The sequence below is a fragment of the Jaculus jaculus genome, chromosome 3, assembly GCF_020740685.1.
Source record: "Jaculus jaculus isolate mJacJac1 chromosome 3, mJacJac1.mat.Y.cur, whole genome shotgun sequence".
Lineage (NCBI taxonomy): Eukaryota > Metazoa > Chordata > Mammalia > Rodentia > Dipodidae > Jaculus > Jaculus jaculus.
Window position 1 is genome coordinate 17,219,555 of NC_059104.1, and position 137,946 is coordinate 17,357,500.

Here is a 137,946-nt window from a genome sequence, read left to right on the forward strand (position 1 = left end):
ACCTCCAGTGTTTGCTTCTAAGGCCTTCGGACGATGAGAAACAGCCCATCCACGTTATCAAGGGCCAAAGGGTCATCCCTGCTACCTAAATGCAAATGATTATCGGTGTTCATCACGTCTACGAAATACCCTCACAGCATCACTCTGCTTCGAGTCTGGCTAACAGCTGGCTGGTACAGCACAGCCAAGTTGACACATTAACTCAACCATCACGTCACTCAAATTATCAGTTGTTCTCAAATACTCTCTAGTGGAAGCTTTAGGATTCTAAGGCCAGGAGTCTGCGCATAATAATCCAGATATTGGCTGCTCTGAATACCCCACTAGGAGCTGCCCGTGTAGACAATGTCTTCCCCTGGAGACTGCAAGCCTCTGAATCACCATATGCACCTTACTTATCTGCCCCAAGGCTCGAACAACCTTATTCTCTTGCCGACATCAAGAGCAGCCTCTTCTTTATTGATTCTTTTCTGAATGGGGTGAAATACTCTTTGGTGTCTTGTCGCACCAGGCTTGGGAATTGGCCAGTTCAAACCAGTGTGACCTAAGACCCATTACAAATACTTTTTCTTTTATTTATTTACTTATTTTGGTTTTTCGAGGTAGGGTCGCCTCCCCAGTGCTGGGATTAAAGGCGTGCGTGTGCCACCATGCCCAAAGTGGTCTCAAGCCAGGTGTGGTGGCGGGAGGCAGAGGTAGGAGGATCACTGTGAGTTCGAGGCCACCCTGAGACTCCATAGTGAATTCCAGTTCAGCCTGGGCCAGAGAGCGACCCTACCTCGAAAAACCAAACAAAAAAATAAAGAAAGAAAAGAAAAGAAAATTAAGAAAACAAAAAGTGGTCTCAGGGTTCCTGGGTCTGAGGTAATTGCTGCAGTTGGTGAAATATTGTGGCCTGTTTTTCTAATTTGCCCCAAGTGGCAACCATGCCATTTATATAGAGACACCTCCCCCCACCCCCAGGGCATTAACTTGTTAATTTAAGTATTACAAAGTGTCTTCACCCCCCCCCCCCCCGCCCCTGTCCACACAGTGCTTTCCCCCAGCCTAGACGACCACCGTCAAGACTGGTGCCCTCCCCACTTTGCCTAAAACCCAGTCAAGCATGAAGCTTTGCCTGAAACTTAGATGTTGTGTCTCCTGTTGACTACAGGGCACAGTAGAGGGACAATGAAAGGGTGACAGATCCTGGGAACTGACTATTTCAAACTCCTTGCTAGGAGAAATTGCTAATGACTTTAGCAAAGGTTATTCATTGGGAACCATGCAATTTAAAAATATATTCCTCCCTTTCAGATGTAATTTTTGTGAAATGATCATAATTCAGCAGAAGAAAGAGCAGGAAAGTCATATATCACAGTCCAGCCCTCTCCCATTTCTACTTCTGACACATAATAAAGGGCAACATATTAATAAAAGAGAAATTCAGAATTTACTTTCAACCAAGAATGACTGGGAAAAGATTATTTTTTGACCTTTGTCTTTTTTTTTTAAAAGAAAACTAAAACCAAATGATCAACTTGAGTTAGTGTGAACTGGCTGAGATTATATATATATATATGTATGTATGTATGTATTTTTTTGCGTAATGTTTTGTTACACATTGCTTAAGAATTATTACTGAGTTGCAACATATGCAGGTTTAAGTACCTTAACATCAAAATTGAAAAGTTCTTTGAATAGAGAGTAACTTAAATCTGAGCTACATCAGAAGGTTTGTAATCAACTCAGTAAAATGTCAAATACAGGCTGGAGAGATGGCTTAGCAGTTAAGGCACTTGCCTGCAAAGCCTAATGGCCTCCATTTGATTCCCCAGTACCCACATATAGCCAGATGCATGAAGTGGTGCATGTGTCTGGAGTTCGTTTTTCAGAGCTAGAGGGCCTGGTGTGCCCATTCTCCCTTTTTCTCTCTGTCTATATCTCTTCTGTCTCTCTCTCTGTTTGCAAATAAATAAGCTCTTTAAAAAAAAAAAAAAAAGGTCAAATATAGGGGCTGAAGTGATTGCTTAGTGGTTAGGGTGCCTGCCTGTGAAATCTAAGGAGCCAGGTTCGATTCCTCAGCACCCATGGAATCCAGATGCACAAGGTGGCACATGTGCCCGGTTTCATTTGCAGTGGCTGGAGGCTCTAGCATCTCTCTCTCTCTCCCTCTATTTCCTTCTTTAACTTTGTCCCAAATAAATAAGCAAATAAAATATTTTTTTAAAACTTAAATACACGTGTCTGTGTGTTTCTCCCTATTTCTGAGCCTAGGGTGTCCAACAGTTACTTACTGTTAAGCGCTTCTCAAAATCAAGGTCTGAGATCCTTCTGAGAGGCTCAGTGGCAGTTTTCAATAGACTGGCAGATCTATGGATCAGTGCTTAGGGTTCAAATATATTAATCTTTTTTGTTCATTTTTTATTTATTTGAGAGAGACAGAGAGAGAAAGAGGCAGAGAGAGAGAGAGAGAATGGGTGCACCAGGGCCTCCAGCCACTGCAAACGAACTCCAGATGTGTGCACCCCCTTGTGCATCTGGCTAATGTGGGTCCTGGGGAATCGAGCCTCGAACTGGGGTCCTTAGGCTTCACAGGCAAGCGCTTAACCTCTAAGCCATCTCTCCAGCCCCAACTATATTAATCTTAATCAAAGGACATATGATCCCAGGTTTGGCAGGACCTTCAATACTTACCTAATTCTATTAAAAACCAAAGCTCTTCCAGTCACCTTGTGCAAGGGGGAGGCGGAGGGAGCAGAGGTGCCAACCTGATCTAGTCTGGCTGGCTTCTCTGACCTTCTCGATTACTTAATGAAAAACCTTGAGCACAAATAAAACACAGTTCATACTTGGGTTCCTGGCTGATGGCTACAATTTAAGGCATATGATTGAGAAATATGAATATCTAGTACATTCAATATTTGCTGCTTGAGTGAGGAGGGGTTGGAGCAGGGAGGAGAGAAATGAATCTCAGTATGTTCTTCCAGACACCCTGGGGACTTCTGAGCTCAGCTATGAGACCTTCTGTGAAGGACACTCACATCACTACCTGGAAATTGCTCAAGGGGGCTGGCAGTGGCTCCTGGAGGATGCGGCATGCCCCTGGATGAGGGTACGTGCAGGCTGTGCCAGTGAAATGCACTTAACTGTGTCCACAAGTAGATGGCAGACATGGTCAGAGCTCCCACAACAGACATGGAGCCTGCTCTCAAGACTCTCGCTGTAGCAGTATGAGGATGAGGGTACTCGGGGGATGACTCAGTAGCTAAAGAACTCAAGCCTCAGTTCCTGAGCTCCATCCTCCCCAGAACCACCTAAGAATAGGAGGATGGCTGTGAGTTCAAGGCCAGCCTCAGACTACAAACTGAATGCCAGGTTAATCTGGGCTAGAGTGAGAACCTATCTCAGGGGAAAAAAAATGGTGAATCGTGAAGGGCTTCTGTAATCTCAGCAAGTTAACTCTGAGAGCCAGATTAGAGGGGCAGAGAGGAGTATTTCCCTGAAACTTCCAGAAAGTGCAGCAAAGAACAGAGCAAGATCCAGAGAAAGAGAGAGAGAAAGCCTGCTTCAAATGAGGTGATGAATGCCTCCTTTAAAACACCAACAAGGCTGGAAAGGTGACTCGGTGGTTAAAGGCACATGTTCGCAAAGCTTACTGGCTAAATCAGATACACAAAGTGGCAGCACTTGGAGTTTGTTTGCAGCAGCAAAAAGCCCTGGCATACCCATGGGCTTGTTCTCTCTCCATATATATATATTTATATATGACACCAAGAATACCTGGGGTGATGTCTCTGTGGATAGAGTTGCTTCTTTGAGATGCCTTCCCTCCTAAGTTCAATTCCCTAGTACCCACATAAAGACAGATGCACAGTGTGCTATATGTGTCTATAGTTTGCTTGTAGCAGCAGGAGGCTACGTCACACCCATACTTTGTCTCTATCTCCAATAAATAAAATAAAAATATTCTAAAGCCGGGTGTGGTGGCGCACGCCTTTAATCCCAGCACTCGGGAGGCAGAGGTAGGAGGATCACCGTGAGTTCGAGGCCACTCTGAGACTCCATAGTGAATTCCAGGTCAGCCTGAGCCAGAGTGAGACCCTACCTCAAAAAAAAAAACCCAACAAATAATATATATATATATATATATATATATATATATATATATATATATACACACATACACACACACATACATATATACACACACACATATATATATAGACACACACATACATATACACACACACATACATACATATATACACACACATACATACATATATACACACACATATATATAAAGAAAAATTAAAACACCAAAAAGTTTCATAGAAGGGCAAGCGTCTTAGATGCATATGGAAATGAAGGGGAAACTTTTCATTTTGTGTTGTTTGTGTGCACACACACATGTGCACTGTGTACATGTGTATGCACACACAGCCCCTGAGGAAGGCACTGTGTGTCCATCTCTATCCCTCTTCTGCCTTACTTCCTTGACAAAATCTTTTTTGTTGTTGTTGTTTTCGAGGTAGGGTCTCACTCTGGCCCAGGCTGACCTAGAATTCACTATGTAGTCTCAGGGTGGCCTCGAACTCACAGCTATCCTCCTACCTCCGCCTTCCAAGTGGGAGTGCGGGGATTAAAGGCATGTGCCACCATGCCCGGCTCCTTGAGAGAATCTCTAATTGGGACAGAGTCCCTCATGGAGCGTGGAGATCCCTGCCTTTTATTGTTCTCCTTGGGCTGCCTGAGCAAGGAGTCAGCGTCTCCATCCCCCTCAGAGTGAGGTTACAGGCACGTGCTGTTTTTACATGGGTGCTACGAAGAAACGAAGAAACGTGAATCCTTATGCTTGCACAAGTACTCTTAGACACAGAACCACCTCCCCAGCATGGGAATTTTTTTTTTTTGGTCTTGATTTGAAAGCAAACTGTTTATCAGTATTGATTTTTTCAGAGTTAAAAATTATTTTTGAATGTATTAACTTTTTTGGTCTTTTTCTTTTCTTTTTTAACAATTATTTTATTTTACTTATTTGATCAAGAGAGAGAGAGAGGGTGAGAGATAAAGAGGCAGACAGAAAGAGTGTATGGGCACGCACGGCCTTCTGCCACACTGCAAATGAGCTTTGGACACATGAGCCACTTTTTGCACCTGGTTTTACATGGGTACTGGGAAATCGAACCCTAGTCACCTGGCTTCCAGGCTTGATAAGCAAGCATCTTTAGCCACTCTCTAGCTACCCTTTTAGGGTTTAAAAGTGGTTCTCGGGACTGGGGAGGTGGCTTAGCAGTTAAGGCTTTTGCCTGCAAAGCCAAAGGATCCCGGTTTGACTCGCCAGGAACCGCGTAAGGCAGATGCACAGGGGGCGCATGCGTCTTGAGTTCGTTTGTAGTGGCGCGCCATTCTCTCTCTCTCTCTCTCTCTCTCTCTCTCTCTCTCTCTCTCTCTCTGCTTCCTTCTCTCTGTCAAATAAATAAATAAAATTTATTTTAAAAGTGGTTCTCCCTTGATTTTCCAATGACAGCTTATTTGTCTACTTGTTTGTTTCCTTCAATTTATAGGAAGACTCAAAATGTGTCATATGGGGGAAGGTTTTGATATCTGAGTCCACACACACAAGGGTCAACTCCAAAGCTGTTTTATTCCTGCCATGATCTCATTCTGGTCCATGATGTCTTACCTGTCGAAGGACAGAGCCAACTGGCATCTAGCCTGGTGGGGTTCATGTGGCCTTATGTAGCCATCAAGAGCTCCAGGAAGACCACACGACTGCTCCTATATTCAACACAGAAATGATTCTGCAATTAAACTATACCAGACACCAAGGATAAATCCTCCGCCCCCCCCCCCCCCGCCCACGGGGAAAAAAAAATTAAACACTTGGGGATGTTATCTGGGAAATTTGGCTTTAAAAAATTACTCATTTCAAATATTGGGGTGATTTATCAAAAAACTCATTTCCCAGAAGTTTAAAATATTCAACAAATAACCTGGATTCCTTCTTATTCCTGTTGATATGTTAGGGATGTATCCTAAAATGCACACATTCTGTTGTAATTGCTTAGTCACTGAATTTCAATTCTTTCTGGGGAAAGAAGTCAGGTTTGACTTATAAAGGAGGGAAGTTGTGCTCCTTTACCGGGCTGCCCTCCAAACTGTCAGTCCCGTGCCCTTACGTATCTACCTGCCGGCCATTTGCATGCACCCCAACTTCCAGCTATCCCAATGCCCCTTCTACCCTTTTGCCCCCTACTGGCTGCCTCTCTTCTCTGAGGTTGCAGCATTGCCACCACACTGCTTTCTTCCATGGACTCACCAAGGCTGCCCACCCCCCCCAGCATCCCCTCCCACGATCTCTCCCTCCCCGCCCTTCCTTTCGATTCCCATCGCCCCCAGACCCCTGCTGCTTCAAGCCTGGGTAATTATAATAGCGTCCTAACTAATCACTTACTTGTTTCTCCCCCTCCAATTCACGGCTGCTACAGTAATCTCCCTAAAACACCACTTAATCACGCCAAACCCTTAATTAAAAATCTCCATTATCTCTTCATTACCACTAGGATAAAGTCCAAAACGCCTTCATTTCCTTCCACTATCTGGCCTCAATCCACGTTTCCAGCTTTACTGCCCACTATTTGCTACGGGTTCCGTAGGCTCCACCAAGACTGGTCCAGTCACACCATTCATCCACCTGGAACTGTTCCTCCAGCTCTGCTGAAACGCGCGTTTATCCTCTGAGGTCCCTGTCCAGTCCTCCTGCCTTTTGTGTGGCTTCGTCCCTGGGTAACTGTGTCCTCAGAGATCCTTTTATCATAGCCTGCCAACAGTATTTCACGTTTGACGTACTTGTGTTTTCTGCCTAGATGGACCCCATTGCCTTAAGACGGGGGCTTGTACTAGACGCATCTTCCTATTTCCCTCTCATTATAAACACGCTCTCCTGCCTTGCCCGCCCCTAATAAGTAACAACTGGGATGTGATGTGCATATTTGGGGTTTGATGGTCAAAGAGAACGGCTGCTGCAAGAGTCTCCGTTGTAGTCCTTTTTACCTGCGAGTGTATGGGCGGCTGGAATGTCAGGTTGCGTGCAAAGTATTCGGTGTGCATGGGTGGTCAGTCATATTTAGCCGCTTTCAAATCGATGCATTTAAAGAAGGGAAGCTGCTGGGAGAGATCTTCTGGAGGGAAAGATCGCGCTGAGTTTCTTCCACGGGGACTGCAGGGGACAATGAGGAATGGCAGTGGCAATATGGGCCCTGCAGCACAGACACCCTTCTTCACAGAGGGAAAGCAGGGACAAGGACGCTATGTCCACGCTGTTACTTCCATTAGTCTTCACAGGTGAGCAGCTCTGCCATCTCTGTCCTATGCCAACCACATAGGCACAGGGCTCCTCGCACGGGGCATGAGGGACCATCCCACACTCTTCAGATTCTCTTCAGGTTTTGTTTGTTGTTTGTTTGTTTTTTTTTTTCTTTTTTTTTTTAACATAGGGCCTCACTCTGACCTGGAACTCACTATGGAGTCTCACGGTGGCCTGGAGCTCTCGGCGGTCCTCCTACCTCTGCCTCCTGAGTGCTGAGATTAAAGGTGTGCGTCACCACGCCCGGCTTTTCTTCAGTTATTTGTTTATTTTTAGTTCTGACTAGAATGTGGACACCAGAAAAGGGACCTAGTTGTAGAGAAGGGGTTCCGTGGAGGGGAAGTGAGAGAGGGAGGGACCAAAGGAAGGTGGTGAAAGGGAATTATGATCAGGGTAGACTGTGCATATGAATGGTGATTATTAATCAAGTTAAAAAAATATGTTTAAACTGAGCCAAGTGTGGTAGACCCCCCCTAGCAAGTTTGAGGCCAGGCTAGGTTACATGGCAAGACTCTGTGTAAATAAATACTTAATTTAATTAAAAAAAAAAAAAAACAGGGCCAGAGAGATGGCTTAGTGGTTAAGGCACTTGCCTGCAAAGCCAAAGGATCCCGGTTTGATTCTCCAGGACCCACGTTAGCCAGATGCACACAGTGGCACATGCATCCGGAGTTTGTTTGCAGTGGCTGGAGGCCCTGGCATGACGATTCTCTCTCTCTCTCTCTCTCTCTCTTAAATAAATAAAAAATATATATTTTGTAAAAAATGTAGGCACCATGTCCTAAAGAGACTTTAAAAACAACCAGAATGTCTTCCTCATCTCCGGCAGCCAGGTACGCACTTCCTATTAAGGGCCTTTCTCTCTTACTTCACCTGAACTCCCTGTGTTCCCCCTTCCTGCATCTTCAAGACCCTCTAAGAGCCACATGCTCTCTTTCTCCCCAGGGAGCCCTAAGATGCAGCCCTTATGTCGACACCAGGCTGACAGCAGTGGGGTTCTGCTTTAGAGTCACGTGAGTAAAGAGTCTTTCCCTTCTGTCTTGCCCTACTTACTCCTCCTTGGGGGGGGGTCACATGACAGGATCAGCAACAGTAAGTGATTGGGGGTGCTGGACTTTCTTTTCCTTTCCTTTTTAAAAACAGTTCCACTGGACAGCAGGCATCGGGGCTGCATGTACTTTCTCATGGTCCCAGAAGCCACCTGTGCACATCATCCACTTTATAGCCTTTGTGATCCTGGGCACATGATCAGTGTCCCCACTGGCCCCCCCAGGGCAGTAGCGGACGCCCGCCCGCTTGTCTGTCCTGTCTTTCCCAAAAGATCTTCTGCAATAGGCTTTTGGTTTGTTTGTTTTTACTCATGTATAATTTATATAAGTAAGACCCAAAGCCACATTATACAAGACACCAAAACATTTCTTTTTCTTTCTTTGTATGGCTTTTTGAGGTACAGTCTCACTCGAGCCCAAGCTGACCTTGAATTCGCTATGTATTCTCAGACTGGCCTTGAATTCCATACGGTCCTCCTACCTCTGCCTCGCTAGTTCTGGGATTAAAGGCATGTGCCACCATGCCTGGTGCCAAAACAGGTCGTTTTTAAGAGCTCAGAGTGGTTCTGAGCAGGTGAGCTCATACAGAGGAGCTGGTCTCCAGCTGAAGGTGGTTATCTAAACATGAATGAACCGAGGGTTTGAAAGCAATATAGCATGTGTGTGGCTGAAGGAAGTCATTTGAGTTAGAAACGATCCCCAAAGTGGTAGGTATAATGAATATTTGGATTCGGATGAGAGAAAACAAAGACAATGGTATGTGAATCGAGGGGGAATGATTCTCATAAGGAAGACAGGAGCAGTTTGACTGATGGGGAATATTGGATGGAAGCTCACTTTCCCATCAGACTTGAATTCAATTAGACGAATCAGATTTCATCTGATGTATCATTGTATCTATGGCAACCAGTGTACAGGTGGGCAATAACTGGTGAATGAACATGTAAAAAATGTGTGCTCTAATATCAAATATACCTAATAAAAGTTAACCAGCATATTTCCTCAATGTTGGTTGAAACGTTTTCTCTTCCTGTTGCCTGTTGGAAGCCTGAACTTGCTGCCAGGGTTGAGTGACAAGAAGGAAATGCCTAGATTATTTTACACACACCTGTAATGTACTCACCACATGGGGTGCGGGGAGAGGCAGAATGAATAACACATTTTTGCCTCTTCATAATAGAGTGACCATGTCAATACCAAACCCCAGGAAAGGGGATATAATTCAAGTATAAAGCTTCTTGCTGTGGGATGGACATGAACATACTTCTAGAATCTTCCACATGATTCACATGTGGCAGGAAACTTCTCTGTATAAAATTTCAACTTTGCCACACACTGCCTCCCAGTCAATGGAACAATTGACACAGTCCTTTCTAGACCAGATACAAACCTAACATCATTTTATCTCCCAAACAGATAAAGAGACACTTTCACTGAACTTGCAAGGTTATGTATAGCACTTTTAAGAAATAAGAGTAAAATGGTTATTCTTCAGGAAAAAAAAAAAAAGAAAATATGAAGCTCTTCCCTCTGTATGATCTTGAGTCTCCATAGTAACCAGGCACGCAAGCGCCACCTAGTGAGAAAATCCCCTTCAAAACTTCCCAACCCAAACAGCCCAACTTTATTCATTTCACTTCTTATAAACTTACAAACATTTTAGCAAAGCGTCCTCATTTCCAGATCAAAAGACTGAAGCTAGTCGAATGAATTGGGAAATAAACTCTAAAGAGTGGACTGATACTTTGCATTATTTACTATTTGTTTCAGATTTCTTTTCTATCATGTGTATTCTCAAAAATGCTGATACAGGGCTGGAGAGATGGTTTAGCAGTTAAGGTGCTTGCCTGCAAAGCCAAAGGATCCCAGTTTGATTCTCCAGGACCTACATAAGCCAGATGCACAAGGGGCGCATGTATCTGGAGTTTGTCTACAGTGGCTAGATGCCCTGGTCTGCCCATTCTCTCTCTCTCTCTCTCTCTCTCTCTCTCTCTCTCTGTCTCAAATAAATAAATAAGTAAAATATGTTTTTAAAAATGCTGATATATTATTTTTCCAATATGAAGAAAATCTTGAAAACTTTGGAATAAAATAGAGAGGCATGGAAGAGGAACTTGGAATCCAGTGGAGATACACGAAAACAAAACATTTCACTATATGCCATAGATTGTTTGTTCTGAACTACATGTGCATTACTAATAATTTTAACTTTAAATTTATTTTAAAATTTAATTTAAAAAAGAGATGTCAGTATATATTCACGTTGAAAGTAGCAACTGAATTTTAGAAAAAATGTAGCACCGTTACATTTATTTGCTAATCTTTAAAGAAAACCAATGCTTTCTGGGCTGGAGAGGTGGCTTAGCAGTTAAGGCACTTGCCTGCAAAGCCAAAGGACCCAGGTTCGACTCCCCGGGACCCACATAAGCCAGATACAGAAGGGGCACATGCAACTGTGGTGGCTGGAGGCCCTGATGTGCCCATTCTCTCTCTCTCTACCTGCCTATTTCTGTATCTCTTTCTCTCTCTCTCTCATAAATAAATAAAAATAAAATGTTAAAAAAAAAGAAAAACAATGCTTTCTTCAAATTTTCTCCAAGTAAAAATATTTTCTTAAATGGAAGCCGTCAGTTCCTTCTGTCTATCTCTCTCTTTTCTCTATCTCTACCCCCCCCACACACAAACCACACATATCCCTCCTCCAAGTTATTCATGTCTTACAAATGTAAGATTCAAATGAATGGAAAGATTCAATGTAAGATGCAAATGTCATTCATATCATACAAATCACAATTGTTGATATTTATGCTATAAAAACATTGAAATCGATGACAGTCAACTTCTCTGGACAAGCTCTTCCAAAGAATTTGCTCAATTTGACGTTGTACATAGTAGCTAAAACAGCACGTACTCTTACAGGTTACAAAGCAAAGCTCCAAGAACTTGTCTTTGTGGCTGCCATAAACAGTGGAAGAAGACATCCACTTATCTCCTACAACTTGGAAAGAAAAGAGGCATGGAATCCTGTTCTGGCTATTGTCATAACAAAGACGTGAACCCAGAGACCATCAGGCTAGGGGACATTGACATTTTGCGGCACTAAGCTACCAGTATTGTATCTGAGAATGGTAGAACATGTAATGCTTTCCAGCACACCGTAGAAAGTAAGAACAGTTGTTCTGAGGTTAGTTTTATAGAAAACCAACCTGTCTGGCTAAAAAATTATGAAAATTACCATGTAGTCATAAAGAGTATTTTTTTGCTTACATTTGTGGTTGAACTTTTTTTGCCCACAGACTACTTTATGATTAGCTAAAAGAGCTGGAGACTCCAAAACTGTCTCTCTAAAATGCCAACAAAACAATATACAAGCAAATGAACCCTTTTGCCAAGCAGGAGGATGCCACCGTCGTAAGCCATTTTGCAAGGCTGAGGCAGGTCTTTGGGGAATTACAGTCACACCACTACCGCTACATTGACTTTAATTTGCATCTGGATTAACAGCTAGAAAAACACTACATTTCTGCCATATTTAAAACATTTTAATAGAAGAGAGAAGTAAAGGCTTCGGGTTTTGTATATAAACTACCAATTGTGACCTAAACATAAGTTTAACTTTATCAGCAGGAAGTGGTGTAGTTAATGTCAAGTGTAAGTACTATTTTCTGTCATATGTACATATGTGTACATATATATACAGCTATGTATACATATATATTTACACACATATCCACATGTAAAATCTTTAGAAAGTGGTTAAGAATAACATCAGCAATTATTATATTATGTGTTCATAATTTCTTATTATTATTACCTTAAAGTGTTATATTGAATAAAGACCAATATCTACAGAAACAGAAGGCTGAATAGTGTATTTGGGGAATATATATATATATATATATACATATATATATATATATATATATACATCTCTCACTAATAGTGTAAATTTTTTCCTTTATCAGTTACTTTCCTTTTTAAAAATATTTTTTCTACATTTATTTTTATTTACTTATTAGAGACAAAGAGAGGGAAAGAAAGAGAGAAAGAGAGTGGATGGGCATGCCAGAGACTCTAGCCACTGAAAATGAACTCCAGATGCATGTGCCACCGTGTGCATCTGGCTCACGTGGAACCTGGAGAATTGAACCAGGGTCCTTAGGCTTTGCAGGCAAGTGCCTTAACTACTAAGCCATCTCTCTGGCCCCTCTGTTACTTTCTTGTGGCTGGGTTCAAAATATATGACTGGAAGCAGCGTAGGGAAGAAGAGAGTTTCTTTGGGCTTCTACTTCTAGAGGTCAGATCATGGTGGGGAGAGAATGGCAGAAGAAGCAACATCATAGGATCTTATCAGCAGAGAGGAAGCAGAGAGACTGAGAACAGCAAGTGAGGTCAGGCTGTGAGGCTCCAGGTCTCACCTCCAGTGACCCACACTTCCTCCATCAAGACTCTACCTTCTGGGCTGGAGAAATGGTGTAGCCATTAAGGCGTTTGCCTGCAAAGCCAAAATACCTTGGTTTGACTCGCCAGGACCCACATGCATCTGGAGTTCATTTGTAGTAGCTGGAAGCCCTGATGTGTCCGTTCTCACTCTCTCTCTCTCTCTCTCTCAGCCTCGTTCCCTCTCTCAAATAAATAAATAAAAGATTAAAAAAGAAAACTTTACCTTCTGAACATTCCACACCCTCCTCCAAAACAGCACCACTTTGGGCTGCAGGGATGGCTTAGTGGTTAAGGCGTTTGCCTGCAAAGCCAAAGGACCCAGGTTTGATTTCCCAGAACCCAAGTAAGCCAGATACACAAGGTGGCACATGCATCTGGAGTTTGCTTGCAGTGGCTGGAGGCCCTGGCACGCCCATTCATTCTCTCTCTCTCTCTTTCTCTGTCAAATTAATTAATTAATTATTTTTGAAAAATAGCACCACTTTGCTGGAGACCAAGTGTCCAAACACATGAGCCTACAGAGGGCATTACATTCAAACCACTACAGCAATATTAGTTAAATACTAAAAAAATAAGAGAGACTTAATGACAAGGTCATTTCCCCTATGAAATCAATTGAGGTGACATGTTATTATATTTATTTACTTGTGAGAGGGAGAGAGAGAATAGGTGCCGCTGCACACGAACTCCCAACAAACGCACCACTGTGTGCGTCTGGGCCTGCGTGGGTACTGGCAAACTGAACCTGGGCCAGCAGGCCTCACAAGTAAGTACCGCTAGCCACGGAGCAATGTCTCTGGCCCCCAGATTGCCTTATGACTTTGCTTTTGTTTTCTTTTAAATACAAACTTCGAATACTTCATCATATCAATTCTAGTCACATGGCTACAAAACTAAAAGGAACTAAATTTAAACCATTCACCAGTAAATTAAAAACACATGTTAATATCCAACTTAAACTGTTGACCCATCATGTTGTGCAGTTTTACTTGAGCTGGACCGAATCTTGACCTATCTGTTCTGTTACTGCCCTTAAAACAATAATTATGGGCTGGAGAGATGGCTTAGTGGTTAAGCGCTTGCCTGTGAAGCCTAAGGACCCCGGTTCAAGGCTCAGTTCCCCAGGTCCCACGTTAGCCAGATGCACAAGGGGGCGCAAGCATCTGGAGTTCGTTTGCAGAGGCTGGAAGCCCTGGCGCGCCCATTCTTTCTCTCTCCCTCTATCTGTCTTTCTCTCTGTGTCTGTCGCTCTCAAATAAATAAATAAAAAATAGACCAAAAAAAAATTTAAAAAAAAACAACAATAATTATGATTCTACATTTACTAATGGATCACTTCAGTAGAAAAAGAAAGTTCATACATCAGTCAAGATTTCATCATAGAGTCCGGATTAGAAAATATTCATATTTCTAGAGCGGTCACCAGTATGAAAAACTCTGGTGACATCTCTAGAAGCCAAACCAGCTTGGCTACTTAATTCTTTTTTTTTTAAATTTTTTATTTATTTATTTGAGAGTGACAGACACAGAGAGAAAGACAGATAGAGGGAGAGAGAGAGAATGGGCGCACCAGGGCTTCCAGCCTCTGCAAACGAACTCCAGACGCGTGCGCCCCCTTGTGCATCTGGCTAACGTGGGACCTGGGGAACCGAGCCTCGAACCGGGGTCCTTAGGCTTCACAGGCAAGCGCTTAACCGCTAAGCCATCTCTCCAGCCCTACTTAATTCTTCATAGCTGGGGAAAACCTGGCACCCTCCCTGAACTGCTGCAATGGACTTCTTCCCGAAGATCAGTGTACGTTAGGATAAATCTCATTGTGCTGTGAGCTAGAGGGGTGCACATGCCCATAAGCATGAGTTATTTGTAGCTTATTTGCCAACTATTGCACAGGGACACTGCTTAATTTAATAATGGTATAAACAAATGAACCAGAGCAAGTAAAATTTCTATTCAAAATTTACCTTAAAATAGAAACAACAGATCCAAACGACAGCTTTATTAAATTAGATAAAGCTCTAGCTAATAATTCCCCGAGCACCTTTATAACATGTAACTACATGATGTGAAGTACCACACACTACTTCAGTGTACTCTGTGAAGGTCCCGCTAACTTCTTCATGAATCCTCTTTCCCCCACAAACCTACCTAATTCATTAGCTATCCTATCAAGCACATTAACTGGAGATCAAGCATGTATTTTGTTTTTTCCTCTGTAAGACTTTCTCTGTGTCATTCATTCATTTATCCACCCAGCCAATGGATAAATATATATTGAGTATCTAATAAATGCCAGGCCTCGAGCATTACAATAGCAAACAAAAGAATCACAATAGTTGACCTCATGAAGAAGAGAGACTTAAATCAAAAAGACAAGAAGAGCTGGAAACATGGCTTAGTGGTTAAGGTACTTGCCTGCAAAGCCAAAGGACCCAGATTCAATTTCCCTAGGACCCAAGTAAGCCAGATACACAAGATGGCCCATGTGTCTGGTGTTCATTTGAAGTGGCTGGATGCCCTGGCACACCCATTCTCTCTCCCTCCCTCTCTGTCTCTCTCTCCCCCCACTCTCTGGCTTTTTGTGGCTCTCAAATCAACAAATAAACTTAAAAAAAACCCACAAAGACAAAGTTATAGTTATCAATCAATGGATATGAATGAGAAGATGGAAAGCAATGGTGGTGTCTGAAGACTGATGGAGAAGTATAGGATTTTTTGGTTGTTTTTTTCTTTTAGTTTTTTGAGGTAGGGTCTCACTCTAGCCCAGGCTGACCTGGAATTCACTCTGTAGTCTCCGGGTGGCCTTGAACTCACGGCAGCCCTCCTACCTCTGCCTCCCGAGTGCTGGCATTAAAGGCGTGTGCCACCACGCCAGGCTAGAAGTGTAGTTTAGAATGGGTTTTCAGGAGTTTTCTTTGACAAGGTGGCCCTTAGGTTATCTGCAGATGCACCTTAGACAGCCTAGTAACGTGAGGTGGAAGTAGATGAAGAATGGGTGATTTGTGAAAGTTTTATTTTAATTTTACTTATTTATTGTGTGTGTGTGTGTGTGTGTGTGTGTGTGTGTATGTGAGAGAGAGAGAGAGAGAGAGAGAGAGAGAGAGACTAGGTGCACCAGGCCTCCAGCTACTGCCAATAAACTCCAGACACATGTGCCACCGTGTAGAATGGGTGATTTCTTTTTAGTGTAAGTTTGCACTATTTGGTATATATTTCTACTAAAAATTATGATTTTTCTAATATCCAAGTACAGCTGGACATCCTGTGATTTATCTTGCAATCCCAGATATGGAGACCTGAGTCCCAGGCCACGGAGAAGGGCCTGAGGTAAGCTAGGGCCCAACAACTTTGGAGGCGCTGGTATGGATGGAGTAAAGGTCGAGGGGCAGTGAGGAATTCACACTGGCGGGCTCAGAGTCTGAGAGGACAGCGTGGCTTGCCATTGTCGCTCCTTCATGCCTTTGATTTGGCCTACAGCACACTGGTTCCAGGCTAATTTCCATGTAATAGAGTGTCTTATTCAGTTAATATAAAAACCTAAGAAATGTCAGGACATATCGGAACTGTACAAACTCCAGCAAGGCTTGTTACTGTTCTTGAAATCCGGGATTAAATAAGGGTTTGGTGGATCAATTGTATAATGCATATATAGAAACATTTATCTTTATATAGCGTGCACGTGCACACACACATATATATTTATGTATATGTCTATGTGTTCAATCTTCATTTGGCTATTTCATCCTCAGTCTGCCTAGGCTGTCGTTACACATGATGGAATCCTGAAAATGCTGGCCTATTTCCCGTAATTCCCATGCAGAAGTCGAAGTCCTCAGTGTCTTGACATCTGAAGGTGAGCTTTTGGGAAGCAATGACAGCCCAAGGGCTCCAGCCTTCTAAATGGGATTAGTGCCCTTAGAAAAGGAGAGCAAAGACACTGGAGAGATGGCTTAGCGGTTAAGGCGTTTGCCTGCAAAGCCAAAGGATGTGGATCCCATTCCCCAGGACCCACATAAGCGAGATGCACATGGTGGCACGTACACCTGGAATTTGCAGAGGCTTGAGCCCCTCAGGCACCCATTGCCCATTCCCCCACCCCATCATGCTGCCTCTTTCTCTCTCTGTCAAGTAAATAAATAAAATATTTTAAAAGAAAAAGAGACCAAAGAGAGATGACTTCTTTTCCTATCATGCATGAGAAGATAGACATTTACAAACCCAGGAGTGGTCCTCACTGGAAGCCTCCACCCTGATGCTTGACTTTCTAGACTCCAAGGAATAAATTTGCTTAAGCCATTCAGCTCATGCTATTCTTTGTATATTTTTAAGCCAGGTGTGGTGGTGCATGCCTTTAATCCCAGCACTTGGGAGGCAGAGGAAGGAGGATTGCCAAGAGTTCAAGGCCACCCTGAGACTACAGAGTGAATTCTAGGTCAGCCTGAGCTAGCATGAGACCCTACCTCACACACATACACACACACACACACACACACATTTTTAAAATTTATTTGATAGAGAGAGAGAGTGAGAGAGAATGGGCCACTAGGGCTCTTACCACTGCAAATGAACTCCAGATACACAGGCCATGTTGTGCATCTACCTTAATGTGGGTACTGGGGATGTGAACCTGAGCCATCAGGCTTCCAAGCAGATGCCTTAAACCATTAAACCATCTCTCCAGTCCCCAGCCCATGATATTCTTATAACAGCATGAACAGGCAAAGGCTGGCACTGTCTAGGGAAATACCCTCCTGGTTGGCCGAGTGTGTCACGGGGGCATTTGGCTCAACTGTTGCCAGCTGAGAGGTCGTCCTTTTTAGCCCCCTCAGGTAGTCTCACATAAACTCTTCCAGGTAGCACATATAATTTAGCCTTTACAGATCTTGGAGTCAAGTAAACACACTAGCTTCTGTTGTATAATTTTCTACTCACTGCTAGAAATCATATAATTATGCAACCCCTCCAATTTTCTCTAACCTCCCAACAAGCATGTATGAGTGTCAAAAGTTTATTCATTACATTTAGCTGGTATCTTTTTGTTAATATGCAATTAGATAATGCCACAAGAGACTTTGTTCCTCCACTGGACAAAATCTAAGAAGTAACAGAAGAGCTCAAACCATCTCTATTCTACAAAGTTCTTACATAGAATGAGCTCATTCTCACTGCTATAAAGTCCTGGAGCTGTCATCTAGCTCCGTGTCTGCCTCTTTTGTGATTCATTTCATTTAGGACTTCTAAAATTCTGAGTATATTCCACATAAGTCATTTTCCAGTACTTTGAAAGTAAGACCAAGTTTGTACTTACTACACTTATTTAAAACCTCACTTATTGAGGGTCCACCTAGATCCTTCACCCAAGCAAAGTCTACCCAGACAAAAGTTGAGCACAGCACATTCTAAGAATATTTATTAAGAAAATTTTAGGAAAGAAATGAAATATTGGAAATAATTGGAAGAATTCTTGAAATAAGTTGGGTTACTTATGAAATGAGAATAACAAATGTTTCTTTTTCAAATCATCCAGGGTGTTGGGCTCGTCAGCTTCCTACCACCGTGTCATTTAACAGGGGCAATGTTTACTCTGGCTTGTAGACAATCTACGGTATCTTGGCCGCATCATTTGTGGGCCTGTGTTGAGGCAGGGCATCATGGTGAAGGGTACATGGTCTGTCTGCTCACATCACGGGTATGTGGGAAGCAAAACAGAGGGAGAGAGGGTAGGGTCAAGGAAAGAGAGAACTATTCTTCAACGGCACACCCTGGTGACTATTGCCTCTAACCAGGACTCACCTCCTAAGATTTCCACCACCTCTTCATAGCTGTGAATCCAGTAACAGGGCTGGAGAGATGGCTTAGTAGTTAAGACCCTTGCCTGCAAAGCCAAAGGACCCAGGTTCAATTCCCCAGCATGAATGTAAGCCAGATGCACAAGGTGGTGCCTGTGTCTGCTGGAGCTCATTTGCAGAGGCTGAAGGCCCTGGCATGCCCATTCTCTCTCTCCCTCTCTCTCTCTCTGCCTTTTTCTATCTCTCTCTCAAATACATAAAATTAAATTTAAAAAACGATGTAAATCCATCAACAGATTAATTCACTCATGAGGTCAGATCTCTTGGATACCCACTGCATTGGTGACCAATGTTTCAAACAAGCTTTTGTGGGATCTTTCAGATCTAAACCCAAACAGGGGGCATTCTTCTGATATGTTGAAGGCCTATGACCTCAACACTGGTCTCAACAAGCAGCGACAACCAAACATGAAGTAACTCACAAAAGAAACCCTGCATTCCATATTCCTTTTTATGGAAGTGTATTTTCCTAGGACTGCTCTAATAGCACACCACAAATGAAGTGCCTTTAACCACAGAAACTTATTGTCTCATAGTTCTGGAGGCTAGAAGTCTGAAACTGAAGCGTTGTTGGGGTTGGCTCCTTCTGAGGGCTCTAAGGAGGGATCTATTCCATGCTTCCTCTCCAGATTCTGGTGTGTGTGTGTGTGTGTGTGTGTGTGTGTGTGTGAGTGTGTGTGTGTGTTATTCTTATTCTCTGGCTTGTAGATGCAGACCCTGTCCCTCATCCACACATGTCATTCTTCTTGTGTCTCCTCCCATTCTTTTCCTCCATGCATGTCTCTATGTCCAAATGTCTTCTCTTTATAAGAACAAAGTCACATGAAATTACAGTTAACCCTAATGACTTCATCCTCACTTGATCATCTGAATATTTCCTATTTCCCAATCAGGTCACATTCACAGGTAGTAAGGACCACAAAGCAGCCCTCAACATCTCTGGAGGGAAAAAACAAAAAAAAACAAACAAAAAACAGTACAACTCATAATAGGGTAATTGAATAATAATCATATTACCTCTGAGTTAAAAAAGGAAATAATACTAAAATGAAATGAAATTCTCAATTTTAATTTTGATTATTGAGGAGCCTGTATTGGAGTCCAGATGCACCTTAGTCTAGACTGTCCCAGAAAGACATCTGGATGGCATAACACAAGATGTTGTTCTCCACATCGACATCAGAAGTTTATGGCAAGTCACCTACTAACTCAGTGGCCAAACCTATGATCAAACATTTGGAAAAGCTGGGAGTGGTGACGCACACCTTTAATCACAGCACTCGGAAGGCAGAGGTAGAAGGATCACCATGAGTTCGAGGTCATCCTGAGACTATATAATGAATTCCAGGTCAGCCTGAGCTAGAGTGAAACTCTACCTTGAAAAAACAAAAAATAAACAAACAAACAAAATTGGAAAAGGTCAATTTTAAAGGCTGCTAAAATCAGATTTTGCCATATGAGATGTTAAGACCCCCTAAGGGGGGTTGGGGAACCCTGCTTAGTCGTGGGCATAAGATGAAGTAGGAGGTAGAAACTCTGGCTTCCAGTCATGGTTTCCCAAGGTATGCAGGTCACTGACTTTCCCTGGTCTGTTTCCTCAAAGGGGAGTTGGAAAGTGATCCTTACTTGGTCCTCAGACCTGTGTTATCAGTCACTACAGAACACATGAAGGACATGGTGCCCTGTGCCCATTGGCACCCTAGATGGGGAATACTCAGCTCTTCCTAAGGCACCAGAGGAGGACTCCAGGGCCAACTTCCTGATGCCTGCACAGTGGGTGTTCCCTAGATCTAGCAGGTATCTGCCAACCAAGGGGACTTTAGCTCTTTTGTTCAAGTTTATATTAGGAATTTGGTAAACATATCTAGAAAAAAAAAAAAAAACAATGCTGGGGCTGGAGAGATGGCTCAGCAGTTAAGCGCTTGCCTGTGAAGCCTAAGGACCCGGGTTGGAGGCTCCATTCCCCACCACCCACCCTAAGCCAGATGCACAAGGTGGGGCATGCATCCGGAGTTCGTTTGCAGTGACTGGGGGCCCTAGCGCGCCCATTATCATTCTCTTTCTCTCTCTGTCTCTCTCTCTCTCTTCCCCACCCTTTCTTTTTTAGAAATATTTTATTTTTATTTATTTGAGAGAGAGATAAGAAATAGGCAGGTAGAGAGAGAGAGATGCAAGTGCCTCCTTGTGCATCTGGCTTGCGTGGGTCCTGGGAGTCAAGCCTGGGTCCTTTGGCTTTGCAGGCAAGCGCTTTAACTGTTAAGTCATCTCTCCAGCCTCTCTCTCCCTCTTTCTCTCTCTCTTGGTCTGCCTATGACTCTCAAATAAATAAATAAAAATAATCCAAAAATTTTTATTTATTTATTTATTTTTGAGGTAGGGTCTCACTCTAGCCCATTCTGACCTGGAATTCACTCTGTAGTCTCAGGGTGGCCTCGAACTCACGGTGATCCTCCTACCTCTGCCTCCCGAAAAAAAAAAAAAATTTAATGCCATCTTTTCACATTTATGCCCTATCACTGCTGAGGAAGGCCCATCCAAGTCCTTGATGGGTGATGACTCCAGAGAGGTGGGAGAAAATATACCCGTACCACTTACCTTCTTCTTGCTGGGACAAAACACCTGACCAGAAGCAGATTAAGGAAGGAAAGGATTTAAATTCAGCTAAGGGTTCCAGAGGGCAGGGTCCACCACGGTGAGAAAAGCATGTCAGGGGCACTAACTACACTGGCTTCACATCTTCACACCGGCAGAGAGGAAGTGGGGGAGGGGGGAACAGTGAGAGGGCGGGGCTCTTGGAGCTTAGTGATGCACGTCCTCCAGCAAGGATCCACCTGGTAAAGGCCCCCCAACCTTCCCCAACAGCGCCACCAGCTGGGCATTCAGTATCCTAACACATGACTCTGGACATTTGACATTCAAAAGGCAACTGTACCATTCAAAGATGAGCCAACCTCAGAGGAGTAGGTGGTATTGCAACCTCTACTATATAATAAGGCTTCTTTGGGACTGCCTCCAGTGAGAAACCGTACCAGCGTGCCCCTATCCTGCCCCATATTTCAAGTGGCAACTGTTTGGGCAAAACTCATGAAACTTCTGGCATTCCCTAAATGAAAGAATTTATGTTTGGCTCATGTTCAGATTGGTTTCTTTAAACAGAGTGTGAGAGCAGGTATGTAGGTTCCTATTGAGCAGGAAAGTCGGAAAAAGACTCACGTCCCTGATCTGTCAGGTTGCCACATACTGCCCTCGGACACTAAAGCGAGGTCATCCATATGGTTGTCAAGTCCTTCTTGGCATGTAGCATACTGAAGAAATCAGAGCGCTCTGTATATGTGCATTCTCCCACAGCGACAAACCATGACGTGGAGGAAGAGGTGCGGTGTGTAGGAGAAAATATGCTGAAGAGATTCCCTGTAATTTTCTCGAAACATCTTGATCGAATGCCGAGCAACACTGTGTCAGGCATACTTTTGGATTTGTGGTGGGGCTTTGAGTTTTAACACCCACAAGATGGAGCCACACCAATGGACAGGGTGGCCTGCGATTAATCTCTGCAAATGTAAGTCTCTGGGTGCCTGTTGAGAACAAGTTGGTGAAACGCTTTTTTGTTCAATTGTCACCCACAAATTTCAGCGGTGTGTGGGTGCATGTGTATGTGTGTGTGTGTGTGTGTGTGTGTGTGCACGCTGGAGCAAGTTGGGTCCTTTCTTCCTCACCTTCCTCAGCAGTGACAGTCACTAATTACAGACTCACTCCAAGGGTGCTTAGGTATTAAAATAGCCACATGAAAACGCTTTCCAGATGAGCTGGAGAGATGGGTTGGTGGTTTAAGGCGCTTGCCTGGACCATGGTTCGATTCCCCAGGACCCATGTAAGCATGCACAAGGTGGTGCATGCGTCTGGAATTTGTTTTCAGCGGCTGGAGGGCCTGGTGTGCCCATTCTCTGTCTCTTTCTCTTAAATAAATAAATAAATAAATAAATAAATAAAATGCTTTAGGGAGAAAAAATTCAGAATTATTAATGGTAAGGTTATAACGGCACATATTAAAAAGTTGGGGTTTATCGATTCTCTGAGTAAAAGAGGACACTTTGCTTTCCCACCTGCTGGTCAAAGACAAAGGACGTCCCTTGACCCGGAAAGCTAAAGGGCCTGTCATGCTGGCTACACCTCAGCCCTTGTATGGTTCTGTTTATCTCTCCTGCTGACATTGCCTGTGACCTAAAGACTCCCTTTCACAATAGAGACTTCAAGTAGGTAGGGAGGAGGAGAATTCAGAGCTTATCAGACATCTGGTGATAGGCAACTTGGGTTTAGGCTTAGACATTATAGGATCTCCATTTTACAACATCAGAATGTTCATTTTGTGCAGTTTGAAATGTGACTTTCCAAGATGACCCTAATCTCAGGGGAGGAGATAGACTGTTCGACATATGTGAATTTCACTAGGCAGCCTGATTTTGCTTTCCCGTGGGGAATTAAAGTAGATATGCTGAAAGGTTGTTCTGCTTTCAAAGCCGACGCTCATGGTAAGAAAGTGTTAAGGGTTGATAAGGCGTCTGCCCGGTGCCACCGCCTCCGTGGGTGGCTGCTCTTTTGACATATCTGAATTCGGAGTGAGGGGTTGTTTGCAGCAAAGTTGTATATATAGAATGTACATGGTCAGAGAGGTTTGTAATACAACAAACACCCTTATCACCCCTAACATCTTTACAACGGCTTGGATGACTTTTTAATTGTGGCTTAATATAGTTAATTATGTCAACTCTTCCCCATTTTTCAGGATGATGAATTAATATTACAGATCATTAAAATTACTAAATTGGCATAATGATATAGTAGATTTAACGTCCCAGTTATGTTAAGACCTGCTTTGTAATTTGGCCCTTTTGTTATTTGCCCAACACAGGAAGCACACACAAGGTGCTTGCCTCTTAAGGTAGTACATGTAAGTACTTGTACGATTTCCTTAAGACATTATTGATATAGAAAAATCCCAAACGGAAGACTTATTCATCTTCAGACTCTACATGGAGCCAGCATTTTCTTTCTAACATCCACTTCATCTGTAATAAAAGTTAGAAAGCCCTGGCTCTTGAGCCAGGTTTTATAATTAGAGAAGACTCTATTTTTACATCTGCAAAAAACTCATGCTTCATGGGAGAAAAAAAAATGAGAAATATGATATGTTCCATTCTGTTGCAATGGTTATACCATTTTAATCTCTTAAGTTCAATATATATCCTCTAGCAGGCTATATTTCTAGGATTTCATTTTTAGATCCTTAAGGCTGCATATATCTGTCAAACCGACATAATGAATTTAAAGTGCTAATGCCTAGGAGACCAGAAAAAAACATTGAAATATATCCTTGGTTGATTAAATTACCACCTCCAGCTACTTTACATCCTTATGTCCAAATAGATTTTCTTTTTACTTACCAAGAGCTGGATCTTGAAGATGTAGAAGATGTAATTTTATGGTAAAAACATGCACATGACTTTAGACAAGAGCATTTTATTTAAGCATCTTTTTTTTTTAAGTACTTCTGTGATGGGACTTGAAATTTGATTATGCTTCTTTCCATTACATTCGACCTGCAGGTTAACCTTAGGTTTTAACAAGTGACTTTCAAGTGTATTCTTAGAATGAAATTTATGTTAAAAATATGGAGTGCTAAGAGCCAAGTGCTTATGATGACAACATTGAAAATACATGAACTTGTGTTGTAAAAATAAAGAAGCAACAATACATCCTAACATTCATGTTAAACCTTGTTCCTTTAGGAACTGTGTAGATTGGCACACAGATGCCAAGCAGCAAAAGAGACATGCCTTGTTTCTGATGGTGTGGCTTAGTTGTTTAACAAGTCTGCCACAAAAGGAAAGGAGGGTGAAAAACATCTTATTCCCAGGTGTAAAGATGGCAGTCCTACGAGCCTACAGGTAGATGCTCCACACCCCAGTAGGAGAGGAGCTTGGATTCCCTTCCATGTTTACCTCTGAAACAGAAAGTAGAAAAGAAGGTTAAAGGTAGTGGTGCCGGGCGTGGTGGCGCACGCCTTTAATCCCAGCACTTGCGCAGAGGTAGGAGGATCGCTGTGAGTTCGAGGCCACCCTGAGACTACATAGTGAATTCCAGCTCAGCCTGGGCTAGAGTGAGACCCTACCTCAGGGGGAAAAAAAACCAAAAAACAAAAGCTAGTGTTGTGTTTCTGTGAGCCTGCATTTGCAGACTTACACTGCCTTCACCCCACACGACTATGCACGCATCACAAAGTCTGGTTGTACACTCATACAAACACACACAATTATATCACAAACGAGCACACATATTTCAATAATCACTTGCAGACAATATTTGACAAAAAGGAAAAGCAACCACAGGAGGCAGCAAACATAGGCTCATTTGCCCCTGGATAATGGCCCATTCTATCCATCAACTCCAGCATACCCTGTCCTGGCCAGAGGAAAGGACCAATTCTGACCCATAGGTCAGCTCACCATCTGAACCTGCCTAAGGGTCAGAGAATGGTTCGCCCACGTTAAGAGTTAAGTTCTAGGACCTTGCAGTGTGGATGTACCGTGCAAGGGCAGAGAGCATCAGTGGTTAGACATCAGGGTGTTGTGATGTCTGAGGGTGAAACTAAAGACCACGATAGATGTGAAATAAAATGACAAGTATCAGAGGAGGCAGGAGCAAGGACAGAAGGCAAGAGAGGAGATTTGTAGTGCTTTGAAATGAAACGTTATAATCCCTCCTACAATCCTGTTGACGATGCGCTATGGCACAGGGAATACGACACGGAAAAGAAAAGATACATTGGAGGATAAACAGCTTCTTAGAAGGTAAAACTGAATGGCCAAAATAGATGAATAAGGAGACACAATGGAGAGAGAGAAAAAAAAACCGAAATGAGTCAGTGGCAATAGAAGAAAAAGGTAAAAGTGAACAGAGCACAGAAAGGCAGGAAAGAAAAAAAAATGTAAATGAGTAAGACAAAAAATGAAGAAGAAGAAGAAGCCAAAAGAGGAAAAAGAAAACGAGAACAAGAGGGGGAAAGAAGTAATATTCTCCTTGATAAAAATGCACAAAAGGGAAGATGAACTTTGTTCTTTTTCTCTTTCTACTCTCCTCTCTTTTTCTGCTTTTCGCCTCGCAGCACGCCAGCCTAAGCTGAGAGCTGTAATGTCATTAAATTGCAAATGCTTTTTCATTTCCGACACACACTGTTTACTTATCTGGCAAAAACATATGTTGGAAGGAATCCGTTAAATTCTGCCCATTGCCTTGGGTAAAAGTGCAATGGAAACGGACCCACCAAGCGTCCTCTTTCTTCTTCTTTAGTGCTCCCCTTATCTACAAGACGGCTTCGCAGAAAACTGGCTAGTTCAATGAAAAATGAAGATACAGCGGGAGATTAGGGAAGAACACTGCACACAAAATTCCTGGAGAGAGGGTCACTCCATTGCAAATGATTTCACTTCTCTAGATCTGCATAAATTACTATTTTTAAGGCATCTCCAAAGTCTGTATATTTTTCTCACTCTGTCAAACATTTAATTTCACGCCCCGTGTTCTGAATATGCTAAAATGCATATCTCTGATGCACCTTTAAGCCAGAAAAACGAATGCAAAATTGAAGATAAAATGATGTGATTTGCACTACAAGCCTATTACTTGAGGTATTTACATATAGTTTACCTCTGCAGTTCTGAGGATGACTTATTAAAAAAAAATCTGGATTAAGCTCATATAAATATGTATAAATCTTTGTTTAGAAAATAGATTTTGCAGCTGTTGTGTCAAAAAAAAAAGTTCTTTAAGATTCTGTGAAGAATTTTCCTTTTAGCATGCTTTAAGAGGGGAAAAAAGGGGGGGATAGAATTTGACATTCTACTTGGCAGGGAGGGGAAAAGAGCGTATTCCACCATCCAGCAGTTATAAAGACTCCTTTATAGCCCTTCTTTGCCCAAAGCAGCTGCCCCTCCTTGTTCTTTTTATTATATTTATTGAATTTTCTTTTCTTTTTCTTCCTTTTTTTTTTTTTTTCTCCTTGCTTGGGCCCAAACCATAGTGCTCTGGATTACTAAACTCAAATTAAATATCAGTGTTTAATGACTGAAACAATTGTGAGGCCCTTGGACGGTCCCCCAGTACCTTTCCCTGCTTCCCCAAATGCTCTGTCTTCCAGGCACCCTTCCCAGATCCTCCATACGTCCACCGGGCCTCGGAGCTGTGAAGAGCCAACTTCCAGCTACCAATTTGAAAATGATTATTGACACGGTACAAGCAACGGCTCTTATCTACTAGAGAAGCCATTCTAAACAACACGGGTATTTTGTCTAAACAATCCTCACGTGTTCATTTCATAGCCCCTCTCTTGAAGAAAAGTATCTAGACTTTTGCCTCTTGGAGGAAAAAAAAAAAAATGTTTCATTTAGTCCAGCCCCTATTATTCCAATTTCTCTGTAATCGCTGAGGGTTGAGAGGGCGGGAAGTGGCAGAGATTATTCTCTGATCTTTTCTTGTTGGGCTTTGAGTTTAGGAGAATTTAGATAACCAAGTTGGCTAATTCAGGGCTAAACACACAGTGTACTCTGCAAATACCTCGCTGGGCCTCGGCTTGGGCTGGGCCTGGCTTCTGGGCTGCACACCTGCTGCGATGCTCTGGGAACAGCCTTTGGCTTCTGGAAGCAGGTAGTGGGGTCTGCTGTTACTTCAAAGCCCACATTGATCCTTCTGCAATTAAGAAAGGGATGTTGGGCTGGAGAGATGGCTTAGCGGTTAAGCGCTTGCCTGTGAAGCCTAAGGACCCCGGTTCGAGGCTCGGTTCCCCAGGTCCCACGTTAGCCAGATGCACAAGGGGGCACACGCGTCTGGAGTTCGTTTGCAGAGGCTGGAAGCCCTGGCGCGCCCATTCTCTCTCTCTCCCTCTATCTGTCTTTCTCTCTGTGTCTATCGCTCTCAAATATATAAATAAATAATGAACAAAAAAATATAAAAAAAAAAAAGAAAGAAAGGGATTGACAGGCATCTTTCTGGTCGCTTTGAGTGAAAATAGGAGTCTGCTTTAAAAGACCGAATTCCAGTTCTGATGTGTTGAGTCTCCTTAAGGTGAACTAATGACTTTTAAAAAAATAACTGCACTCATTTTTCAAAGTTAAGAGTCATTTGTTTTGCACAAAAATGGTTTAACAAGCCCACCCCCCACCACCAGTGCCTGGTTCACTGTGATTTAGGAGCTGTCCTTTCCAAAACTGACTGCTTGGTTTGTTCATAGGTTCATCACAGAGAAATGGCAGATAAAAATCAAAGTCAGGGGCTGGAGGGAATGGCTTAGCGGTTAAGGTGTTTGCCTGCAAAGCCAAAGGACCCAGGTTTGATTCTCCAGGACCCACGTTAGCCAGATGCACAAGGGGGCACATGTGTCTGGAGTTTGTTTGCAATGGCTGGAGGCCCTGGCATGCCCATTTTCTCTCTCTCTCTCTCTCTGTCAAGTAAAAAAATAAAATAAAAAATTAAAATATTTAAAAAAATCAAAGTCAGACCCTTCGGAATTGAGCTGAGGTTTCAGGAAATTCCTCTTGCCTACTGCCAGACAGTGGCCACCCTCATGGTAACATCAGACTAAAGCCTACAGCCCACAATACCACCAGCTTTGCAGCTCTGGGATGTTTCATAGGACTGCCTAGTACAGGCTGGAGAGATGGCTTTGAGTTTAAAGACGTTTGCTTGCAAAGCCTGACTGCCCCAGGTTCAATTCCCCAGTACCCACATAAAGCCAGAAGTCCAAAGTGGCGCATGCATCTGGAGTTCGTTTCCAGTGGCAGGCGTCCATGGTGCACCCACACTCTCTACATGCCTCTCTCTTTCTCTCAGATCGAAAAAAAAAGTACAAAAACCTGCCTGGTACCTGAGGTTTCTGGTATGTCTATCCTTATCCTTGAGGTGACAGACAGGGGAGGGGTGTGATGCCCTCCATCTTTTCAATATTTCTGGAGGTGGATTTGGGTTTTTTGAAGAGAAAAAGTAACCCACAGTAATGGTCGCTGCCTTTCTTTCAGGAAGGTTTGGCCCAAACTGGATTATTTCAATCCTTTCAGATAGAATTACCTTTAAATGATTGAAAAACTCTATGTGTTTCTCAAGTGTGACCACTAAGAAAATGTCTGGTCATCACTGCCATTCTGGTGTGTAATCCTTTCTTTCACACACAAAGACAGAGAAATGCTATTTCCCTCAGGGCTTACAGGTGAGAAAACTGCGCGCGCACCCTCCGCAGACCTCACGCTGTGGACAAGGAGACACGCACTCACCTGGGAGCGAACGCGCCTGCCTTGCCCACGACTGCAATCATGGGCCTCCTGGAGAGGAGCTGGACCGGAGGCTCTTCCTGCTGGTCGGAGCAGAGGCTGTAGGGAAGCCGATCCCAGCGTCCAGCTCTGACGTCGGGTCTGGCATCTGAACTCAGGTACCCGCTGTGCCTATGGTGAGAAGGAAGCAGAGACAGGGGAGTTTCCCAGAGCGCGTGAGGAGGAGCAGACAGAAGCAGAGGGCAATAAGAGACTAGGCCTCAAACATGGAGGAAGGTGAGGATTGACCTGACAGTTGCCCTCTGACTTGCACCCATGTGCTCTGTGGTGTGAGAGCACCCGCGCGCACACACACACACACACACAGTGTAAATATTCTTAATTTTTAAAAGGATTGGGCTGGAGGGATGGCTTAGCAGTTAAGGCATTTGCCTGCAAAGCCAAAGGACCCAGGTTCGATTCCCCAGGACCCACATTAGCCAGATGCACAAGGGGGCACATGCATCTGAAGTTCGTTTGCAGTGGCTGCAAACCCTGGAGTGCCCATTCTCTCTCTCTCTCTCTCCCTCTCTCTCTCTCTCTCTCTCTCTCTCTCTCTCTCTCTCTCATTCCCTCTTTCTCTGTCAAATAAAGGAATAAATAAAAATAAATTATTAAAAGATTTATTTTTAATCCCAGCACTCGGGAGGCAGAGATAGGAGGATTGCCATGTTTTGAGGCCACCCTTAGACTACATAGTGAATTCTAGGTCAGCCTGGACCAGAGTGAGGCCCTACCTCGAAAAACAACAAAAAAAAATTATTTTATTGATTTATTAGAGACACAGAGAGAGAGAGAGATTGAGAACGGGTGTAACAGGGCCTCTAGCTACTGCAAATGAACTCCAGATGCATGCGCCACCATGTGCATCTGGCTTACATGGGACCTGGAGAATTGAACCTGGGGCTTAGGCTCCCCAGGCAAGTATCTTAACCAGTGAGCCATCTCTCCAGTCCAAAGTTTTAAAATATTTTTAGTTATTGTTTATAAGAGAAAAAGAGGGAGAGAAAGAAAGTGTGTATGGGCATGCCAGGACAGACACATGTGCATCTGGCTTTACGTGAGTACTAGGGAATTGAACCCTGGCCAGCAGGTTTTACAAGCAAGCTTCTTTAACCACTGAGCCATGTGTCCAGCTCCAGCTCCATGTATTTTTTTTTTTTTAAAGAAGAAACTGTACAGTTTTCTCCTTGATAGCTCAGAGAGAAAACAGTGTCCAGATTTCTTATACTACTGGAATATGTGAGAAGAATATTTACCAAATGTAAAACATCTACAAAACAAAGAAAACAACAGTGAAAATTAAATCCAAGAGCCCTAAACCCTGACCCACAAGAAGGTTATGGCGTTAGCAGGGAAAAGAAACATGAAGAATGAATCTGTTGACAGCCTCTTGGCCCTGCATCCTTGAAGGCTTAGAGTTTGCAGTCCAGTTTCCCCCAGAGGTTTTGACTCCTCATTGTAATGTCAGTTGGACTGGGCTTCATTTTCTTCCTTGAAATTTCTTTCTCTCTCTTTCTTTCTCTCTCTCTCTCTCTCTCCCTCCCTCTCTTTCTTTCTTTTTGAGGTAGGATCTCCCTCTAGCCCAGGCTGACCTGGAATTCACTATGTAATCTCAGGCTGGCTTCGAACTCACTCTTACCTCAGCCTCTCAAGTGCTGGGATGAAAGGTATGTGCCGCTATGCCCAGCTTCCTTGAAGTTTCTACAGGCTCCATGCTGGCCCACAAAAAACCTTTTCTTGCTAGAAATAGCTTTTGGAGCGCCAACATCTCCATCTGTTTATTAATTTGTCTAAAACCCAGCAGCAAGAAATGTTTCCCAGGGGCTGGAAACATGGCTTAGCAGTTAAGGCATTTGTCTGCAAAGCCAAAGGATCCTGGTTCGACTCCCCAGGGCCCAGGTAAGCTAGATGCACAAGGGGGCACATGCATCTGGAGTTCATTTGCAGTGGCTGAAGGCCCTGGCATGCCCATTCTCTCTCTCTCTCTCCCTCTCTCTTTCTCTCTCAAATAAATAAATAATATTTAAAAAACAAAAAAATGTTTCCCAGTCATGCAACCTTCATTATTAGAACTCTGCTTCATTTTCATATTCATTACCTTCTTGTTGCCAAGACAAAACACTGGACAAAAAGCAACTGAAGAAAGAAGGGCTTATTTTGGCTCACAGTTTCAAGGGATCTCAGTTCATCATGAAGGGAAAGGCACACCAGCAGAAGCATGAAGCAGCTGGTCACACTGCATTCAGGAAGGAGAAAGAAAGAGAGAGAGAGAGAGAGAGAGGGAGGGAGAGAGATGAATGGCGGTGCTTTGCTGGCTGTCTCCTTTTTAGTCATCCCAGGATCACAGTCCATAGAATGGTGTCACCCACGTTAGGTGACACCATTCAGATGGTTAGGGTGGGTCTTCCCACCTCAACCTCATCTAGGAAACCAGTCACAGACATGCCCCAAGATTTGTCTCTAGGTAAGTCTAGATTCTATGAAGTTGGTCATAGTAATTATTACACATGCCCTGCCATTCTTTTTATCTGTGAGCTGTGTATTGCATTTGTGTATGTAGATCACTTCAGGGGCTTGAAGGCATTTCCCAATGAGCTTGTGTTATCTTTCCCATTTGATTATGCAATAAACTATCCCAAAATACATATACTCTATAACAATGTCAAGTACCAAGAAAGATATAAGTATTGATATGATATTCTCAACGTACTGAACAAACACTCTTAACAAATTCTTTTGAGGAAGTTTGAAAATTATTATTACAGTTTAACTATTGTATATATTATATGTTAAAATTATTAGAAGCTAAAACTGGATTTTAAAAAAATTTTGTTCATTTTTATTTATTTACTTGGGAGCTACAGACGCAGAGAGAAAGAGGGAGAGAGAGAGAAAGAGAGAGAGAGAGAATGGGCGCACCAGGGCTGCCAGGCACTGCAAATGAACTCCAGACGCGTGCGCCCCCTTGTGCATCTGGCTTATGTGGGACCTGGGGAATCGAGCCTCAAACTGGAGTCCTTAGGTTTCACAGGTAAGTGCTGAACCACTAAGCCATCTCTCCAGCGCTAAAACTGGATTTTTTTTTTTTTTTCACCAACAGGGTCATTCATCTAAAAACTAGTGCACACATTCATGATTCATGCTTATTGCTATCTTAAACTGTAGTACTCATGTTCAATCAATACGTCTTAAGTCAGGCCTGAGAATCAGGAAGGGTGTTACCTATTAGCTTAAGTACATGGGAAGCCATGGAGATTTAGCTACCGCCTGGCATAGCTGTTTCAAAACTCAGTCTTTCCCCCCTGTTGGCTCTCCTTCCTTTTGTGTTAGGTCAGCAACCATCAGGTCCGATTCATGCATTGCCTGATGACCTTCAAAAGAAGTTAGAAAACAGTTTCTCACAACCCCACAGGGAATGCCTGCAATCCCACTGAGGAGGGTCCCCAGTGGAATGGGAGCAGGGATGAGGGAAAAGAGGGTACCAACACATGATGTATCCATACAGAATATGCAGTTAATAATAATAATGATAAGAGGAAAATAAATGAAATAAAAAAGAAAGAAAATGATACCACACTGGACATCCAGCCTGGGTCCTTCCTGACCTGTAGCCAGAAATGATCAGGACTGGGATGGATAGAATGAAGGAGGACAAACCGCAGGGATGGAGGAAGTGGTAGGTGGTGATTTTGAGGGAAGTTGAGGTGCTTTCACAAAGAATGGACAGCAGACACTGTATAGGTCAAAATAACCACATGGGCCTCCCTGCCCTCATGCAGTTTATAACCTAGCTTGGAAGGTAAAACCAAACACCTGAAAAACATCCTAACGATGTGACACATGAGCCACACTGCAGGCAGACAAGCTGTGCCTTACATGGCAGGCAGGAATGGGCTGGATGGTCCTGGAAAGACTCCGAAAGACAGATGAGAAGAGACCTGTATAAAAGCATACACACATAGGGCTGGAGAGATGGCTCAGTGGTTAAGGCATTTGCCTGTGAAACCTAAGGACATGGGTTCAATTCCCCAGGACCCATGTAAAGCCGGATGCACAAGGTGATGCATGTATCTGTTTGCAGCAGCTGGAAGCCCTGGTGTTCCCATTCTCCCCCTCCCTTCTCTCTCTCGTTTAAACAAATAAATGAAATGAAATGAAATCAAAAAAGTTATGCGTATGAAGATAGCTACTTAAAGCACCTTTCTCATTCTAGGCACTTTTGACTTTTTGTGGGAAAATGTGAAAAGGGGAGCAGGGACGCAGCTGAGTGGGTAAGAGTGCTCACTGCCTGGCATGAGGTTCTGAATTCACTCACTGGCATCCACCTCAGCTGGATTTCTGGCACCCCAGCCCTGCAGGAAGCAGAGACAGAAGGATTTCTGGGGCTCACTGGTCTAATATGAAAATGACCAGCTCAGTGTTCAATGAGAAACTGTCTCAAGTAGATGAGGTGGAAGATTAATAGAAAAAGACACTTGTTGATCTCCTCTGGCCTCCGCACGTGGGCACCTGTGCACTTTTGTCTGTACACACATGTGCATATACACACCATGCATAACACACATATAGTACACTACACATATACTACATCACATACATACCCTCAAAATTGAGCTTTGAGTGCCGTGTGTGTGTGTGTGTGTGTGTGTGTGTGTGTGTTGAGGAGGAGAATACTGGAGAAAGCCAGAATACGTGAATACATCAATTAGAGAGAGCGCACTGTCTACCAGGAGATGGGTCACCTCCACCACATCTGCCTGGAAGTCATTACAGGGAAAGCGGTGACATGAATAGTTAGCCTGAAAACCAGTACCAAGGAAATGGTGACAGACACCGGGGTCACCCAAACCTCACAAAACCAGGGATCCAGAGTGGAGAAAGAAAGCAACACTAAATCAGATCCCTATCTTGTCTGCCAAGGCTCAGGGGACATTGTGGAAGAGAGGGTGGAAAAACTGTAAGAGCCTCGACGTGAGTGGGGGTAGCCTGAGACACTATGTCTCCCCCATCCCTGCAGAGCCTGACTGAAGCCTCTTGGTCCCCATAATGAATACCAATAACCCCCCTGAAGACCTGCAGCAGAATTGGGGTGGGGGTCTGTGGTGGTTTGAATGGAATAGATGGCCCCCAATATACTCAGTTGTTTGTTTGTAGTTTGCATCTGCAGCCACCTGGCTGGAGGCAGTGTCACTGGGTGGATCTTAAGGTGTGGTGGTGGGTTTGAGATTTCAATCCAAAGATATGCAAAGTGTGCCTAGCTGGAGTTCCTTAAGTGTGCTATGTGGATTTTGGCTTTTGGCTTTTGGCTTGTGCTTCTTTCTCTCTGCTTGGGCCTGTGAAGGCAGGCCAGCTTCTTCTGCCATTATGGAACTTCCCCTGGATCTGTAAGCTTCAATAAATATCCCTTCCTCCATGACTGTGCCTGGTCTGGAAGTTCATCTCAGTGAACCTGAAGCTGTCTGCCCCAGGGTCTATGTGTGCAACCTTTTGTACACTATCAACAAGTTAAATTGAGTCTGTTTATTTGTATGTGTGTGTACATATGTTTGTATGCACAGACACCCGCCTGCCTGAGTGCACACGCAGAAGTCAAATTCTAGGTGTTGGTCCTCCTCTTCTGCCTTATTTTTTCAGACAGGATCGCTTTTTATTGTCTTTTTGCTGTTGGAAAGGCCTGACTAGCCGATCCACAAGCCTTGGGATTCTCGTGGCTGCGCCTCGCATGGCTGTCGACGCAGTGGGATTACAGATAACAATGCCACTTTGGATGTGGCTTTGTGTGTGCGCGCTGGGGATCAGCCATGAGTCAGCAGGATTGCGAAGTCAGCACCTTTAACTGCTGAGCCACGCTCACCGGCTCACTTTCTTTTTAATACAAAGAATAATTACAAAGCAATGGGAATCTTTACAAATGTCTGGCTGGAGCGTAATTTTGTCAGACCATTGTAGAAAAACAATTGGGGATTATTCTGTTAAGTTGAGAGCAAGCACATTGTCAGAGACCTGGCGGCCCCACCCTCTAGAAATCCTCTCTGTGCGCGTGCAAGAATGTCCATTGGCAAGACTGATAGAGCAAGTTGTAGTAAACACAATCAAATACTGTATAAGGCTGAGAAAAAAAAAAATGAAAGGATAACAGAGACATGCGACTTGTCCAGAGTTAAAGTAATACGGGAGAGAGGTGGACTAATCCTTGAACTCGAAAAGGCCATGTGCTTTCCACTAAGCCGTGTGGTTTAAAAGCATGTAGATCGGGTGTGGCATGCACACTGTTCACGCCAGCGTTCAGGAGGTTAAGGTAGAAGGATGGAAGCAAGTTGACCCTGGCCTGGGGGCAGAGGGTGAGACCCTACCTTGAAAAAGACAAAGAAAGAGAAGCATGTGAGCTTAGATCTCTACATATGCATCCGTTATCACACATACACGTATACACACGTGTATGTGGAGTGTAGGTAAGCCCGGGCACACACATGCACACGCACATGATGTAAAGAGGATAAGGATGAGTGTGTATAGTTAGGCATAGGTATTATTTGCAGATACACCCAGTAGAAGACGGGGAGAGGAAAACAGCTTCTTCGGTAATGAGTTATATATATTTACTTAGGTTGTAACAACTTATCTTTGTAGCATATGCCTACCTTAAGTCCTAAGTCTAAGCGCCCAATTTCTCTTCCTGTTTTGAGTCTCGTTCCATTCTCAGGTTGTGTGTGGGTGACATTAACTTGCAGCCAGGACAATTCCAAATCAAGAGTTACATCAAGGGGGAAAGTAAAGCTAGTCCATTGGTGGAAAATTAAGCCAGCAATCATCCTGTTCACACCTCTCCTAATCAAAATAGATTGCCAGGGCTGGAGAGATGGCTCAGCGGTTAAGGCGTTTGCCTGCAAAGACCAAGGACGTATGTTTGACTCTCCAGATCTCACGTTAGCCAGATGCACAAAGGTGAGGCAAGTGCAAGGTCTCATATGCCCACTAGGTGGCACAAGCACCTGGACTTCAATTGCAGTGGCTGAGGCCCTGGCGTGCCAATTTTCTCCCTCTTTCTCTCCCTTGTTCTTTCGCTCTCTCTCTCTCAAAAAAAAAAAAAAAAATTAAAAAAAGAGATTGTCACAAAAAGACGATGGTCCCAAGTAAATTACATACTAAGGGCGCATGTGCCGATGTCCATCATCTCTTTTTTATTATTAATTTATTTATTTTGATTGACAACTTCCATCATTGTAGACAATATCCCATGGTAATTCCCTCCCTCCCCCTACATTCCCCTTTGAAACTCCACTCTCCGTCGTATCCCCTCCCCCTCTCAATCAGTCTCTCTTTTATTTCAATGTCTGTCATCTTTACATGTAGATGTAGGACAGAGCAGAACCTGGCCCTTGCACTAGATAAGCCTGCAGTTCAAGTGGCACTAATTGCTTCGAGTTCTACTACCAAGTGCTTTTGCTTTTAGGCAGACCTGTTCGTTTTTGTAATACATTACACCTCGCACACAGAAGCTGCGGTGACTCACGGGCAGCAATCTGGCAAGAGAAAATAGGGCTAAACTCTTCCTCGGTGGATGCAAGGACAGCAAAGCAAAGGGCATTCTTCCAGCGCCGCGCAGCTGTGGGACGCAGGGGTGGATACAAAGGAACGTGAAGAGAGACACATCAGAAAAGTCGCTGCTGCCCTGAGAGCTAATCACACCTCAAAGCAGAACATTGTTTTCTTAAATAACAGAAGCAATAAAATCCTATTGTGGATTAATCTCGTGCCAAATTGTGTTTTTTTAATCAAATCTATTTTGAGCCAAAGAAAATACAAAAATGCAAATGAAGGGCCTGATCTTGCAGATCTTACGAACATGTAAGGGCTGATACACTTCAAAGATTTTTTTTTTTAACTCATAAATTAAAATCATCACACAACACAGCAAAACATACTTATTTGTAAACCTTTTAATTCTACATTCCATGTAAAGTTTCGGCCCCATAAAAAGCCTTTAAGAAGGAGGGTTTTAAAATCCTAAAGCTAGATGTTTAATAAGTAAACACGGTTTAAAGTCTCCCGTATGCACTGAAGTCTCAAGCTGCAAGCGAAAACTCAGTTGTTCTATGCGGCAAAGCAAACCAAAGGCCAGCAGCGTGGCGTGTGCGCCCGACCTCTGCATGCACACCCCACTCGAGCTCAAGGGGTCAGCGGGCCAGGACAGGGCTGTTTGTGTTGTATTCCCGTGTGCTTTCTCCAGCTGGGGTGAGATATTCATTAGGAGACCTAAACAAACTCTTCAGAACCTGTTTATCTCCCAGTGTGAAAATGCTGTGCAAACAGGCTGCTAATGAAGCTACCCACCATGGTGTCGGATGCTGTACTTGTGGGTGAAGCTGGCGCTGAGGCCTAGGGCAGCGCCCGTGCTTGGCTGGCACCTGCTTTAACCTCGGTGGGGTGACTGTGTGGCTGTAACACAGACTCTTCCCATAAAACACCAGCCGGCCCCGCAGGCTGCAATGTAGACTGAAGACGATATTCATGGACAGCAACGGTATGATGTGCAGGGGACGAGAGGGTGGGTGTCACACTCTAGGGAGGTGCATAGTAAGATAGCATGATGAGGGTGCTTCTCTTGGATTTCAAAGCACCAGAAAAGAAGGTGTTTTAGTTTCTCTGCTGAAGCCAGGGGACCCAGGAAGCATTTGAGAAATGAAATGCATACTGTTGCTGGAATATGTGAAAAATAGGAGCAGTCTTGAACACACTTTTCACGGGAACATCTCCTATCACTTAGAAGTACATACATAATGGGAAAGAATTTATATTATTTCGAAAATGTGTGTGAAAACACAAGCACAAAATATACATCAAATTAAGACATAGAGAGGGTTGGAGGGATGGCTTAGTGGTTAAGGCATTTGCCCGCAAAGCCAAAGGACCTCGGTTCTGTTCCCCAGGACCCACATAAGCCAGATGTACAAGGTGGTGCATGTGTCTGGAGTTCGTTTACAGTGGCTGAAGGCCCTGGCGTGCCCATTCTCTCTCTCTCCCTCCCTGTGTCTTTCTCTCAAATAAATGATAAAAAAAAATTTTTTTAGAAAGACATAGATGGAGAGATGGCTTAGCAGTTAAGCACTTGCCTACAGGGACTGAAGACCTTTGATTCCCCAGTACCCACATAAAGCCAGATACACTTGTTAAAGTGACTCAACAATCATAATCTTCATTATATCCCCAAGTGCCAGGTATAAAACAGTGGAAAGGGCATATTAGATGGGTATTCTGCAGATGATTTACCCCTGGGGGTAGGAGGCTTTGGAGTCCTCATCAGCAGGCCGGGGGGTGGGGGGAGATGCCAAGAGCAGCTCTAAGACTCCTTCACAGACTTAAGACTTGACTAAGTACTAGACTCTGATCTATGTAGTCAGATGTTTAAGATGACATGCTTCCCTCCCCTCTCATTGCATTAGAGCTGTCTGGGACAGTTCCAGGTCCATGTCACACTGGGTGCCCAAGTCATCTGTCTAGCCAGAAGCTTTTGCAGGGGAACTCACCTGCTATGAGAAGTTATCTGAGCCGGGTGTGGTGGCACGCGCCTTTAATCCCAGCACTTGGGAGACAGAGGTAGGAAGATCGCTGTGAGTTCGAAGCCACCTGAGACTCCATAGTAAATTCCAGGCCAGCCAAGGCTAAAGTGAGACCCTACCTGGAAAAAAGAAAGAAAGAAAGAAAGAAAGAAAGAAAGAAAGAAAGAAAGAAAGAAAGAAAGAAAGAAAGAAAGAAAGAAAGGAAGGAAGGAAGGAAGGAAGGAAGGAAGGAAGGAAGAAGAAAGAAGAAAGGAAAGAAAGAAAGAAGAAAGGAAAGAAAGAAAGAAAGAAAGAAAGAAAGAAAGAAAGAATCAAGAAGTTTCTCTGAACTGGGCAGAAACCAGAAACACACCCCTCCAAACAGATCACTCCAGTGTCCCTTGGATGGTCAGGAAGACAAAAGCCTCTACTTCTCCCCAGACTGACCGTCCACTGTAACACGTGGACAAAGGAAGTCTCCTAACAAATTGCATTTGATGTCAAATGTGTTTGGAAACATTGGTTTCCCTTGTTCTGTCTTAGTAAAATTAATGGTGAGTTTTCAAGTAATGGCATCTTAGAGTCAGCTAAATATGGCAAAAATCCTGCCCACCTGATGAAATGAAATGGTCCCAAAAAAGTCCTGTCAACTGTAAAGAGGAGAATGGAGTAAACACTATCTCAAGTTCTAGTCTCTGTGACCTCAGAAGTCCTGTCTGGATACGAGATCTTACTAAACTGATTTTCCAGCAAAGGAAGGAGTACCAGCGACAAGCTAAACTAAAACCCTACCAGCTGCCACGACTTCCTCATCAGCCAACGGAATAAAATGATGAAATACACAGGTAGGCTCTTCTCATCAACATTTTCAAAACTACATCTCAATTTGACGTAAGTTAATATTCAAAATTAAAATTAGAAAAATTAAAAACCAGCTATACTATTAATATGCAAATAAATATTTATTTATAGAACATCAGCACAGTAAAATCTACATGTGGAATAAATATGTTCTCGTGCAACAAATCACCTTGCCAGCTACAAATTCAGTCTTATGATATTGGCGCAGGTAAAACACTTCTAGTATCTTCTGTGTAGCTTTGTGGCTAGATATTAATTGTTGCGTTTCAAAAATTATTCTTTTTTCAACTAATATGTCTCGTTATGTGGTAACATGATCCTTGTAAGAGGATATGGAAAGAATAAGTAAGAAAACAAGCTACCACCCTGAAGTCATCACTCTTAAGGTTTGGGTGTGTTTTCTCTCTCTCTTTCTCTCTCTCTCTCTCTCTCTCTCTCTCTCTTTTTTTTTTGTATAGTAATATATATGACAGTGTGAATGTGGAATTCGAGTGTTGGCATTTCAATTTTTAATGTCCATTTTCCCCATTTTATCATGACTATTTTAATGTCAATAACTGTCCTTCAAAAACATCTTTGCAAGGTGGGACTGGAATAATTTAGAAAAAAAATAAACAACAGTTGAACCCTTACCTGATTCTGTAAAGCAGACTTCGACTCTGGTCACATCTCACAAGTCACCTGCACAAATTCTAAAATCCACAATAGTCAGAGCCCATCTGAGATTCTCAGTTCATCTCTGCACAATTTTTTTCCCCTCATTTGAGACTAGTACATAGGTCTGGATGAGAACTGAAAACTATTGCTTCACATCGAAATAAATTCCAACTAGACTAAGGAGTAAGAAAACTGAACCCATGTGATAAGTGAGCAAAGATATTAAAATGTAATTGAAATTTGGGGGGCTACTGAAGACCGTTAAAGGCAGAAACACCAAAGGAAACTATTCACAGATTTCCCTACACAAAAACTTTGCATTTCTGAATATATATGTAATATTGAAAAGCAAATAGACAAATGTTTCTGGTATATAAATTGCAGGCAAAGTTCATAAACTTATATATTAAAAAGAGACTAAATATAAAAGGTCGTATGTGCACAAACAACCCAGAAAAGCATCATTATGTGTATGGAGATTTAAAAATCCCTTTATTTAAATGAATAAAAAAGAAAAAAAAAAAAGCTCCCACCACTGTGTTATAGACTCGAGCTACGTGCAGGTTCACCTTGCAATAAAAGGCAGCCTTTTCAATCTGCTCTCCCCACTTCAGCCTGATACTCATTATTTCCTGATGACTCCTCTACACAAAACCTACCATTTTGTACCTTGATTTGCAACACACCCTGGTACAGCATTCTTTTTTTTTTTTTTATCTGCAAAGATTGCAATAAATCCCTGCCAACACAATAGCCCACTTGAGAACGGGCTTTATAGGCGAAAAGGCACACCTTGAGCGAAGGTATCGCAGGGTCTGCAGGAAGCCTGGTTCTGCGGGTGCGCATTGCTCAGCGCGCCCCAGCGATGCGGCCGCCCAGGTGAGGTGCTTCCTGCCTGCGAGATGTATCCATAGGAACCCTCTGAAATGTTTTGTTTTAGTCATTTGACTCCTTTTTTAGTTTTCACTGGAGCCAAACACTCTCGAGATAATGAAGTTCAGACATGTCGCAGCTGTTGAAACTCAGTGTAAGCTTGAACTGACAGTGGGGTGTGAGCGGGCGTCAGAAACAGCTGGTGGAGAAGAGGGGAGGCATGGATGCTAAGAGACAAAGGGCAGGAAATATTGCCTTACTGACTTAAAACTGAGCCCTGGGGGAAAACATCTGGCTGGGAGCACACAGCGATTCTTTCAGCCCAGGCAAGGAGACTTGCTGGGTAGCATGAAGGAGGGCCAGATCAGAGACGGGGAAGGGAATTGGCATTCAAAAGGGAAGGTCTCACAACCTTGAAGTTGAAGGAAGCCCCTTCTGGCGTGTTTAATTCCCGGATTCCCAGCTACCCAATTCTCAGGCTAGCTTTTTGATCCACGCAACATCCTTTGAGGACACACCAAAGTTAGAATGGACCCGGTGCAGGCCGGGCGTGGTGGCTCACGCCTTTAATCCCAGCACTCAGGAGGCTGAGGTAGGAGGACTCCCGTGAGTTCGAGGCCACCCTGAGACTACATAGTGACTTCTAGGTCAGCCTGGGCTAGAGGGAGACCCTACCTCAAAAAAAAAAAAAAAAAAAAAAAAGCCGCGTGTGGTGGCCCACGCCTTTAATCCTAGCACTGGGGAGGCAGAGGTAGGAGGATCGCCATGAGTTCAAGACCACCCTGAGACTGCATAGTGAATTCCAGGTCAGCCTGAGCTAGAGTGAGATCCTACCTTGAAAAACCAAACAAACAAACAAAAAAAAAAGCCACCAAAAAAAAGAATTGACCCGGTACAAAGAGATTGTAAACTTGAGAAAGATTTTTTGTTTTGTTTTTTTTTTTTGGCTAATACATACCATTTATTTCCATGAAACACAATGCTTTTAGCAAAATGAAATAAAGACTATCACAGTTTACTAACTGGATGGGGAGCATGAGTTATAGGAATCTCCAGGAAAAAAACATTTTCCACTTAAAAGAAAATTCTTTTCAGCCGGGTGTGGTGGCGCACACCTTTAATGCCAGCATTCAGGAGGCAGAGGTAGGACGATCGCTGAGAGTTCAAGGCCACCGTGAGACTGCATAGTGAATTCCAGGTCAGCCTGAGCTAGAGTGAGACCCTACCTTGAAAAACAAAAAAAAGAAAAAAAAATTCTTAACCAAAAAAAGAAAAAAAATTCTTTTATATTTCCTTGGAAGGGCTTATAGAGAGAACTTTTACGAAGACTGGCTTCTGGTTAAGTTTTAAGAACTAATCTTTGAAAAGATCTATAAAGCTCCCAGGCTAGGCACGAGATGTAAAAGTTTGTTTTGTGTGGGAGTAAGTTGGAATGCAGTCGTGTGTGAATTAGATAGAATCTTGAATCTATTCCAATTACACCTACTTTCTGTTCTAAGCACATATGTATGACTATTTTAAACAAACATTTCATCTCAGGAGCATTTAAATATTATCTCCACAGAATGGCTAGATTAGGAATAACCCCAGGGTCACTGTAAATTCTGCACACCCTTCAGGCCTATAAATAATGAGCAAGGAGCCAAGTAGGTACAAACGCTGTCATCTCTGCCAGTCCTGTGAGCTAGTTACATGAGAGCCCAGCTCTCAGACCAGGCTTTCCCACACTTCTGTAGGACCCCCTTCTCCAGACTCCCAGAAACACTGCTTCTCTGACCTGACCACACGTGCAAAATCACTGGAAACTGGCACAACCAGGCCTGTCTTGCCACAATGCCCACAGTCCTTCCAGTATATCATACTGTTCTTTACTTGTGAAAGATTTTAGCTCCATTTATTTATTTAGGCAAGCCTAACCTACTGACCCTACAGGAGAGTGAGAAAGAGAGAGAGAGAGAGAGAGAATTGGCATACCAGGCCTGCAGCCATTGCAGTGAAACTCCAGATGCGTGCACCACCTTGTGCACATGTGTAACTTTGCACGCTTGCGTCACTTTATGCACCTGACTTATGTGGGATCTGGAGAGTCGATATGAGTCCTTAGACTTTGCAGACAAGCGCTGTAACCACTAGGCTATCTCTCCAGCCCTCCTTTTATTTACTAACCATCCACATACTAAAGAACCTAAGTGATAATAAATCTGAGATATAAGTGACATAGAAGGCAAAACTAAAAATAATATAACTGGCTTAAAAATACTTTTAAGAGCCGGGCATGGTGGCGCACACCTTTAATCCCAGCACTTGGGAAGCAGAGGTAGAAGGATCGCCATGAGTTCAAGGCCACCCTGAGATGACAGAGTTAATTCCAGGTTAGCCTGGACCAGAGTGAGATCATACCTTGAAAAACAAAACAAACAAGCCGGGCGTGGTGGCGCACACCTTTAATCCCAGCACTTGGGAGGCTGAGGTAGGAGGATTGCCATGAGTTCGAGGCCACCCTGAGACTACATAGTGAATTCCAGGTCAGCCTGGGCTACAGCAAGACCCTACCTCGAAAAACCAAAAAAAACAAAACAAACAAACAAACAAACAAAAATATATTTTTTGTTATATATATATATATATATATATATCTTTACATATATATATAAATATACATATATTCTGTTTTATATATATATACTTTTGAGAACAAACACAGATATCTTTTAAAGACCTTCTCAAGGAATGAGTGAATCTAATCAATCCTATTTTCAGCTACGGTCAGTTACCCAAGAGCTGTTCTTAAAACTCTTCAGTTTGAGATGTTAAATCCTTCAAAAAAAAAAAAAAATGAATTGGATGCATTCAGCATTTAGACATCTATTTATATTCTTTGCCATATTAATCAAACAAAATAGAATAAGTATTCTTAGAAGCTGAAAGACAGTATCTAGCCTTGTTTATGTATTTGTTTGTTTAGTTGTTCAAGGGCTGGAGAGGTGGCTTGGTGGCGGAGTTTTCACGGCAGTTGCTATTTCACCTAGACCACTTTCTCTGTATTCATACAGAAGTTTGCTTTTCTTCTTTTTCCTTCTCTTCCTCTTCCCACCCTTTCTAGTATTCTGCACTTTGATGTCTCTTTCTTATTCCTAATATCAGTATTTTGTCTCTTCCCTTTTTTCCTATGTCTTCCGAGCTAACGGTTTGTAAGTCTCACTGATCTTTTCAAAGAACTGGTTTCTAGGTTCTTTTATTTTTTATTTCTTTTATTTTTTGTTTATTTTTATTTATTTGAGAGCAACAGGCAGAGAGAGAGAGAAAGGGGTGGGGGAGGAAGCCAGGGCTTCCAGCCACTGCAAATGAACAACAGACACGTGTGACCCCTTGTGCATCTGGCTAACGTGGGCCTTGGGGAATTGAGTCTTGAACTGGGGTCCTCAGGCTTCACAGGCAAGCGCTTAACCGCTAAACCATCTCTCCAGCCCTCTGGGTTCTTTATTGTTCTGTCAGGAAGTGCATTAGTATCTATCATTTTTAATTATTTCATTCATTCTTTCTGCTTGCTTTGGGGTTTTTACTTATTTTCTTCTGATGAGTCCCAAATTTATTTTACTTTTTAGGAAGTGGTTTTTAGTTTGGTTTGCTTTTCCTTTTACTGTAAGTTTAAATTTTTCACTGTATATTTTCATTGCACAGTGCTATTATGTAAGGGCATCTTCAAACAAGAATATAGTATACTTTGAGCACGTTCCCTTCCATTCCTCCTACCCTCTTCTGTCCCAGCCCCTTAGTGCCCTTTCTTCCAATAGACAGCTTCCCTTCTTTCAGGCCATACATACACAGTTTTATGTAGCTGAGCAAAATCTAGAAACCACATACAAAGTAAAATATGACATTTGTCTTTCTGATACTGATTTAATTCATTTGATATAACTATCTCTGGGGGCACCCATTTTTCCTGCAAATGACATAACTTCACTAATTTTCTAATAATTTTTAGTATGAGCTTCACAGTATGAACATATTGCATATTGGTCATACTCCCATTGGGTTACGCTCTTTTTTTAAATTTTTTTTATTGTTTATTTATTTATTTGAGAGCAACAGATAGAGAGAGAAAGAGGCAAACAGACAGAGAGAGAGAATGGGCGCCAGGGCCTCCAGCCACTGCAAATGAACTCCAGATGCATTGCGCCCCCTTGTACATCTGGCTAACGTGGGTCCTGGGTAGTTGAGCCTCGAACCGGGGTCCTTAGGCTTCACAGGCAAGAGCTTAACCACTAAGCCATCTCTCCAGCCCTGGTTACACTTTTATATGCCCTCTCCTACCCCCATTCCCCCGAGGACCCTCTTCAGTGGGGCGCTAGTTTTCACTGTGGGGTCATGAATATACCAGTCAGCCTCAATGCAAGGGAACAGTGTTACAGTCTTTTTTTAAAACAAAAAAGCATTTTATTCATTCATTTATTTAAGAGAAAGAAAAGGAGAGGCAGATAGAGAGAGTGAGAGAGAATGGGTGCGTGAGGGCCTCCGGCCATTGCAAACAAACTCCAGATGCATGCGCCACTTTGTGCATCTGGCTTTACATGGGTCCTGGGAAATCAAACCTGGGTCCTTTGGCTTTGCGGGCAAGTGCCTTAACTGCTAAGCCATCTCTCCAGCCTGGAACAGCCTGCAACCTTGAGATCTTTTTGCTCCCTCTTCCACAAGTTCCCTGAACTATGGAGGGCATGTTGTAAGTTTCCTTTCATGTTGAGCTCTTCGCATCCTCTGAATTACTGCTTTGATAAATCTGGAGTCTCCTCAGAGTCCACCACCATCTCCTGGGAGGAGGCTGACAGCCTGCAGTGAGAGCAGCCCTCAAGTTGAAACTGCCGCTTCCTCTGTAGTGTCTGCTAGGCTCTGGTAGATGTACTAGAGATGGCTTGTCTTGTGCTAGGCAGTCGGCTGTCTTTTCTTGTCCTATTGGTAGATCCTGGTTCTCCTTGTGATTCACTGTCACGTTAAAGGGGGGGGGGGAGGCAGATACTCCAACCAAGAGTGAGAATAACATGGACCAAAGAGGGTAAACAAAGCGCTTTCAAAGATGCTTTCATGGGCATACCCTCTCTTCTTAGCCAAAGTGAGAGCTTCTCTCTACAGTCTATGACCTTTCTAGCCATAGGATTCGGACTTAGTTCTCATTGCCAGGTATGAAATCTCTCCCACTATGGGCCTCATGTCCAATCAGAGAGCAGTTGATTTACCCCCAAAGTCTGTGTGCCACTATGGCACAGGGGTGTTCATCTTGCCTGGCTGGTTGATTTCTTAGCTTGCAGGATCCCCTCTTTGTTCATGCTGTTGGTGACCATTGGCCCCCAGCAGCTCACATAACTATCCAGCACTATGAGGGCTAGCCGTCAGGGAGCTGGCTTCCTTCTCAGTGCCAGCGTGACCTCTCCTTATCCCACGCTTGCTGCCTGTGGTGTAACCAAGTGCTTGGCAATAGCCTGCACTGTTTTGTGGACCCGTGGTGGGTAATCCAGAGAAAGATTCCTCTGTGTATGCACACCACAGTTGCTTCATCTATTCCTTTGTGGTTGCACAATTGTGTTGGCTCCATCACCTATGCATTAGGAGTAGACTGTCAGTGTCTGTGATATGCTGACTTCGAATCTTTTGAGTAAATACCCAGGAGGGTTACAACGGGTGACATGGAAGGTCTGCTTTTAGATAGAGAGCTAAGATTTCAGACACCCTACTGAGTAAGAGCGGCAGAAGTGGACACTTGTTCCTGATTTTAGTGGAAATGCTTTGAGTTTTTTTCCCATGTAATATGTTCGCTATTGGATTACTTTGTTGAGATACATTCCTTCCATTCTGTGGTGGTTTGACTCAGGTGTCCCCCATAAGCTTAGGTGTTCTGACTGCTAGGTTCCCAGCTGATGGAGATTTGGGCATTAATACCTCCTGGAGGGAGTGTATTGTTGGGGGCGGGCTTATGGGTGTTATAGCCAGTTTCTCCATGCCAGTGTTTGGCACACCCTCCTGTTGCTATTGTCCACCTTGTGTGGCCCTGGGGGTGATGTCCACTCTCTGCTCATGCCATCGTTTTCCCCTGCCATCGTGGAGCTTCCCCTTGAGCCTGTAAGCCAAAATAAATCTCTTTTTCCCAGAAGCTGCTCTTGGTTGGGTGATTTCTACCAGCAATGTGAACTGGACTGCAACACATTCCTCTTCAGGTCTTTTATTATAAAGGAAGGTTAGTTATCAGGTCTTTTCTGCATCTACTGAGATGATCTCTGTCCTTGAGTCCATTTCTGTGGTGGATTACATTTATTGATTTCTGTATGTTAAGCCATCATCCCTGGAATGCCACCAACTTGGTCACGGTGATTAAATTTTTATTAAACTTTATTTATATATTTTAGAGAGAGAGAGAGAAAGAGAAAGGGAATGGGTGCCTCTAGCCATTGCAAATGAATTCCAGATGCATATACCACCATGTGCATCTGACTTATGTGGGTTCTGAGGAGTTGAACCTAAGTCCTTAGGCTTTGCAGACAAGTGCCTCTCTTCAGCCCTAAACTTAATTATATATATATATGTATGTATACACGTAATCTTTCTGCCCCTCTCTTGCTATACTCCCTGAGCCATTCCAGACCTATTGTCAGTCTGATTTAGTGTTGAGTTGTCTATAACCTCTGGATATCTGCTTTGATGGGTATTGATCAATCACCATGTCAGTCACCATCACCCTGGAGCTGGCTGTCAGGCTAGCAGTAAGAACAGTGTTCATGTCACAGCTTCCTCTGCAGTTTCTCCTGGGCACTGGCAGATGTGGCACATCTTGTGGTAGCCAGTTGGCTATCTTCTTACCAGTAGATCTTGGCTCTCCATTTTCTCTTCCATCTGTAAAATAAAACATATTCTCCAACCAACGGTGAAAATAGCTTGGGTTAAAGGGGGTATGCAAAGTTACTCGAGAGACCTTTTGGTGTGCAAGTCCACTCTTGTTTTCCAGAGAACACTGGGGGGTTTCTCTCTGAAGTCTATGAGTTTGCTGACCATGGGATTCTGACTTGGTTTCCAAGTATCAGGTAAAATTTCTCTACCACTGAGTGGGGCTCCTGTCCAGCCAGAAAACAGGGCTTACTCACAAAGGCTGCATGTCACTATGCACAAGTGTGTGTGTGTGTCTGGCTGGTTGACTTCACAGTCTGCAGGGCCCTCTGCTTATTCATGCTGCTGTTGACCAGTCCCTCCAGTGGCTCCCAGAGAGCTTTCCAGTACCCAGGGCTAGCCAGGAGGGAGCAAGTTTCTCTTTCAGTTCTAGCGTGGTGTGAATACACACGTGAGTGAGTGAGTGTGTGTAGCTCTGAGGACAACTTTGAGTGTCAGCACTCACCTTCTACCTCTATGTATTTATTTGTTTATTTTAGTTTTTCGAGGTAGGGTCAAGCCAGGCTGACCTGGAATTCACTATGTAGTCTCAGGGTGGCCACGAACTCACAGCGATCCTCCTACCTCTACCTCTCAAGTGCTGGGATTAAAGGTGTGCACCACCACGCCCAGCTTATTTACTTATTTTTAAAATCTTGTTTATTTGAGAGAGATAGGAGGAGGCAGATAGAAAGGGAATAGGTGCCTCTAGCCACTGCAAATGAACTCCAGATGTATGTACCACTTGTGCATCTGGCATCACATGGGCACTGAGGGACTGGACTTGGATCCTTGGGTTTTGCAGGCAAGGGCTTTAACCACTGAGCTATCTCTCCTGAATAAACTTTTTGATATGTTCTTGAATTCCATTTGTAAAGATTTCATTGAGAATTTTTGTATGCTGTGTTCATAAGAAGATTGCTCTGTAATTTTCTTTGTTCTTGTTTCTGTTTTGTCTTCAACTGGTTTCAGTATCAGGGTAATACTGACTTTGCAAAAAGAAAAACAAAACAAAACACTTAGCTGTCCTCTTTCCCTTTCTATTTTTTGGGGTAGTTTGAGAAGTATTAGTGTTATTTCTTTAGATGTCTGGATGTATTCAGTAGTGGATCTATCTTGGGCTGGTCTGTTTCCAGTTGCCAGGTTTTTTTGTTTTGTGTTCCTAAAAATTTTTTTTGTTTATTTTTATTTATTTATTTGAGAGAGAAAGAGGCAGATAGAGACAAAGAGAGAGTGGGTGTGCCAGGGCTTCCAGCCACTGCAAACGAACTGCAGACACGTGCACCCCTTGTGCATCTGGCTAACATGGGTCTTGGGGAATTGAGCATTAAATGGGGTCCTTAGGCTTCACAGGCAAGCGCTTAACCACTAAGCCATTTCTCCAGCCCTTGTTTTGTGTTTTCTATTACTGGGTCAACCTCACTGCTTGTTATAGATCTGTTTAAATTGTTTATCTCATTTTGGTTTTATTTTAGTAGGTCATCCACATCTAGAAATTCATCCATATCATTTAGACTTTCCAATTTAGTGATGTTTTTGATGGTATGTCTCCATAATGCTCTGAATTTCACTGGTATTTGTTATAGTCTCCATTTTCATCTCTGTTATTGAGTCTGTTGGTTAGTTTGGTCGTTTGTCGACCTTCTTAATCTTTCCAAAGATCCAAATCTTTGTTTCGATTCTTTGCACTGTTTTTCCATTTCCATTTCGTTAATCATTGCCCAGGTATTATTTCACTGACTGAATTTTGATTTGGCTCACTCTTTTCCTAAGACCCAAACTGCACCATTTGTTTATTTGAGGTCCCTGTGATAAATTCCCTCTTAGGAAACGATTTCATTGTATTGTACAGCTTTTGGTGCGTTTCCATTTTCATTTTAGTCTAAGAATATTTTCACTTCCTTCTTTATTTATTTGAGAGAGACAGACAGAGAAAGAGTCACACACACACACACACACACACACACACACACACACACACACACACACACACACAGAGAGAGAGAGAATGGGTACGCCAGGGCCTCCAACAATTGCAAACGTACTCCAGACGCGTGGGTCTCCTTGTGCATCTGGCTAACATGGGTCCTGGGGAATTGAGCCTCGAACCTGAGTCCTTAGGCTTCACAGGCAAGCGCTTAACCGCTAAGCCATCTCTCCAGCCCTTTTATTTCCTTCTTGATCTTCTCACGGACCCAAGCCATCATTCTGGGGGTTGTGCTGCTTAGTGTCCACGAGCGTCTGCTTCGTGGTCTGTCTGGCTGATGGTTTCTGCCTTACTGTTTGTTGACTTGCCTGTGGGTCCTGTGAGATGATCTGTTTTGGAGAAGCTGTGTATTCTGCAGTATTTGGATGGAATGTTCTGTAGATGGTAAGTCCTTTAGCTATTTGATAATGTTTAACACAGGTGGTTTTGTTTTGTTTGTTGTTTTGTTGTTGTCTCTCGGTGAGAGTGGTGGATGGATGTCACCCACTATCATGTTGCTGCAGCCAAATCTGTGTCTTTACATCTAGTATTGTTTCAAAAATTGGGTGCACCTGTGCTCGGTGCCTGTTTACAGTTATAATGTCCTCTTGCTGGGCTGTTCCCTTTATCAGTATAAAGAGACCTTTATCTCTTCTGATTAATTCTGGTTGGAAGTGGATTTGATCACATATTAGATCAGAGGCATCTGTTTATTTCTTAATTCTACTTGCTTGGAATACTGTTTTATTCCATCTTTATACCCTAAGGATGTACTAATACTTGATGGTGACTTGCATTTCTGGAGGCAATATAGACATAGAGTGTTTTGGTGTTTTGTTTAAAAAAAAAAATCAGCTTGCTAGTGTGCGTCTTGGTTGGGGAATTTAGGCCATTACTATTCAGTTATTTAAAAGTGTGTGTTCATTCGTGTCATTTTATTGACTTGGTAGTGTCTGGTGTTTTTCTATTTTGCTAAATACGCTAATGGCTGTTTGTTCTTCCCGGTGTCCTCAAGGATGTCTATTTTTCTCCTCAGTCTGATGGATTCCTTCCAGTATCTTCTGTACAGATGGCCTAGTCATCATGAACTCCTTTAGCCTTGGTCTTATCCAGCAGTTTTCTTTCAGTTATGACAGAGAACGTTCTCGGGCACAGGAGTCTGGACTAGCATCTGTTGTCTTTCAGAACTTGAAATACATTTCAAGCTTTTGTGGCTTTTAGTGTCTGTTGAATCTGCAGTTATTCAGGGAGGGCTGCCTTTATAAGTCACTTGATGATTCTCTCCTGCAGCTTTCAATATACGTTGTTCTGTACGATTTCATTGTATCGTACAGCTTTTGGTGTGTTTCCATTTTCATTTTAGTCTAAGAATTTTTTCCTGTATATTTTCTGTATATTTTAACTTATGACATAGGGAGCTTGGTCTCTGTCTAGTTGTTCTTAAAATCTCTTTTACCTGGATGGGCAGCTCTACCATAATTTGGAGGACTTTATGGTATATGTTTTTACTGAAAACGATTTCCATTCTTTTAGCATATTTCTCCTTGTCCCCTAACCATAATTCATAAATTTGGATTCTGCATAGCATCCCATGGGTCCTGAATATTCTGTTGTCATTTTATTATCTGTCATTGTCTGAATGTTCCAATTCCTCTGCCTTGTCCTTAGAACCCAATTTTCTGCCCTCCCTTTCATTCATTCTATTGGTAAAGTTTTTTATTTGACTTAATGAATTCCATTTCCAGGGTTTTATTTAAAAAAGTAGTTCTCTTTCCAGGCATGGTGGTGCACGCCTTTAATCCAAGCACTTGGGAGGCAGAGGTATGAGGATTGCTGTGAGTTTGAAGCCACTCTGAGACTCCATAGTGAATTCCAGGTCAACCTGGGCTAAAGTGAGACCCTACCTCGAAAAACCGAAAAAAGTTCTCTTTATCAAGTTTCATCTTTGTATCTTGTATTAGCTTCCTCATTCTTTTTAGTCTTGTGTGTATATGCGGTGCTGATGTGCTTGTGTGAGTGTGGGCTGGCCTGCAAACTTCTGATCTTCCTGTCCCCATCTCCCATCTCACTGGTAGCTTGCTGGGATTACAAGTGTGCACCTGACTTTTTTTTTTTTTAAATATTTTTATTTATTTATTTATTTGAGAGTGACAGACAGAGAGAGAAAGACAGGTAGAGGGAGAGAGAGAGAATGGGCGCGCCAGGGCTTCCAGCCACTGCAACCGAACTCCAGACGCGTGCGCCCCCTTGTGCATCTGGCTAACGTGGGACCTGGGGAACCGAGCCTCGAACCGGGGTCCTTAGGCTTCACAGGCAAGCGCTTAACCGCTAAGCCATCTCTCCAGCCCATGCACCTGACTTTTATGTGAGTGCTGGAGATCTGAGCCACCGTCTCAGCCCCACTGACTTGCTTATTTCAACCAGGGGATTATGTTCTCTCAGAATCCACCCACAAGCTTTTGTCCTCTTTGAACATACTTACAGCTATTCATTTGAATAATTTGTCTAGTATTTACTTAATTCTTTCAGTGGAGAATATTACTGTAATGGAAAGGGCATTTTGCCTTAGTTTTTCATGTTTCTGTTTTCACTTTTTTTTTTAAATGTTTTTTTTTTTAATTATTTATTTATTTATTTGAGAGCGACAGACACAGAGAGAAAGACAGATAGAGGGAGAGAGAGAGAATGGGCGCACCAGGGCTTCCAGCCTCTGCAAACGAACTCCAGACGCGTGCGCCCCCTTGTGCATCTGGCTAATGTGGGACCTGGGGAACCGAGCCTCGAACCGGGGTCCTTAGGCTTCACAGGCAAGCGCTTAACTGCTAAGCCATCTCTCCAGCCCTGTTTTCACTTTTTAAAATATTTTATTTATTTATTTGAGAGAGAGAGAGAGAGGCAGATAATGAGAGAGAATGGGCACTCCAGGGCTTCTAGCCACTGCAGACGAACTCCAGATGCATGTGCCACCTTGTGCATCCAGCTCTACATGTGTCCTGGGGAATTAAACCTGGGTCCCCAGGCTTTGCCTCCAAGTGCCTTAACTGCCAAGCCATCCCTCCAACCCATGTTTTCACTTTTGTGTTGGTGATATGCATCTGGAGTTAGGTCTCTTTTTTTGTAATTTTTTTTAAATGAGTGAGAGAGAGCAAGAGATCACAAAAGTGAGAGAATTGGTGCTTCAAGGCTTCCAGCCACTACAATCGAACTCCAGATGTGTGCACCACCATGTACATCTAGCTTATGTTGACCATGGAGAGTCAAACATGGGTCCTTAGGCTTCACAGGCAAGCACCTTAACTGCTAAGCCATCTTTCCAGACCTCATTTTCTTTTCTTCTTCTTTTTTTTTAATCATTCCTTTCTTTCAGTGAAAGTGTCTGCAATTCTCAAGAGGGACTAGACTGTACTGGGATCAAGGTGTCATTCTATTCTGGTATTTGGTGATCAGGCTCAGTCCCCAGCACGCTCCTGAAAACAGAGTACTGCCTGCAAAACCAGTCACTGTCAAAGGCAGGCCCACCGTGAGCATAGAGCAGCAGTCACAGAACAATCACATTCACAGTTCAGTGTGCCCTAAGATATTACTGTGGGCATGAAGGGAAAGGGGAAAAGTGAAGATAAAACATACTATAGATACAGTTTCAACATCTAAAAGATATCATTAAAAGAGGACCAACATAGTTGTTGTTTTATAACAACTTAGGTCACTGTGAGAGTAACAAATTTCAGACAGTTGACAGTATGCTTGGCTGAGGAGGCACTGAGCTGAAGCTACCATCTGTTAACCAATATATTAAGGAAGCCGATTTTTCAATATACACTTTATTTTTATTTATTTATTTATTTATTTATTTATTTATTTATTTATTTATTTATTTATTTATGTGTTGTGCAGCCCACTGAGGTTCAGTGATTCACTACAACACACAGAATTCAGAAACATGCTATACACACTTGTTTAACGTAGTAAAAGGAAATGAATCAATAACAGCTAAAAGACGTGCACAGAGAGATGGGTAGACCCAAACACAGTGGGTCTGTGCTCTCAGTGTTAAGTCAGCTTCCTCGAACACAGTACCACTAACTAGCAAAACTTCTGTGTTCAGACATTCTGCTGGGCTTTCACTGCACAGGCAGGATTCACTGAGCCACTGACCTCAGGGTTCACCCTAATCTGCAGCCTCTCCCCTGCCCAGAATTTGCCTGCTATGTGAATGAAAGCCCCCAACCTTCTAATGGGATGGCTGTTCTTTCTGGTGTGGACAAATCCCATCCCGAGTCACTTTGCTAGCATACCTACCAGGGTCCATCATGAATCGTAGACACTAACGAAGCACTGGTAATTCTAGGAACTCAGAACGTTCTCCCTCATATGTGGATCCCTAGCTACAGATGATTGGGCTTCTGCGTGAGAAGGAAAATACTTAGTAGCAGAGGCCAGTAAGTTAAAAAGGAGACATAAAGGGAAGAGAAAGGAAGGGAGGAGGATACTTAATAGGTTGGTATTGTATATATGTAAGTACAATGATTGAGATGGGGAGGTAATATGATGGAGAATGGACTGTCAAAGGGGAAAGTGGGGGGGGGGGAGGGAGGGAATTACCATGGGATATTTTTTTATAATCATGGAAAATGTTAATAAAAATTAAAAAAAATAGAATGGAACTCTACAAGCGGGGCCAACTACACTACTTAACGTACAAAACAGGGGCATGGTGTGCTGTAATTTGTTTTCATGTATGTATACATGTTTATACATGTAAAGGCCATCTTAGAAATATAAGGAAGAATTCAGAGAAGGGTCACAATTAGCTAAGAACCCTCCTCCCACCTTTTAACTCCTTACCTCCTTCTTGGACAATCTGCATATATTACATGTATGTGAAAAAAAATTGTATTTATACAACTGTTTGGGGCTACTAAACCTAATTTACAATAACCTTGAACACAGAGGGGACTCATTATGAATCATACTAGACAAGAAGGCATTGAGAAGATTGGGATATATAGGGACTGTCACCTCACAAAATGACCCCAGGCTGCTGTGATGTGAAATGCATTTCTTTTTGTTGTTGTTATTTTGGTTTTGGTTTTTTGAGGTAGTCTCTCTATCCCAGACTGACCTGGAATTCACTCTGTAGTCTCAGGGTGGCCTTGAATTCATAGTGATCCTCCTACTTCTGCCTCCTGAGTGCTGGGATTAAAGGTGCCACCCTGGTGAGCTGCCATTTTTAAATTATTTATTTATTTATTTTTATTTTATTTATTTAATTTTATTTTAGAGAAAAAACTGGGGCGTCAGGGTCTCGGCCATTGCAACTGAACTCCAGAGGCTTGCACCACCTAGTGGGCATGTGTGACCTTGCATTTGCCTCACCTTTGAGCATCTGGCTAACGTGGGATCTGGAGAATCAAACCTGAGTCCTTAGGCATTGCAGGCAAGCACCTTATCCGTCTCTTACATCTCTTACCATCTCTCCAGCCCTAGTGCTGCCATTTTTTAAAAATATTTTATTTCTTTGAGAGAGAGAAAGTGGGGAGAGGGGCTAGTGAGATGGCTTAGCAGTTAAGATGATTGCCTGTGAAGCCTAAAGACCCCAGTTCGATTCTCCAGGTCCCATGTAAGCCAGAAGCACATGGTAGCACACGCGTCTGGAATTTGCTCTCAGTGGCTGGAGGCTCTGGTGTGCCCATTCACACTCTCTCTCCCTCCCTCCGTCTCTAATAAATAAAAATAAATGTAATTCTTTAAAAAACAAAGAAAGAGGGGAGAGGCTGATAGAGAGAATGGGTGTGTAAGGGCCTCTAGCCACTGCAAACGAACTGCAGATGTATGCGCCAACTTGTGCATCTGGCTTATGGGGTCCTGGGGAATCAAACCTGCCCACTTTCCGTCCTCTAGTTCACTCAAAAGCTTCTCTTTGAGAGTGAGGCTTCTAGATATGGTGGACTAAGGCCCAACACAATGGTACAGTGGTATAAAAGTAAAGGGAGGGCTGGAGAGATGGCTTAGTGGTTAAGCACTTGCCTGTGAAGCCCAAGGACCCCAGTTCGAGGCTCGATTCCCCAGGACCCATGTTAGCCAGATGCACAAGGGGGCGCATGCATCTGGAATTCGTCTGCAGTGGCTGGAAGCCCTGGTGTGCCCATTCTCTCTCTCTGCCTCATTCTCTGTCTGTTGCTCTCAAATAAATAAGCAAAAATAAACCAAAAAAATTAAAAAAATAAAATAAAGGGAAACTGCCTCTATGACCACCCGAGGAATCTTCCCATAACTGGTAAGTTTTATAAATGACTTTATAATACGTGTTGAACTAATGATTCTACACGCTTCCAAGTTCACTACCACTGAACAAAGGACAGGTCAAGTGTCACTGAAGTCACACACTACGGGTGGTTTTATTTAGTTAAGTCTGCAATGTTAAATGCACATTTATAACTTTTTCCAAATTGCTTTCCTTCATTTACTCAAAAATGTATGTGAGAGCCAAGGTGTGGTGGCTCATGCCTATAATCCCAGCACTTGGGATGCTGAGGCAGGAGGATCTCCAGATTCTGTCAGATCCTGTCTCAAACAAAACAGAGTGTGTGTGTGTGTGTGTGTGTGTGTGTGTGTGTGTGTGTGTATTTTAAGCATGTACTAATGCACTAGGAAATGTTTCAGGTACAAATCCACAGGCAAACTTCAATTTACATTCCAGTTGGAGAAACTACAAAGAAAGAGCAGTTGGTCCGACACAGTGGAGTACAAATGATCAACCGCAATGGTTACACATTGGATAGAATGATGTGTCAGCCAGGGTCTGATTACGAGAGCTACTGCAACACCCCTTTAATATTTAAAACAACACGCTGACGGAGTGGCAGGAGCTGCAGACATAAAATGGGGGAAGACAAGGGTCCAGAACTTGGGCGGATGGAGCAGAGGCTATCCTGCCACGCTTCCTCTAACCACCCACCTGAACAGCGGTGCGGCCCTGCAGAAGCTGGCCCCGTCCGAGTAAAATGTGCACCTAGTCCAAAGCAGAGAAGCCAAGGGCTACCCTTCAGGACCTGCCTTCCTGCGGCCCTGGCAGGATGAGCTCACAGCAGAGCGCGTGGGGGTGGGGAGGGCTCCGAGAGCCTCGGGTTTTGCTGGGAACTTCGAACAACGAAGGGAACCCGGCCTGGCTGCTGCTCTCTCTCTGCCTCCTCAGCACCCTCTCAACGCACCCCGCCCCCCACAACTCACACCATCAGACGATGGGATCCTCGGGACCATATCTCTAGCCTGACTGAACTGGCAGCAGGTAAATCTACCACCGATGATCTGAGGTCCCTGAAAGCCATCTGAGCTGAGAACCCGAAGGAAGAGAAGGGATCTCTCTGCCCGGCAACTATGTCAGCAATGCCAAGAACATCCTAGGCAGAAAACATGGCCAGGGCCACAGCTCAGGAGCAACGTTACACACTGGACAATGATGATGAAAGGACACTGGTTTGGGGGGGGGGGGTGCAAGAACGGGCCAGCAGCTAGATCCCATGAGGCCTTGGAGGGCACAGCAGTGTGTGGGTGTGGGGGAGGGCTTTTTAAAAACTATATTTTACTTTATTTGTATTTATTTATTTGAGAGAGAGAGAGAATGGGCATGTCAGGGCCTCCTGCCACTGCAAATGAACTCCAGAGGCATGCACCCCTTGAGCATCTGGCTTACATGGGTCCTGGGGAAATGAACCGTGGTCCTTTGGCTTTGCAGGCAAACGTCTTAACCGCTAGGCCATCTCTCCACACTAACTTCTTTGATTTTTTTAACTAAGTGCAATGAGGGAAATGCAAGTTTTGTTTGAACAAGCATGCACCTATAACCACTGAACCATCCCTCCAGCCCTGTTTTTTTTTTTTTTTAAATTCAGTTGTAGTAGTTGGATCTGATACACACGTCCCTTTTGTTTGTGGTACCAGGGTCTCACGTGGTAGACAAGCACGCTACCACTGAACTACATCACTTTTTTTCTTTTTTTTTTTTGAGGGAAGCCCAACAGACTGCCTTTTTGATTTATGTGAGAGTGAGAGAGTGGGGGGAGGAATAGGCACACCAAGGCCTCCAGGCACTGTAATCAAACTCCAGATGCATGGGCCCCCTGGCGCACATGTGTCCTTGCGTCGCTGTGTGTCTGGTTTACATGGGACCTGGAGAGTCGAACGTGAGTTCTCTGGCTTGCAGGCAAGCACCTTAGCCACTAAACCATCTCTCCAGCCCTACATCACTAGTCTTGTTTATCCATCTAATAGCTTTTATTTTGAAATAATTTCAAACTTACAAAAAAATTGTTTAATTAACATAAAAAGTTCCTATTTGCCCGTCATCCCGCTGAGTTCCCTGTAGAGACTGTTCTGCTAGGAGGATGCTGTGGTGCAGGATAACATCTCCCCACACATCCAGGCAGTGCTCATCAAGTCCTGGTGCTGCCCGGGGATGGAGAGGAGGCAGTAACATTGCTCAGAGAAGTGCTGCAAAGGATGCAAGCTTCTGTGGTTCCTCTCTCAAGATCAGACCTCATAGGAGAGTCGGTCTCATTATTTTAGTGTCAATTCTTGAATTCACGGTGGAATTAACAATAGTGTTACTTCTTTAGCTCTGCCCTGCGACTGTCTGCACAATCCTATCAGTTCTCACAACAAAACCAAAATCTTCAAAGATCTGACACCAGAGAAGCTAAGTAAGAGAATTATTTCCAATTCCAGTTTTCAAAGAATTTCCTAGAAGAAACACTTCGAAGGGGCCTATGGTAAGCTGGTGTACACAGGGTCAGCTCTTCCTGGAGGTGACCACAGATGTGTACACCTTCAGCTTTCACAGACTTGGCTTACTTTACTTGAAACCGTGAAAAGCTTCCCGAACGCAAGCTCTTCTGCATGGATTAACTCGCTGTCAGCAGTACCATCTGGCTGCATGCCAGGTGCAGGCACCGAAGAGTGCTGAGTCCTTGAGACATATCCAAGCGGGGCGTGGTGGCGCACGCCTTTAATCCCAGCACTCGGGAGGCAGAGGTAGGAGGATCACAGTGAGTTTGAGGTCACCCTGAGACTACAGAGTGAATTCCAGGTCAGCCTGGACTAGAGTAAAGAGTAAAACCCTACCTCAAAACAACCACCAAAATTTTTTTTTTAAATAAATAAGATTTAAAAAAAAAAAAGATATTCAAGCTCATTCTGACTCTTAGCCTAATTATAGGCGTGGTGTTAAAACAACAGCCCAAGTTACTAGACAGCCATTTATTCTTGTTCAAAGCACATGCACGTAATATATACATTCTCTCCATCTTAACAGTAAAGTAAAAGGTTGAGCAGCCTTCAAGGAAACACCCATTCTCTCCTACTGAGTTAAAGGAGGCTTGGTTAGTGCATTAGCTGAGGGACAACATGGGTGAAGGCCTGAGGCACGGTAAGGATCCCTATGGTCGAGCAGGCCAATACATATCTTCATTTATTCTGAGGGGAAACAGGAAATGCTTCTTCAAGTGGGACCCCCTAGCTCAAGAAAAACTGTAAGAACAATGTTTAAAAGCACGTTGACAAAAGGAAGCAGGAGAGTTTTTCTCCTTCAACCAGAATTTGTGTTCTACACTTGTCTTCTGTGCTCTGCAGTGAGGACCCACCGTGGACGCGTTCAGGAAAAGGGGGTACTCTTAGGACTTAGCAGCTACCCATTCATGTCTGGCAGGCAAGGGCACTCATTTATTAACAACTGCTTTTCTTCACTTAATGGCTCTTGAGTCGCAAAAGACAAATTATCAGCAATTTTCAAACATTAAAAAGCCAGTTTTGGGTTGGAGAGATGGCTTAGTGGTTAAGCGCTTGCCTGTGAAGCCTGAGGACCCCGGTTCGAGGCTCGATTCCCCAGGTCCCACGTTAGCCAGATGCACAAGGGGGCGCACGCGTCTGGAGTTCATTTGCAGTGGCTGAAGGCCCTGGTGCACCCATTCTCTCTCTTCCTCTCTCTGCCTCTTTCTCTCTCTGTCTGTCGCTCTCAAATAAAAAAAAGTCAGTTTCAAACCCTGTCACCCTGATGAATGCGCACGTAGTAGTGCATTGCATATGGACGTTATGTGGCTGTGTACTTTGCGCAAAATAGTACAAGGATTACCTCCTTCTCGCTGTTTTAAGCTTACAACAGTTACAAAAAGCCTCACTAATTTCCCTATTTTGATGAGCTGGAACTCATTTAAACAGGACAGTCAGTGGTGCTGCTCGTGAGACGGCAGAACCACATCTGATCCCGTGCCTCTGAAACCGCCCTCAGGCCTTGCGGACTCTCCGCGGCTCTTACTCGCTGGCTGGTAGAAAAGCATTACTAGGGAGGCAGAACTGCATCCCTGTGCCATTTTTGCTAGTTGCCAGCATCCTGCTGGTAACATGCAATAGGATCCCATTTATTTCTGGTGACGCTCACACTAGGGGAAAACAAAGCCGGAGATGTTTCTCAACTGTACCACACCAGTAACTGTTTCATTTGAAGTTCAATAACGGGTTGGAGAGATAGCTTAGTGGTTAAGGCGCTTGCCTGCAAAGCCTAAGAACTCATGTTCAAATCTTCAGGTCCTGTGTAACCAGACTCAGTGATGCAAGCGTGTAATGCCGCACATGCGTACAAGGGGGCACATGCATCTGGAGTTCATTTGCAGCAGCTGAAGGCCCTAGCACATCCATTCTCCCTTTCTCTCACTCTCTCTCTCCAAGTAATAATAAAAAAGTTCAACGACCAGTTATTGCACATTTCCTGCTTAAAAACATAAGAGAAAAAAATTAAAAATGAGATGGAGGTAAAAATAAAAAGGCCTGAAGAGCCTGACAAATAGCAAGTGGGTAATTTCCTATCAGTGACCAGTACGTGGGAGGATCATTTTATGAGCAGGCGTTGACAGCCACACAGCAAGTCTTTAACCAGGCACTTCACACTTTCAAGCTAACAAATTCACACATCCAAACTCACACACATGCAAACATACACAGAAAGATGGCTTCATTACAAAGGACTCAAGACGGCAACTACTTAGAATCCTGTGCCAACATGGATTAAGACAAATCCAGCGAGTGTTTTGTTTTTCAATTATTCATAGAAAATTTAATCCTGATGAAGTATCCTTGGGCAGGAATTCATGGGTAGCTGGTGCCTGAGACTCACATTTATGTGAAATGCTTCTGTTAATTTAATCTGTGTATATGGCTTAATTATGACTGGGGAGTCAATGTGAGAGAAATGAATTATATCAGGATTAAAAATTTAAAACTATCTCACACAGTACCTTTTCTTTCTTTCAAAAAGAAAGCAAAGACACCCATTTACCCCTTCACCTCAGTGGTCAGATTTTAAAGTACTTTGTTTGTACAACCCATGCAATGTATCTTTTAGGTTTTATTGTCCAAAATCCATTACTAATCAAGACAAAACCTGAGCTAAAGCAAACAAACAAAAAAAAAAAAATTGGAGAATAACCCCACCCATGAATAAACAAAAGCTTATTCATTTAACTGTGAATATATTGTATATTTGCTTTCTGAAGTAATTTCCATTTCAATTCTTTTAGACTTTCATATGAAATGTGCTTTCCTTAAAGCATAACAAGCAGTTTTAAAAACCAGTTCATGATACTGATTTCATAACTGAACTAATTTAGATATGCATAAACAAGTAATCATTTAACTGATTACTTTCATAAGACAATCAACCTGAGAGAGCTATTGACATGAGCCATTATAACTGGTGAACATCTACTAGAGTATCATGAAAACCTTTCATATTTATTTCCATGTGGAAATTGCTCCAATCACCTTATAATGACACTCTTCCTTAAAAGTTTATTGTTTAAACATATTTCAAAACATTTCACTAATTACCTCTTCTGAGTTTTGGTACTGCTTAAATGCAGTTACATAAATACTACGCTCTGCTATCTCTGTTCAATTTTTCATACCAAACATATGAAAAAAGAGTCACTGTATTTGGATTCATATTGCACTCATATCCAATTCATGTTTTCTTTCCACAAAAATCAAGTGTCAGAAGTGAGGGCGACTTTTGTGTCCAGAGGACATGGTCAGTGGTAGAGTCACTGAGGAGAGTGACGAGACTTCCCAGTAGAGGCTGTGCGACAGGAAGAGTCTGTACAGGATGACCATGGACACCGACTGGCAGAGGGTCACGCCTATCGTAACCACCTGGAGAAAAGAGAAAGGACATGCTCTCAGTACATGGCGTGGGACTCCACCTGTCACGATCCCAGATATGTCTTTCCGATATGAAATTCTATCCTTCGTCTTGAGCGGTGGTACGTTTTATCAAGAACATTCCACAAGGGCTGCAGAGAGAGCTTAGCGGTTAAGGCACTTGCCTGCAAAGCCAAATTACCCAGGTCCCATTCCTTAGGACCCACATAAAGCCAGATGTACAAGGTGGCACAAGCGTCTGGGGTTTGTTTGCAGTGGCTAGATGCCCTGGTGTGTCCATTCATTCTATCTGCCTCTTTCTCTAAGAAAATCGAATAATAATAAAAAAAAATCCACAGGAAAATACAACATATGTTTTGAACTGTAGCTATTTAAGGGCATCATTCCCTTAGTAGTTATGGATGCCAAAGTACAGCAGATAATCCACTAAACCTGCTTCCTGAGGGTGAGCGCGTTACAAGCAGAAGTTTCTGTATGTAATAAGAAGAGCCAGGTTCCTGCCATCGCTGCAACGGCAGTAAAGCATGCTCCTTCCTGAATACGGCAGACTTCTCTAGGGCCTTTCCAAACATGTTCCAGTAGCTGTTCGACATCTGTGGGCTACCTCCCTGTTTATCTGCCCTTCTAAACTCCTCAGGATCAACAAGCTTGGGTGCGGTCAAGCACACACTACGCTGTCTGCAAAGGGCTCTTGAGAGAACTCCACTCTGAAGGGATGGAGCAGTTCACCTATGAGGACAGAAATCAGCACATCTAAACGCAGCGCACTCCACACTGCTATCCACAGCAACCACACAGATGTTTGTAAATGTGCTCAGATACTGCTGTGCCATGAACAATTTAAATCAGTTTCTTTCTTGGCAAAGAAGTATTATAAATTCTATATTTAATCCATAAGCACTATTCTGAAATAAGCTAAAATAAGACTCACAAAAGTTATTTCTAGGCTACATGGGATGGTACACATATGCAATACCAGCACTTGGGAGGCAGAGGCAGGAGCATGAATATGAATCTGGTCTACAGAGATAGCTTAGCCAGGGCTATGTAGTAAGATCCCATCTCAAAAACAAACAAGCTATTTCTATCATTTTGCCTAATAACTATATTTTAAGAGTTTTCTTCTATGTTTATAATGTCTAATTTACGTACTCGGGAGTTTAATATTTTGTTTCAAAGCTCAAGAAACTTCTGCATGGATAAATGTGCACCTCACACTCTAATATTGTTTCAAGGCTTTTTTATTTATTAATTTTGGTTTTTGAGGTAGGGTCTCACTCCAGCCCAGGCTGACATGGAATTCACTATGTAGTCTCAGGGTGGCCTCTAACTCATGGCGATCCTCCTACCTCTGCCTCCCAAGTGCTGGGATTAAAGGCGTGCACCACCACACCCGGATTCACACTTTTAATATTTTAAAAAATTATCTTGATTACATGTTACTTACCTTATCTCTTTGGTAGTCATTAAAAACGATAGAAATGCATGCAAGAACTGGATGGCATAAAAACCACAAGATACAGCCCTGAAATAAACAAGCAAGGCAAGTAAGTAACAGCTGACTTTATATGTAGCATGTACCACAATTTAAAGAAAAACAACAGCTGGGCATGGTGAGATACAACCCTACTCCTAGCACCTGGGAGGATACGGCAGGAGGATTACATCTCAGGCTAGCATGGGCTACAGAGTGTGGTGTGGGCTCGAAAAACAAACAGGCCTGGAGAGATGCTTAGTGGTTAAGGCGCTTACCTACGAAACCTAAGAATTCATGTTCAAATCTTCAGGTCCCACATAGCCAGATGCAGTGACGTAAGTCTGCAATGTCGCACAGGGGCAACAAGGGGGTGCATGCATCTAGAGTTCGTCTGCAGCAGGCTGAAGGTCCTGGAGCACCCATTCTCTCCCCTACCTGTCTCTTCCTTTTTCCTTCTTGCTTTCTATTTTTGTTTTTGCTTTTGTTGTTGCTTTTCAATGTAGGGTCTCACTTTAGCCCAGAGCCCAGACTGACATGTAATTCACTATGTAATCTCAGGGTGGCCTTGAACTCACAGCAGTTCTCCTATCTCTGCCTCCACTGTGCTAGGATTAAAGGTGTGTGCCACACCCAGCTCCCTCTCTTTCTTAAAAATAAAAATAGTTAAAAAGATTTTCAGGTCCTAGCCAGCCTCAACTAAGCTTCAGAGTAGAGCTTGAACAAAATGCAGAAATAAGTGAGCATACTATTGCTGTGGCATTAATACTCTGTCACTAACCAAGTTAGTATTTTCAGAGGATTTGGTAACATCTGTTACATATGCTGTACTGTAAACGCTGTGATAGAGGCAGCAAATTAGAAACTGAGAAAGTGCAAGTGTGTAATATTTCTGTGGAACAAAAATGCAGGGCTGAAGAGATTGCTTAGAGGTTAAGGTGCTTGCCTGCAAAGCCAAAGGACCTCAGTTCAATTCCCCAGGACCCGCGTAAGCCAGATACACAAGGTGGTGCATGCATCTGGAGTTTGTTTGCAGTGGCTAGAAGCCCTGGTATGCCCATTCTCTTTCCCCCTCCCTCTTTCCCTCACTCAAATAAATAAAAATAATATTTTTTAAAAAAATGCAAATTCATATTTGCATATAGGTACCAAAAGAAACTGCTTAACAGTGATTACCTATCTGACTGGTGCAGCAGAGAAGGTAAGCATGGGAAAATGGTTCCCGGTTTTCTATTTGTCCTTCAACTGTGGCAACATATTCTCTTCCAAAATTACATTTGAAACAAATAATCTAAGTAGTGGCTATTGTGACATTAAGGAATATTCATGATTGAGGGGCCAAACAGATGTAGAAGAAAATGCTTGGTATATTCTGCTTGTACGAAAGGGGAGGGAAATATGTATAGGAACTATATATTAAAAATTCCTGGGCTGGAGAGATGGCTTAGCGGTTAAGCGCTTGCCTGTGAAGCCTAAGGACCCCGGTTCGAGGCTCAGTTACCCAGGTCCCACGTTAGCCAGATGCACAAGGGGGTGCACGCATCTGGAGTTCGTTTGCAGAGGCTGGAGGCCCTGGCACGCCCATTCTCTCTCTCTCCCTCTATCTGTCTTTCTCTCTGTGTCTATTGCTCTCAAATAAATAAATAAATAATTCCTAAGGGCTGGAGATGGCTTAGTGGTTAAGCTTTTGCCTGTGAAGCCTAAGGACATGGGTTCGAGGCTCTATTCCCCAGGACCCTCATTAGCCGGATGCACAAGGGGGCGCACACATCTGGAGTTCATTTGCAGTGGCTGGAGGCCCTGGTGCGCCCATTCTTTCTCTCTCTGTCACCCTCTAATAAATAAAAATAAACAAAAACTTTTTAAAATTCCACACCTTTAATCCCAGTACTCAGGAGACAGAGGTAGGAGGAGCACCATGAGTTCGAGGCCACCCTGAGACTACATAGTAAATTCCAGGTTAGCTTGGACTAGAGTGAAACCTGGCCTCGAAAACCAAACAAATAAAAAAATTCCTAGAAGGATAAGGATAAGTTAGGAACTAACAGCACTGATCATATTAAGTGACGCCTGAGAGAACGAGAGAGGTAAGAAGCACTTTTTGCTACTTTTTGAAACTTTTTCTTTTTTAAATATTTTTTGTTCATATTTTATTTATTTATTTGAGAGCGACAGACACAGGGAGAAAGACAGATAGAGGGAGAGAGAGAGAATGGGCGCGCCAGGGCCTCCAGCCTCTGCAAACGAACTCCAGACGCGTGCCTTGTGCATCTGGCTAACGTGGGACCTGGGGAACCGAGCCTTGAACCGGGGTCCTTAGGCTTCACAGGCAAGCGCTTAACCGCTAAGCCATCTGTCCAGCCCTTTTTGAAACTTTTGAATGTTAAATTCTACTAAAAAAAAAAAAAAAAGCTGGGCGTGGTGTCGCACGCCTTTAATCCCAGCACTTGGGAGGCTGAGGTAGGAGAACTGCCATAGTTCGAGGCCATCCTGAGACTACATAGTGAATTGGTCCAGGTCAGCCTGGGCCAGAGTGAGACCCTACCTCAAAAAACCAAAATAAAAAAAAAGTTTTCTGATACTTCAAGATACTGTTTCAGACACGAGAGAAAATCCAAGTACCCAAACACCTCAAATGTATACTGACCTAGGAAGCAACAGGCACCCTGTCCTGGGAAAGCGCAAGGCGAACGGCTCCCCTCCTGCCTGGCTCTCAGGATGCTCGACTGTGGACCAGCTCGAGCTGACTATTCAGAACAGTGCTGCTGGCGGGGGGGGCGGGGGGGGCAGCGTGGAGGTGACGCGGACCCCTCAACCTAACAGAAGACCCACGCTCCCTGGGGGTGCAGGCTCTGCAAGCCTCCTCTTCTACTATGTGGCTACAGAAAAGGGAGCATGAAGACAGCACGCGCTCCAGGATGGAGATACTGGATTCTGAGGGTAACAGGGCCTAACCAGCAACAACTGTTGACATACTATAGGCCATATTCTCATTTATTTTAACAAAATTCACTATTGATAGATAAACTACAATGAGCCAAAGTTGCGTATTCAAAGATCCCATTTTGGGAAGTCTAGCTCCCCGGCGTCTGTGACATGGGGTTAATGCCCACATCGTGCCCAACGTGAAGATTAAATGAACTGAGGCTCACAGCAGCGCCTGGCGCATGTACACGTGAGCCCAGGCTGGCACATGGTTGGGTGCTAACTTCCCGCAGGGTCCACGACCGAGTTGGCTGTCCGAAGAAGCCGCTTTCCGCCCGGCCCTCACCTTGGCAAAGGTGGTGTAGAACTCTCTCTTGAGCGTGCTCCTCTCCACTGTGACGACCTGGTAGAGGCCACAGCCCAGGGACAGCGCGAGGCAGATCCTTAAGATGATGAGCAGGATTCCCGCCAGGCTGTGGTGGGAGTGGGAGCTGTGGTGACCGGTGTCTTCAAACTGTTCCCATAGCAGCAGAACGCTCTGCAAAGAAGGCATGCTGGCAACGATGCACTTTCTGCAAGAGCCCTTTTGTAACCAGCCCCTTTAAAAGTACATTTTAAAGGCTATCAATTAATAATATAGTTTTCTCCTCACTATGACAACCCTAAGTCAGATAAAAGGTGTTTTTTTTAAATTTTTTTTAAAGAGACATTTCTTTGTGTGTGAGACAGAGAGAGAAGGCGGGCGCACCAGTGCCTAGTACCATTGCAGACAAACTGAAGACGCAGGCACGGCACGGCACAACTGCCTTTACGTGTGTCCTGGGGAGCTGAACCCGGGCCTACAGGCTTTGCAAGCAAGCGTCTTGTAATTGCTGAGCCATCTCTTCAACCCATAAAAGGGATTGTGAGGGCCGGGGTAATGGTGCGGCGGTTATGGAGCTTGCCTGCAATGTCCAGCAATCCGAGTTTGTTGTCATTTTTAATAGGCCAACGCCAGCTCTAGCCAGCACATGTGCAATGCCTTTGGGGACTTCAAATGTGCCATCACCAAAAGTGGTGTTCCTCCCTCCCACAAAGTACACCTACATTTCCAGATTTAATTTTTATAGCCAAGTACTATGTAAAGCTACCTTTCTCGTAATTCCCATTTTGGAATATCTGAACTTTCTATTTGCACACACACATGCCACTATATTCATGTTGTCCTAGTTGCCTGGCCTTGTTTGAAGATCAGAGCTATGTCTAATATACTCTTCATCAATGCTCACTAGCTCTAGCACAGTGCCAATCTTAATTCTAAATTTGTATTTGTCTATGATAATGAACTAAAATTGTTATGAGGGCCGGGTGTGGTGGCGCACGCCTTTAATCCCAGCACTCAGGAGGCAGAGGTAAGAGGATCGCCATGAGTTAGAGGCCACCCTGAGATTACATAGTGAATTCCAGGTCAGCCTGGGCTAGAGTGAGACCCTATCTTGAAAACAAATAAAAAAAAACCAAACAGGGCTGGAGAGATAGCTTAGTGGTTAAGCACTTGCCTGTGAAACTTAAGGACCCAGTTTTGACGCTTGATTCCCCAGGACTCAGGTTAGCCAGATGCACAAGGGGGCACATGCATCTGGAGTTCATTTGCAGTGGCTAGAGACCCTGGCACACCCATTCTCTCTCCCTCCCTCTCCCCCTCTCTCTCTCTGGCTCTTTCTGTCTGTTGCTGTCAAATAAATAAATAAAAATGAACAAAAAAAATTTAAAAAACAAACAAAATTGTCATGAGGGACTGGAGAGATAACTTAGCTGTTAAGGTGCTTGTTTACAAAGCCAAAGGACCCAGGTTTGATTCCCTAGGACCCATGTAAGCCAGATGCATGAGGTGCTACATGCATTTGGAGTTCATGTGCAGAAGCTAGAGGCCGTGGTGTACCCATTCTCATTCATTCATTAATTCTCTCTCAAATAAATAAAAATAAAATTGTAATGAAATAATAAAAATTCAGGTTTTTTTGTTTCTTTTTTGAGGTAGGATTTCACTCTAGCTTCAGGCTGGCCTTAAAACTCATGGTGATTCTCCTGCCTCAATCTCCTCGTGTTAGTATTAAAGGCAACTGACACCATGCCTGGCTAGAAAATTAAATTTTTTTTTCTTTTCACAATTTTTATTAACATTTTCCATGATTATAAAAAATATCCCATGGTAATACCCTCCACCCCCTGCACTTTCCCCTTTGAAAGTCCATTCTCCATCATATTACCTCCCCATCTCAATCATTCTACTTACATATATACAATACCAACCTATTAAGCACCCTCCTTTCCTTTCTCTTCCCTTTATAGAAAATTAAAATTTTTGAAAGGGCTGGAAATCAGGAAATGAGAACTTAATCTGATATTAACCTAATTTTCTCCATAGTCCAACACATTACCTTGGCTAGAGTCCAACACATTACCTTGGCTAGAACACCACCTTTATTTTCACCACTTTTGACTGTATCTACCTTAGATATCACCCCGAGGGACATGGCTTTCTCAAACTAATCACGTAAATCAAGTCCTCCTGCTCCAGTACCGGGGAGGTGACTGACGCCCCAGCCCAGCTTCACTGAAGTGTGACTGGCTGTATTAACACTTGTACTACAGTGTCCTTTTACGTCCAGCTGCAGATTTCATTGTCATCTATAGCTAAGGTCAGTCACAAACAGCATAAATCGTAGCTGATTCTTTCCTTCTCACTTTCTACAAATCCACTGAACACAGGTCTATGATATCTCAGAAGAAGGTGTTACCACCACAGAAGGAAAGAACAAACGGGCCAGAGCCCTTCCTAAACAATCAGATCTGGTTCCCTTTAAAAAATGAGTTCCGCTGGGCACGCCTTTAATCCCAGCACTCAAGAAGCAGAGGTAGGAAGACTGCCGAGAGTTCGAGGCCACCATGAGACTACATAGTGAATTCCAGGTAGCCTGGGCTAGAGCGAAACCCTACCTCGAAAAACAAAAAAACAAAACAAAACAAAAAAAGTACCTGGGCTGGAGAGATTGCTAGACTGCTTAGCAGTTAAGGCACTTGCTTGCGAAGCTAAGAACCCATGCTTGACTCTTCAGATCCCACATTAGCCGGACGCACAAAGTGACGCACGTGCCCAGGGTTGCACAGGCACACAGGAGGTGCCCGTGTCTAGAGTCTGAGGACAGATGGGAGCCCTGGTGCGCCAGTTCTCATTCTCTCTCTCTCTCTTGCATTAAAAAAAAAAAAAAAAAAAAAAAAAGGCCAGTCTGATGGGCTTGCCTCAAACAAAACAAAACAAAACAAAAGTTAGTTCCTACTCTTCTATATTCCTTATTTTGCTTGTTAATCTCAGATGGTCACTTACATGTAGGAAATAGTCAATTCTCTAAAGATCCTTACCAACGGGTGACACCTCAAATTCACTTACTTGCCATGTGATACAAACTGCAAAACCTACTATTACGTAGGAACTACCGTGCTCTACAAAGGCAGTAAAATTACAGTGAAATCCTGCAATTCACACATCAGCACCTAGACGCTTAATACATGACTTGTCTATCATTCTCTAAATTCCCACTTTTAAATGACATACTCCCTTACGGGTCCCACGTTTCGTTCTGAAAGGAAAGGAGACATTTTCAAGTAAGTGTTTCTGAGCGGCGCGGAGCAGAACTGAGCACCCAGCCCACCTGCGTCGTGACGATGAACACGGCGATGCCCGTGGACGCGGGGGTGGAGTCCCACTGCAGAGGCCTGCTCTGCGATTTCTTCATCCTCACAATGGTCCAGCCCATGCACAGGCTCAGGAGGAGGTAGAGCATCTGAATTTGGGAGGCAATGTCAACAACTACAGGGAAATGAAAAAGGCCATCAAGTTTTCACAATACACAGACTCTGGTACGTTTTGTTTTGAGATGGGAATACTTTTTGCCATAAATGGACACAGGTATTTTCAGAAATCTAACTTAATATTTATATGTAACTCTAAAGTAATACGATTTTCCCATAAAATCTGTAATTGTTTATAAAACCACTGTGACAATAGTCCCATTTTAAAGTCATATCCATGATCACGTTACCTCTTTTAGTCCAACCTTACATCATTCACAGTTTCCATTTTAGCTTTTATTTCTACTACAAGTCTGATCAAAAGAAATATAATAATTAAATACGATAATATAAATTAAATATATTTATATATATTAAATATATGTATAATAATATGATTTGTGCAGTGTGGAAAATACTAGCATTCTCCCTGAATTGTTGTTTTTGTTTGATGAATGAATATGAAAGGTATTTCCTAGAACCACTAGTAAGAAACAGCCGCTGTCACATCAGTTCTGTGACCCCAGCTGCCGACCGGAAAGCTCCTTGGGTTGGTTTGCAGTGCCACCGAGTGGCCAACACCAGTACTGCAGGAGAGCTCGGCTACTTAGCAAGGATGCTCCAAATCACCTGCACCCAGTTTAGCGCTGCACAGAAACAAAACCGTAAATGTGTCATGTTCCAGGCAAGGCACTTGTCTAAAGAACTAGTGGTTTCTAAAATATATCACTTTTAAAACCTGCGTGTATTTTCAAATAAACTGTGATCACAATTTAACAAACTGCCACCTGTGATTTACTTCTTTTATAAAGGATATTCCTACAGAAACAGAAAAATAGCTGTCAACATGAATGCTTATATTGTAAACTGCAAGTTAAAAATAATCGGCTAGTAATACTCTTTTTCAGACATTCTGACAGGCCTTCCCCTACTCTGCCATTGACAGTGAAACAGCCGTGTGGCGTGTGTGCTCATGATCTGTGGTTAGTGAGCAGGGCCAGCCACTGCTTAGGGATGACGTTTTGAAGACTAACCTTAATTTTCTTCTATTTTTTTTTCTCTCTCTCTTTTCTTTCTCTTTTATATTACCTATCTTTTTCTTCCTTCTTTTCCCGTGGCGCTGGCCTGTAACTCCCCACAATGAGCTGTTGATCAGAGAGACCTACAGGGTTTCCCAAAGACAGAGTTCTCTCAGAGCACCTAATGACCCACCAGAGGTTAATGGTAGGACCCTACTGCCGAATACCATATGCTGTTGGTACAGAGCATGGAGAGACTTGGCGGGACTCTGGAAGAGAGCAGGTCCCCAGACAGCTAGCTCGTCTACTGCCAGAAAGTGCTACATGAGTGACTGGGGGAAAATGACCAACATCTGTCCAAGCAACTCGTGGTCTAAGCTACTAGCAGCAAACAACCTGACCTGATGCTCACCCAAGTGCAACAGTGGCACACAGCCATGGTGAGTAACCAGTGCTCTTGGATTGGCTAACGTATTTGCTCATTGGAACGGAACCCATAGCTGGAACCAGGAAACAAGTCGAAACCATATCCAAATGAGTTCTGTTTCCAATGTCAAGCTCCCACCATTCTTGGGCTACAAGAAGGCCTACACCTATTAAATTCTCTCTAAACTAATAATGGTTATACTATTTATCCGGTGCTGACTTCACCCACCGTTGGAGAATCTTCTTTTCTTCTTTTTCAGATGGACATAGAACCTGAGGAGATTCAGCCCATCAAACCTAACCAGGGCCTCAGCGGAAACCATAAAGGAATTGGGTTAATGAACAAGAGTGCTGCTTTCTTGGTGAACCTGATACCAGCACAAGGGTGAAGGAGATAGGCACAGAGAACACTCAACTCCTACCAAACCAGAGATCCAGAGACACAGAGGCTCCCAAGATCTCATCACTGAAATAGACCTAAAATGAACCTATCATGGCTCAGAGAAATTCGCAGAAGAGGGGGCAGGAAGAGTGTTAGAGCTACATGTTGGGGCATTATGCACAGAGATACTACCTCCTCCCATAACTAATGGCTATCCCACAATCCCCATGGGGATAACTGGCATCTCCAACAAGGAGGGTCCCTTTGAGGGGGCAGAAAAGAGGGAAAGGATGGAACAAACACGTGCTGTTCACACAATGAGTAGGCACATAATAAAGAAAAAAAAAGGTTGACTGAAGGAATATTCCTTTGTAAATGAAGTACCAAAAACATACCTGGGAAGATCCCCCTAATTTTTTCAATATCATACTGTAACTAGACAGGTAGAATAATGCTCATTTGTTGTTAAAAATAACTAATTGAGCCAGACGTGGTTGTGCATGCCTTTAATCACAGCACTTGGGAGGTAGAGGTAGAAGGATCACCATGAGTTCAAAGCCACACTGAGAATACAGAGTGAATTCCAGGTCAGCCTGGAGTAGAGTGAAACCTTACCTCGAAAAACCAATAAATAAATAAATAAATAAAAGTAATAACTAACTGTAGATAAAGTTCACATTTCACACAAGAAACTCCACTTTACTGAACTGCAATCATTGAGCTATCCAACTCTTCTGTTGTGGAAACATCTGAAAATTAGCTAGATTTATCATTATAGTTGACCTTAAAGGAAACACACGTGAAAGAAACTGCTGCACGGACACAACGGAACGGAACACGCGCATAATCCTAGCCCTTGGGAGGCAGAAGCTGAGGCAGCAGGCGCTTGGGCCGCCTGGGCTCCGCGCCGAGATCGGAGGCATCATCAAGGGGCGAGCACTTGCTTAGCCGGGGCAAGGCCACAGGTTGTAGATTCCCAGTGTAAATAAATAACCAATGAAACTTGTGTTTTTATTTTAAACTTTAATGAACATACCAAACAGCCTGAAATGCTGCCTTACAGACAGAAAACAACAAACACTGAAGTTTTAGGAGCAGCTTTGCTCCTGGTCAGGCCAGTGTGCTTTACCACTGTGGATGTCAGTTCCTCATCTAAAATGGACAAGTGATGTGTTATTTCTAAGGTCTGTGCAGCCTTCACACTGTGATTCTGTCAACCATGTAGAACATATCCAAAAGCAAACAATGGGGTAGCAGTGTTCTAGCGTTCAGGAAGGATAAACACCTCTTATTCAGGGATCAAGAGAGAAGCCGGCCAGAGTGGTGACGCACGCCTTTAATCCCAGCACTCGGGAGGCAGAAAGGTAGGAGGATCGCCATGAGTTCAAGGCCACCCTGACACTACACAGTGAATTCCAGGTCAGCCTGGGCTAGAGCGAGACCCTATCTTGAAAAACAACAATACACAAAAAGGCGGTGGGGCTGAAAGGTTCACAAATTTCAGAATCATAAAACAGGTGTCAAGATTTGGATGAGTGGTTTCTACGACAATTAATGAGGAAATTATCACGATAATTGATGAGACCAGAAAGAACATCAGATCTAGAAGGAAAGGTAAATCCTAGTCTTGTTTCATACTCAAAATCTGCTTTCTAGAGCAATCTTAGTTTCCTAGGGATAAGAATGACATGTGATCTGATGTTCCCCGGAAGTCCATTTTAAAGTGTCATGGTTACGAACCTTTTATATTTTCTAAAAATTACTTATGAAGTGCTGAGGAGACCGTTCAGTCAGTAAAGTGCTTGCTTTGCAAGTGAAAAGACTCGAGTTCAATCCCCAGAACCAGAGCCCAGGAAAGAACGCAGGAAGAAGGGGGTGGGGGAGAAAGAGAAAACCTGGGCATGGTGGCACACCCCTACAGTGCCAGAGCTGGGAGGTGAATATGGTGGATCTCTGGGCCTCACTAGCAAGGCAGCCTAGCCTACTTGGCAAGATCCAGGCCAGTGAAATCTGTGTGTGTGTATGTGTGCATGTGCACAATCATTTACTAAGCTCCTCTTCTAAGGAAAAGAACAAATGTGGGAGGTCAGCTCACTAGTGGAATTCACGTACACATGCTCTTAGGTCAGACACAGAAAGTCAGCGTGACAGAAAATAGAATTATAGGAGGACAGAAACCTTGAGCTTTGGGCCTGGGAAGCTTGGCATGAACCTGAGCTCTACTGCGCAACAGCCTGACAAGGAGAAAATGTCCTTCTTGTCACTGAACTCAGACTCTACAAAATGGGGACAAGCACATCTCTTTTTCACTGAGGATAAAACAAGAGCGCATATATAAACAGCTGCCGTGGTTTGAATCAGATGTCTCCATAATAAACTCCTCTGTTTTGAAAGCTTTCTCTCCAGCTAATGGCAACTTGGGAAGTGGATCCTTGCTGGAGGAGTGTGTTTCTGGGGTGTTATAGCCAGCTCACCCTTCTCGGGGTTCAACTCAACTCCTGCTCCACCTCCACTTGCGGTGGCGGAGTCGATGTCCAGGCTCTGCTCAAGCCTCGCTGTCCCTGCCGACACGGGGCTTCCCCTCAAGACTCTAAGCCAGAATCCACGCTTTCCTCCCATCAGCTCCTTTTGGTCGGTGTTTTATCCCAGCCATGAGATGGTAACTATAACTACAAAGCTCTGGAAACAATGAAAAGACACACCCGAAACTGATCATAAGAAGAAACCTAGCAAGACACGAGCAACAAATCTGTAGCCCTGTTTCAGTCAAGCTGAGTTATAACCAATCTTCGACAGAAAGACCATAGGACAGCAAAGGCAGGTTAACTAAGTAATCAGCTTATTTATTTTACAGCGCTGGAGATGGGTCCCAGAGCCTCATGCACAGCTATGCAAGCCAGCCCTCATCTACCGAGCTGGACCACTGGCTGAAATGTGAAAGAATAGGAAAACAATAAGATGCCACACTTATCTCAAAAGAAAACAATTCAAACGAATACTCACCTTCTGCCAAAATTCCCATAAAAGGAACCCCTATTCCGTCCTTGGAGTACCTGAGGAATTGAAGAGGAGCGTATTAGTGTAAATTACAATTGTGGGAAAAAAAAGTCCATAATCAAAACAAGCTTAATTTTGGTGGACTAATTAGAATTAATTAGAGGTAATGATGAACACAGTAGTTTGAGTTACCTGGAGAAATGAATGTAATTAGCTAGAGCTGAACCAGCTTGTAACAGCAAGGCCGTTGTCAGAACCTTTAAAACCGTGTGCATGGGTCCTCCTTTCTTGATAGCCTGCCACAGGGACTGAGCATAGACGCAGGCGGCCACAAAGTACACCAGGACCAGCAGGAAGAAGAACTCGTGCAGCCCTGCGGACGGGACACAGGGAGGTTGGAGTTTGCTTCAGGCGGACAAGCCAGTGGTACAGTGTTTTGTTTTCCAACCTGCCTGCCAACCAGTTTATTTCTACAACCTGGCTGTTTGTTTGTCTTCTGCAAATTGGAGTCATAGCATTTACTTCTGTAAGGATGAAATGTGGAAGTTATTAAAATTGGGGGCTAAGTTTTTAACGATGAGAAGGCAGCCTAAGCCACACCAGTTGACGTGAATATGTAAGAAAAACTGCAGTCAAGGCAGCATGCGGACTGACCTACAGTCACTTAAGACAGGAAGAGCTCGGGAGGGCAATGACTTGAGCACGCACTTAAATATTCCTTCACCGGCAAAGTGACTTCTTTTCTAAGAAATTTCATTCAGAAGGGAAGAGAAAAGAAGGGAGGAGGGTACTTAATAGTTTGATATTGTACATATGTAAGTACAAAAAATTTCATTCAGATGCTTCTTTTTTAAAATTATTTATTTATTTACTTGAGAGCGACAGACACAGAGAGAAAGACAGACAGAGGGAGAGAGAGAGAGAATGGGCACGCCAGGGCTTCCAGCCTCTGCAAATGAACTCCAGGTGCGTGTGCCCCCTTGTGCATCTGGCTAACATGGGACCTGGGGAACCAAGCCTTGAACTGGGGTCCTTAGGCTTCACAGGCAAGCGCTTAACCGCTAAGCCACCTCTCCAGCCCCACATGCTTCTTAAAGTGTGCTCCGTGGGCCAGCCAGCAACATTACCAGAGAACGTGGGCCACAGATTCCTGAGTTAGAAACTGCCAGTGAAGGCCAGCGACAGGTTTAGGAAGCACCAGGGTGATTTCTGGTGTAACTAACACAGGATTCCCAACTCTGACATGTTCCCGTATCTTGCATTCCCTTCTGGACAAAGGTTTATAGCACCTACCATGTAAGGAACCCCCTTTTCTAGGAAGCTCTCTGCAACTCTTGCCGAAGAGGAAATCCTATGGAGACTTCACTCCAAAGATGATGACATAAGACAAACGCCCACCAATCCAAGTGGCTGAAGACTGAATTGGGTTCTCAAAGGATAGGTAGATGAATCGTGGGGTCTTCGCAGAATTCGAACAACCAAGTAGGGAAAGGAAGTAGGTCGTAAAAGTTGGCAGGATTCGATGTGGGACAGGCAGGGGAGTCAAACTATGCCATCACGAATCCAAGTTTTGAGCAAGCAGGAATCGTGAACACAGGGGCTAGTTTGTCACTGAGACCCAAGCGAGAACACAGACTTTCATTAAAGACAGGGCCTCCCATTGTAGCAGCCTCCAGGTCCCACCAGCAGATCTCAGGTGCTGGTAAGCACCAAGCTTTCTGTGCACCTAGAATCTTTTCATTGACTTTTCTTTTTGGAGAAAGTTCAGAAACTTTCTGCTAATAAACTTATTATAAGCCTCACACTTTCATGGTTTTGACATCAATGGATTATTTTACAGTCTCCACTCTGGGGGACTGGTCCCAGGGCTACCTGCAGATATAAAAATCCATGCAAATCTCTTAAATAAAGTTGACAGAGCATTTGATATAATCAGGGTACATTCTCTCACATTCCCTAAGTCACCTGTAGGTTACTAACAATACCTTATACACTGTAAGTGCTTTGTAAAAGGAATAGTGTATTGTTTAGGGAATACTGGCAAGAAAAAAAGTTGGCATATTTTCAGTACAAACTCATTTTAAAAAAATCACTTCTGGGCTGGAGAGATGGCTTAGCGGTTAAGCGCTTGCCTGTGAAGCCTAAGGACCCTGGTTCGAGGCTCGTTTCCCCAGGTCCCACGTTAGCCTGATGCACAAGGGGGCGCGTGCATCTGGAGTTCATCTGCAGTGGCTGGTGGCCTTGGTGCACCCATTCTCTCTCTCTCTGCCTGTCGCTCTCAAATAAAAATAAACCAAAAAAAGAAAGAAAGAAAGAAAGAAAGAAAGAAAGAAAGAAAGAAAGAAAGAAAGAAAAGAAATCACTTCTGTTCTCTGCAGAGTTAGAGAGTCCATTTTATGGTGGGAGAGGGAGGGGGTCAACTGCGCTAGTCTAAGCTAAAGACAGCGCCAGGAGGAGAGTGTTTCGGCCACAGAAGAGGAGGGTTACGACATGGGCTGTGAGCAGAGGCATCTCTGCTGAGTCCACAGATGGAGCCTACAATGCACCCACTCCCATCCGAATTGTGACGTTTAAGACAGCGCCCATCTCCCATGGGGGTCAACTTCACTCGGTGAGCAGAGAAGGGAATACCTCCTTTACTTGGAAAACAAATTATGGAAAAGCAAAGCAGGAGACACAAAGCACAGAAAAAAAAAAAAGAAAAGAAAAGAAAAAGAAAAAGCAGTGAACAAGAGTTCCGCCTGTCAAGTTTGTGGATGACAAACAGCAAGTTCTCCCACCACTGGGTGTCTCTCCTGCTCCACCTCACAACTGACAAAGGTCCCTCCGCCAGTGCAGGTGAACAACGACCGAGGTGAGAGCCAGGGAAAAAGGATCCCGTAAGAGAAGAGGCATACTTTCTTTTTAAACCACTGACACCCCAAAGTAGTGCAGCTTTCCAATAATGGGGCCACAATCCTTAGATGATTACAGTACTGGGACACGGCAGAAAATCCAAATGCCAACTGTGTGTAACAGCCCGGCTCTGCAAATCTCCTCACTCTATCCTGTGTTCTGATCTTAGCTTTTATCTTTCTGTCTTTGTATTGAAGAATTAAACAAAGCACCCATTTAAAGTTTTATTTACTAGTAATACTTCACAGGATATCCATTACTGGGTCAGGTTTCAGACCCCAGTAGGTTACAAATCCACCATGAAAAGAAAATCTTCAGACAATTTACTGAGATATCAAAATCATGTAGGAGGAAAGGACTTTTATAAAAGACATAATATCAGAAAAAAAGTGTTTGGGGAACATTTACTGCTAAATATTATCTCCAAGGAAAAGCAAGAAAGAAAATGATTTCATTGAAACAATATGCTCAATAAATGAACCGAGACATTCGTCTCACACTTTGTTGACTAAATTTTCAGTCAATGATTGTTAACTTTGAGCCTACCCACAAGACACCAAAAATGATAAAAAGATAAAATGCTGGTTCTACATTCTAGAGTTTTGTGTCTTTTAACTGAATCACTCCTAAGACTGGTGTGACTTTTCTCTTCAACTATCACATTTTAACTTTTCTCTGCCACTAGCCTTCACAAGCTGAAAGCAATCTGTGTCCGTCCACATTGAAATCAAAATATAATCTCAAAGCAAGTGGATACTTCGTGCTACTTAAGTGAGTGCGCTGAGGAAAACTTAGATGAACAGCTAACAGGTGGTGAGACACGAGGAAGCTTAAAGGCAGAAGTCCTGAAAAGAAGGAGAAGGGAGAAAACTAACGGGGTTGCTTCAATAACCAGCCCCGGCTGAACAAGAAGACAAGACAGGAGGAATTCTTGGGTCCTGAGAGGAAGGACCTGGGGTAGACCTGACTCCACCTTCCTGCTGTCGCAAAGCCTGGGTACCCAACCACTCTCATGCACCTTAAAAACAATCAAAACCCTAATACCACCTGACCCATCTGTGCCCCTTATCTTCTTCCTGACGTCGTAACTCACATTGCTCTGAGGATGCTGTATAGCAAATCTAGCAAAGATCCTTCTCCTCTTAGAAAAAGACACTGAAAAGGGCTGGCGTAGCAGTTAAGCACTTGCCTGTGAAGCCTAAGGACCCCGGTTCGAGGCTCGATTTCCCAGGACTCACATTAGCCAGATGCACAAGGGGGTATGCGCTTCTGGATTTCATTTGCAGTGGCTGGAGGCCCTGGCACGCCCATTCTCTATCTGCCTCTTTCCCTCTCTGTCTGTCACTCTCAAATAAATATATAAATAAAAAGAGAGAGAGACAGAGACACATTGAGAGCCGGCATGGTGGCACACACCTTTAATCCCAGCACTCAGGTGGCAGAGGTAGGAGGGTCACTGAGAGTACCAGGTCACCCTGAGTCTCCATAGTGAATTGCAGGTCAGCCTGAGCTAGAGTGAGACCCTACCTTGAAACAAACAAAAAGAGAGAGAGAGATTGAATTGTACCATTACTTAGAAGCTACTGACTTTGAACTTGAGGCAGCTAGCCAACAGTCAGAGAGGATCAGAAGATAAAGAGGAGCCTTGGAATGTTTTATTGCTTAAGATTGTGCCCTGGAATCAAATTCCACAGCTGAGTCTACATAATAGTAAGAGGCCCTCTTAAGGACATGCTGTTAAAACCAACACAGCACTGGACATCGTGAAATGCAGAATTTTATATTAGTGGTTCTGCACGTGAGACTCAATTTCAGGGCTCTGAGCCAGTGTCCTGCTTACAATCCCAAGGAAATCAGAATCTTCCTGGGATTTGTTTGAAAACCAAAGTTCTCTGGCTCTTTAGAGTTCAATGTACACTTCCAAGAGCATGTTTAGCAATATAATGAATTAAGCTGGCTACAAACAATCTTAGGTGCTTTGGGGGACTTCTGACACTTTTAATATTTGTGTAGGCTGCATCTGCACAGAATCTCTTGATTAACCAAAGCACCTACTAGAGTGAAGTTTGGCTCCTTGTTCAAATGTCATCAGTGACACAACTTCCCCAAAGCTCAGGACAAGGTAAGTCAGAAAGCATCAGGGCTAAAAAACGGAGTCAGGACAGTAAGTAAGAGTCCTAGAGAAGAGCGAACTGTAAAGCAGGATGCTAAGAGACGACCAGAGCTGTGGGCAGGTTCAGGGAAAGGGAGGAGGTGTCTGACGGACGGGCTCTCAGAGGCCCAGAGAGCTCATCTCACGGCCTGCAGTTGTACTTGGATGTCAAATTAGAGATGAGACCAAGATAGGAGAAGCAGGAGTCCAGACAAGGAGGAAAAGTAACCAGCACCCAGCAACATTTCTGCAGGGCTCATGTAATAAAGAAAACAACTTTTGTTTTTCAGTAAACAAGCTCCTGGACCAAAGGTTTACTGGTCTACAAAGCAGTTCAATTTATATTGCACTCCATGAATTACCAATTTAGGCTGACCAATTCATTAACATTTTTATTTATAAAAATGCCAAGATACGGGCTGGAGGGATGGCTTAGTGGTTAAGGTACTCATCTATGAAACCTGAGGACCCAGGTTTGATTTCCCAGTACCCACAAAAGCAAGATGCACAAGGTGGCACCTATGTCTGGAGTTTGTTTGCAATGGTTAGAGACCTTGGAGCACTTATTCTCTTTCTCTCTCAAATAAATAGATAAATAACCAAAATATCATAAAAATAGTATTTAGACTATAGAGAGGAAACAAAAACTATACCCTCTACCAACCTGAGTATGTCACTCAAATATACCTGGGTATGTAAACAACCTGTTAATAGTTTATAATTTAGTGTTCTGCTTTTTAAATTTTTTAGCATTCAGCTTTGTAAACAATAATATAGATATAAATATGCTGTAAGGAAATTCATTTAGCAATTTGCCTATTGTTGAACACGTAAAGTCTCTTAATTTTTAATATTCTAAAAAACACAACACAAAGATATTTGTACATAATTTCTTTTTAGGATATGTTTAAATGCAAGTTCTTACCAGATTCTCTAGCACTAAAATGATCAAATGGATTCCCTTCGGCATCTGGGTTTAGCAACACCATTTCAAATGGGATGTCTTCCACCTGCGAATTCTCCTTCTCATCTCTGCAGGTGTACTTGTCTGCATAAAACACGTGCCACATTTGGGGAGACGGAATCTGGGACACTGTCAGATTATGTTCAGTCTGGTTCACTGTCACTTTAACAGAAAAGAAAATAGCACCTTTCAAAACCAAACTCTCACATGTGTTCACTATTTTAGTTAAATAATCAATTTGAGGTTAACCACCCTCCCAACATACCTTTTTGCTTTAATATTGACCAGGGTGTGTAAACTGTAGAACCAACTGGAAGGATGTGTTCACAGTGAAGTCGCGATGAGACACCATAACATATCGCAAGTACATACAGTGATTTCATGGGTACTTTTAAATGTGAATTTTAGTTTCTATATTGGTTAGTAACATTGAAAATTTTTTACACCCTGATACTGAAAACCTGCTACAGAAACAGTCAGGAGCCCTCGGGGTGTAACGTCTGCTGCTGTCTGGTGAGATGTGTATACTGTGCTTATCAAACTGCCCAGTAAGCACTTCTCTTCATGTTCATACCCATATATTAATGCTACTCTCACTTTTGGTTAGAGAACCTTCTCTTTTCAGATGCCAGTGGCGCTGGGATGACTCAGAAGGCACCAAGGTGCTGAGAAGAAGTGACAAGAGTGCTCAGCACTGAAACATCTCTATCACACCTTCCGAGGCTCAGGGTCCATTGTGGATTAGGTGGCGGAAAGAAAGTTAAGAGCCAAAGGAAGGGTAGGACTCCTTACAACGTACTCCTCCAGACACAAAATGCCTTGGATACCCATGACTTCACAATGCCTGACCCTACCTACACACAACCATCATAAGAGGAGGAAAAGATCACGACATCAAAGTAAACGAGACTGATTGAGACGGGGAGGGGATAAGATGGAGAGTGGAGTTTCAAAGGGGAAAGTGTGGGGGAGGGGGACATTACTATGGGATATTGTTTACAATTATGGAAGGTGTCAATAAAAAAAAATAATAAGGGGCTGGAGAGATGGCTTAGCGGTTAAGCGCTTGCCTGTGAAGCCTAAGGACCCCGGTTCGAGGCTCGATTCCCCAGGTCCCACGTCAGCCAGATGCACAAGGGGGCGCACGCGTCTGGAGTTCGTTTGCAGAGGCTGGAAGCCCTGGCGCGCCCATTCTCTCTCTCTCCCTCTATCTGTCTTTCTCTCTGTGTCTGTCGCTCTCAAATAAATAAATAAAATTAAAAAAAATAAAAAAAAATAATAAGGGAGAAAAAAGTTATTTCACATGGTAAGATTGATCATTTTAACCATTTCTAAGAGTCTGTGGCACTATACTCATTCACAACACCTTCAAACTTCTGTTCCCAGAACTCAGGAGGCAGGTAGGAGGATGGCTGTGAGTTCAAGGGCAGCCTGAGAGACTACATAGTGAATTTCAGGTCAGCCTAGGCTAAAGCAAGACCCTACTTTGAAAAACCAAAAAAGAAAAAAACCCCAGAAATTTCAAAAGTACTTTTATAACCGATCATTCTTTTAAAAGTTATGCAGAGTAAAACGGAAATGTGAGTAATACAAAAATTATACTGGGCCAGAGCCACACATGGAAGATGACTCAGGAGAGAGCAAAGGGACGAATGACCCATACCTGAGGCGCGAGTGGCTCAGCACTGGCCTGCGCAAGGGACACACACAATGCTGCCATCTGCCTTCGAGTACAAAGAGAAGAACTGAAAAGCTGTAAGCCTCGCTTGACCTGGCATGGTTCCTATCATGGGAACCTTGCTAAATGTCACCTTTCCTTTTCCTTCCTTTGAAAAGCAAAGAGGTTACAATCTTAAGGGCATTTGATTGAGATGGGGAGGGGATATGATGGAGAATGGAATTTCAAAGGGGAAAGCCGGGGGGGGGGGTTATTACCATGGGATACTTTTTATAATCAAGGAATATGTTAATAAAAATTGAGGAAAAAAAGAAAGTTAGAAAAGGCCCAGTGGTGGTGGGGGTGCCTTTTAGGGAGGTGATAAAAGAACACAAAGGATATAAAAATAGTGTGGGGTTTGCTTGGGTTGGAAAGAGTGAGATAGAAAGCAGGCAACACATAGGGCAGAGGGTTAACCATGACTTAAGAGATATGAGGGCTATAGAGATTGCTTAGTGGTTAAGGCACATGCCTGAAAAGCCTACGAACCTAGGTTTGATTCCCCCGAACCCACATAACCCAAATGCACAAGGTGATGCATGCATCGAAAGTTCCTTTGCAGTAGCTAGAGGACTTCATGTACCTATTTTCTCTCTCTCGCTCCCACAAAGTTTGCCTGGGTATGTTATAATTCAAGTCCATTCTGGAGAACTCAGTGAGAATCTGACTCAAGAAAATAAATAAATACAATAAAAAGGGCTGGAGACGTGGCTTAGTAGTTAAGGCACTTGTCTGCAAAGCCCAAGGACCACAGTTTGATTCCCCAGTACCCACATAAAGTCAGATGCACAAGATGACGCATGCATCTGGCATTTGTTTGCAGTGGCTGGAGGCCCTGGCATGCCCATTCATTCTCTCTCATAAATAAGTAAATAAACAAACAAATAATTTAAAACATAAGTAAAATTTAAAAAAGCAAAGAGGACTGGGGATGGACAGCTCAGTGAGAGTGCGTCTCAGCACAACAAAAGTAATTATAAAACAACATGGTAACCCTCATTTCCAGTCCTAACTTCCCTCCACAACATGTCAATATTTAAGAACAAATTAGTTTTCTCCTCAACTATACAAACAACAATGAATAAGAGTTCCTCAAGCAATAAGGAATCTGTATATATGAATAAGCTTCAAAACATTATCAAACTGTTCATTGTCTTGAATGTAATGATGTCACTATGGCTAGATAGCATGTCATATTCTGAAGATGTATATTAAGTATAGAAGGCAAACCAATGGAGATGCCAGAAGCCTATTTTATTTTATTTTTGGTTTTTCGAGGTAGGGTCTCACTATCCCAGGCTGACCTGGAATTCATTCTGTAGTCTCAGGGTGACCTCGAACTCATGGCGATCCTCCTACCTCTGCCTCCCAAGCGCTGGGAATAAAGTCGTGCACCACCATACCCGACCTAGAAGCCTAGTTTTAAATGGTTCAATTAAAAACAAAACTTGCGAGGACGGTGGCCTGTGAGGTTTGTTGCAGACCCCGGGGTGGTGGAGCCTCGCCTGTGGCAGGGCGGCCTGGGCTTTGCCTCCCTCGGGCTCCCAGGAAGCAGTGAGACAGGCGGAGGCCAGGCGACCCGGGCGGCTAGAGGGGGTGTCCACTCCCCAAGAATAGGAATTCAGACTGTTCAATCACCAGGAGCACAAATTCATCGTTGCTGGGTTGGATAATGCAGGGAAAACTACCATCCTTTGCTAGTTTTCAATGAATGGAGTTCTCCATACACCTCCTTCAATGGGAAATAACATAGAACAGACAGTGATTGATAATACATGTCTCCTCAAGTGGGATACTGGTGGCCAAGAATCTCTTCCCTCTTCCTAGTTCATAGTTGTGAACAGAACAGACAGAAAAAGGATTTCTGTAGCTAGACCAGAACTCTAAAGACAAAACGTGCACACAAATGTAAAGAAAATGTAACAAAACATTAATTAACAGACACTGGCAGTATCACTACCTTTCCTGCCTATTAGAAGACATTCCTAGTAATAATAAAGCTGGGGAAAAGACATGATTAGGGTATTTTTATGAACGAGATGCAGATGTATCTAATCAGAATTCAAATTTGAGGACCTGGACTTTTATAACTGGGCATCTCATTGAGTACAGTAAAACTGAATAAAAGGATTGATTAGTCCATCATGGCACTGTTAAGATATCTGACTTCAACTACTTTTTAAATAGCTTCTTGAAAAAAAAAATGTAGCTAAGATTTTAGTCCCTGTTCAATACTTGAAGACCCTTCATAAGAATTTCATGTATGATGGCTCAGAAATTAATATGCAATGGTTCAGAACTAAGCCTGTATAAATGTGCTGCTTGCAATTATATAATCCTGGGCCTCATTACATAAAGGTTCTGCCGTGTCTCTGTTTTACCACACCTTTTCTCTTAGGCAATACAAAAATTCACCATTATATTTTCACCAATAGAATTTTTGGTATTTAATTTGAAATTACATAGATTTTCATCAAACAGAAACAAAAATAAGCTTCATAAAGTGATACTGGATTTAATTTTTGTCTCACTGTCTTGCCTGGGAAGTGAGCCTCTTGACAAAACTGTGTTATTGTTTTTGAGACAAAAGGCGACAGAGCAGCAGGCATGTTCTGTGCGGGTGTAATTAGTACCTCAAAAATTAACAAGGCATGAAGTGCAGAGAGTGGGGCTGAACAGCTAATTGTCCAATCACGTTACAGGAGGAAGTGAATACTGTTAACCAAAACACACAGAGCAAAATACTAACGCTGTGAAATGATTTTTAAAGTGTATCAAACACACAAAAGAAATCATATGCATAAGATATAAAAAAGATGACATCAGTAGCAAAAAATTATTCTGCACCTCACAGTTTTAAAAATTATTTTATTTGGGCTGGAGAGATGGCTTAGTGGTTAAGCGCTTGCCTGTGAAGCCTAAGGACTCTGGTTCGAGGCTTGATTCCCCAGGCCCACGTAAGCCAGATGCACAAGGGGGCACATGTGTCTGGAGTTCGTTTGCAGTGGCTGGAGGCCCTGGTGTGCCCATTCTCTCTCTCTTTCTCTCAAATAAATAAAATACTTTTTTCTTTTTTTTAATTATTTTTATTTTTATTTATTTATTTGAGAGAGAGAGACAGAGAGAGAGAGAGAGAGAGAGAGAGAGAGAGAGAGAGAGAAAGGGTACCCCAGGGCCCAGAGCCACCGCAAAAGAAACTCCCAAAGCATGCGTCACCTTGTGTATCGGGTTTTACAAGGGTACTGGGGAATCAAACCTGGATCCTTTGGCTTTGCCAGAAAGCACTTTAACTGGTAAGCTGTCTCTCCAGCCTTGCTTTTAAGACTAATTTTTTAGCATGAAAGAGAAGGAAGGAAGGTAGGGAAGAGGGAGGGAGGGAAAGAGGGACAGAGGAAGGAAGGGACCCACCTGATGTGTTGTGACATTGGAGAACAAAGGAAGAAAACTGGAAAATGACTTTTAGTCGTATGTACGTGGGGGTGCATGTGAATGTAGATGTGTGTGTAGGTGCATGTGCATGTGGAGGCCAGAGGACAACCCTGGGTGTTATTCTCTTGAATGCTGTCCACCCTTTTTTGAGACAGGGTCTCTCATCTGCCTGGATTACTTCAATGAAACTCGATTGGCTAGCTAGCAAGCTCCAGGGATGGGACCCTTCTGTCTCTGCCTCCCCAGGGCTGGGATTAGAGATGGACATCACCAGACTCAGGTACTTTAATGTGCCTGGTCTGGAAGTTCATATCACCGAACCTGAATCTGTCTGCTACACCCAGCTTGGCATTCTATCTTTTTTTGTTGTTGTTTTTTAAGGAAAGCCCAACAGACTGCCTTTTTTTAATTATTATTATTATTTGAGTGAGAGAATGAGAGAGAGGAGGCAGGAAGCCAGTACAATCAAACTCCAGATGCATGTGTCCCTTGCGTGCATATGTGACCTTATGTGCTTGTGGCAGTGTGTGTCTGGCTTACTTGGGACCTGGAGAGTCGAATGTGAGTCCTTAGGCTTTGCAGGCAAGAACCTTAACTACTAAGCCATCTCTCGCCTAGCATTCTATCTTTTGAACAAAGAAAAGGTTAGTGTGGTGGTTTGATTCAGGTGTCTCCCATAAACTTATGTGTTCTGAATTCTAGGTCCTCTGCTGGTAGCAATTTGGAAATTAAAGCCTCCTGGAGGCAGAGTATTGTTCGGGGTGGGCATATGGCTGTTATAGCCAGCTTCCTCTCGCTTGGCAAACTCTTCTGTTACTGTGGTCCATCTGATGTTGCCCAGGTGGTGATGTCCACCCTCTGCTCATGCCATAATTTTTCCTTGCCCTCGTGGAGCTTCCCCTTGAGCCTGTAAGCCAAAATAAACCTCTTCCCCCACAAGCTGCTCTTGGTCTGGTGTTTTCTGCCAGCACTGTGAACCTGACTGCAACAGTAAAATTGGTACTGAGAAATGGGATCATTACTGCTAGACACCTGAATGTGTGGCTTTTGGTCTTTTGGAGGTGATTTTGAGAGAAATGTGGAACGATTTGAAGCCTTGGCCTAAGAGACACCTTGCAGTGCTGTAAGTACAGCTTGATGGACTATTCTGGTCGGAGTTGAAAGACCTGAATGCAGTAAGAACTATGGACTGTGAAGTTTGGCTTATGAGGCTGAGAAAAAGCTTTGCCTGGACTGGGCTAGAAGCAGTTGGTATGAAAGGCTTGCTCTTATGGCCGTGCCCTGAGAAGTTGTGCAGGGTTGCACTGCATAGAAATGGACTGGTGTGAGCAGAGGGATATGGCACAGAAAAAAATGCAATCTTTGGGCCAAACTTCTGCCTATTCAGCTGCAACTGTATGAGAGATCACAACCTTTGAGTTTGGGCTAGCTGATCTGCATTGGGACAACAAGAAAAATGCAGACTCTTTGGAAGGGGCCCGAATGTTAAAGGACTGTCCTGTTCTTCAAAGTCTGCTTTATTCCCCCCTGGATTAACAAATTGGCACCCCACCTGCATTATGGAATATAAGAAATGCAGGAGAGAGAGGGTCATTGAAGCTGCAACATGGTCTTGTGTTTTAGAAACAGCCATGGGCAGTGTGAAGCAGGATTGCCTGTATGCAGACCCAATGGAGCCATGAGGCTGAACCGTGGGTTGCAGTGGAGACCCAATGCAGATACAAGGACTATGAGATGGCTGCCGAGGACAGCTGCCAGCACTGGACGACATTTCCTAGGACTAGGAGTGGCCTAGCTGGAGGAGAGGAACTGGAACTTCTGAGACTTGTCACTGGTTAGTGTTATCAGACTTGGGAGACTCATCACTGGTTATAGTTGTTGGACTTGGAGCTACAGAGTTTGATGTTTGCCCTGTTAAATCTTGTATTGATTGACTATTTCTTTTGCCCAACATCATCTTTTGCAGTGTGAATGTTTATTCTGTGCTATTACGGGGTTTGTTTTGGTTTTTAGTATTATGGCTCAGTTAAAAGACCTCGGACTGGGCTGGAGAGATGGCTTAGTGGTTAAGCACTTGCCTGTGAAGCCTAAGGACCCCAGTTCGAGGCTCAGTTCCCCAGGTCCCGCGTTAGCCAGATGCACAAGGGGGCGCACGCGTCTGGAGTTCGTTTGCAGAGGCTGGAAGCCCTGGCGCGCCCACTCTCTCTCTCTCCCTCTATCTGTCTTTCTCTCTGTGTCTGTTGCTCTCAAATAAATAAATAAATAAAAATATTTAAAAAAAAAAAAGACCTTGGACTATGGGGATGTTTGAACATCATGAGGATTGATAAAAAAAACTATGGGGATTTTTAAAGTTGGATTGAATGCATTGTATTTTACTACATCAGGGATGGTTATCAGTCTATGGGGGCAAGGGGCACAATGTTGTGGTTTGATTCAAGTGTTCCCCATAAACTTACACGTTCTAAATGCTAGGTCCTCAGCTGGTGGCAAGTTGGGAATTGAAGCCTCCTGGAGGCAGAGCATTATTGGGGGTGCGCTTATTGGTGTTACACCCAGCTTCCTCTTGCCAATGTTTGGCACACTCTCCTATTTCTGTTGTCCATCTGATGTCAGCCAGGAGATGATGTCCACCCTCTGCTCATGCCATCCTTTCCCCCCACCATCATGGAGCTTCCCCTCAAGTCTGTAAGCCAAAATAAATCCTTTCCCCAAGCTGCTCTGGGTCAGGTGTTTTCTGCCAGCACTACGAACCTGAGTGCCACAGTCAATTTTTTGTTGTTGTTGTTGGTTTTTCGAGGTAGGGTCTCACTCTGGTCCAGGCTGACCTGGAATTAACTCTGTAGTCTCAGGGTGGCCTCGAACTCTCGGCGATCCTCCTACCTCTGCCTCCCGAGTGCTGGGATTAAAGGCGTGCACCACCACGTCTGGCTTAGAAGAAGTTTTTTTAAAAAATTGACTGTGAGCTAGAGTGAGACCCTACCTCAAATAACAAAAACAAAAACAAACAAACAAACAAACAAACAAAAAACTTAGTTTAAAACACAGTAGCCAAAACACACCAGTTAGATGTACACGGTCATGAGAAATGTTACTAGATGTATACCCTATGCTATATTCAACGTCAGCATCCGTATTTGCTGGTCAAAGAAAGAAAAAGAATATACTCACGTGTCAACTGAGCTCTGGACAATTTTTCACTGCAGCCATAGGCAGGACTGCTCTCCTGCAGCTTGAGCCATTGCTGGGCCTGGAAGAGATAGAGCCTCGCTTCCTTCCTAACAGCCGCGGCTCTGTTGCTGATTCTGACGCACAGACGAGCACGGTCACCTTGACATTAAAATAAACATTATCAACTACTTTGGCCTTGTATGGAAACAAGCAAGCGGGACACATCAACACCCCTACATGTCAAAATGTGAGATCCTTAGATCTCACCTAACTAGGTAAATCACAATAGAATGAAGAGCACACTCTGAAGCAGGAGGTTCCTCAAATTAACAAGATAACTTTAAAAAGATATTATTTATTTATTTATTTGAGAGAGGGAAAGAGGCAGAACCAGAGAGAGAGAGAAAGAGAAAGAAAGAAAATGGGTACTCTAGGGCTTCCAGCCACTGCGGACGAACTCCAGATGCATGTGCCACCTTGTGCATCTGGCTTACATGTATTCTGAATTGAACCGAGGTCCTTTAGTTTTGTGGGCAAGCACCTTTTACTTTATTTTTTAAATTTTTTGTTTATTTTTATTTATTTATTTGAGAGCAACAGAGAGAAAGAGGCAGAGAGAAAGAGATGAGAGTGGGCGTGCCAGGGCTTCTAGCCACTGCAAACAAACTCCAGATGCATGTGACCCTTTGTGCATCTGGCTAACGTGGGACCTGGGGAATTGAGCCTTGAACTGGGGTCCTTAGGCTTCACAGGGCAAGCGCTTAACCACTAAGCCATCTCTCCAGCCCAACATGTAAGATATTTTTGTAATTCAGCTGATGACAAAATTCCACCACATGGTCATTCACTATAATTTTTATCTTATTTTATAATTACTCACATGTCTTGTACACTTGTTCATAAACTATAGAGATCTCTTGCCAGTATATTTTCAAATCTAATACAGCTATGAGAACCTAATCATATTTTAATGTGCAAATAAGCACAAGTAATAAAAGCTTGAATACATGGGTTTGGGGTATACCTTTTATATATGAAACATAACTTTACATTTGTGACTTTTACAGAAGAACATTTAGCATAGTATCTTAAATAAATAATGGCGAAAATGCAGGTAATGTAGGTAAGAATCAGTACAGACGTGGCAAAAAAATTTCCCCTATGGAAAGGGACTCTGGGTAAGGAGAGGTGAAGCCGGAGATTATTTTCATTTTAAGATCTTCTATTCTCTAGGTTGGAGAGATGGCGTAGTAGTTAAGGTGCTTGCCTGCAAAGCCTAAGGACTCCGGTTCAATTCCCCTGTACCCACATAAGCCAGATGTACAAGATGGTGCATATGTCTGGAGTTCATTTGAGTGGCTAGAGGCCCTGGTGTGCTCATTCTCTATCTGCGTCTTTCCCTCTCCCTCTCAAATAAATAAAATCTTTTTTAAAAAAGGTCTTCTATTCTCTTGGTTCTTAAAAACTTGTAACTAAAATCATTTCTTTGACTAAACTTTTTAAAATAAAGTAAAAGGTATAGTATAAAGAATGCCCAAGTCTGTTACACAAGTTGATTATCAAGTCTTAAAAGTGACTCTAAACGCCTATAACACTTTAAATTGCTTTGCAAGTTGTAGTTCATTGTCTTGGTATAGCTTTAGTAGTATTTTAATGAACTGAAATTGACCAAAACTTGCCAGTAACTAAATATTATGAAATATATATACAAGAGAAAATACACTTCTAGCACCTTAAGCCCAATCTGCTTTGAGAATATTTTTATAATTCTGCTGATAGCTGATAACATTTCCCTCAGTCGAAAGCAAAAACTGGGGTACTTGGTACTCTATTTCATGCATGTCTTCCTTCATATTTATGAGGTAATGATGAGGATCAGGACTAGCTATATCTTTTTACTGGTCATGAATAAAAGCAGGCACAGGTCCACATATCCTGGATTATCCAGCACAGTCCAGATTGTGCATTTACTATAGTTAGTAGCATTACTATCACTAGTGAGTTGGTTAAGAATCTGAAAATGTGGGCTGAAGAGACTGCTCAGGAGTTAAAGGACTTGTTTGCAAAGCCTGATGGCCAAGGTACAATTCCCCAGTACCCACATAAAGCCAGATGCACTAAGTGGTGCATGTATCTGGAGTTCATTCCCAGTGGCAAGAGGCCCTGGCATGCCCTGTCTCATTTTCATATTCTCTCTCTCTCTCTCTCTCTGCTTGCAAATAAATAAACAAAACTTTTTTAAGAAGCTGGGTATGATGGCACACACCTTTAATCCCCGCACTCTCGGGAGGCAGAGATAGGATTACTGCGAGTTTGAGGCCACCCTGAGACTACATAGTGAATTCCCAGTGAGCCTGGGCTACAGTGAGACCATACTTTGGAAAAAAAAGAGAGCGAGTGACAGAGAGAAACTTCAAATGTGACCATAATAAAAGAGCTGTATGAAAAGTCTCTTCTTCATTTCACATGGGATTTTGGAAAACTGGATTTTTTTTTTTTCCCTCAGATACTGTAAACAGTTCAGTGTTTGTTTTTAAATCAGGTGCCTCTCCTTTTATACCATCAATTCTGTAATTTTGCAGGACTTTTAAATTCTTTCCCCATACCAAAACAGCTTTACATTTCTATTCCCCTTTAGGTAAATAGATAAATAGACAGTCACAGTTGCATCTTCTAAAGCAATCAAGCCTATGAACCAGAGAACTTAATATTCAAAGAAAATATTTAGTTGAAATACAGGACTAATCAAACTGGGTGCCAAGAAAAACGCACAGAAATTCTGGGGGTGTAAGTCACTGAGGTGCAATTACAATGAAAGCAAAGTGAGGCATTAGTTTTTGAGGGACAACGGACATCATAGTGAAATACAGCTCTCCCTTTGAGACACGCCAACGAGAATATCAGGTACGAAATTTCCAACATTTCCAACCATTTCCACGCCATTTCCAACCGATTTAGCTCTGCACTTAGAGGAGACCCTCGACTTGGTCTTACATCTAAGTAACTGGGCTTACAGTCACAGGTAACCTCAGAGTGTGCATACATGCCCAATATCTGGCCGAGTGGGAGAAGGTCAACGGTGCCCTGGGGGAAGAATCTGGAAAGATGCAACGCGCACCGCTCATTAGCGGGCACGGGGGGGGGGGGGGACCGATGGAAACCGGTTTTCGGGTGCAGAGAGACACCGGCCAGGCCTGGGCCAGCCTCAAGAGAAGGGGTTAGCGACCACACGCTGCGGAGGCTCCGGGTGACCACGTGTGTGTGTGTGTGTGTGTGTGTGTGTGTGTGTGTGTGTGTGTGTGTGTTTTGGGGGGGCTGATCCTCGGAGTCCCCCCCCCACCCTGGGTGCCGCGCGCCCATCCTCCATCCCCCACCCCGCCCGCCGACCTACCGTGGAAGTCGAAGTGGCCGATGCTCTGGCCCTGGGCGTCTCGGGCCGCCGCGCTGCTGAAGCTGCCCCGCAGCGTCTTGGCCTGGCTGCGCGGCGGCCACCAGCAGCACGTGAGGACCACGGCCAGCAGCCGCAGGCCCCTCATCCCCGCCCGCCGCCCGCCGCCCGCCGCACACCGCCGGCTCGCCACTCACAGCCCGGCGCCCGCAGCCCCACGTCGGCAGCGGCCGGCCGGGCGGGGCGGGGCGGGGCGGGGCGGGGCTGGCGCCGTTTCCCTGGGAGACTGACAGCCAATGAGGCACGGGCTCCCCGCCACGCACCCGGGAGATCAACCAATCATCGGCTGCGGTGGGCGGGACGCACAGATCCGGCGTCCCGTCGCTCTTAATGTCTTCGAGCTCGTTCCCGCCTTTCTTTTCTTTCTTTCTTTCTTCTTGTTTTTGTTTTGTTTTGTTTTTTTCTAGGTAGGGTCTCGCTGTAGCCCAGGCTGACCTGCAATCGATTGTGTCGTCTCAGGGTGGCCTCGAACTCACCAACCCCTCTCTCCCCCGTGCTGGGGTTAAAGGCCTGCGCCACCACGCCCGGCTCCGCCTTTCTTAAGCGGTGAAGTCGTGTCACCGGGAACAATCGCCCTTATTGGCACTGTGCTGTCATGGGACGGTGAGACTTGCAGGTGGCTTGTGAAATTGGGAAAGGACTTTTCCTAGTCAACAGAGGAAAATTCCCGCAAAATCTGAACCGTGCCCCTTGCCTTTTTATCTCGTGCCTATATAACCTGACGAAGACACCTTATATGTTCAAACTTTAAAGCCTGCCTTCTCTTCGGATAGGGTTTCCTGTCTTGTTGAATTACTTTCCATTATCACCCGGCAGGCCAGACAGGTGCGAAGCATAACAAACCATTTTTGTTATGTTCCCATAGCCAAGCAACTTAATCACAAATATTTGATGGCTTTTCCTCTGGTATAAAGCAGCAGCCATAATTTTAATCAGGGCATCATTACTTGCCCTATTTGATCTCCCTCCAGCCATTTTTGTTGTTGATGTTTTTTTAGGTAGGGTCTCACTCTAGCCCAGGCTGACCCAGAACTCCCTCTGTAGTACCAGACTGGCTTCAAATTTACAGTGATCCTCCTACCTCTTAGCGCTGGGATTTAAGGTGGGCACCACCACACCCGGCTCCAGTCTTAATTCTAACTGGCTACACTCCATGTCTGTCTTAGAGTTACAGAAAGCTTTAGCAAATCCACTTTGACGGCATTACATTCCTTTAAATCCCCTTCGTTGCTATTAGTAACTCTTTACAAAATGAATTTCAAACCTTTCAAATGCCCATCTTCCAACTTTTAATCTCCATCCTTACCACTGCCAAGTCCATGAATATTCCAAAGTTTCTCCCATCTGGGAGGTCATTGCAAATCCCTCTGGCTGGAATACTTCCTCTAGTTACCCTGCTGTTTATCTCCTCTCTATTTTTTCTTTTATTCCTGTTTCCCAATGTATTTAAGAACCCATTCTCAAACTCCAAAGTCTGTCAAACGCCAGTGGAATCAGAATCCTTTAGTTCAGGTCACTTACACACCATACCATAAGTGACCACTGGTTTTTCTGAGCACCCCATTATATCGTGAGGTCCAGCTGGTCAGAGGCTATGATTATCTTGATGAAAGTAGGAACCCACTATTGCTTTATGAATAAGTACATATGTTATTTTCATCTAACAAGAAGTTTTTTTTCTTCTTTTCATTTAACAAGAAGTTTTCATAGCACATATTCAAGTTCTTATACCTCACCATTTAGACAACAGAAATCCCATTTCCTGTCAGCATTTTCAGTATCTCTGGTTGCCTAGGAAAATGGAATTAATACTACTTGGGGAATCTTTTAAAGTTGCACTAGTATTTTTGTATTATAAGAGCAATCCATGCAGCTTAGAAAAAAAATATTCACAGAGTGTATGAGGTAAAACTTTAAGTCCATATTTCATCATTTCCCTGCCTGTATCTGATACTGAAAGGTAGCCTTGGTTAATAGTTTCAGGTGGATCCATTCAAGCTAGCCTTCACAAATATATGTAATGTTAACCTAAATTTGGCTAGAGATGATGTCCAGCACTTTGGGTTCCTATGCAGGGATCTGCAAGCTAACTCAGCATGCCCAGCTGTTTAACTTGTTTAACAATACCGTAATGAATTATCCATATTATACACATCATGGTATCTGAGGTACTACAAAATATAAGGCATATATATACTTGAATTCTCCTATGAATTATCACTTTATGCTCCAACAAAGTTTCTAAAAGATCATACTTCTACTCATTTTAGGCTTTGTTAAAATAGTATGTGGAAAAAAGAAAATGATGCACATGTGTTCTATAATAATTGACTGCTTCTTTTGTGCCGGGTCTGGTCTTCGGAAAACAAAAAGCCTGTTACCCTCATGGAGCAGAGGGTACGCCATTACATCATGAACCTGTATGTTGATGAATGCTAAGAAAAATAAAGATGAAATAGCTCGAGCCTGTGGTTTTAACTAGATCAGGGAAGGACTCCAATAGGATGATGTTCAAGCTGAGACCTGGAGAAGTATGGGTAAAAACTGGGGAGCTACTGAAAATAGTGACATTCACAGGCCTGGGGAAATAGCGTGCCTGGCCAAATCAAGAAAGAGCAAGGATAGCTGGGCGTGGTGGTGCACGCCTTTAATCCCAGCACTTGGGAGGCAGAGGTAGGAGGATCGCCATAAGTTCTAGGCCACCCTGAGACTACACAGTGAAGTCCAGGTCAGCCTGGGCTAGAGTAAGACCCTACCTCACAAAAAAAAAAAAAAAAAAAAAGAGCAAGGAGGACCAACCAGGTGGATGGAGCAAAGCGAGGGCACAGAATAATAAAGAGAACATCTTTATTGACTGCAAGTAACCTGAGTTAATTGCTATAAAATTAATAACAATTATAAGAGAATTTTGCATCCGCAACATCCTACTGCCACACTCCAACTGGTGGGTAAATCTCTGGAGATGGCTAAAGTACACCAATGAAGACGTGCACTCATAACCCTTAAATGCGCCTCATGTAAACAAAGTCAGGGTCACATGCCAACCAAACGCTCCTGACCCCAGTTCCCAGTGACCCACATTTCCACCTAAGGGCAAGCAGCGGCCCAGAGGCTCTGCGCCTGCGCGGTGGGGCTGCGCGGCCCCGCCCCTTCCGGTAATGGGCGGTGAGAATCCGGAAGCTGCCTCCGACTTCCCCTGAACGTGTCAGGAAAGCGGGGCGTGTCGTAAAAAGTCGCGGCGGACGTCTTCTCTGGGCTCTGGACGGGAGCGCTTTACGGCGCCGTGCGCTGCCGACCTGGGGGAGATGTCTGCGACGGGCCGGGAGGCTCCAGGCTTCGCCAAGCGGGTCCTGGTGACCGGGGGTGCTGGTTTCATGTAGGTAACCGTGCCGGTGGCCGGGCTTTCTCTCCTAGAAACCTTAACCTGTCCCTGCGGCCCTGCTTGCCTCGGCTCCTCAGCATCTGCCATGGGGAGGGTCTTGATGCGCGATCGAGCCCACCTCCGTCCACTTTTTCCCTCCCTTCCTGTCCTGCGGAGACGGGGTTCCTAAGAAAGCTGCGCCTTCTGTAAGACTCCTTTCCCGGAGCAGCGGGGGTGCTGCGGCCCTGTCCTCCCTCCTGTCACACCTGGAGCTCGGGGCTACCTCCTCTTACACCCGAACAACGCCACCATGGACAAGGCCTTTAGCATCGGCGCCCCCAAAGTGATTTTGGGGAATGGATGGGATTCATTTTTTTCATACTGGAAAAAAACAAAAATGACTCCGCTGTCATTGCATTTCCATATTCCTCCCGCAAGTCTTTTCTCTCAACTTCAGAGTACTTGTGTAACTTGACCACTTACCACTCTCCCACTAACGTGGTAGCCCTGGTGCCGCCCAATACTATTGTTCCTCCTGGCTGGCCATTCTCCTTTTACCCTGACCCCGTAAAAGTCTTCTCCCCTAGAAGACAATGTGTTTTTCTTCCAGGAAATCAGAGTATACGACGTAGAATTTTACGCTCGTGCCTCTGTCAGACTTGGAATAAAGTCCCGCTCTTTATCAGATCTAGAAAACTGAAGTTTTCAAGCCTGACCTCTTGCTTTTCTGTAGGTACCTCACTGACCCTCTTGGCGTTCTCAGAGCGCCCTATGCTCACTCCTCTCTTGAGCCATTCACTTGCTTCTTGGGTGCACTACTCAGTGGGCTCAGAGAGTTGTTTACTGAGGCATCACTTCCTCAGAGTCCTTAGGACACCTTCCTGTCTAAAGTAGATAGCACACTGCCTGAAATTATATCTTATATTTGCATTTACTTACTTATTGCCTGTGTCCCTGTTGTAGTGAATTCCACTAAGCATAAGAAGGATTTCCTAATTTTTTGAAAAATTTTTATTTATTTATTTATTTTGGTTTTTCACGGTAGGGTCTCACTCTAGCTCAGGCTGACCTGGAATTCACTATGTAGTCTCAGGGTGGCCTTGAACTCACAGCGTTCCTCCTACCTCTGCCTCCCAAGTGTTGGGATTAAAGGCATGCGCCACCACCCCCGGTTTATTTATTTGAGAGTAACAGACAGAGAAAGAAGCAGATAGAGAGAGTGGGAGTGCCAGGGCCTCCAGCCACTACAAATAAATTCCAGATGCATGCACCACCTTGTGCATCTGGCTTACATGGGTTCTGGGAAATCACGCCTTGAACTGGAGTCCTTAGGCTTCACAGGCAAGTGCTTATTGGCTAAGCCATCTCTCCAGTCCCGGACTTCCTAATTTTTTTTTTTTTCAAGGGAGAAATATTTATCTTGGACAGTTCACCATGGTGGAGAAGGGTTGGCTGCTGGGGTGACTCTGGCCAGAATGATAAGAGTATAACGAAAGCATCTTGGTGGATCAGGAAACATAGCTGCACTACACCCTTCATAAGCCCACCCCTAATGGACAAAAGGGTGCATGTGTCATAAATAGGAAAACCTCCTACTGTCAGAGGACTCAGTACTACTGGAAAAAGAGGGGAAAAGGACATTGTTTACTGTCCATTAGCACCTGAAGCCATTCTTCCTAATCTGACACTGGTGGGAATGTACCAGGCGGGCAGATTTCTCTTAGTGAGGAGGATAGTTGATGCCACGTCGAGGTGCTAACATGACAGTGCCCATTCAGAATAAGTAAGTCCTGGAACGTGCCAGCAAAGGCCTGTCAAATACAACTCTTCACCGTTTGGCTGCCAAGTCTTGCCATCACTACTGGGAGTTCAGTGTTTATGTGGTAAAAATCACCTTGACTGTTTTTGTTTTTGTTTTTTTGGCAATACTAGGACTTGAACCTAGAGCCTTATGAATGCTAGGCAAGTGCTCTACCACTGAGCCACATCCCCAGCTTCTGTAACGTCATCTTAGCAGACATGCTTCAGATGCCATTGCATGCTCTGAGGTCCAAACACCATTACTAGTATCCAGTTCAGGATAGTTCCAGCCGTTATTACTTGGGAAAACAGGGCCTAAGTCCAGAACCTTCCTCGGGATTCTGCTTTACATCACCAAATTGTTGCAACAAGAGAAGCTACTGTAAGAGTACGTAAATCAGCGCACCGATGCTGGTTTCGCTCTTACACAGTTACATTTGCAGTTTCTGGAAGGGCACATTACACTTTTTAAACAGTTACCTTGACTAGGTCCCATTGTATTTTTATCCTTTATCTGTCCCCTCGAAGCATGCATGGACAGCATCATTTGGTTAAACTGACTGCTGTTTTAAATTCAGAGCCAATAAATTCCAGAAGAGTTAGTTTATAGATACTACAGAGAAGGTTGGCTTAAATGAATGCATATTATCAGTTTCTTACACTATTTCTATTTTGGGAGAATTTAAAGTCATTTGATTATTTTCCTAATACCGCTTAGGAAAATGGATCTGGGAAGGTGAAAGTTTTGTACTCACAAGGTGTTTTTATTTTCTTATAGTGCATCACATATGATTGTCTCTTTGGTAGAAGATTACCCAAACTATATGATCATAAATCTAGACAAGGTAAGCATCATAAAAATGGGATTCATACATGAAAATTACATCTTTTAAAAAGTACTCTGGTATTTTTAACATATTTACTTGACAGAGAAGGAGACAGAAAGAGAGAGAAAATGGACACACTAGGGCTTCCAGCCACTGCAAATGAATTCCAGACACATGTGCCCCCTTGTGCATTTGGCTTACATGGGTCATGGAGAAGCGAACTGGGATCCTTTGGCTTTGCAGGAAAACACCTTAACCACTAAGCTATCTCTCCAGCCCTACTCTGGTGTTTTTAATAAGCACTAGAGAGCTCAAGAGTAGTACTAAAATGGACTCTTCCTGTTGTGTTTAGCTTAAGATCTCTCTTGTCATATAGTCATGCTGTATTCAATATTTGGTAAAATCTTTTGAAATTTTCCATTTATTATGTTAGTCCATGAAGTCAGTTTTGGGTTGTTTTCAGTTTTGGTGTGTGACAAAGGCCAGAGGAAGACAACAGATGCCCTACTCCTGCTCTCCCACCTTATCTCCATGAGACACAGGTGTGTTTTTCTTTGTTTGTATGTTTTTGCTTATTTTTCTTTATTTATTTGAGAGAGAAAGACAGAGAAAGAGGCAGAGAGAGAATGGGCACACTAGGGCCTCCAGCCACTGCAAACACACTCCAGATGCATGTGCCACCTTGTGTATCTGGCTTATGTGGGTCCTGGGGAATTGCACTTCATTGCTAAGCCATCTCTCCAACCCAAGACACAGGTGTTTTTTTTTTTTAATTTTTTATTAACATTTTCCATGATTATAAAAAAATATCCCATGGTAATTCTCTCCCTCCCCCTCCAACACTTTCCCCTTTGAAATTCCATTCTCCATCATATTACCTCCCCATCTCAATCATTGTACTTACATATATACAATATCAACCTATTAAGTACCCTCCTCCCTTCCTTTCTCTTCCCCAAGACACAGGTTTTTGCTGAACCTGGAGCTCCGTGGGTTTGGGTCGGGCGGCCAGGAAGCCCGGTGTCCTTCTCCCCCTCCCCGCCCCGGTGCTCGGCTTCCGTGCACACACAGCCATGCTCCGCTTACTACATGGGTGCAGTGGGCTAAACTTGGGGTCATGCTTGCACAGCAAGCATGCTTACCCACTGCGCCATCTCACCAGCCCAAGGTCAAGGTTTTTCTTGTGCTATTTTCACCAAAAGAACACCTTTACCATCTCTAAATTCATATTTAGTGTAATGTTGTGATCACTAATCTTTGTTTTTTGGTGATTGACATACTTTTTGGTTTATCACTTTATGTTATAACTGCCATCTCGTAGAAAACTATATGTAAATATATTCTTTTTTAATATTTTTACTTTATTTATTTGACAGAGAAAGAGGGAGGGAGGGAAGGGGAGAGAAAGAGATAGAGAGAGAATAGGCACACCAGGGCCTCCAACCACTGCAAACAAACTCCAGATGTGTGTGCCCCCTTGTGCATCTGGCTAATGTGGGCCCTAGGGAGTTGAATCTGGGTCCTTTGGCTTTGCAGGCAAATGCCTTAACCCCTAAGCCATCCCTCCAGCCATAAATATATTCTTTTTTTTTTTTAAATTATTTATTTATTTATTTATTTGAGAGCGACAGACACAGAGAGAAAGACAGATAGAGGGAGAGAGAGGGAATGGGCGCGCCAGGGCTTCCAGCCTCTGCAAACGAACTCCAGATGCGTGCACCCCCTTATGCATCTGGCTAATGTGGGACCTGGGGAACCGAGCCTTGAACCGGGGTCCTTAGGCTTCACAGGCAAGCGCTTAACCGCTAAGCCATCTCTCCAGCCCATAAATATATTCTTAATCAAAATGCAATTTAATTTAGTTTTAAGAATGTTTCAGACAAGGGTTAAAGCCATGATTGTCAATCACTGGATTATTTAATTTAAATAGAATATGCAAATGCTTACTAAAAATATAATAGTAAAAATGTACCAAGAATAACCTTTAGCTCTTAGGATATTTTCTTTTTTCCCTGTCTTACTGTAATAAAAAGGACTTCATCTTTCTTTTGAATGTGTGCACTAATTAACCAAGTTGCTGAGGGCAAAGTATAGTGAATTATAAGATATGTAAAGCATATCTTATAATGATTTTCAATCACCAATTTTTTTTCTGTCAGGAACGATAAACTTTTCTAGTCATCACTGGCTGCAGGCAAATTGGGACAAGAACTTTTTTTTACAGAAGGATTTATAAAAATGTTGGGGGTTTGTAACTTTGAAAGCGAAAGGTCCTTGTTTGTCATTTATCTTTAAGCTGTCAGAAGTTTAAAAAAATGTAACAATGCAGCCAACACTGTGAGGGAACATAGTCTTTTTCATCTACAGTCTTTAAAATGAAGTGTTATGTTATGCATAAAGCTAATATCAGGGCTGGAGAGATGGCTCAGTGGTTTGAGGCGTTTGTTTACAAAGCCTGACAGCAGAAGTTCTTTTCCTCAGGACCCACATAAGCCAGATGCACAAGGTAGCACATGTGTCTGGAGTTCATTTGTAGTGGCAAGAGAACCTGGTGTGTTTATACTCACTCACTGTTTCCATCTATCTTTCTATCTATATACCTAATTACCTACCATCCATCCATCCATCCATCCATCCATCCATCCATCTATCTATCTATCTCCTCCCTTTCCCTCTCAAATAAATTAAAAACATTTTTTCTTTTTGTTTTTCTTGAGGTAGAGTTTCACTCTAGCCCAGGATGACCTGGAATTCATTATGTAGTGTCAGGGTGGTCTAGAACTCACAGTGATCCTCCTACCTCTGTCTCCACAATGTTGGGATTAAAGGCAAGCACTTCCATGTCTGGTTTGAAGTTAGATTCTTTAAAAAAGTTTCTGCCATGATGGTAGTGAACACCTTTAATCCCAGCACTCAGGAAACAGAGGTAAAAGGACCACTGTGAGTTCAAGGCCAGTCTGGGACTGCAGAGAGTCTGGGCTAGAGTGAGGCCCTATCTCAAAAAAACAAAAACAAAATCTAATACCGGTAACTGGGAAGATAGCTCAAGTGTGAGGATCTGAGCTTGGATCCTCAACGTCTACATTTAGACAAAAAGCCAAGCAGGATACTGAAGAAATGACTTAGTGTTTAAGGTGCTTGTCTGCAAAGCCTAAGAACACAGGGTTGATTCCCCAGGACCCACATAAGCTCCATGCACAGGGGGCACATGTGTCTGGAGTTCATTCGCAGTGGCTGGAGGCCCTGATATGCCCATTCTCTCTCTATCTGCCTCTTCTCTTCCTTTCAAATAACTAAATAAAAATTTAAAAAAAGATTTTTTTTTTTTTAAGAAGCTGGGTGAGACAAACAGGAAGATACCTAGGGCTTGGTAACTAACCAGGCTAACTGAAATCAGTAACCTTCAGTTTGAGAACCTGTCTTGAAAAATAAAGTGGAGACGGACTGAATGAATAAGACAGCCGACATCGGCCTCCGCATTCACGCACACGTGCTTCTGTACCCACGCATCCCACACACGGACACAAAAAGCTAACGTCACTTGTTTTTGTGTTTCCTCCCCCACCCTATGCCCTTATTTTTAGCTGGATTACTGTGCAAGCTTGAAGAACCTTGAAACCATTTCTGACAAGCAAAACTACAAATTTATACAGGTTTGGAAGCTTTCTTACACTTACTGTACTGTGCGTCTTTGGCTTGCACTCTAGAGTGTTCCTTGCTACAGACTTCTGTGAAAGGGCCTTGGCAGACAGACTTAGTAAAGATCATCTTGAGAGATCAGACAGTTAACTTCCAGAAATAGCATATGCTGTTAGAGAATTCTACTTTTAGACGGATACTACCTAAAAAGCTACATGGACTTTTGGTCCCTAGGCAGATCTGTGAACAGATGACAGTGTATGTGAATTAAACATACGTACGTATAGATATTCAAAGCACCATAATTTTACTCCATGGTGGTAAGATACAGACGTTTTTCACTGTTATCCAGTTGTTAGATTGACCTTTACTGCATTCCAGTGATGGTTCTCTGAAAGATTATCGTTGTTGTTGTTGGCAAATGCTGAAAATTCTCTCTATTGAGGCAAAGATCTTAGTTTTGCAAGTATATTCTGAGATGCTGAAGCAATATCTTGTAATACTTTCATGGCTCCTTGATTGAGTTTTTCGAGACATTCTCTGTTGACCCTGAGGTGAGAAATGGTGGGGGGGGGGGCGGGTCATTTAAATTAAAACTGGGTGTCATGAGCACAAGTGCTTAAAGAGATCTAGCCTTTTCGTGTTTGCTTTTGCACATAGGGCGACATATGTGATTCTCACTTTGTGAAGCTGCTCTTTGAAGCGGAGAAAATAGACATAGTGCTACATTTTGCCGCACAAACACACGTAGGTAAGCACTGTTATGTTGTAGCTTGATTGGCATCCCTCCCCTGCCACCCAGTGCATCACTAGCCTTAGCCCAAATCCAGTAATGGAGATGAATAAGTACATACTTAATAGAGTCATTGAAAGGGGATATATGTGCTATACCAAAGCAGTCAAACCTGTGGTCACTATGCCATTGAAATGCTTGGCACCTTTTTTTCCTTTTTTTATTTTTAATTGACAGCATCCGTACTTAAAGTAAACCATGATAATTCCCTGCTCGCACCCACTTTCCCCTTCACAGATCCACACTTTGTCATATCCGCCTCCTTCTCCATTAGTCTCTCTTTTACTTTGACGTCATCATCTTTTCCTCCTATTATGAGGGTCTTGTGAAGGTCGTGCAGGACATGGAGGAACTGTCACCTTTAATGGACCACCTTACCAGTGTGTGCTGAAATGGAGCACTGACTATATCAGGATTTGAGCTGAATCAAACTCAGATTAGGGGTCCTTGTAAAGGGAAGGAATGAGATGAGCCTCAACTCTCTGTTGCTTTTCTTAACTTGGGTAGGGGCTGCACAGGTCAACATTGTGCCATTTTGGGTGTTTGAGATATTTTCTCATAATTTGCCTAACATTTTATACTGTGAAATGTGACATACTGGGGAGGATTGAGAAGTGCTGTTAGGCGGGGGCGGGGGGCGTTGGGGGGCGGCGATGGCGAGCACTCGTGGCCAGCACCCGAGCACACGTGTGGCCGGTGCGCGTCGGTGGACACAGGTCCCCCTACCTGTGCTGACTGGAAGCCGTTACTTGCTTTTCCGGTGGTTTTGCCATCTATATATTTACTCCTAATGTTGAATTTTAGTTGGGGGTTGTTTGGTTTGGTTTAATGAGGTAGGGTCTCACTCTAGCCCAGGCTGACCTGGAATTCACTATGTAGTCTCAGGATGGTCTCGAACTCACGGTGATCCTCCTACCTCTGCCTCCAGTGCTGAGAAAAAAGGTGTGCCCCACCACACCGGGCCGCATTTTGCTTTTGTTGTCGTTGTTGCAGCATTGGGTATTGGACCAGGGCCATGTGCATGCTGGGCAAGGACTGTACCACAATGCTACAATCCTCAGTCTGAATGCTTTTTAAAAATCCATTTGGATTTTCCTTGATTTTTTAAATTTTTATTTTTTTATTTACAAGGAGAGTGTGTGCGTGAATTGGCATGCCAGGCCCTGCAGTGACTGCAAATGAACCCCAGATCCATGTGTCACTCTGTGTTTCCCGCGTTACATGGGACTGGGGAACCAAGCTGTAGTCATTACCTGTTGAGCCGTCTCGCCAGCCCTCATCCTTGATTTTTATCCTTCTGCTTGGTTTTGTAAGGACTTAAATAAAGAACTTCTCCTATTCTCTTTTCCTTCCTCTACTAGCTTGGAAGAAACAGTCTATATGTACTCTTTGAGTAATCTCCTTAGATATAATGTAATTAGCTTTTCAAAGTGTAAAGTCCACCAAACCTTTGTTCTTTTCCTAGGTCATGCATATTTTAACTCTGTTTATTTTTCCCAATTCTGTTTTTAACTAGAATTTAAAGTATGTCCATACTTAATTTTTTTCAACCCCACTAGGTAACATTTTTACTGCTTTATTTTGTACTGTTTTGTGTAGTCAGTAATTGTGTATGGTATAGCTTTGCAGTTGATGTCATCCGGTTCACATTGCTGGTAGAAATCACCCAACCAAGAGCAGCTTCCGGGAAAAAGAGATTTATTCTGGCTTACAGGTTCGTGGGGAAGCTCCACAATGGCAGGGGAAACGATGGCATGAGCAGACGGTGGACATCACCCCCTGGCCAACATAAGGTGGACCACAGCAACAGGAGGGTGTGCCAAACACTGGCACGGGGAAACTGGCTTTAATACCCATAAGCCCACCCCCAACCATACACTGCCTCCAGGAGGCATTAATTCCCAAATATCCATCAGCTGGAAACCTAGCATTCAGAACACCTAAATTTATGGGGGACGCCTGAATTAAACCACCACACTTAGTTTCCATAGCTGTTCATATAAATTATTGGGGCCTTTTGATGCTGAAAAGCCAGATTAAGTGCTAGATTTTACTGTATTGACCTGGTTGTCGCTTGTCTTTATAAAGTACCACTATGAATTCACAGATTTCTACACACTTGATGTTTTTGTTGTTTGTTTGTTATTTACAGTTATTTTCCTTCCTGGCGTTCTTATTGACCCAGATGGGAAGCGTCTTGGGGTTTCTTCCTGAGCCTTTCTGGCATTACCTGGGTGTTCTGGTAGCATCTTACTCTTGGGTGCAGCAGGGTGTTCCAAGCCTAAGGTGCCCGTCCCCTGGCGTCCTCACCTGATTCTTCCACTGTGTATATGCTCTGACATCTCTGTTTGGAACCGAACTTCCTCTCTCAAGACACCCACCTGGATTAGGGTTCACACTTCCTCCAGCAAGGCTCCACCTCCCACATCCTCGTCAGCCAGAGACAGTGTAGGAAGCAAACACCTCAGGCTCTGGAGGCCTTTCCACACTCAGACCACCACAGAGATAAATGGATAGTAATTTGACTGCATAAAGCCAAATTTCCTTCTTGACTTACAAAGCTCACATAGACTAACTCCCAGTGTACTGAACAAAATGTCATATTTTTGAGCTTTTGTCAATCTGGCAAATAAGAATTTGTTTATTTGAGAGAGAGAGGGTGATAAAGAATGAATGTGGGTCCACCAGGACTTCTAGCCACTGCAAAGGAACTCCAGATGCATGTGCCACTTAGTCCATCTGGCTTTATGTGGGTACTAGAGAATTGAACCTGGGTCCTTAGGCTTTATAGGCAAGTGCCTTAACCATTGAGCAATTTCTGCAGCCCCAATTAAGAATTTTGAATATAGAATTTCCTTATTATATAAATTAGGTTGAGCATTGTGTTTAAAAACCACTTTTATTTTCAAAGCTCTTTATGTAGTCTATATACTTTAGTGTCAAGCTATTCTTCCTTATTTTTGTAAGTTACTTACAAATTGGCAGTATTAGTTCTTTCTCTCCAATAAGCTCTAGTATCACCCCATTTTCATATCTTTTATTTAATTTTTTAAAATAATTTTTAATATTTATTTGAGAGAGAGAGAATGGGTGCGCCACAACTTCCAGCCACTGCAGATGAACTCCATATGCATGTGCCCCCTTGTGCATCTGGCGTATGTGGGTCCTGGGGAATTGAACTGGAGTCCTTTGACTTGGCAGGCAAACACCTTAACTGCTAAGCTATCTCTCCTGCCCTATTTTAGTTGTTTAATAGTACCGGGGATTGAACCTCGGAGCCTCACACTTGCTAGTCAAGCTCTCATACCCTGAACTATATCCCCCATCTCCTTTTTTTTTTTTTTTAACTACTCAGGCATTTTTATATAGCCAGATTTGTCAGTTTCTTTTCATACTGCCTCTGGGTTGTGAGTCATAGTTAGGAAAGTTCTCCCTACCTTCTGGCAACAGAAGTTCAGTTTTTTGTTTTTTGGGGGTTTTGTTTTTGTTTTTGTTTTTTTTGGCTTTTCAAAATAGAATCTCACTCTAGCTCAGGCTGACCTGGAATTCACAATGTAGCCTCAGGGTGGCCTTGAACTCACGGTGATCCTCCTGCCTCTGCCTCCCAAGTGCTGGGGTTAAAGGCGTGTGCTACCCTTCCTGGCTTTTTAAAAAATATTTTTTACTTATTTATTTGCAAGCAGAGAGAGAGAGAGAAAAAAGACACAGACAGAATGGGCACACCAGAGCCTTCAGTCACTGCAAACAAACTCCAAATGCATGTACCACTTTGTGCATCTGGCTTTATGTCAGTAGTGGGAAATCAAACATGGGTTGTTAGTCTTTACAGGCAAGTGCCTTAACCACTAGCAATCTCTCCATAGGTTCAGTTCTTTTAAGATAATTTATTTTAAAGTAATTTACCTAGCATTTATTTCTTACAGCAATATCAAATTAACCTGAAAAGCAAATATAAAATATAGCAACCTCAAATAATAGACACTAGAAGCTTCAAACAAATTTTTAAATCTAGATTACCATTTTGTATTTCTGCCTTTTAGGATAAAAAAGTGTTTTCTGAAAATTTAGCACTGATAATTTTCTGTATTCTAAGGAATGCACACGTAATGTGTAATTTGGGCTGAGAAGACACAAATATCAAAGTGTATGGTATTTTTTAAGTCGATTGCAAAGTTGGTGGGTGAAGAGCTACAGACAGTAAGCGCTCTGTTAGAGCTGAGTCCTTTGCTGTTTGCTTTGTACCTGGTTAGAACTGTAGCTTTTCTCTCTTTCTTTTTAGATCTTTCATTTGTCCGTGCCTTTGAATTCACGTACGTTAACGTCTATGGTACTCACGTTTTGGTTAGTGCTGCGTATGAGGCCCAAGTGGAGAAATTCATTTATGTCAGCACCGATGAAGTCTACGGAGGCAGTCTTGACCAGGTACGCTTAGAAAATATCTGCATGATGGCACATACCTTTAATTCCTGCACTTGGGAGTCAGAGGCAGGAGGATCACCATGAGTTCAAGGCCACCCTGAGGCTACATAGTGAATTCTAGGTTAGTCTGGGCTAGAGTACAACCCTACCTCAAAAAACAACAAAAAAGCCGGGCGTGGTGGTACACGCCTTTAATCCCAGCACTCGGGAGGCAGAGGTAGGAGGATCGCCGTGAGTTCGAGGCCACCCTGAGACTACAGTGAATTCCAGGTCAGTCTGGGCCAGAGTGAGACCCTACCTCGAAAAACCAAAAACAACAACAACAAAAGTGTGTGTGTGTGTCTATATATACACATTCACACACATATGCATGTGTATATATATTCTACTTACGTGCCACCATGTATTACCATGGTAGAAGCCTGTCTTCTGTCTTGTTAAAATTACACCAGGCTTTTCCTGTGCTCTCGTGAACTACACGCTGATTTTATTGTAAAACATGATGACTGTCATTCCCACGAGCCAAGGCACAATGGTCAGGCGCGCTTCTGTTTGCCTTTTTCTTCTAAGCAGGAAGACATACTGGAATGTCGAGGGCAGCAGGTGAACTTGTTGGAGCTGGAGTCTGTTCCTTTTTGTTTGTGAGGCGGGGTCTTGTTCTGCAGCCCAAGCTGGCCTGGAATCCCCTGGGCTGCTTAGGTTGGTCTCAAACTCACTCATGGTCCTCCTGCCTCAGAGTCACAAGAACTGGGATGACAGAAATGCACCACCATACTTGGCCTCGTCCATTTGGAAATATTCCTAATTATTTTTCTTCACACAAAAACCTGGCACTGTTCTCCAATCTCTATTTTCTCTCCCTCTCTTTCTTCCTAATATATATCCTATTGACAAGCAAATGCCAGCTAGGGTCATAACTCAGGGGTAGAGGGCTTGCCTACTCTTGGCTGGGGTCCCCAGCGCTGTAAGAAAGCAGAAACCTCATAGAACAAGCATGCGTCTGTGCCACCAGTACATTAGTACTGATGTCAAGAGGGTGCCAAAGGGACAGCTCAAAAGGATCGGTGGGGCTAACGGCTACTGGATATTTATGAATGGTTAAAGATCATTTTTTGTACATAATTAACACTTTCTGATAGTTTTGTGATTTTGTACTCTATTTAAATGAAAACTGCAGACACAAGGAAATTATGCAGAAAAGAAAGTAGATCCTCATTTCTATACTTATCTACAAATTACTACTGTGGATAGATATAAGAGCCCAATAGTTACCCATGAAAAACTACAGATTTCCTTTAAACCTATTTTACACTAATCAAAATCCTGACTGCCATGAATTTGAGGCCAACCTGGGCAATAGAGTGTGTTCTAAGGCAGACTGGGCTAGAGTGAGACCCTGCAGCAAAACAAATCTAATCTTACTGGCACTTGTCATTTTCAAAAGATTTCCCAGACACTTCTAATCTGTAGATTTCTGGTGTGGCACTAGCCAGCTGGTTTCTATTCTCTGAAAGAACTTCAAGCTTTCATTTTTTTTTAATTTAATTTTTATTTATTTGTTTGAGAGCGACAGACACAGAGAGAAAGGCAGATAGAGGGAGAGAGAGAGAATGGGCGCGCCAGGGCTTCCAGCCTCTGCAAACGACCTCCAGACGCGTGCGCCCCCTTGTGCATCTGGCTAACGTGGGACCTGGGGAACCGAGCCTCGAACTGGGGTCCTTAGGCTTCACAGGCAAGCGCTTAACCACTACGCCATCTCTCCAGCCCAAGCTTTCATTTTTATAGGCGCTTTTAACATTATCAGGGATGGTGGGTAGGGAAGGCCCAAGTCCTCCAGACCCAAGTCTGTACAGCTGTCTTCTCTCAAAACAATTGCCTTGTCTGTTGACGACACGTGACCATAAATGACGCATGACTTTCCTCCCATCTGTCATTTTACTTGGGACCACCACTCATTTTACTTACGTATCAATTTATATGTAGTTTCTAACAATCTTTTTTTTTTTTTTTTTTTTTTTTTTTTGAGGTAGGGTTTCACTCTAGTTCAGGCAGACCTGGAGTTCACTGTGTAGTCTCAGGGTGGTCTCGAACTCACGGTGATCCTCCCACCTCTGCCTCCCGAGTGCGGGGATTAAAGGCGTGCACCACCACACCTGGCTGTTCTCATAATCACTTTTATAAGCAAATAATTCTGAACTGCTTGGGCACTCCTTACAGTGGTGAACTTCAGAATGTCCCTACAGCATGTCAGGTAGCTGCACCCAAATTTTTGAGGACTTCTGCTTCTCCAGCCAAGTAGTGCGAAGGTCATCCCAGCTGGGCTACGACACAGATCTGTCCTCCCGTTTACTTCAGAGGCTGCACTGCAAGTTCAGTGCTGTCCCATAGAGCTCTGTGAAACTCTATCTCAAAAATAAAAAGTACTCACCAGGCATGGTGGCACACATATTTAATCCCAACACACACGAGGTAGAGGAAGGAGAATCACTGTAATTTCGAGGCCAGCCTGAGACTACATAGTGATTTCTAGGTCAGCCTGGGCTAGAGCCAGACCCTACTTTGGGGAAAAAAAATTATCTTCCATGTCTTCCTGCATGTCCTCAGGACCTTTGTCCATTTTGTACTTGTTCTTCTCAGGAATAAGTTTCCAGCGCTGTTTTGTTTATTGAGACAGGGTCTCACTGTAGCAGAACTTGCTCTCAAACTCCCATTTTTCCCGCCTCAGCATCCCAGGTGCTAGGGTCACATGTGCATACTAGGGGCAGTAAGAGGAAGTTGTTTCTTATTACATGATGAACATTTCAAGTTTATACTGTGATTTTTTTTTTTTTTTTTTTTGAGGTAGGGTCTCACTCTAGCCCAGGCTGACCTAGAATTCACTATATAGTCACAGGCTGGCCTGCCTTGAACTCATGGCGATCCTCCTACCTCTGCCTCCTGAGTGCTGGGATTAAAGGCGTGCGCCACCACGCACAACTATTTTGTTTGTTTTGTACGTGTATGTGTGCTGGGAATCAAACCCAGCGTGTCCCCCATAAACTTAGGTGTTCTGAATGCTAGGTTCCCAGCTGATAGAGATTTGAGCATTAACACCTCCTGGAAGCAATGTATTTCTGGGGGTGGGCTTATGGGTGTTATAGCCAGCTTCCCCATGCCAGTGTTTGGTACACTGTCCTGTTGCTTTTGGCCAGGGGGTGATGTTCACCCTCTGCTTATGCCCTCATTTTCCCTGCCATCGTGGAGCTTTCCCTCGGGCCTGTAAGCCAAAATAAACCTCTTTTCCCCACAAGCTGCTCTTGGTTGGGTGATTCCTCCCAGCAATGAAAACCTGTCTGCAACACTGAGGTACTTATGAATGCTAGACAAATGCTTTACCACTAAGCCATACCCCTAAGCCTTACAATGTACATTCTTCTCAGAAACTATGTGTAGTGCATAATTTTTCAAATATATTTTTTAAATTAGGAATTTGATGAATCCTCACCCAAACAACCTACAAATCCCTATGCCTCATCTAAAGCAGCTGCTGAGTGCTTTGTACAGTCATACTGGGAGCGATACAAGGTAAGATGCAATTTCTGAACTTGGACTTGAATGTTAAAATTCCAGGTCAATTTTGAAATAGGTCAAGACCTTGCTTCAGACAACTTTAAATATTGACATCTTATATTGTATGGCTAGCAAGGGTTCTACCTTTTCTTGTTCAGTTGATCATGAAAAAACAACTTGAAAATATATTTATTCCTAGAGCTGAACTGTAGTTCAGTTAGGAGAGTGCTTGCCCAGTGTGCACAGAGCCCTGCGTTTAGTCTTCAGTATTGCATAAACCGGGTGTGGTACAGGTCTGTAAGCCCAGCATGGGAAGTAGAGGAAGAGGAGGAGAAGTTCAAGATCATTTTTGTTGTTGTTTTGGTTTTTCGAGGTAGGGTCTCACTCTAGCCCAGGCTGACCTGGAATTCACTTTGTAGTGTCAGAGTAGCCTTGAACTCACAGTGATCCTCCTACCTCTGCCTTCCAAGTGCTGGGATTAAAGGTGTGAACTAACATGCCCGGCTTTATTCTTTTTTTAAAAAAGTATTTTACTGGCTGGAGAGATGGCTTAGCGGTTGAGGCATTTGCCTGCAAAGCCAAAGGATCCCAGTTTGACTCTTCAGGACCCATGTAAGCCAGATGCACAAGAGGATGCATGCATCTGGAGTTCGTTTGCAGTGACTGGAGGCTCTGGCATGCCCATTCTCTCTCTTTCTCTCTCTCAAGTAAATAAAATATATTTTACTTATTTTCTTGGGGAGGGCAGATATATATATATCTGGAGATATATATATATATATATATATATGGAGAGAGAGAGAGAAGAGAAGAGAGGAGGGGAGGGGAGGGAGGGGAGGGAGAGAGAATATGAGCACTTCAGGGCCCCTGGATGCTGCAAACAAACTCCAGACATATGCACCACCTTGTGTATATGGCTTAGGTGGGTACTGGGGAATCTTTAGGCTTCACAAGCAAGTGCCTTACCCTCAAGACCATCTCTCCGGCCCCTCAAGAACATTCTTGACTAGCTAGGGTGGCCAACCTGGGATACATGAAACCCTGTCTAAAAAAACTCAAACAATAACAAAAACATAATATATTGATTGTATTTCAATAATAGGTAGAGTGTTAGAGCTATAGTGGAAAGTCCTGTGACAGACGTAGAAGTAGAGAAGGCAAAGGGACGACGGTCTTGAACACACGATTCTCATGCCTTAGCTTTGTGAGAGTTGGGGCTCCAGGGGGCTGCCGCCATGTTCAGCTGGCTGTCTCCTGTCTTTGTGAAACTTACATTAGAATGTCTTTTCACTGCGCTTGAGAAGCAGAGTGAAGTTATTCAGGCAGTTTCCTGCATTTCAGAACTGTGTCTTTCTTTAAACGAGTCAGTATTGCCAGGCCTTTGCGTGACCTTGACGGTGAGTCCTCCCTCTTGCAGTTCCCCGTGGTCATCACCAGAAGCAGTAATGTCTATGGACCACATCAGTACCCCGAAAAGGTGAACTCTACTTCTGACTTCTTAGTGGTCTCAGTCATTGTGACCTGTCATTACTGAAAACAATCTCTGATCAGAAATTTGCCTAAAATAATTTCTGTTGTAATTATACAGCATTGCAGGTTCGGTACAGACTGTGTGCAGATCTCTTCATGCTTAAAGTTCCAACTTCATATTCACCAGCTGGCATGATCTTAGGCCCTTTGACCACTTGCCTTGAAACTGAGGGAAAAGGAAAAGACTCAGAAAGGGTTTTGTGACTGTGTGTGGTGTGTGTAATGGGTACATGTTCATATGTGTGGATGCACGTGTATGTGCACATGTGTGTACACTTGCATGTGGAGGCCAGAGGTCAGCACTGAGTGTCTTCCTCAGCTGCTCTTCAGAGTCGCTCACCGAATGGGAGTTCACCACGCAGCTACACTAGCAAGCTAGCGAGCCCCGGGAGTCCTCTTGTCTCTGCCTCCCCCATGCCGGGCTTATAGGCATGCACCACCGTGTCTGGCTTTTGCATGGTGAATCAGGTCCAGAGCCGGTCCTCCTGCTCGTGTGACAAGCACTTTAGCCACTGAGCCCACTCCCCAGCCTCGGAAAGGGTTTCGAAGGGTCCTGAAGCGCCGTAGAGCCCTCCTAGCACTGTTCCGTGTTGCAGTTCAGCTCCGCATTGGCGGTGGGTCTAGGATGTCGCAGGTACAGAAAGCCAAAAGCTACGGTTAAGTGGTGATACGGGGCCGTGCGTGAATTTGTCCTATCGTCAGCTGGTTCATGGTGCTCCAACTCATTTGTGTTGTTATATGCCTGAATGGCTTCAAGAAAGCAATATAAGTAGCTAGCAAATAAACAAATTATGTAAATGCTAGCAAATAAACAAATTAGTCAAGTGACTGAAAACACCTTTGCATTTAGTTCTATACTAGCCCAGTTTCAGACCTGTTGCCTGCTCTAAATTTGGAGCCTAGGTTGTCTCACTCTGTGACTGGTTACTTGATCGGTTTTCCCAAAGGAAAGAGCCATATCTGATATTAATATTTACCTCCGTTTTTGGAGTATCTTTAGCAAGTTCAATATAAATTTAGTAATCTCCCATCTAAGGCCTAACCAGGCCCGATCCTTCTTAGCTTCCAAGATCAGACGACACTGGGCACATTCAGAGTGCTATGGCTGTAAGACTAAATTTAGTAATCTCTAATTAGCTTTATTTAACCAGTCTTTGAATGCAGTGCCTCTAGCATTTACTTTTTAAAAAGTCTACAAGTACTTGATGAGTGATAAGATACAATTCCTACCTTAATATGAGTAAGACCAGATGAGCTTTGTTAACAATAAATAACCCATGAAGATGTCCTCTGAATTTCCCACTGTTGATATCATTTTATCTTCAGTTAACTGGCTTTAATGAAATAACAGACTGTCTTGGAATTCTTTTATTTGTCCAATATTGTAGGCTGTAAAAAGTAGAGTCTATCCATATATATGTGTATACACACACACACATATATTTATATTTCTTTTTTTAAAGTTAAAAAATATTTATCTGAGAGGGAGAGAATGGGTGTGCCAGAGCCTCTATCCAGTGCAAACGAATTCCAGACACATGTGCCACCTTGTGCATCTGGCTTTATATGGGTACTGGGAATTGAAACTGGCTTCCTTAGGCTTCACAGGCAAGTACCTTAACCACTAAGCCATCTGTCCAGCCTCTCTCTATATATTTCTTAATAGTAGTTTTTAATCTTTTGAATTTAGTCATATTAATAAGTGAACTTCTGAAATCTGAAATTATATTTAAATATTCTTTTAGGTTATTCCAAAATTTATATCTTTACTACAACACAACAGGAAATGGTATGTTATTATTTACCTTTGTACCTCTATGCTTTCTATATGTTGATAGTATTTGGTAATGGTCTTTCTTGAAATCATAGTCTTACCATTGGAAGCCACAGACTTGAATGTCCCACCAAATTCAAGAATCCCTTCTCCATTTAATGTGATATTTTTTGAGTAACTCATCCTTATAATTTACTAACATAAAATCATTTCTGAAATTATCTATCATAGAATCCTGAGCTATAGAATTAAAATTTAGCATCTGTATGTAATCATTTTTCAAAGGACTAATTTAATAAATGGAATTATAGTTTTTCTTGAGATTTCTAGGGACTGAATGTAAGTCCCACCCTTTTGAAAATACTTTTAAAGTTGCACAGGCTGGCCTTGAACTTGCTTTGTATCCTTGAGCTTGTGATTCTCCTGCCTTGGCCTCAGGTAGCTAGAATTTCAGTCCTGCACCACCAGGTCCAGTTTAGATATTTCTTCAAAGTGAACTTACTGTAAAATTGGCAGCTGTTTCCCAGGACTCCGCCTGTGCCAGTTTTGCAAGCAAGCACATTTAACCACTGAGCCATCTCCCTAGCCCCAGCCAGTTTTTTTTGTTTTTTTTCTTTTTTCTTTTTTCGAGGTAGGGTCTCACTCTAGCTCAGGCTGACCTGGAATTCACTCTGCATTCTCAGGATGGCCTCGAACTCACGGCAATCCCCCTCCCTCTGCCTCCCAAGTGCTAGGATTAAAGGAGTGCGCCATCACTCCCAGCTGCAGCCAGTTTGTAAGTGGATTATCCTCAGGCGGTTTGAACTTCATGTAAGAAATACAGATAAAATTGATAAAAGTTAAGAGAACTGGTGTTTTCAGTAAGAGATGCCCAGGTCCATGAGGAAACTGGCTTCTGGGGAGCTGTGCGCAGGCGCCGCTTTGCTGGGTTCAGGAGAGCTCAGTGGTTCCGCCCGCTCCGTCTGTGCAGCTGCATCCACGGGTCCGGGCTGCAGACGAGGAACTTCCTTTATGCTGCTGATGTCGTGGAAGCGTTCCTCACCGTCCTCAAAAAGGGAAAGCCTGGGGAGATCTATAACATCGGGACCAATTTTGAAATGTCAGTTGTCCAACTTGCCAAAGAACTAATACAGCTGGTATGTATCCATGGTAAAAGGGTAGGTGTACAAAAAACTGTCACCCCCTTAATGACGGTCATCATGAGTTTAGTCAGTTTGAATAGTTTACCATTTACTTAATTTAAAAGTGAATAAATGGAGAAAAAAGTTCGTAATTACACTCTTCATATGAAATATCTCCTTTAGTAATAGCTTCTCTGGAAAAAAAAAAGTCATTCATGTGCATAGCTCATTTGCTGAGATATAAAATTGTATTGTCTTAGAATGAACGAACATTGGTGGGATAAGGTAATTATGAGTACATACCATGAATTATAAAGCTTAGGACTTTGAAGAAGGGGGGACAAACAACCAAAGCCAAGGAAATGCATTTTCTCCACAGTTGATGTAATGGGTATTCTTTTTGAGCTTAAGCTGGAATACCAGTTTTCCGTTGTAAGCGTAGACGGCTCTTGCTGTCTCTGCTGTTTGTATACCGTTGTCTTTGCCTGCTTTTATCAACTGTTAAGCACTATTGTTTCCTGGTCTTATTTTATAATTTGACTCAGAAGTTTTCTTTGTTTTCACAGATCAAAGAGACCAATTCAGAGTCTGAAATGGAAAATTGGGTTGATTATGTTAATGATAGGTAAGTAACAAGTTAAAACGTTTGGGAAAGGTTACGAAATCTTAGATTCTTGTAAAATTATAAATTATATGGATGTACCTGAAAACTAGTTTATGTCTTTTTGAATTTTCTGGTAAAATTTTCTTCCTAATTATAAAGGCCATACTGATTAAAGATACAATTATTATTAGTTATATGACTTAAAGAAAGTTATTGACCCTTTCCAAGTATGAGATTTCCTCCATTGTGAAATTGTGTTAATAATATCTTGCTTATAAAAATATTTTAAGATTTAATTATAATGTATATAAGGTCTCTCATCCAGGGCCTGGAACTTAGGTTACCTGTATTTATGTGATTTATTTCTTTATTCAGACATTTATTATTTTCTTTTTTTTTTAATTTTTTTTAATTTATTTATTTGAGAGCGACAGACACAGAGAGAAAGACAGATAGAGGGAGAGAGAGAGAATGGGCGCGCCAGGGCTTCCAGCCTCTGCAAATGAACTCCAGATGCGTGTGCCCCCTTGTGCATCTGGCTAACGTGGGACCTGGGGAACCGAGCCTTGAACTGGGGTCCTTAGGCTTCACAGGCAAGCGCTTAACCGCTAAGCCATCTCTCCAGCCCCATTTATTATTTTCTAATATGTGTCAGGCATTGGACCTAAGCTTCAATTGTGGCTGAAATAAATTACAAAAAGGACAAAGGACCAATAAGGCTAGATATTGAGGGTTATGGATTAAATATATATCTTACTAATTTTCTCTAATAAGTATGTGCACCAAATTGGACTTGTGATAAAGATGCATAGTTAAAATTATATCTCTTAGTTAAAAGTGTAAATATATCTCTAATTTCACTTTAAATCTCTTTTACCTTCCAAGGCCAACCAATGACATGAGATATCCAATGAAGTCTGAAAAAATTCATGATTTAGGATGGAAACCCAAAGTGCCTTGGAATGAAGGAATAAGGAAAACAAGTATGTTAAGAATTGATCATTAGGAGGGTGATTCAGAAAACATTATGGGAAAAGCATTTCATTTGGCTGGAAAGATGACTTAGCAGTTCAGGCACTTTCCTATGAAACCTGTAGACCCAGGCTTGACTCCCCAGGACCCACATAAGGCAGATGCACAGGGTGGTGTATGTGTCTGCAGTTTGTTTGCAGTGGCTAGAGGCCCTGAAACACCCATTCCCTCTTTTGCTGTCACATAAATAAATAAAAATAAAATATTAAAATTGCAATTCTAAAAATGAACACCATACACATCCATAGTCTTGTGATGAATAACTGGCACTTTCCAAGTGGACACATTTAGTGTATTTCTAAGAATTCTACTATTACCTAAACATCTTGAGTTTCATAGATATAAATTCTGATCAGTCTATATCTTATTAGTGTTAATCAAGTACCTGTTTCATTGATTCTGAGGTGTACATTTCTTCATAGTCTTACAAAGTATGTGTTTTATCACCATTGACCTTTACAATTTCTTTGCTTCTTTTCTTTCTTAGTTGAATGTAATGATCCATGTCATGCTTCGTGGCATCTTAGCTTTGATGAAATGTCTTGAGTCATTTTATACGGAAACAAATAGGAAACAAATTCAGTATGTGAAGGAAACTCTATTAAAATAATTTTAAAGTCTGTGTATAGATGTTAGAACTTTATTTGGAAGGGTACTAATAGTAAAAAGATCTATCCAAGGGTAGAAAAATAATTCAAAAATTGAAATAGGTGCTGGAGAGATGGTTCAGGGCCTAAGGCATTTGACTGCAAAGCCTAACAACCCAGGCTTAGTTCCCAGTCCCCATGTAAAGCCAGATGCACAAAGGGGCACATGCGTTTGAAGTCTGTTTGCAGTGGATGGAGACCTTGGCATGTCCATTCTCTTAGTCTGTCTCTGTTCTCTCTCTCACTACATGCAGATAAATAAAGATTTTTTTAAGTTGACAAAATATTTGAATCAAACATAAACAAGAAAAACAATCAAAGATAGAACAAAGCTATTATGCAACTTTTCCTTGAAATTTTTTTCTTTATTTGAGAGAGAAAGAGAATGGGCACTCTGAGGGAGAGAGAATGGATGTTCTTGTTGCTACAGACTCCAGATGCATGCACCACTTTGTGCATCTGGCTTTACGTGGGTTCTAGGGAATCAAAATCAGGCCCACACACTATACAGGCAAACACCATATTTATATGAATAAGCAGTCTTTCTTTTTCTATAAAATAACTTAAAACCAGTGTAAATGACTTATTCTCTTGCCTCAAATTCTCCCAAATCAGATTGTCTTCAACACTTACATAATGGCAGGTTCGGTGTTGAAGGACTTTGGCAATTAAGCAGGAAAGGAATGGTTAATTACTAACTGTGGAGTTTTGGATGGCATGTGTCTTTTGAGTGAGTGACCACATCATTCAGTTCTAAACTTGTCGGCTGAAGATGGAGGGCAGGACGTTCCATGTGTAGCAGCAATTCAGAGTTGGTTAAGTGATGCTTACCTTTTCATTTTTGACTGTTGTCTTTTGTTTTTCCTGGCAGTTGAGTGGTACAGAGAGAACTTTCACAACTGGAAGAATGCAGAAAAGGCATTAGAACCCTTTCCAATATAACCACCTTTTACATAATCAGCAGAGTCTCAGAGAAAGATGAGAATTATCCTACCTCAACCAGTGGAGTGAAATGAAGTGACTCAATCAAGTGCCTTTCTTCATTTGGAATTAGATTAGTGACGTTTTGTGTTACATTGAACAGCAGAATCTTCCGAAGAGTTTCCGTGTTGAAACAGGACTTCAGAATTCCTTCAGCAAACTTCTGGAACTTAGGAAATGGTGGTGCTGATGTTCCGTGAGTGGCCAGGAAGGAGTTCCCCCTTCTGAGAACAGAGACAGGTGGTGCCCTGGCCGAATGGCACTGTGGTCAGCTGAACTCTCTGCTTCCCAGGCGTCCGGGGCTCGCAGCAGTTTGAGGTGGTCTGAGGTACATTTGCTGTAAAAACGGACAATGGACAACAATGGAGGCATATTTAGCATTTTTAACTTTTAATAATTTTATAAAATTGAGTTAAATGATTTTTAAAAGGAGACTGTAAAATTTTTTATTTTCAATCGTTGTTGATCTATATGTAATCTGTATCAGAGGAATTTTATCATGTATTTACTATTTACAGTGATTTTATTTATAAAATGTTTCACTATATTTTAATATATTTAACGCAGAATGTGGCATTTTCAGTCATGTTTGTATGCTTTTATTGTGTGGTAGTTTTTTGTTTTTTTTTTAATAGTTGTATATTTGTTATGTCTGTGCCCTGAAGACTTTAAGGTGACTTGGAAAGTAACTGAACCAGTGCTGGGTTGACAAAGGGAATGGTATCTGGGAAATATCCTTTAGGAGTAGAGTTTAGGCCACCCGTGGTGGTTTGAGCCAGTTATTTTAGCACTGAGAGGCTGAGGGCCAGCCTAGGCTGCAGGTTGAGCTCCTGTCCCCAAAAAGAAACAAACAAAAGCCTGGGCTGGATGGCACTATAATCCTAACATGCAAGAGGTTGAGACAAGAAAGTCATAAATTTAAGGCCAGCCTGAGTTAAATTATTGAGACCTACTTTAAAAAATTAGTAAATAAAAAATGTTTAAGGGCTGGAGAGATGGCTTAGCGGTTAAGCACTTGCCTGTGAAGCATAAGGACCCCGGTTCGAGGCTCGGTTCCCCAGGTCCCACGTTAGCCAGATGCACAAGGGGGCGCACCGCGTCTGGAGTTCGTTTGCAGAAGCTGGAAGCCCTGGCGCGCCCATTCTCTCTCTCTTCCTCTATCTGTCTTTCTGTCTGTGTCTGTCGCTCTCAAATAAAAAAAAAAATTTAAAAAAATGTTTAAGTATAGAGAATTCTTGACTCTCAACTGAAAAGGCCTAATACACTTAAAAAAAATTTTTTTTGTTCATTTATTTATTTATTTGAGAGCGGCAGACACAGAGAGAAAGAGGCAAAGAGAGAGAAAGAGAGAATGGGCGCGCCAGGGCCTCCAGCCACTGCAAACGCACTCCAGACGCGTGCACTCCCTTGTGCATCTGGCTAACGTGGGACCCGGGGAGTTGAGCCTTGGACTGGGGTCCTTAGGCTTCACAGGCAAGTGCTTAACCACTAAGCCATCTCTCCAACCCCTAATACACTTTTTAAGTACCCTTCTAGCAGCTCCCACAGCCCGTGCCTCAGGTTTCCCTAGTCTACATCCTTTCTCTTTTGTTTGTCTAGATGGTGTCCATGGCTGGAGAGAAAGAAAAGAACAAGGATGTTAATTGGGTCCTGCAGGAAAGAGGCTGCCTGCCCATAACTTAATATGTCCTTCTCCACTTGCTTCCACATAGCCTCCTCCTCCATTCATGAAACAAGATGGGCTTTTTTCCTGCCTTTCCAGTTGGTTGTACAGTGACCTCTGTACGGCTGCCGGGGTGTGGTGAGTGGGGAGCGCAGTGTGGTGAACGTGGCAAGCCAGGTCTGACCTACCTCCTCTCACAGCTTGCTTAAGCCCTCTGATTCTGCCCAGGCTCCAGCCCAGGTGTTCCTTTTCCATCCTACAGTGCTCTGCTCAGGACCCACCTGATGGCGAGCGAGTGGGCACATTGGTCTGGTGAGGCTGTGCCTTCAACAACAAACTGATTTTGTCACCACTCTAGAGGAAAGGAATCTAAGGCCAGGGTTTCTGAAGTCCCTCTTTGTTTGCAGATGGCTGTCTTCTCCCTGTGGCCTCACATGGTCTTCTCTCAAATATCAAAAATCCAATTCAGGACTAGAGTGAAGGTCAGTGGCTAAAAGTGCCTGCTCCGTGTTCCTACTGACTTGAGTTTGATCCCCAGCACCCATGTAAAATGGGATGCAAAGGTTGCAGACCAGCTAGGCTGGGCTACCTAGCTGCAAAGAACCCACATCTCAAGGTTGTCCTCTGACCCCCCCCCCACATGTGTACGGTGTGGCTGCATGTATATACACAAACGCAAATTTAAAAATAACATGCCTTAATTAAGGAAAACATTTCTAAATACCGTCTTATACTGAGACGCTTGCAGTTAGTCCTTGGTGTCTGGTGTTAACTTGACAGGATTTCGAATCCCTATGGAAACAAATCTCTGGTCATGTCTGTGACAGGTTTTCTAGATTGAGTAAATTAAGGTGGGAGGACCCACCCTAACTGTGGGTGGTACCATCCCATGGTCTGGGGTCCTGAACTGTCTGAAGAGGGGAACGCACAGCGCCAGCACCCATCGCTCTGCTCTGCTGCCTCGCTATGGACGGAATGTGACCGGCTGCCTCCAGCTCCTGTAACTGTCACTGTGCCCGTCACTAAAAGAAACCCTTCGCTTCCTTGGACTTGATTTTTGCCCTTTTGTCCTAGCAACAAGAAGATGGCTAATCCAGCACTTCAGCACAGGAATCTGCGGGTAGAAGGACAGATCAGCTCTTAACAGTCGAATCTGAATGAATTTATCACAGACGGGAAGTCGGGATATGCAGTCCCCCGGGCTCTTAGAATCAAGCCTGCCACTGGCCAGTTTTCAGAGACGTGACGTTCTCCACCGCAGTTGAAATGGTCTTTCTCACCAAACCTAGGGAATTGCATATGGATTCTTTTTTTTTTACTTATTTGAGAGCGACAGACACAGAGAGAAAGACATAGAGGGAGAGAGAGAGAATGGGCGCGCCAGGGCTTCCAGCCTCTGCAAACGAACTCCAGACGCGTGCGCCCCCTTGTGCATCTGACTAACGTGGGACCTGGGGAACCGAGCCTCGAACCGGGGTCCTTAGGCTTCACAGGCAAGCGCTTAACTGCTAAGCCATCTCTCCAGCCCTGCATATGGATTCTTACTGGGCAGTGTTACAACTTTCTACCCCTGCCACTCTTCCCCCCCCTCCCCCCCACTCCCAACACTAGGATCCACCAGAAATGCTTGTACCTCAGGTTGGATCTAATGCAGAGCCATTTCCTGTTCCAGATGCCACCTCAGAGCTTACAGGTTTGGGGGGGGGGTCCCACAGTCTATGAGGTGGAATGTGAAACATTGCTCCTTTGTTCCAGAGGTGTATGATACAGAAGTTTGACTTTTACTTTGGAAGGCCTGTCCTAACCATTGGACTTCCCAAGACTTCATTGAAATGGCACATCCCTGAGCTGTCGCTGGATGTATCTCCCACCTACTGGGGGTGAATGTGAGTCGCCAAAGTATATGATGTGGACCCATGTGACAGTCTGCAGGATGTTGAGAAGACCTGTTTCCCAGAACAGAACTTGTAGTGGTTTGATTCAGGTGCCCTCCCTGGCCCCCATAAACTTAGGTATTCTGAATGGTAGGTCCCCAGCTGATGGCAATTTGGAAATCAAAGCCTCCTGGAGGCAGGGCTTATGGGTGTTAAAACCAGCTTCCTCTTGCCAGTGTTTGGCACACTCTCCTGTTGCTGTTGTACACTGGACGTTGGTCAGGAGATGATGTCCACCCTCTGCTCATACCATCGTTTTCCCCTGCCATCATGGAGCTTCCCCTCAAGTCTGTAAGCCAAAAGAAACCTTTTTATTCCCCCACAGGCTTCTCTTGGTTGGGTGTTTTCTGGCAGCAATGCGAACCTGACTGCAACAAGAACTCATTCACACAGCCCTGGGGTGAAACTGAACCCACCCAGTTCTGTGTGCACAGCAGACACGGGGAAGCACCCTTCTCCAACTCCAAGAGCCTTCTCAGGTGCCCGAGCTAAATGCCATGTGGCCATGGGCACTGCCTGTGGAGCTGCTGGAGCGAGACATTACCTCAAACAACGGCAACAAGTTAGCCTCCATGGCGATGTTGAGAATACCACCCTTGAGGGTCTTGGGTGCGGAATCCTGCCCTGGCTCTGTCCACCCGCCTGGGCCCTGCCAAGCTCAATGCTGCTGTGTCACACCTGCAGACCACAGCCGGCCGAATCCAGAAGCAGCTCCAGGGACAGTGCCTGTGGTGTGGCCACATGGCATCTTAGCTCGGGCACTTTTGTATTTTTTTTTTTTTTTTTTTTGGTCTTTCGAGGTAGGGTCTCACTCTAGCCCAGGCTGACCTGGAATTCACTATGGAATCTCAGGGTGGCCTTGAACTCACGGCAGTCCTCCTGCCTCTGCCTCCCGAGTGCTGGGATTAAAGGCGTGCGCCACTACACCCGGCGTCGGGCACATTTTTTGTAAACCGAATATGGCAGTTGGGTATGGTAGCTTAAATCTATAATCCTAGCCCTCGGAAGGCTGATGTAGGATGATTGGCATGAATTGGAGGTCAGTTTAGGGTAGAGAGTGAGTTCCAGGTCAGCCTAGGCTAGTGTGAGACTCTGTCAAAGAACAACTAGGGAATTTTGGAGCCGGCTTTTTTCCCCCATTGACAGGACATCATGAGCATTTTTACATGCTATGAGATCTTTTGCCGTTTTATTGGCTGTAGGATTATGGTTTGTTTGTTTTTCTCTAAGGCAGGGTCTCAGTCTAGCTCAGACGGACCTGGAATTCACTATGGAATCTCAGGGTGGCCTTGAACTCACAGCATTCCTCCTGCCTCTGTCTCTCGAGTGCTGGGATTAAAGGCGTGTGCTCCCACACCTGGCTTGGATTATGTTTTCTAAATGTCCTTTTAAAATTTGATTTATTTCCAAGCAGAGAGAGGTAAAAGGGAGACAGACAGAATGGGTGGACCAGGATGTCCAACTGCTGCAAATGGAGTCCAGATACATGTGCCACTTTGTGCATCTGGTTCATGTGGGTCCTGGGGAACTGAACTTGGGTCATTGGGCTCTGCAGGCAAGCGCCTTAACTGCTAGCCATTTCTCCACCTCAGAAGTATGTTTTTTTAAATTTTTTTTCTTTATTTATTTGAGAGTGACAGACAGAGAAAGAGGCAGAGTGAGAGAGAGAGAGAGAGAGAATGGGTGTGCCAGGGCTTCCAACCACTGCAAATGAACTCCAGACGCGTGCGCCCCCTTGTGCATGTGGCTAACGTGGGTCCTGCGGAATCGAGCCTCGAACCCAGATCCTTAGGCTTCATAGGCAACCACTAAGCCATCTCTCCAGCCAGAAGTATGTTTTTGATTGCTTATTCCAGCAAGAGTATGGAAGATGAATTTGAGAAAGACAAGACTGAGTTTCTACAGGACTCCAACTTGGATAGCTGTTTCAGTGAGCCAGGCTTAGGATTGCTGACAGACAGAGAGGTGCGGGCAGATGTGAGAACTTAAAGATTAAAAAAAATAATAACTTTTTAAAATTTGGTTTTGTTTTACAAGATAGGGTCTTGCTTTGGTCTGGCTGACCTGGCATTTACTATGTAGTCTCAGGGTGGCCTTGAACTCACAGCAATCCTCCTACCTCTACCTCCTGAGTGCTGGGATTAAAAGTGTGATACTGGGCTGGAGAGATGGCTCAGCAGTTAAGGGTACTTGCTTTCAAGGCCCGACAGCCTGAGTTCTGTTCCCTAGGACCCACATAAAGCCACATGCACAAAGTGGTCCAGATGTCTGGAGTTTGTTTGCAGAAGCAGGAGGCCCTGGGACACCTATTCTCTCTCTCCTTTCTGTCTTTCCCTGTCTTCCTCTTTCTCTCTCATAAATAAATAGATAAATGTTTTTTTTTAAAAAAAAAAAAAACTTATCAGGGCTGGAGAGATGGCTTAGCGGTTAAGTGCTTGCCTGTGAAGCCTGAGGACCCCGGTGCGAGGCTCGATTCTCTGGGACCCACGTTAGCCAGATGCACAAGGGGGCGCAAGTTCGGTTTGCAGTGACTGGAGGCCCTGGTGCGCCCCTTCTCTCTCTCTATCTGCCTCTTTCTCTCTCTCTGTCACTCTCAAATAAGTAAAAATAAACAAACAAACAAAAATTTTAAAAACTTATCAACTGGTGATATGTGGAAGTTTCTTTCTTGGGTAGCATTTCATAGTTTTGGCAGTTGAGTTGGAACGTTGAGTTAAACTTAAGGGTTGGTAAGCTTTACCAAGCCATCAAATAAATGACCCTGAAGATCATACTGGTAGGCTCAGGTTCTAAATATATTTGGTATTAAGTGTCCACCTAGGAGTGGAATCTCATTGGGGAATCTGGGCACGTGGGATCTAGTGGGAGGTAATGAAGTCACTGTGGATAGCACCTTTGGAAGGGATTAATGTAGTTCTCCCAGGAAGCTGGTTAGTTCCCACAAGAGTGACCTGCAGAGCGGCTGCTGAGTCTCTTCTCTGGCTTCCTTTCCCACCATGAAATCCATAGTATAGACCCCTGTTGAGAAGATGTCTGCCCTAATGAGAGATCCCAATGGTGGAGATGCCCAGTCTCAGATTTTTGGGCCTCCTCTCTCTAAGCTACCCAAGTGCAAGCATTTTTTTGTTTTTCAGTGCTAAGGATCGAACCCAGGGCCTTGTGCTTGTTAGGCAAGCACTCATCCACTGAGCTAAATCCCCAACCCCTAGTGCAAGCTTTAAAAACAAAGTTTTTGGGGGGTGGGGACTGGAGGGATGGCTTAGTGGTTAAGGCCTTTGCCTGCAAAACCAAAGGATCCCAGTTCTATTTCCCAGGACCCACCTCAACCAGATGCACAAGGTGGCGCATGCATCTGGAGTTTGTTTGCAGTGGTTGGAGGCCCCGGTGTACCCATTCTCTCTCTCTCTCAAATACATAAAAAACATGTAAAAACATAAAAAAAGAAATTTAAATAATTTTTATTTGTTAGAAAGACAGAGGCAGATAGAGAAAGAGAATGGGCACACCAGGGCTTCCAGCCACTGCAAACAAAGCCCAGACATTTGTGCCACCTTGTGCATCTGGCTTACATGGGTCCTGGAGAATCGAACCTTGGTCCTTGGGCTTTGTAGGCAAGTGCCTTGACTAAGCCATCTCTCCAAGTGTCCCAAGGGCAAGCATGTTATGACAGCAGTAGAAATTGGCCTAAGAGATTTGGCTTTGCTTGTAGGCATTGAACTTCCCTTGGCAGTAGCATCACCCCTTTCCTCATGAGTGACGTCCTTAGGGTGTGCTTGCCATACTAGTGTAGACTTGTAGCTCTTGGGCGCGTCATCCTAGCTTTCCTGCACCTGCACATGCAGCATCTCCATTGGTAAGGCCTTATAGGTGTAGGGAAGCTTGTTGTCGCTGCCTCTTGGTCTCAGTTTCTCTTTGTTTCTTTCTCTGCTCATGTGCACATCTCCCTCTCTCCCCATCCCAGAAAGAACTCCTCTCCCCTCCCCTCCCCTCTTGTTTTACATACCACTGTTTCGTAACATATAGCTCACTTTCTTCCTTGAATTCCATGCCTAGTGAGAAAAATAAGCTAGTTTCATAAGTATTGTGCTTGCTTCTGATATTCTGGGTTTGTTTTTTATTTTAGTATTTATTTATCTGAGAGGGAGAAAGCAGCAGAGGAAGAGAGAGAGAGAATAGGCACGCCAGGGCCTCCAGCCACTGTAAATGAACTCCAGATGCAAGTGCCCCCTTGTGCATCTGGCTTACGTGGGTCCTGGGGAATCGAACCAGAATCCTCTGGCTTTGCAGGCAAATGCTTTAACTACTAAGCCATCTCTCCAGCCCACTTTTTTTTTTTTTTTTAAGAAAGGCTTGGGCTGGAGAGATGGCTTAGCAGTTAAACGCTTGCCTGTGAAGCCTAAGGACCCCGGTTTGAGGCTCGGCTCCCCAGGTCTCACGTTAGCCAGATGCACAAGGGGGCGCATGCGTCTGGAGTTCGTTTGCAGAGGCTGGAAGCCCTGGCGCGCCCATTCTCTCTCTCTCTCCCTCTATCTGTCTTTCTGTGTGTCTGTCGCTCTCAAATAAATAAATTAAAAATTAAAAAAAAAATTTCAGCTATTAAGAAAGGCTTACCATTAATCCTTGCTTTAAGACTTCTTTGTAGAAACATCTACTTTTTATCTTTGAGTAATTTTTACCCTTAATGTGAACAGTGTTTCTAATGCTACTATGCATATAACTAAGGATGTTGGTTACTTTTCTTGTTGTGACAAAATACATGGCAAAAGCAGCTTAAGGAAGGGTTTATTCTGGCTGCAATTGAGAGAATAGTCCTCAATGGCATGAAAAGCATGGGGCAGGCGTGTGAGGCATCTAGTCACATTGCATCCACAGTTAGGATAGGAAGCAGACAGTGATGGACACTGGTGGTCAGCTCATTTACTCCTTTTTCTTCAGCCCAGGACCCCAAACTTTGAGCCTCCCATATCCGCAGTGCATCTTCCCTGCTTAGTGAAATCTTTCCCCATAGACATACTCCAGAGGTGGTTTTCCATGGTGATTCTACATTCCATCATGATGACAGTGAGAATTCACCATCTCTTGGGTTGGAGATATGGCTTGCCTGCAAAGCCAAAGGACCCAGGCTCAATTTCCCAGGACCCATGTAAACCAGATGCACAAAGTGGCACGCATCTGGAGTTTGTTTGCAGTGGTTGAAGCCTCCTTGGATTATCTTCCATTAACTAAGTCAATTTTCAGTACCAAAGAATTAATTGTAATTCTGTCTTTTCCTTTGTCTCTAAACTACAGGGGCACCCTCAGCTGAATGTCTAACAAAATTCTACATTTCGCTTAGTCATTGTCTATTAACTATTGATTTGGAGTGAAAATGCTTTTATTCTTTTTTAAAAATCCATTTTGAGACAGAGAGAGATTGAGAGTGAGAACGAGAGAGAGAGAATAAGGGTGTGCCAAGGCAGCCACTGCAAATGAACTCCAGACGCTTGTACCACCATGTGCATCTGGCCTTGTGGGCCCTGGGAATCAAACCTGGGTCTTTAGTGCCTAACTATTAAGCCATCTCTCCAATCCTGTTATTACTCTTTTAATGTCCACAACTGGCAGCATTAGCCATAGCAGATGAAGAGGAAAGAAAGCACATTTTCAGGCTAACATGCCAAATAAAGCAGATTCACGCCTTTTATCCCCAGCATTCAAGAGGTAGAGGTAGGAGGATCCCTGTCAGCTTGAAGCTAGCCTGGGCTACAGAGTGATTTCAGTCCAGCCTGGGAAAGAGTAAGACACTGATCAAACACAAAAAAAAAAAAAAAAAGGAAAGAAAAGAAAAGAAACAGTTAAAGAGATTTGAAATATTAAGCAAATTAAGTCAAATAAGCCATCAAGAAACATTTTTCTATTTCTAAAAGAAATTGCTTTTAATTAATGGTTCTAGAATTTGTCCTCACTTTAAAAAAAAAATAAACTTGAGCTGGAGAGATGGCTTAGCGGTTAAGCGCTTGCCTGTGAAGCCTAAAGACCCCGGTTCAAGGCTCAGTTCCCCAGGTCCCACGTTAGCCAGATGCACAAGGGGGCGCACGCGTCTGGAGTTCGTTTGCAGAGGCTGGAAGCCCTGGCGCGCCCATTCTCTCTCTCTCCCTCTATCTGTCTTTCTCTCTGTGTCTGTCGCTCTCAAATAAATAAATAAAAATAAATTTTTTAAAAAAAAATAAACTTACTTAAAACATAAAGTAATTTTTCTTTGCCAAAAGCTTAAAAATATCAGAGAATAATGTCTACTTTAGCTATTCGGCTATTACATATCAAATGAAAATTCTAATCAAGTCTTAATGTATACAAAGTACACATTTTTTTTCTTAATCTGCTGCTTTGTAACATTTCATTTTGCCCTCATAACATTCTAAATAAGTCTACAGCCCCTGACTTACTCTGCAGATACTTCAGTTATCATAAAAATGAATAATGTACCAATAGCAAAAATTAAATTGGTTTAAAATTCTCAGGAATTGGAACTGTGGTTGCTTAAGTTAATGGACTAATCAAACCACAGTTTTAGATGCTGCTACTGCAATATTCTAATTACTGCAATCTGATTTTCCTGAGTAATTGTGAAGGTCAAAATTGAAAGCTTGATTCAAAAAGGAAATTAAAAGTTAAGAATAAAAGGCAATGAAGACATTTTTATCCCCAACATACATCACGATAGATTCCTGAGTTGACCTTGTAAAGTTACGGAATGATTTTTCTGGAAATCACAATGGAGTTGACTAGAAATTGCATTTCACATTTTTGAAGCAGCATAATTTCAGTTAGTTGTATTATTTTTCAATAAGGGAGATTCATTATATATTAAACAAAACTCATATTACATGGTTTGGTTTGGGTGGGGCTTTGTGAGATTTTCAGAATAAAAGCAGAAAACAAGAACAATATTTTATGAGACCACATTTCTGATTTGAGGATTCTAAAAATGTTATTCTATTTTTATTAGTTTATTAGGACAAGACCTATTAACGAATGAACAAAGTGATTTTATTATTATTATTAGAGTGATTTTGGATTTTTGTAAAGTCTCTCTTCGCTCATAAAACAAATCCCTAGTTGCCTTCCCATGCCTAAAATTCTACTAATAAGGAAGAAAGATTTTTAATTTTTAATGAAAAAATAAAAACCCAGCAATATTTTTTTTGTTTTGTTTTGTTTTGTTTTTCGAGGTAGGGTCTCACTCTAGCCCAAGCTGACCTGGAATTCACTATGGAGTCTCAGGGTGACCTCGAACTCATAGTGATCCTCCTACCTCTGCCTCTCAAGTGCTGGGATTAAAGGCGTGCGCCACCACGCCCAGCTTCAGCAATTTTTTTATGACTTATAAGATTGATATTTATCATTTTTCAAGCTTTAACTATGGAAAACTTAAAGCACACAGAAAAATTGGGATTATTTCTACACCTCAAATCAACAATATTAACATTTTGCTCTATTAATCTAAGTGTGTAAGACAGGCATTGAAAAATTGTAGCCATTATGAAATTAACCTCTAAATACTTCAGCACCAATTTCCTTAAAACAATAGCAGTCTCTTACTTAACAATGGCGTTTTCACACATAAGAAAATCAAATAATTTCCTCACTTTTAACTTACACATTTAAATTTCCCTTTATTTTCCCTGAAGTGTCTAATTTATTGTCCTGTCCCCTGCCCTATTCACACCAGGGTCTATTAAAGATTCAAGCTCCACACATTATTGTTGCTAATTCTGTTAGACACAGAACTGTCTCTCCATCTTTTAAAAATATATTTCAAAATACTTTATTTATTTATTTGAAAGAGAGTGGAGAAGGAGAGAGAGAGAGAGAGAATGGGCACACCAGGGCCTCCAGCCATTGCAAACGAATTTCAGACACATGTGCCATCTTCTGTATCTGGCTTACCTGGGTCCTGGGGGATTGAACCAGGGTCCTTAGCCTTTGTAGACAAGTGCCTTAACCACTAAGCCATCTCTCCAGGCTTCTCTCCTCCATCTTTTTGAGGCTCATATTTTATTCTAAGACATCGATATTTGGAAGACAGCACTCCAGATATCTTAAAGACTGTCATTCTCTGTACCTGGTGATTCCTTCATGATATTCCTAACTTGATTCTCCACTTACTAAATTTCATACAAACTGGAAGTTCGACATTATTAGCCGGAACTCCTCATAGGTATCTTATTCCACTTTCTGATCTTGTGGGGGAAAACTATGTGCAATGTTAAAGTTAAAAGGAAGAGAAGCTTACTTTTGCTCTCAGTTTTGGAGGTTTCAGTCCTCAGTCCATGGGCCCCGTTACTTTGGAGCCAGTGCCAAGACAGGATGTCACGGCAGAAACATATTACAAGCATGACTTCTTACTTCATGATGGCTGGCAAGAGGAAGAGAGTGACCCAAAGGAAATGGAGTCCGTGTACCCCCTTGAAGGACATGCCCACAATGACTTAACTTCCTTCCACATAGGCCCCACTGCCAAAAGGTCCTACCATTTCCCAGTAGCACCAGCGGCTGGCAATCAAGTTTTCAACACGTGGGACTTTGGGGACCATACAACCTTCAAACTATAGCAACGGGTCCTGCTATGCACGCTAGATTGCTCTGCAAGAAGTCCATCAACTCCACTGACGGACTTTGGTTGAAACTGAAATCTAACTGATACTTCGTGGGCTATTTTCTGGTCCCAGATATTTAAACTGGTGACAGTCCTAAAGATTCCCAGCCAAGTTGACATAAAATGGTACATGTGCTTAGGCAATCTTCTAGCTTAGTGTAGGTAGCAAGATTCAGCACTGAAGAAGGTCATGAAGAAACATTTCTCTCAAAACCCTATACCGTTGCTCTTCAGAGTCCCAGGATTGGGTCTGGGAGCCCTGAGGATACCAGAACTTAAGGGATGCTCAGGTCCTTTATACAATATGATGTAGTATTGATATATTATCTACACATGCACACAATCCTCTTATACTTTACATCACCTTTAGGTTACTTTAGAATATATAATACAATGTAAATGTATTATAAACAATTATATACAAATATGCATATATGTATAGACAATGTATAAACAAATATAGCTATACTGTTTTTAAGGACTAATGACAGGAACAAAGTCTGCACATATTCAGTAAAGATACTTTTTTGTTTGCTTGTTTGTTTGTTTTGTTTTTCGAGGTAAGGTCTCACTCTAGCCCAGGCTAACCTGGAATTCATTATGTAGTCTCTGGGTGGCCTCGAACTCACAGCGATCCTCATGTGTCTGCCTCCCGGGTGCTGAGATTAAAAGTGTGTGCCACCACGTTCGGCTAAGGTATGGGTTCTTAAAAATCAATACCTTTTCAACCTGTGGTTGCAAAGCCCTTTGCTTCCTCCAGTCATCTAATCTTCCAAAGAATATGAGTCATCAATTTAAACTGACTTCTGTGTTCTGATAAAGCTAGCTTACCTAACTCAAGGCCAAGCATAGTGAGTGTGACAACTGTGGCCCAGGACCTGAACCCAAAGTACTAGTCCTGACTCTGTTCCTAAATAACTCTGTGTCACTGGGAATCATTAAGCTTTGTGGGCTTTTACTGATTCATAGGAAGGAGGTTCTGGTGCTTTGGATCTGATGCCTCCGTAAACTCCTATGTTTTGAATCGTGGCTCCCCAGCCGGTGGCAGTTTGGGAGGTGGAGTCTTGCTGGAGGAGGCGGGTCACCAGGGGTGGACCTTGAGTCTTATTAACTCTCAGCTTGCCAGCGCTAACTGAGCTAGTTTCTTGCTACCATTTTCCATCCGCTGAGGCAAGAAGTGGTGGCCAGCTTCTGCTCTGCCATGCCTTTCCTGCCTTCATGAAGCTGCCACTCAAGAATGGAAGCCCAAAATAACCTCTTTCCTGCCGTTTGCTTCTTCAGGTTGGATGTTTTATCCCTGCACTGAGAAGGTAACTACAGCACAGGCCTTGACTCTCCACTTGAAGCACTGTATTTTATCCACCTACTTACATAGTCATTTGCTGCAAGGGCAACCTATGCTGTCTGCACGGGTCCTTTCTTGTGGTGTGATAGATTCTTATCTGCCTGTCAGAAAAGAATCGGGTTTTGGCTCATCAGTGGGAAAAACAAAACAACAAACCATGTAAAATAATGAGGTTGGGCTGCAACTTTATCCCCCTTGGAATTGTGTGTAACGATGTGGTCAGGAAAATTGAAGCATAAATGACTTTTCCAATTGTTAGTGATGAGAGCGGGCTGGAGACGTGAGGGGTGAAATCTGAGGCTATGGCCCTCTTTCTCATCTGCCTACTCTAGGAGGATCCTGGACACTTGTGCCCTGAGCCCTCCTAACAGAGAAGATTGAGACAAGTGGGTCCACTGAGGGCTCTTCTGCCTCCCACTACAGTCTGCTTAAGCCCTGACCCCAGGAAGGAGCTGAGCCTCAACGCCTCCCCTCTTGCATGGCATGACCCACTCAAGCCCTGTGGGAAATTCAGGTTTTTGCAAGCACAGAAGAACAGATAAGAGCTGACTCATCACCATGTTTTGTCAAAATACTACACTCCTAAGTAGAAGTGTTAGAGGGATCAGGAATTGGCCAGTGAAGGGCAATAGAGCTGGGGGTTTCGGGGTACACAAAACAGGAATAGAGAGTGGATGAGTGTGAAAATATTCCCTGTGTGTGCTGATTTAAATCTAATGATACAGGATTTCCAATTAACTGATGATAGATTTAGGGGTTACAATTTTAGCTCTGCCTATAGGATTATTCTGAGTTACAGGCTGGTTGAATAGCTGGCAGTAAGAGGCTATACAAGTGAATTCCAGGTCAGCCCAGGGCCATAGCGAGATCCTACCTTGAAAAAAATCAAAACAGAGAGAGAGAGAGAGAGAGAAAATGGATGTGTGACTTTTTGTTTGTGATCATGTCTGCATACTGTCTTCGTTAGTGCAAATCGTCTCCTTCCTTGCTGGGCAGTCCGGGGGGAGGGGGGTGGGGAGTGGCAATTTCCTTCTGGGCAGAGAAGGCTGGTGGCTTCAGCTGGACCTGGGTGCATGCCCATAGTTCCAACTACCCAGAGGCTGAAGCCTAAGAATCCAAGTTCAAGGCCAGCCTGGACAATTTAGTGAGACCTAGTCTCAAAAAAAAAAAAAAAAAAAAATTCAAAGGACTGACGGCACAAATCAGTTTTAGAGTTTTTCTTAGCATACATGCAGCCCTAGGTTCAAGCCCCAGTGACACACACACACACACACACACACACACACACACACACACACCTTCTTTGAACTCAAATATCTTCCATGTTAAAAACCTGTAGATCAAAAAAGACAGGCGTGGTGGTGCACACCTTTAATCCCAGCACTCAGGAGGCAGAGGTAGGAGGATTGCCATGAGTTTGAGGCCACCCTGAGATTACATAGTGAATTCCAGGTCAGCCTGGGCTAGAGTGAGACCCTACCTCGAAATGCAAAACAAAACAAAACAAAACAAAAACCTGTAGATCATTTGGGGGCTATAAATTCCTTTGAAGCCAAGGATATGAGGTACTTGGAAGAATGATATTAGGGAAAGAGCTGAAGGACACAAGTTTTTAATGTGTTCTGGCCTTTTCCAGGCCTCTAATGTTAGGATGTTATCTGACTTAGGTGTGATTTCTACCATTTTAAAAATAAAATTATCAAGAGACTTGGAAAAATCCTATATTAAGTTTGGTCCACGTGATTCCTTTGGGTGACTAACCACGCCTTATCCTTACTTGCGGGAATTGCGGGGGGCAGGCAGGTTGGACACAGGGACACAGTTGGAAAGCTGACTCACTCCCCCAAAACCGAGCAACAAACTATGAAGCTAGGCAGTACTTAAGAGTGCCAAGCCGATAGGATAGGTAGGATCTCGCTATGGCCCTGGGCTGACCTGGAATTCACTTGTATAGCACTGCACGTTTTCTGGCCTTTAGGGCACTCTGCAAAATCCACCAGGTTAGTCAGGCATCTGCTATATGGATGTGGGGGGATCGGATTGGACTCTATAAAAAGCTTGCTAAATTGTTCTTGAGTATAATTTACTTAATTGTTTCTGGTCTGGTAAGTCTGCCCAGGGGCTTGGTATTGATGCCTGTGATTCAACAAAAACAAAAACCAATACGATCTTCATCGACCTGTGGTTTAATGGGTTTAAATAAATTAACTTCTTTCGGATCGATTCGACACACTGATAATATTTGCAACCTATTAACTTTTTCATGCTTCTCCCCCTTAGTTACAACTTTAATAGATAACTTTGGAGAAATAGTTTTACATTCATCAAGCAAAGGCTTGATTTTCGACACACCAGAGAACTTCATGCATTCCAAAACAGCATCTACAAAGCCGGGCGTGGTGGCGCACGCCTTTAATCCCAGCACTCGGGAGGCAGAGGTAGGAAGATTGCCATGAGTTTGAGGTCACCCTGAGACTCCATAGTGAATTCCAGGTCAGCTTGAGCTAGAGTGAGACCCTACCTCAAAGCAAAGAAAAAAGCTAGCCCTGGATTTCACTTTTTAGATTTAGTCTCTCGTTCCAATTTTTTTTATTTATTTCAGGAAGAGAGTGAAAGAGAAAGGGAGAGAGAAAATTGGTGTACTAGGGCCTCTCGCCACTGCAAACAAATTCCAGATGCATGAGCCATTTTGTGTGTCTGGCTCTATGTGGATACTGGAAAATCAAACCTGGGGGGATCAGACTTTGAAATCAAATGCTTTAACCACTGAACCATCTCCCCAGCCCATAGTTTTAATTAGAATAGTTTTGTTTTTTTTTTTTTGAGAAAAATTTATAGTGGGGCTGTGGAGAAGGCTCAGCGGATAAAGCACTTGGATGCTCACACCCCAGGTAAAACCTGGAAATTGTAGTGGACTTCTCCAATCCCAGTGCACTGATGGTGAGATGGAAGGCAGACAGAACCTTTTCTGGAAGCTTGAGGACCCCTGGCCTGGCAAATGCAGCACTGAGCAACAACACGGAGACACAGAGATCCTTCCTCATTTGAGGTACAAGTCAGGCACTGACTCCCCAAAGTTGTCCTTGACCTTTAGATGCACCCTAGCGGCACATGACACGTGCAATCACATACATGCACACAGACACACATGCACATACACATCATGCATCATATATACATAAACACATAAACAAAAAGGTTTTCTTTTTTGTAACTTTTTTAATGAGAGAGAGAGAGAATTTTCATGCCAGGCCCTCCAGCTGCTGCAATCAAACCTCAGACATGTGTGCCACCTTGTGCAATGTGTAGCCTTACGCACTTGCATCACCTTGTGCATCTGGCTTACATGGTATCTACAGAGTCGAACATGGGCCCTTAGGCTTCGCAGGCAAATGCCTTAACCTCTAAGCCATCTCTCCAGCTCCCTTTTCTTTTAAAGCCCCAAAAGTGGTTGGGCATGGTGGTGCGCAACTGGTAGAATGAGGCAGGAGGGTCCTGAACTTAAGGACAGTCTGGGCTACATATTATGTTCAAAGCTGCCCTGAACTACATAATGAAACTCGGTCTAAAAAAAAAATCTATGGGTGAGACTGTAGCTCAGTAATAGAATGCTTGTTCAGCATAAACTAGACCCTGGGTTTCATTCTTAGCACCACAAAATAAGGAAATAACGTTTACAAGTTAGAGGCTGGGGAGATGGCTCAGCAGTTAAAGCTGCTCACTTGCAAAGCCTGCCAGCCTGAGGCTCAGTCCCCTAGCCACGTGGGAATGTGCAGCAGCAAGGGCGTTCACTTGCAGTAGCAAAAGACCCTGACACACACGCATGCACACACACACACACACACACACACACCCGCCCGCCCACCTGCCCGCATGGGCATGTGCATGCAAGTAAAAAAAAAAAAAGTTTACAAATTAAAAGCATGTAGTGGAAAGAAAAGACTGCATTTTCTGGGTCTCCTAACTGGGAGAAAATTAATTTCTTTTGTTAAGCCAGCTCATCTTGTTATGGGAGTTCAAGTAGACTGACGTAGTGATATTAAACAAGTTACTCATACAGTGTTTCTGGGCCACAGTTTTCTGGCAGGTCAGCCTGGGCTAGAGTGAGATCCTACCTTTAAAAAACAATAACCCAGAGCCGGGCGTGGTGGCGCATGCCTTTAATCCCAGCACTCAGGAGGCAGAGGTAGGAGGATTGCCATGAGTTCGAGACGGCCCTGACACTACATACTTAGTTCCAGGTCAGCCGGAGTCAGAGTGAGACCCTACCTCGAAAAACAAAAACAAACAAACAAACAAAAAAATCTCAGTTTCAATTTCTCAGAAATATTATGCAACAGTGCAGAGGAAATTATGCCTATATTTTAACCAGATTCACTAGTTGTTGGTATTTCTTCCTGTTTACTTTTCATATTCTCTGTATATATTCATATCTAAAAATATTCATAGTCTTATATACCCACATATAAAAGATCATGGGGCTGGGATACAGTTCAGCAGTTAAAGGTGCTGGCTTGCAAGCTGCTACCCCAAGTCGATTCCCCAGTATCCGTGTAAAGCCAGATGCACAATGTGGCACATGCGTCTGGAGTTTGTATGCAGCAGCAAGAGGCCCCAATGCGCCCCCCCTTTCTTTCTCCTCACAAATAAATAAAAGACTATGCACGCACATAATATACTTTCTGAGACACATGAGAATTAACTGCTCCATTAGTATTTCAGTATGCATTTCCTAAAAACAAGCACATTTTCTTATCTGACCATGGTTGCCAACCCCAGCCAATTGAACAGTCCTTGTTCTAATTTCATCATGTGTGTAGTAATGTCTACTAAAACATCTCCCCTCCAGGGTCAGAGTCAGTCCAGGACGACACACTGTGTTAGGTCACGTTTTTTTGACCTCCTTGAATGGGGAACAGGACCCAAACTCCTCTCTACCTTCATGATCTTAACAGATTTGGAGAAAGCTAGTTCTGTGCATATCTGTCTGCTTGCATGCTGTGCAAATGTGTGGTGTTTTGTGCACACGACGGCCAAACATCCTTCACTAGTGATGTTACTTTTTATGACCAGGTCAAGGCATTGCCCAGTGTATCTGTTACTTTCTAGTTGCTAAGACAAAATACCTGGCCAGAAGCTGCTGGAAGGAAAAGGATTGAGTTGGACTTACAGTTTTCTTTCTTTTTTTAAATTTTTAACTTGAGAGAGAGAGAGCATGAGAGCGAGAGCGTGGGCGTGCACATTGGAGTACCAGGGCCTCAGCTTGGGCTGGAGTGAGTGAGACGCTGCCTCAAAACACACACACACACTCACGTACGCACACACTGAAATAAAACCAGAGGCAAATCCAAACAAGGGTTGTTGTATGTGCTGGTAGATCTCAGGAGCAAAGTTAGCAAC

At 43.4% G+C, this 137,946-nt stretch overlaps 2 protein-coding genes across 3 annotated transcripts; one reads left to right on the forward strand and one right to left on the reverse strand.

Moving 5' to 3' along the window:
• Positions 1-60,928: 60,928 nt before the first annotated feature.
• Gpr180 (G protein-coupled receptor 180) lies at positions 60,929-92,977 on the reverse strand. The gene is made up of 9 exons (XM_045146318.1): positions 92,833-92,977; positions 89,442-89,600; positions 81,086-81,286; positions 75,306-75,486; positions 75,120-75,169; positions 70,151-70,308; positions 66,805-66,996; positions 63,507-63,584; positions 60,929-62,050 (listed from the first exon to the last, which is right to left on the reverse strand). Exons 1-9 carry the CDS (start codon positions 92,975-92,977, stop codon positions 61,892-61,894), a joined length of 1,323 nt encoding a protein of 440 aa, XP_045002253.1. The 3' UTR covers positions 60,929-61,891.
• Positions 92,978-96,158: 3,181 nt separating this feature from the next.
• Positions 96,159-119,512, forward strand: Tgds (TDP-glucose 4,6-dehydratase). Of its 2 annotated transcripts, XM_012950760.2 has the most exons (12): positions 96,159-96,265; positions 98,829-98,895; positions 102,462-102,530; positions 103,177-103,267; positions 107,589-107,731; positions 111,194-111,292; positions 112,695-112,754; positions 114,553-114,596; positions 115,552-115,717; positions 116,269-116,327; positions 117,192-117,289; positions 118,857-119,510. In XM_012950760.2, the coding sequence occupies exons 1-12, from the start codon at positions 96,195-96,197 to the stop codon at positions 118,925-118,927; spliced, it is 1,038 nt and encodes a 345-aa protein (XP_012806214.2). In that variant the 5' UTR covers positions 96,159-96,194; the 3' UTR covers positions 118,928-119,510. The 2 variants fall into 2 exon arrangements, with proteins under 2 accessions (XP_012806214.2, XP_045001439.1); XM_045145504.1 differs by lacking the exon at positions 112,695-112,754 and having other exon boundaries at positions 118,857-119,512.
• The last annotated feature ends 18,434 nt before the right edge of the window (positions 119,513-137,946 follow it).

Coding starts and splice junctions, on each gene's coding strand:
- Tgds (XM_012950760.2), top strand. CDS start 96,195: ATGTCTGCGACGGGCCGGGAGGCTCCAGGCTTCGCCAAGCGGGTCCTG. Junction 98,896..102,461: donor TGATCATAAATCTAGACAAG/GTAAGCATCATA, acceptor CCTTATTTTTAG/CTGGATTACTGTGCAAGCTT. Junction 115,718..116,268: donor CCAAAGAACTAATACAGCTG/GTATGTATCCAT, acceptor TTGTTTTCACAG/ATCAAAGAGACCAATTCAGA.
- Gpr180 (XM_045146318.1), bottom strand. CDS start 92,977: ATGAGGGGCCTGCGGCTGCTGGCCGTGGTCCTCACGTGCTGCTGGTGG. Junction 75,487..81,085: donor TTTTAGTGCTAGAGAATCTG/GTAAGAACTTGC, acceptor TCCCGTCCGCAG/GGCTGCACGAGTTCTTCTTC. Junction 62,051..63,506: donor ATGACTACCAAAGAGATAAG/GTAAGTAACATG, acceptor TCTTTTCTCCAG/GTGGTTACGATAGGCGTGAC.